This window comes from Onychostoma macrolepis, chromosome 07 (assembly GCF_012432095.1).
Source record: "Onychostoma macrolepis isolate SWU-2019 chromosome 07, ASM1243209v1, whole genome shotgun sequence".
In the NCBI taxonomy this organism is placed as follows: domain Eukaryota; kingdom Metazoa; phylum Chordata; class Actinopteri; order Cypriniformes; family Cyprinidae; genus Onychostoma; species Onychostoma macrolepis.
In genome coordinates, this window is record NC_081161.1 from 18,486,630 (window position 1) to 18,597,592 (window position 110,963).

A 110,963-nucleotide genomic window follows, 5' to 3' on the forward strand; every position below is an offset into this window, starting at 1 on the left:
ATCACTAGTGATTGAACCACACAGCACAGACCAATTATATACATGGTTATATACATGACGTGAGAGAATAGGAAAGGGTTGTTTACTCTTTGTCTTTGGATAGTGCCACGCTGATCATTTTTGACCCTGCAATGGTTTGTAACAGATTTCTGTGTTGAGTTCAAATCGTTGCACTGTGCAACACTGTTCAAATTGGTCTGGACTTTGTGGCACAACCATTTGAATTCAACACTAAATTCTCTGCTACAAATGGTGGAAATGCCAAATGGTTAAAACCTTAACGGTGCACTAAGCGATTTTTGCCAAACTATATTAATATTTGAAAGCACTAAAACAAACACGCCCATACCCCAACAGGACCTCGGCCCTATTTTTATATCTCCGCCCCACACATACGTACACAACCCTGGTCTAACGGTGATCGCGGAAACAAGCGAAGATGACACACAAGCATATTCATACAAAAGCCAACACAGGTAAGTTGTGTGAAACAATGCAAAATCAACGTTACTCACCTATCAAATCAATCCGCTGGAAAGCTGCTCCGATATTTACGCGGGTCCTACCTCTTGCCTGGTCGTAACCCTTCTTTTTAATGTTTTGTTCCTCCAATATTTTCCTTTTTTTTTTTTTTTTTTTTACACTTCCAATTCTCTGTATCTATAGTCGATCTGCTAATATCCGTCTGTGCACTCAAATTGAGCGCTCTCTTCTCTCTATCATTACAATACTGATGATAGGCTGCAAGAGTGTTTTGGGACTCGGTTCAGCACTGCAGTCAAAAGAGTTTTTCACAAATTGCTTGGTGCACCTTTAAGGTAATATTTTATATGACATTTTAAACTCACTGACATGTCATTCCATTAAAAATACAATAAAGCAAAATATTGTTAAATGCTATTACAGTTAAAAATAGGTTTTCTCTTTTTTTATCTATTTAAAATGCAGTTTATTCCTGTAATGACTAAGCTGAATTTTCAGCAGCCATTACTCCAGTCATTCTAATATTCTAATATAAAACATTCTAATATGCGGATGTTGTGCGAAAGAAACATTTCTTATTCTTAAACCATTGAATGGTGGTGTATGAGCAATTTACATTAAGACCTTATAGTTAATTTAAAAAAATATATTTTTGTAAAGTACCAAATCAGAAGCTTCACGGTATAATTTACAGCAAGAACAGTGGAAGCAAGATGGAAATCAAATTAAATGAAAACTTGGTAATCAAAATGCAATTTAATTGAAATGGGAATTCTGTATCAACAACCAGCCCCAGTTATTAATTTTGAAGGAGCTCTTTTCCAAACAACGGCTGTTTATAATTACCATGTCTGTCATGCTGCTAAAATGAAAATAAAGGTCCATATGACCAGTGGAGGGTCTTCAACAATCATTCATCATCTTTTTTGTATGAAACACAATACCAAACCAGATGCTAGTGCCATCTGTAAATCTTAATGCCATCACGTTTTTTTGATGTATTTGTGTACTTTTATATATTTTGTGGAGCCCTGTTCTTAGAAATGTGGCAGCTGGTTTATTGTTCATTTTTGCCAGGAAGAGGGTGTTCTGCAGCATACCGTAGCCAAGCTCCCAGTCAAATGGTTTTTATATCTTTCCCGTTCTCTTCAGGGAGTTGCATTGGACACCAGCAACTTGCCAATGGAGCCGCCCCCTCCCTACCCTCTTTACCAGCAAACCCAGCAGTCCCTGCAGCAGCAGCAGCCTCCTCCCCAGTCCCATCCGTCTATGCAGCAGAGCTCCCAGCATCCAGGGGTGCAGCAACGACAAACAGGTGGCCAACAGCAGCAACAACAGCACCAGCCTGTGTCCCCGCTGCAGAACGTCCCACTCGACTTCAATTCCAGCGCTGTGAGTTCCCTTTGAAACATTAGTAGAAGCAGGGATCTGAGGGGAAAGACACTGTTACAAATGCTGGTTATTCTTAGCTTAACAGAAAAGCACTGAATCTTGTTTTTGCTCGCAGCACAACAGCATGGGAGCATTTTTCAACGATCCCTTTATGGAGCAGCAGTTTTCTGGACGTCAGTCCAAGTGTTCGTCCTATCAGGTAAATATAAAAATAAAAAACACTCTGATTCCTAAGTTGATCATGTTTTATAACAAATACTTTGTGTGTGTTTAAACAACAGGATCAGTATAATATGTTGGAGAATGTCATGTGCTCAATGGCAGGAGGATTTGACCCTTCCTCCAACCTCTACTGCTCCCAGACTGCCCTCATGGGCTTGGGTGGTAGCCATGGCAACCTGCAAGACCACCTTCAGATGAGGCCCAACATGCTCTACTCTAATTGTGGAGGAGGAGTTCCCAACATCATCCTTACAGGTGCGGAAGATCAGGCAGCAGGTCATTGTGAGTCATTATGAGAATTTACCCTTCAGGTTTTCATCCTCATGCCCTGCTTTCAAAGCACAAACTCAGATTCTTAAAATGAGTTTCATTCATGGACTCGTTTTATGTAACTGCCAATAAAATGGAAATGGAAATAACAAGGAAATGTCACATTCAAAACATATACTAATTGATCTTCACCTAGTCATCCAACAGCTGACTACAGTGTGTTCCAAATTATTCTGCAAGTGACGTATAAGGAGGATTTCAGTAAAATAAACATTCATAGAAAGTGTTTGTTTTATTTCTCCTATCTTTTTAGATAACTGATATCAGTCTCAGACAGGTTTGATGAATAGTTTTCCAGGTCTTCGTAGGTAAATGGTGAACCTACTTAAAGAGTTTGTTCCGCATTATTAAGCAAGTCACAGTTCTCATGCAATATGGGGAGGAAGTAAGATCTTTCTGAAGATGAAAAGTATGAAATAGTGCAACATCTTGTGAAAGACATGAAAACAACTATTATCTTGCAAAAACTGAACAGAGATTATTAAACTGTCAAAAGATTTTTGAGTGATTTAGAACGCAGAAGAGCTTGATCAGATAAAGGCTTATAAAGGAAAGTTTCAGTCAAGCAAATTCATTTTATTATTAGGGCAGCTATAAAAAAAAAAAACACTGTTGAGCAGCAAACAGGTGTTTGAAGCTGCTGGTGTTTCTCTATGCTGGCTGGCAATTGAGCATTGTATTTCAGCTAACCGTAACTCACAAAGCTCATGCTTTTCATCTTCAGAAAGTTCTTTCTTCCTCCCCGTATTGCATTAGAACTGTTGTCTTGCTTAATAATGTGGAACAACCTCTTTAAGTAGGTTCATAATTTACCTAAGACAACCTGGCAAATCTCTAACAAACCAGTTATCTAAAAAGACATGAGAAATAAACAAACATTTTATATGAAAAAATTTAATCTGAATATTCATTTTGCTGAAATCCTACTGACATGTCACTTCCAGTGTAGTTTATATAATTTTTTATTTTCTAAAGTTTGGGGTCAGAAATATATATTTTTTTAAATGTTGAAAAAAGTCACCAAGGCTGCATTTTTTAAAATTAAAAATACAGTAAAAACAGGTTACTCCACCCCAAAATGAAAATGTATTAATAAATCACTTAACCCCATGTCGTTCCAAACCCGTAAAAGCTTCGTTCGTCTTCAGAACACAATTTAAGATATTTTGGATGAAAACCGGGAGGCTTGTGACTATCCTGCTGACTGCCAAACAAATAACACTGTCAAGGCCCAGAAAAGTATGAAAGACATCGTCAAAGCCATCAGTGGTTCAACCGTAATTTTACAAAGCTATAACTTTATTCAACAATTTGTCTCCTCTGCGTCAGCATAGCACCATTTTGGAGAATACCCACTGGACGCAAGCAGTGTAGCTTCGTTAAATTACAGTTGAACCATTGATGGCAGATGGACTATTCTGACGATGTCTTTCATACTTTTCTGGGCCTTGACAGTGTTATTTGTTTGGCAGTCAGTGGGATAGTCACAAGCCTCCCGGTTTTCATCCAAAATATCTTAAATTGTGTTTCGAAGACAAACAAAGCATTTACGGGTTTGGAACGACATGGGGGTAAGTGATTAATGACAAAATTTTCATTTTGGGGTGGAGTAACCTTTTAAACATTGTTTTCTATTGTATTTTTTTTTTTCTAATGTATTTTTCCATGTAATAAATTCCTGTGAAGGCAAAGCTGAAATTTCAGTTGCCATTACTTTAGTGTCACATGATCATTTTGATCATGAATGTTTTGGCTTCGCAATTCATTTGTTTTAAGACTTAAAGTAGTATGTTAAGATCTCTATACTGTTTTCCATTGCATTGCATGGCATTCTGTGGAACAAAACGACACATTTTATGTAAATTACCCTGAAGAAGCGCATCCAATCTAGGCCACATCAAACAGAACCAGATAGGTTATGACGGGATTCCTTAATACCAATTAACTGACTAGTCATTTAGGTGACCCTCTGAAAACAAAACATAAAATTTTGCACATCTCTTCTTTCACATTTTCTGTACTCACTCACAATTCTGTTGTTTTTCGTTCTGTCTCTCAGACGACTCCAATCCTAGCCTGTCTAAGGACATCAGCAGTGTGTTGTCTGCAGTGCCAGAGTGTTTGGACTCAGAAGGAGTTTTTCCACTTGAGGATGAACTACGTATTGAGCCGCTCAGTTTGGATGGACTGAGCATGCTCAGTGACCCCGATATGGTCCTCCCTGACCCCTCAGTAGAGGACAGCTTTCGCAGCGACAGACTTTAAAGAGCAACATCATGCATGTATACATACATACAAATCCATGAACATGACGACTAAAGCACAGAACCTATAGCACTCAGACTTCTATAAACATGAAAAAGATCTTTACATTTTCCTAAACGCAAAGTGCATGCATAAACACTACATATTGATATAAAGCGATCATCACGCTCGCATGAGTCACCCAAACACCGTCTCTGTGGCTGCCATTGCTCAGCATGCTCCATCTGCCTCCCAAGACACCGTTCATCACTCAACAGATGTGTGAAGTCAATCTGGACGCTTCACATGTGCTTTGATTTGTAAAGACAATGAAACAAGCAAACATGAACCTGCCGTGTATCTACTCCATGTGCCGAGTGACAATCAGAACACAGAAGCCATAGCAATGCCAAACCGATGACTGGCTGTTGCATTGCTGGTCTATTTCAAAGCCATGCAACCAAAACAAAATGAATGTGCTTGTTTTACACATTGCTTTTGGATGTTATTAGAAGGTCACAGCAGCTTTCAGTGACATTTCGATAGCAGCAAAAGGATGGGACGGTCCTGAATGCGGAGACGGTGAGAAGACGACAATATGACGTGTTATGGAACAGAAGGAGTCGACAGCCGGCCTAATACCAGCCCATATTGATGCACCAAATGCTGTGATACGAGACACCAGCAGGATGGGTTGAGCTTTCCCCCTCGCCACGCCACACAAACTCTTTTTCAGTACCAAGACAGAACACGTTCGGTGTCCTGAACCGTCTGGTTCAGGCTACTGAGTAGCAGACACATCTAAATTAACCAGCAGTTTCTGGTGTCACTAACCGCATGATAATGCTGTGGTTTTCTGACCAATCAGCGATCACTTTGCTGGCACGTAGGTGAGCCAAAGCCACTCGTACACGCTCAGTCCGTCCTTCAGAATGTGGCCAGTCCCCCTTATTCAAATGACAGAATTCAATGAATTACACCTCTCCTCCAGTGCAGCACTATAAAGAGAGGAGGAGTGTAGATGATGTGTATAGAGCATTATTTTGCATATTTTTTGTATAAAAAGAAAAAAAGATAAAAGAGAGCTTTGCCACATGTATATGCCTCACAATTTTCTGTCTGACTAGAATGTATTTTTGAAACAGAAAAAGGGCAAACTGTTTACAAAGATAAAGTTTAAGAACTACGAATTGTGAGTAGGCGTTGAAATTTTTATGATTTTGGTATAAATCTAAAAGAAAAACCTTTGTATCTCGCTGATATTGATCCAGTCCATAGTTAGCGAATAGAAGCTTTGGCTATGCAGATCTTTAGCACAGGACTGTCTCAGATGGCTGGAACAATCTAGACCATAAAAAGGAACTATTTTACTTGTATATTTACTATATCTTTGTGCTGATTTCAGATTTTATACAGACTTGTAATGCGGCTTCTGATATGTCAGTTGTATTTTTACTTGTTAATCTGTTCATGTTCTCTCCCTTTGAACTTTTGTTGTGGATGTCTTCTTTTGTGAAAGTTTGTTGTGATGGTATTTCTCACCGTTGTTCAGCATGGGCCCTCTCCCTGCAGCTCTGATCCTTGTGAGGGGTTTTTATGGAAAAAAAACTTTGGGATTTTAAAACGTCTTTAAGAGGTGTGATTTGTGGACGTGGAACACATGTATCATTGTTATTGCTCATGTTGAAGTTTGCACTGATCTGAACAAAATTTATCTTTTGGTTTTAAGCAGTAGTTATTATTTTGACGAAGATGTTATTTGCGATGATGCAAAGATGTTTTTTTTTTTTTGCAGACTCTTGTCTTTTCAGCATGTTATGCATGTGAGAACTTTGAAATGAATGCAGTATATTTTGTGAATTACTAGATTCAAATGACCAAATATTTTGAGATGAAGAAAGATATTTAAATATAGCTCAGGAATGTATTTGTTTTTCACCATATCGTGAGTGGTTTTATGCCCATCTCTTGCCTCTTGACTGCCAGATCTGGGCAAAATGTTGCCAGATTCCTAGAGAAACTGTTATAACCGAGATCCATAAATCCAAAACGCACTCTTCTCTCTGTGTTGTTATCCGTGTAGCTTTCTATTCCACTTCCAGAGGTTGGTAATAGAAAGCAATAACAATGTTATCTGTGTGCCATGTCCACAATTTTTTGTTTTGTTTTTGCCATGTATTTTTGCATTCATCCAGGTCATTGTAGAGTTCTGAGTTCAAAACCATCTTGTTGGTCAAATCAATCAAATCACTTTTACTAAAATTCTTTCTCTTTTTGTTGTGCATTGTTCATTGTGGTCCAAGTAGGCGAGAAGAGAGGATGATTGACGCAAGCAGAGAGTTAAGGTGTGGTGACATTAGCGACATTTCGTGTGTAAAAAGGTCTGTTATCAAACGTAGCGACGTATGAAGCACAAAAGTCACTTTCAAACCAAGCAGTTTTCTGTTGGTCAGTGAAGTGAATCTGCACGACCAACTTGAACCCCCTGTGAAATCTACTTTTGCTGAAAATTCCCAATTGCGTAGATTCCTATTGAAATGACTGGATTTAGCCCATGAAAATTAGCCAAACAACATAAATGTTACCACACCTTTATAAACTGGTCCCCCATGTGCGAAAGGCAAAACAAGATTTGGCTTTCACCCTTGCAGCTGCAGTTTCTTTGTTTTGTAACATTGTTGTTCTTTAGGTGTGTTAGCATCTGTTATAAAAGAACATGATGTTTAAGGGTGAAGCAGACAGAAGTGCTGGGCTGTTGAGCATGTTTTGCTGCATCCTGTTTTTGCAAAAAAAGTGTGCGTCTCTTTATATAACTAACATCTTTTTATCGTCTCTCATTCTGTCATCTTCTCAGTTAACTTTGTAGTTTTTCATGAATATTAACAGTGGCATCACATTTTAAGAGATGAAACAGTCTTCAGTGGTTTCGTTGGGTCTGATGGTTTGTTGTCTGTTCCCATCACTCATTTGCTCTCTCTGGGAGGAGTTTTTATCTTCTCCTGCCTTATTCTTGCTCTTGACCACTTACTGTCCCTCTGAGTGTACTGTGATACTTTCGTTATTTTTATTTTCCATTTCCAGGCCCTGTGCTCTAATGGCAAAAAATGTGTTTTTTTGGCTTTTTTTTTAATGTAGTCTTCATAATAAGATATTAGTTATGTTTCTTCTGTTTATAGAAGGAATTTTTTCTTTTTTATGTTTTTGTCTTTTGTCACCTTTAAAAAAAATGTACAGTTGTATTATTTAAAAAAGATTTTCTTGTCCACTAGTGTTGCTTCCTTTTTTTTTTCTTTCTTTTTTTTTTTTTTTTGTAATATGCCATATTAAAATCTTTCTTTTTCTGATATTACAGATTTACTAAACCAGAGGTTTTTAGTACTTAACCTAGGGACCCATATCAGGGCTAATTTTGTGTATATTTCTTATTTAACACCTCTGATTCACATCATCAGCAAAGATCTATGAGAGATATACAAAATAGGCAGTGCTGTGAGTTTCCAGAACCCAGATTGAAAACCTCTGTACTACACCACAAGGCGTTTGGTTTGTGAAGTATGTTATAGTGCTTTCCTTTGATTTAATATAAACAAATAAAACTCTTTACTGGCTCAGAAATCTGCTGTGGATTTTCTTTTTTGCGACATAAGCTTGCTGGTGTCAGCCATTTTCTCTCCACTTGATGTGTTTTTACGCTAATCCACTAGATGGAGGCAGCGAGACACTTGTGCTTTTTGTAGATAAAGTACTAAAGGAAATGGATGCAGAGAAATACATGGAAAGATTGCTCATTTTGCGCACAATGATCAGATAAATATTTTTTCAAAAATCACTATGCTAATGAAAGTAGCAAGAACCCCTGATTTAGAAATGAAAATTATGTCATTATTTACTCACTCTCATCTCATGCGTTCCAAACCATGTTTTGAAAAGTGTTAGTAACCAAAAGGTTTTACTGACCATCGACTTTCCATTGTAGCAACAAAAAACTTATGACAGAATTTTTTTTGTAAGGGAAAAAAGGAGGGAAAAAGCATAAAAACTATCTAATGGGTGAATGAAGGTTTGAATTCCTGTGCATCCAGATGAAATCCCATCTGCTCTGATCTCGTTGACCTACTAGCCTCTGATATCTGGTAATCCATAGCATGACGGCCATTAGATATTATATAGTGCTGGTACAATCCGTAGTGGGCTGGTCCTGTGTAGATGTTTTTACAAGGTGTGAACAATCTGTCTGGTTCAAATGCAGCAAAGCGTGTAACATGCCTAAGATATGTGGAGAGATGCCCTGGCAAGCCTTTCATTACTGTGATACAGTACTCACGATAATGGATTTTAAAACACAGGTAGCTTAGTAATAACATGTTGGACAGCAGTGAGAGGAAGAACATGATAAGAGCTTGCTAATCTCTTTCACCGCTGGAATTCACATAAACTCTCAAAGGCCAGCTATCACTCCCTCCACCCCTGTTTACTGAAGCCAAGCTGAATTTTCTTTCATTTTTGTTTCTTAATTAAAAGGAAGTGAAGATAGTGTCCTCAGAACAAACAGTTCTCACCCATGACCTTTTAATAGTTTGTTTATAAGACTGTTTGCTGTGTGCTAGATCTTATTTCATGTTTTTTCTTTTTGTTTAGTTGGTATGTTTTTTTTGTTTTTTTTTTTCCACTCAGCTTTTTCGTTCAGACTGGGTGTTAACTGAGGTTTAGATAACAATTACATTATACATGGACCAAAAACGGGGCCGGGGCCCATTAGGGCCTCTGCAAACTTCCAGGGTAAGTCTTAAAACATAAATCATTTAGTTATATTAAAAAATATTAAAGCTCTAGAAGGTAGACTTGATTAAAACACACTGGATGTGGGTGACAGAGAGAACTTAACAAATGAGTGAACCATATAAAGCATCCCTGGAGATTCCTCATACAGTCAATAGCCTTTTACAGAAAGAGCCCAGCAAGCACTGGATTTCAGTGTATAATGTTGGAATCCAGGGATGGACATATGTAAAATTTTGCTTGAAAATGAAAATTCTGGTTGACATTAAATTGGACAGATTTGTGGGGGGAGGGTTAGCGTTTTAATTAATATCTGAAACAAAAATGTAGGATCTATGAAAATGTCCCCTCTTAACTGCAGCTAGATAAAATACCATTCTAATCTCCAGCAGGGAGTGAGAGAATTAAAATATTAAGAAAATGTTTATTTGCATTGCTAAGTGATGTGATTAATCTAAAGTCACTTCAAATGGGTGTTCCCCAGAATGGTGGATATCATCCCGTTGCATGTCCCTTCTTAGTCTAATGAATGTTTAATTTTGTTATTTTCAAGTAATTTTATTATCATTTAGGAAGGATGCAGACCAGTGACCTCTGACTGCAGCTGAATGTGATGATGACCACAGACACATCTGCTCAGAGTTTTTCAGTTTCATCTTCAGATAGATGAAATCTAAACAGCTTTAAATCACACATTCAAAGTAAACAGGCAATTGTCTTTCTTTCTAACTCTTATATTTTGTTTTTGTAGATACCCACTCACACTTCAACCCTCATTGGGCTTGTTAAATCAGTTCAAACCCTTGGGATGTGTGCTGTAGGGATTTAGCTGAGCTCTTTTGGGAGCTTTTCTTACTTTACACTCACTAATTGCTGTCTCATTCTGCACTTAGCTCTCAGCTCTCTGCACTTGGACAGCCCCTTTATCCTCAAGAGCCACATATTTCTTTTGTACAGTCATCTCTGATAATTCTTGATACATTTGTGCTGCCGCAACTTCCTCATTATTTTTCTGATTTGTTAAACATTGAGTAATTATTATCAAGTTAAATGTGATGTGAATATTGTGGACTAAACTGTTTATATACAACTTTGTGGACTCTCTATTGTCCTTAATAATGCTGTATGTTAGTTTTCTGATCCTGGAAACTGAAACCAGCACTACTTTCATGTGTCCTATATCTCTCAGTGGACTCTCTCTTGTTTCATACAAAACCAACTGATACCATCTTTCAACTCAGTTATCGACTACTGTAAATGACCTTAGAGATCTTCACTACTAATATTACTGTATTATTGTTGCAGTTTTTAGCTTGTTGCTAGGCTGACAGTTTTGTACGTTGTAATGGACTATTTTTTCTTAGTAAAAACTTAGTAGATAATACACAGGTAAGATTATAAAATAATTCAATATCAATATTCAATATAATTTGTACTATATATTATATTTGCATTATATCAATATAATATTCAATTCAATATCAATATAAAGCAATATTGCATTTCCCCAAATTCATGGTAAATAGATAGGCAGGGTAATATGCAGTCAGCCAGTCATTATCACAAAATAAACACGATGAGGTTATCAGAAACCCTATGTGGAACGAATCTCTCACAAATGGTTTATTTCTGACTGACAATGTGCTCTGCGTTTCATTGTTGGCATTATTCAGCTTCAAAGTGACTTCACTGCATCACTGACTTTAAGGAGGTTTGATCATGGCTGATTATTCAGTCTGGCCAGACTAATTTTAAACTTGTTGCAGGGCCCCTGAAATCTGTTTTTTTTTTTTTCCTGATGAATGTCTTGTCCTTGTTAGAAGTCTGGGAGGTGAGTAAGCAAGACCTGATTTACGTCCACTTCCCAGACACTCTACAGGTTTTGTCATTCATTTGCCACCCAGTATTATAAACAAAGGAGCGAGAGTCTTTTCCACAGGTCATTCAGACACCGTGTGTGTGGACATGACTGCTCTTTTTCAGACTTCTGTTTCATTCTGAATGTGGTGTGTTTGTGACTGTTAGCTCAACATAAACAAACAGTAACAACAGCAAGTCCATCAATAACTTTCTCTAGGGATTTATTTCAAACAGCAACACGCACTGGCATAAATTTAGCACATAGTCGTCCGGCTGCTTCTTGGATTACAATAAATTGGCTTAGTGGTAACAGAAATAGCCAACACTGATGTAGGATCAGTTAACAACCACAAAAATAATGCACTGGAAGTGCTTGCAAATGTATATCAGCTTTTGATGATAAATGATTCATTTAGGAACTGACATTTGTGGGAAATAAATTGAAAAATTCTTTGAAAATTTAATTGAACGATTACTTTCCTATGATAATCAGTCTAGTTAATGTCTGTTAAAGAATTGTACTTTTTTGGTTTGTCAAATTGTGGAAGTCCACTTAATTCCATGCCAGCTGATGTTGGCATTCTTACAGGTCTTGTATGTTCTGACAAAACAGGCAGATATAACCCATTAGTGTGATTAAGATACAGCCAACTGAACTGACCGACATGCTAACAGAGGATTGTCTCGCACAAACGTGTCTACAGACACAAAAACACTGACACGGTGTAATCATGGACACGGCCTTGTGTTGAGTCAGAGCACAGCTGTGTTTAAACACACAGTGTTTTATGAAGATATTTAGGAGAAGTTTATTCACCCCAATCTCAGGTCAGGTCCCCTTCCTTTCCTGTATGTAAAACCTCTGTGTTTCCCAAGGACCCCATTAAGCAATGCAATGTGTTTATTTGTCCTAGAGTGTTATCAGTAAATCTCTGCACAAAGATGCCTGATATAGTGATAGAATCAGGGAGGGGAACTGCATAGTTTATCATGACAACTCTCGGGATATAGTTTGCACAGCCATGCTACATGTGAGCATGCAGCCATGGCGCTGCTGTGCAAATAGCATACGTGAAATTACCCATAGCAGATCTAGACAGGTGGAACTGGGGAGGTGGAGGGTTTCACTGCATGACCAGGGATGCGTTCCACTTCACTTTTAGACATACACTCACAAACTTCCCTTCTCCACCTCCATTGAAGTGCATTCTACTTCGTCAGGTGGACAAGGGAAGTTTATATGGACACACACTCAACCCCTAGATTTTAACTGAGGGAGCGATTCAACAAATAAGTGTCCTTCAGGCAGCTCCATATACCATGATGCAACACGATTGTGACGATACGGCAGATGACGTTTAATTCATCCCACCACGCACAACTAAATTAATTATTTTGAGATATAACTGCATAATAATTGTGGCTACCTTAAGCTGACTGTTTGTTAAACAAGCTGTGTTTCTATCCAAAGTTGCGGATTTAACTTGTACGCAAAATTGGATTGTCGCACAAAACATTTGCAAATAAGTACAGTTTCCATCCGACAAGTCAAAGAGAACAAAATCGTCACTTCCTGATAAACTGCCACTAAATATCACTAAGAAAAGTGCGAGAAGCCATTGAATATAATAATTTTCATATATAATAAATTACTTGAACCTCAGAGCGAGCAGACGAAACACAATAAATGCGGTCATTGCTTTTGGAGGTGGATGCCTGCTGTTTGGGAATGCAGTTGTGTAAGACAGTTCTGGGAGGCAATTATACAGAAATACTTTGATGAGAGACTTTGCACGGGCATTTCAGAATGACGATAATAACACAAGATCCATCCGTTGTTTAGTCAGGTTATGCCCTCTCATAGCGGACAAGACTTTTTTGATGAACATGGAGTTATTTATTCGTTTCCATCTCCTATTATTCCCTTTAATCCTTTTGTGCACAAGTCAAAAACCACCTCAAGTGAGCGTACAAACTTTTTTGCAAATTAATTTTTTTTTTCTTTCAAAATTTGCCATCTCCATCACTCGTTTCTGATGTGATACTTGAAAATACGCATTAAAGCAGGGTGATGGAGTCGTAGCTAATGTCATTGTTTACTGCAGGGGTTCTCACTATGTGTTTTATGACTACAAGGAAAATTCCCTTTCAAGGTTGTTTTTGTGAATGACATTTGATAGTAAATTGTTTATGATTTTTTAAGATCTTATTTTATTTTTGCCTCCCACGCTCTTTTTCTGTCACGTTGTGCACATTTGTGCACATTTTCTGGTTGAGATGGGAAAAATAAAACTCTCACACATCTGCTGCCCTCTGGGCTTTCACACTGTGAGATTATTCCAGCTACTAAGCAGCTGTTCTATATTTTAACCTTTAGCTGATGATCCTCTGAGATTTCATTCCAAATCACTCAGCTATTTACATCTTGATGAGCAGAGCCTCGTATGAAATACCTCCTGGGTCAAAATAGTTGACGTGCTTGTTAATTTTCCTATTAAACTCAATTTAAGTCAGAACATTGTTTGGGGTAAGTGTTCTCTGAGCTAAAAGATGTCATGTAACGATCTGTCAACACACGATTAGTGGTTTTCTGTTCTTCTCTACTAGGAATGAAGCATGCCTTCTTCCAGTCTCTTGTTTGTAAAGTTTAAATGTCATGTATTCTGAGAAGGAATAAAAGAGAGAACACCTGCCTATATATAATATTAGTAGCTGTTACCCATCAAACATCCGCCACATCTGGCATAAACCATTCAGAGCAGCCGTCATAAGTGAAGAGTACAGGAGGAAGTCCCTCCTCCAGAGACCTGTTATCATTACTGAAACTCTCAAACATTTGCTCTATCTGGCTCACAAGGCCTATCCCAAAACAGCCCTCACCATGCAGTCATTCCACTCTTGAATACCTAGTAACTGCACACAGGGAATGGATTCATTTGCACTGTGGGATACATCACTACTGCCACTAATAAACAGCATGCAAGGACATTAGGCTAGTCAGGTTGCCAGGGTAACTGTTAAACTTTGCACTTGCTGAATGCAGAAGAGTTGTGTACAGATATATCTTCATCAAGAGAGAATGTGTAAACTAGCTGCTGTTTGTATATCATACACAGAAATTATGTATATATTTGCATGCAATGCTTGTATATGGAGTGATTTATGTGTTTAGATGTCTCTTCATTAGACTTTTGCAACCAGAAACTCCCCAGTTCTGAAAATGAAAAAAAGTTTTAGAGCAAATATATTTAAGCTATATCACAGAAGCAGATAACCACAGTTCTGCTGAAATTCTGCTGAAAAGGATCAGCAAAGGAGGAAGGGAATCGAACTCGGCTCGCTGCAAGCACAGTTGCGCTATATGTCGGCACACTAACCACAAGGTTAAATGCCGGCACGAAACTAATTGGTTAAACTAATTTTAAACTAATTGGTTGAATAAATTATTCAATGACTCACTTTTGCCAATTATTGGTGAAATGTCTTAACATGCAGAAAGACTATGACCCCACTCATATACTTTTATTTGCTTTAAAACGTGAGAAAGGTATGTTGGTGCAATGTATGGAGGATTCTGTTGGCAAAATCACAAGTTGAGTACAGCTGTCAGAGTCAGGTTTACAGGGATTACAGTCATAGACATGTCGATTCTCTGCCTCTTAGTCACACAGGCATGGAACTCCGGAACATTGTCATTCACAGGTTTTTTTATTCCCTTGTATTATGGTTACTAAAAATTATTTTAGTTATCTGACTGACCAATCAGGTGGTTGTTCATGGAGTTATAACCTGGAGAAAAAAAAAGAAATAAATGAAAAGAAAGTATATACACACAAGTGAAGGCCAACAAACCAGAAGATGTGTTGTGGTCTGTTCACTGCAGCATCTGCTATCATTAAAGACACCACTGGGACTACTTGTCAAAATTGCTACACATTCAGTTTTCAAGAAACATGTTAAGCAACCACACAAATTACGTTATAAGACTATCTTTGACTATTCAAATCTGTATGCTTGAATGCAATTAATATTATCTATTTAAAAATGCTGACTGGGATCTTTGTGCCTATATAGAGATTAGAGGGATAGTTGACCCAATAAATAATAATCATTTCCTCACCCTGAAGTTGTTCCAAAAGACAACATTTTGAAGAACAGTTGCTGGTTGCCAGCATTCTTCAAAATATCTTCTTTTGCATTCAACAGAAATTCATACAGGATTGGAACAACTTCAGGATGAGGAAATGATGACAAAAATGTAATTTTTGGGTGGACTATCCCTTTAAATGGTTGTGAATCAGAGGTTGACTATGTTCATTGAGGAGCATAAAGATGTGGTACACTTGCTAAAGACATTTCTCTGCAAGCTGGAACTTGTCATTTGAGGCTCTGGGGCACTTAAACAATCATCATGCTTTGGTAAAGTGCTTAGTAGAGTTAGCATTGCTTTCTTTTTTTTAATCAAAGGACCTAGAGACAAGAGACATAACAACGCCTGGGTCTGTGGTTTGTATGTGATGATCCATTGCAGTTGATAGCAGTTATTTTAGGGACTGTTTCCATGGTCATGGTTGGGGTCTGCAGGAGAGCTCAATATAACTGCAGCCACTTTTTGAGCTGTGGCCTATCATTGTTGTGATATTTCTAAACATCTTCACTGACTAGAAAACAGTGACAAATTAATTGATATTTCACAAGAATGATCTGATGCCTAGAAACATTAAGCCTCCTAATAACAGAATCCCATCCAATGACTGTGCATTTTTAATTTTGGTAATTTCAGTAATTTCCGATAATTTGTATCATATCTGCCTTTCGTCATCCACTACATGAGGAATGTTTCAAACAACAGTTTAAACTAAATATGTTTAACTACACAGTTTGTCTTACAATTATGTTTTGACGTAATAGAGAAACAAACCTTGACAAACAGAAGCAACAGAGCAATTTCCTTCCATCACTAACAGACAGTATATTGATCAAATGTCCAGTTGTTTCAATTATAGAGTTAGATAACAATAACACCTAAACATATTCTGTTTTAAAAGCCTAACTGTGCCAGCTGTGTCAAAAAGACAATCTGACTTCCACAAGATGAGCCTCAACAGATTGAGCCTTGAAAATTAGGCTACCTATAGAAAACCCATTTAAAAAAGTGAATCCCTCTGGAAGTTGTTTTGATGGCATGCACATCTTTGAACTTATTTCAACTTTCTGTAACTTAAGGCTCACAATACAGGGACAATTTAGTACATGCACGAACTACAGCTACTGGAGCATTTACAATCTGGATTGGGCAACATTCCGTTTAAGAGGGGCGTGTTTACTAGTTTTTCATCGGAATGTAGGCACACACTGGGCTGAGCTTCAGGTGAACGCGGCGGCACGCAATGCTGCGGCTCTCATTCACATCAGTACAAACACCGGATCATCACAGACGCTGCTTTTGACAGGTAACGCACTACTACTTTATTATGCGTGCTGCGTTTATTTGTTTTGTTTGTCATCGGAAATAAGTTTTACTCTCACAGAGGATGCTCAATAACCTATTACAATTGCAATGCACATCTTTTCCCTTTTTTAATCTTTTTAACTTGCCACAATAATTTCTGGCATTTCTAATCAGAGTTTCAACTTGATTTTCTTTATCAGTAATTAATCTCGAAGTGTTTGGAAATATCCACTAATTTGTCACTGCGCTGCCACTTTGATTTTACTGAAAAAAAAGACAGCAATTAAACGTGATTTAACTTAACGATAATATATTGTGCTAATATATAAATGTTTATTATTAGTAGTAGTATTATCAAGAAAATATACGCTGTTGAGTTTATGAATGTAATTACGCGTAACGATAAAATTAGGACAAACGCAATATTATATCTCTTCTCAGATGATGTGAAGCTGAAACTGAATGTGAAATCTGCAGGAGGACCAAGTGTCCTGACCGAAGGAAGAGCCGTTATTTTCTCTCAAGGAAACGGATGTTGTTTGAGACTGAGAGGCTCAGGTAAAGTGCACAGAAACCCACCTGAGGACAGAAGATCTGAAGGCTTATAAACCAGAGCTTCTCCTTGTGAGATCGGACGCTGGACACTGATATGAAACTGAAAGTGATTCAGTTTGCCCTAAGAAACAGCACCTTGAAAAAGTGAGGAGGACATAATGCAGATACGCGGAGAAGATGTGAAGTAGCCTATATTTATTTTCTCAATGATTCATTTTTGTTCAGGATTATGTAGGATTCATTCAGGTTATCCTCTTTGGGCGTGCGAGAAAACTTCAGGAAAAGTCCCAGCAGAGGAAACACTTGTGAAACATGGATGCAATTAGGTTTCCCGACTTTTTTGAGGATAAAAACCATTGGGATCACATATCTCGTGGGCTTTACTTTATCAGATGAGTCCAGTTTCAGATCTCAAGAAGTTATTTTGTGACACCTGACGAAGACCTAAAATGCAGAAGTCAAACAACAGGTATGTGTTAATGCATTTCCTCTACTGTGTGTGGAAACACGTTGATGAATTTAATGAACTGCTGAAGGGAAGATGGAACCTGGAATAGACTCAAGTTCTCTCTTTAGCTGAGACTATGGCGTAATGATTAAAAAAATAGGCCTACAGTAAAAATTATCTTCTACGACCAACATGTTTTCATCTCTAAATTAAAATGATTATTATCATTTGATGCTTACCTTTTAAATTTAGTTAAAAAGCACCAACACACGGGAAGCCATTTTTTTGTCATGTGATAGGAAAATATTTCAAATATTTTTATTTTTTATTTTTATCATCTCAGACATCCTTATTTGTTATTGAGCCATTATGCTTTATATGTTGCAGTTGAATTATACAAAGCCAAATTTTATTTCAGTCACAGATACTTTGCCATTTTTATTATTTGTTCCAAATTTTTATTATCATTTTCTCTGGAAACTCATTATATTGATTGCTTTTGAATTTTTAAATAATATTTTCTATTATCATAGCTTTTCAGTACTACTGGTGATTGTATATCTGCGGCATCGTTAATAAAAATATTGATAATATGTGAGTTTTTGTATGGTCGGTGCCTTGATGTATTTTATTATTATTATTATTATTATTATTATTATTATTATTGTGGTAGTGTAACTAGAATTCTTGGCCATTGGTGAACATTTTTCTAAAACTGTTTTAAAATGGTCCCACATCCAGGAAACAGCTGTTTAATCTAATCTTTAAGAGGAGAACAGTTTACTGTTCACATAAACTTGAGGTGCTTCAGCATGACCCATAAACAAATTTGAGACTCCAGTTAAGTTCAGATTTAGCACTTTGTGGTTTGTCTGCCAGAAACCTAATGGTTGCAGACCCATTTAAGGTTTATTTCATGTGGCTTTAACTGTAAAGACATATATATTTAGAATTTAAAGAATTATTAATGTTAAAGTCATATTGCTTTTTATTTATTTTATTTTTATTTTTTTATCACATTGTCATGAGAGGCACAAGTTTATGTTCTTACCTGAAGGCTACAGCAGTCAAAACCATCAAAATGAACACCATTATTGCCTTTTAACTGTAAACCTCTTGACCTTGACAATAAACTAAGCTTTATTATGCTAAACTGTTGAGTGCAGGTTGTGCTGTAATTATTTTGCATTACTTACCGTCTGTGTCTCTTTTGATCCTGTTTATTCATAATGATTAGAGATGCACATGTAATCAAAAGAAGATGCATTTCATCATATTACTCTTCTGAATCAGTTCATGGGAGTGTATTGTTTATAATTGACCAGTGTCCACTCTGGGTTGCTATTAAAATAAGCCTCTTAGCCCATAAGCACATGTCCACAGACGATTAGGAAGAGGAATAATGTTTGTACACAAATCTATGATGGAGAAAGGAATTTTGTAGCGTGTTTACATGAGTTTTCCCCATTAAACTTCTCAAATTTCAAATTCATAGGCATTGCAATAGTATAAAAGGAGACGTTTGGGCTTTAGCAAGGCTGTAAAGAGTTTCTGAGAATCTGATCCTTTGATGAGTCAATCGTTGTGTGGTCTCTTAGTATTCTGACCTCACTGGTGGGAGTCAGACTCATACTCTAAAAATGCATGTAAATATGTTTTCTCAGTGGCGGTGATTTCTCAATGTATGGGGCACATAATCAAGAGTCTTTGATGTAAAGTGACAACACATACACAATGAGCCCTGAAGTCCGGGCTCCATTTTAAAGTCAAACAGGGTGGTTTGTAAGACTTTGTGATTGACTTATAAGATTTATTTTCTCTGTCTCCAGGAAGCTGTCTCTGTGCCAGGCCCTCACCCTTATAACACTGCTGTTGTCTCCAGGTTGCCTGTCCTCTCTGCCTGTAAGATGGTCCCTATTCCATTATCCTTCAGTTTATAGACTGTTTGCAACAGTAACTTCCTGTCAGGCAGCTAAACTGAATTTTTAAAGATAAGCTTGAACAGTCAGTTGGGTATGCTCAGATTGGCAAGGCACGCTGCCAGGGTTTTGCTCACTTTAACTAGAGTGTTGTCTTTCCTGTTGATTGCCAAGAGCAGAGCTTAATCAGAGCAACCTGGGCAGGATCACCTAGGGATTCAGAGACTGGGTTGCCACCCTGTATTGTTTTGGAATTGCTGTTTATACACAATGCAGAAGTGATAAGTTAAGAAGAACATGACATTTGGCAAATGCTCTCTCTTTAACCTTTAAGAGAGTTGTTCACCTAACCTTGTTCACTCACCCTCATTTCATTCCAAACATGTATGATTTTTGTTCAACTTTGATACACAAATTAAGATGTTTTTGATGAGTATTCTGTCCTACATTCACCCAAAACATCAAAAAGTCCAAAAAGACCATATTTGATGGTCTTTATGTACACTCTTACAAATAAAGGTTCTACAGTATACTGGCATTGACAGTTCAATGAAGAACTATCAACATCCATGGAACCGTACCATTACTCCAAAGGTTCTTTAGTGTGGAAAATGGTTCTTTGGATTTTCAAAATGTTCTTCACACTAAAAAAAAAATGTTCTTTTAAGAACTGTTCTCTGAAAGAATCTTTGAGGAGCCATGGTTTTTCTATAGCATTGCTGTGAAAAACACCAGCTGGAAGCTTTATTTTTAAGAGTGTATTGAGTGTATTGATCAATATTTAAATATAAATAAAAACCTAAATTAAATATTTTTATCATATAAAGTGATTGTGTCTCTTCAAAAGACTTTGATTCATAATTGATAACTACAATATCCACCAAAGCATCAAAGTTTTGGTGGAATTAATTCTTCAGTGGAGGGACAGAAATCTCTCAGCTTTGATTAAAATATCTTAACTTATTTTCTCAAGATGAACAAAAGTCTTATGGGATTGGAACGACATGAGGGTGAGTAAATGATGGCATAATTTTCATTTTTGGGTGAACTATTTCTTTAAGGTTCACTGGTAGCTATAGGGAAAGCTTGCATGTACGACTCTGCCTTTGGTACCTTCTGGACCTCACCCAGTCATTTTCCCTCAGTTTCCCTCCCAAGATCCAAGCTAGGTCTTGTCCACCAGTCATTATCATCTTCATTCCACTGGAATGACTTTTAGATCTCCTTTAAAACAACATAAACAAGACCTATCGACAGGAGGCCAACAAGTTCATTTTAGAATTATGAATTTCCAAAAACTCTTTCCAAGAACTCCAAAGTCAACATGTCCTTTTTAAAATCTTGCCTTTGGGGGGAAGCTGGTGTTCTAAAGGTGAAAGTTCGATTTCATTAATCCGCCTTGCCCACAGGCCCCATGGCAGACTGTCATCAACACTAATTTGAGTCTTTGCTACGGTAATGAGGGCAGTTCCAGGTCATTCTGGTATTGAAGATGATGGACGTCGGTCATAAAGCACTATTGTATCTGTGAGAGTGCAGTCATCTGTTGTTTTAACCCTCACAGCTAGACATCCTCACTCATTACCAAACCTCTATTCACCACAGGTCTCTAGGCTAAATAAGTTCAGGAGATTCTGACACACATTCTATTTCTACCTGCTATGATAACCTTATTAGATGAGTCCAACCGAACCTCATTTTTCTGTAATTTTCCACTGAAAGGGTTAATCTTAGGAACCGGTACAAAGCTTTACACCAAAAAGCAGTCGTATACGTGCCAGTAAAACATCCCTTTAGGGGTCAAACTTTGGAATGCAAGTTCAATGCTCTGTTTGTATGCTGAAGTCTTTTCATTTTGTTGCGACGTGTTTACACGCCTCATGTGACTCTCTGAGTTGCTCAAATTAGATTTACGTGATACCGTGGATGAAAATTATTTTAGGAAGACAAACAGCTGCTCTGTATGAAGTTGTTTAACATGACAAAAGCTGAAAAACATGCTCTCCACACCTACATTACATTTACAAGAATACACACACCTTGAGGAGATGTTAGGCCTAAGGCAACCCATGGAAGCTCCTCACTCTTCACAGGCTGTTTCTGCCTGTTTGTCTCAGATCAAAGACAGCAGCGGGTCTAAGAATGACAAAGTAATGTTATCCTTGAAGACGATCAGTGGTGGTCTGATAGGAATACCGCTTGTGTAATGGAGGCTGTGTGTAATAGAGCTGATGTGGCGTCCTCAGTCAAGCACCTGGGGAACACTCAAACACTTCCACAAATGTCAAGTGCAGTCTAGCATAGCCGATGAGCAGGAAATGTTTTGGTGGCCTCTCATATCATGTGTCGTGAACACTAGTGTGCAATCATTTAGACTGTAAGTACAGGATTCCTTTAGTTTAGTGCTTAACATACATCAAATGACTTTCTGTACAAATATATTTTACACACTGTGAATGTGTAAAAATGTTTGAGCTTGCAAAAAACATTTTAGCCAGCACAACTTAGTTGATCAACTCTACCACCTCTGCTGTCTCTCTTTGTTGTTGTTCTGCAACCTGTAATTCACTTCTTTGTTTATACATTTGCAGTCATCCAGACGAGTAGAGCTGAGGGTGGGAGGTGAGGGACCACAGATGCATAGCCAAATGCATTTCATGAATGAGTGGGCCTCGTGGGGTGGTTGGTCCGTGTGTTCACGCTCCTGTGGGGGAGGGGCCTCAGTCCGTGCACGCACCTGCATCACCAGGTAAAGCACAGCCTTTGTTTACCCCATAACGCCATCTTCTCCGCTGTCAGATGATTATAAATGTGCGCCAAGAAAAAGTAGTAGTCATGAAAAGTATTGTACCCTTAATTTTTCCTTTTGACCATAAAAGGCACACGATCTAATGTCAACACATTTAATGAATGGCTGTGCTCTTTTTAATTTTGTCAATTCATCTGAATAATAACATGTGTAAGATTTAGTCAGCACATTTGTGAGGTCAGATTTCTCTGGAAATTGTGTTTTATGTTGAATATCAGAGTTTTTGTGTCGTTTGTTTATTGATTTGTGGACATATTTTTAGATTTGTAGGGAGAAAAGATAAAATTAGAATTACTCCAAATTAATTATTAGTAATTAATGGGGTTATTATTCAGTAATTGGGTATTATTCAATATGCATTTCAGATTTGATAAATATTAATAATAATGACATCAAAAGTAATTTATACATTCTGTAAAAGTTTACCTAGAGGAGGATTCTTGCCCTGGGTATAGGGGGCCATCTTACCCCAATCTTTGTATCTTATTTATTGCTTAAAATTCATAGTTGTATCTTAAAACTACATATTGCTACTCTAAGGTACTTATATGCACCTTTTAAGGGCAGATGAGGTGCAGTAAAGTGCGGTGACAAGCTGTTGTAGCCCTAAAGGTTATTTTTTTTGCACATTTTTTCTCACAGTAAACAAATACAAGAACGCATCCTGTGTGAACAGCCTTATGGCGTTTTACTTGATTATGCTTGATTATTGTTTTTTCTCTCTATAGAAATCTGGTAGGAGGGCCGTGCCCGGGAGACACCAGGCAATACAAGATTTGTAACACAAAGGTGCAGTAAATTCTTTACAGTCCACACTTGGACATAAGGTCATCTGGCCTCAGACTTGTCAGATTTTAAATGGCTGGTCCTCAATTTCATAACTTCACTTTTTTATACATCACTTAATAAATGAGTGTGTTGATGTATGTTAATGAATCAGGGCTTTAGCAGCTCTAGATGTGTGTTTTCTCTCCTGAGCTTTGTGTCTGTAACATCAGGAGTGTCCTGCTGACTCAATGGACTTCAGAGAACTGCAGTGTAAAGCTTTCAATGACAGACCCCTGGTCGCTGGCAGCAGTTACCGTTGGACTACCTTTCATGGAGGTCAGTGAAGCATGACTCTTCTCTTTTGAAGCATGTGTTGTGTTACTGTGTGGATTTCTCCTTCTGCTAGGTGCTTATACCTACTGAATCCTGATTTGTTCTCCTTTTAAGGATCCAACCCATGTGAGCTCAGCTGCCTAGCAATTGAACACAACTTCTACTACAACTTTGGGCGGGTTCTTGATGGCACACCATGCCAGTCGGATCAGGGGACAGTCTGTGTGAATGGAAAGTGTCTGGTGAGTAGATGTTTCTTAGGACACGGCTTCATAATAACTGACAAAGTACTGTGCACCCCCAAAAAAAACTTATTTTAAAGACTTATTTCTACCTGATCTGACACTTAAAAATTACTTTTGTTAGTATTAACAATATAAAAATATATAATCTATTTAATAGAAATATTTAAAATGTTGACTAACAAAATAGACATTTAACAGTATTTTTTAATAAATGTATTAAATAAAATGCAAAGTAGAAAATGTTTCAGATTTATTCAGGGTTATTCCAACATACTATATTATGTTTTTGTGTTGAATGTGTAACGTTTTAGGTTAGCTGATTAAACTTTTTTGTAGTACTTTTGTCTAGTTCACCTCTTCTTCTGTCTAAACTTATCATGCCATTAATGATAAGATTGATTCTACTATATTGTTTCACGTGTCATGGTATTATAATAGTATTTTGTACATGTATTGTTGCTTGTGATATTCAGTACCGTGGTATATATCATGATATTTTTCACCTCAGGTATTTTTGTAAGGAAATATGAAAATTTTACAAGGTACATATTACAAAAACCTACACATATGTGCATGTAAAGATGACTGAATGGACCATAAGCCCCATCTAGTCCTGAAATCATGCTGATGTGAATTCGGTTTCCATCACATGAGGACTGGAAAGGAGAAGCACATGCATAGTGGGGCCCAATCATTAGCACCATGTGGCAGATTGAATCCATATGTGTGAAGCACACCTTGTGTGTGTGTGGTTGCCCCTCTGTGAGGCCCCCCGAATCATGGGAATGTGCCATTGAGAATCATTATTTCACAAACTACTGAGATTAAGAAAGGAAAGGCAGAGAAAGGCAAAGAAAGAGATAAGGCTGGGAGGTCATGTATTAGGAGGAGGGTTGCACCTGCGTGAAATGCAGTGCACGGGAGGTCTAAAGACAAACAAGGGCTTAATTATATCCTGCAGAAATTGCTGAGGACAGTGCACTCCTGCACACCTCCCTTCTACCTCTGCAGTCTCCCCTGATGTCTCCTCCTCCACCCCTGCACTCTGGAGCTTAAGCCAAACTTCTGCCTGAATGGTCTTGATCCCTGCCCGGGCCTCATGATCCCACTCTTGTTTGTGTGCGGTGGCTCAGAGAGAGATCTGTGTCATTCTGCTGCCTGTCTGTTTTCACCTGCCTCTGTTTGGACCTGTGGACCTAAACACACACAGAGACCTTTCAGGATGGTGCAGAGTTACGCTTATATAGTGGACGTTAAAACATATGATTTCTTACTATTATCAATGTTAAAAACAGTTGTGCTTCCTAATATTTTTGTGGAAACCATGATACATTTTTTTTCAGGTTTCTTTGATGAGTAGAAAGTATAAAAGAACAGCATTTATTTGAAATAGAAATGTTTTGTAACATAATAAATGTCTTTACTGCCAATTTTAATCAATTTAATGTATCCTTGCTAGATAGATGTATTAATTTCTTTAATAACAACAACAACAACAAGAAATGCATGTGAAATCTGCATTATGTATACTTCAGTGCATGCTGGGAACTGAGGTAGACTTAAAGCAGAAGATGCAATTTACAATGTTAATTTATTTTACACCTAATCCAACTATTCTGAATACACATATGATTAAAGAAATGAACACTGAAAACTCATAAAATCAGTTACAAATGCCATAAAATATTATGCTGAGATGAATGGATGAAAACTAATTGTTGCTGCTCTTACAATGGTGAAATCATTTTTAGTGTAGTTGATAATGCATTTATTTTGAGGGTCTTTAATCTTGGATGCTTCACTCTTTAGAAGCATCTAAATTTATTTCCTGGAAGGTCTCCAAGATTCTGTGGGCCATAAGCTGTTCCAGTTTTCATCAGGAGCATTGCAGGATCAGCTTGTACTGTTAAAACAGAATGTGACGGTGCTTGATATTTTGGCTTCTAATCACAGGGTTTGTATGTATGTGTGTGTGTGTGTGTGTGCAGAAGCCAGGATGTGACTTGATCTTTGGATCTGAGCAGCAGGAGGACGCCTGCATGGTGTGTGGAGGCCACAACTCAACCTGCCTTCATCACAGAAGTGTTTATCAAAGCAACGGGCACAACAACGGTCAGCAATGAATCTAACTACACTCACATTGACTTTAAACAACAGAAGAGAAAAATAAGCTCAGAATTCTGCAAATATGTTCTGATTTATATAACATAACTTTGAAATCAATACTTTTATTTAAACGTAATGTAAGAAACGTGAATAATTGGTAACTGTATAAATCTTGTTTAAATGAATCCTTGTATGAATCTTGTTGTTCAGAGCTGCACAACTGTAAAATTTCCTTAACCTAAACTACTGTTCAAAAGTTTGAAGTTGAAAGATTATTTATTATATATATATATATATATATATATATATACATACATATATTGGTAACACTTTATTTTGATAGTCCACTTTATACATTCTACTAACAGTAAGTAACTTTGCAACTACACGTCAACTAGCAGTCATTAGAGTATTAGTAGACTGTCTGCTTAATAACTTCTAACACTTTATTTTGATGAGTCCATAACATACAACATACTGACTATGAGAAACTTTGCAAATATATGTCAACTTATTCTACTAACCCTAAACCTACCCTACTGAGAGTTAGTAGACATGTAGTTGCAAAGTTACTTATAGTTAGTATAATGTCTAAAGTAGACTATCAAAATAAAGTGTAACCCATATATATTAAAATGTAATTTATTCCTCTTATGGCAAAGCTGGATGTTCATTTTTGTGGAAATTCTGACATTTTTTCTGGATTCTTTAATGAATAGAAATTTCAAAAGAACTGCATTTATTTGAAACAAAATGTTTTTTTTGTCACTTTTGGCCAATTTTATGGGGGTTTTTTTAAAAGAAAAAAAAATCTAACTTTTAAACTGTAGTGTAAGTGGTTTCTGGGTGACTGTGACTCTCTTTTTCTTCATTATCTCATGGTTTCTCTCGCCCTCACACATATCTGTGCGCTTAGAACACAGACACCTCTGGCTTTGAACTTCTCCACATGAAACAGAACCTCTTTTAAAATCTTCTTTCATGCTGGCCAACTGAAAACACAGAGCATTTACATTGGGGAAAACACAGCGATAATACTGGCATTGTTTTGCCACCCAAAAAAATACTTGGTTTCCCACTCTCTTGCATCTGGATTTCTGAGAGTAGGATAACAGATTGGAGGCTGCCAGCACAGAGCTCTGTAAAGAGGGTCAAAAGTCAAAGGAGAAGAGAAAAGAGCAGCCTGGGTCGTAACTCTGCGGTTCAGTGCCTTGCAGCCAGACCAATCCATGTTGCAGCTGCAGAAAGACACATCATGGAAACATACAGTTCTGAGCAGGACTGCGCACCTGTTGGAAATAACTGTGTTTTCTTTTTTCAAATGGTCTGAGATGCATTACTCTCTCATCTGTTTCCCTGCAGGACTGTTTGGGTACAGTGAGGTCACTATGATCCCGGCCGGAGCCACACACATCAGAGTGACTGATAACAGCAGAAACTATCTAGGTTAGAGCACAGCCTTGTGTGAGATCTCTCCAACATGTGGCTCTCAGAGCAAAAGTGGCAAGGTGCACAGTGTGAGACAGAACTGTAGAAGACTACAAAAAAAAAAAAGCATTTATTTTGTCTTTATTAGCGCAATAATATGACATATTGGAGAACGGTTTTTCACTATATTCTTGCAGGAAAAAGACATTGTCCCTTTATGCAGTTTGTCTGCTTGCTGTATAAGAACATTACAATTATGCTGTGTTGTGGCAGTGCAATGTTTTTTTTTTAAAAATCACTTTTTGTAAAAATTTTTCAAAGCACTCCAGAATGGGCGCTCTCAGTTTGTGATCAATGGGAACTGGAAGATCAATGTTCCTGGGGAGTATAATGTGGCAGGAACCAAACTTCTGTACCGGCGCTCTGCTGATACCTGGGAGAGTTTTGAAGTTCCAGGACCTACTCAGGAGGACCTGCACATCATGGTTAGCTTTAAAATGACACACACACACACACACACAAAATCAACACCATTCTTAAACCCTAGTAGCCAGTACAACTGTGTTAATTTGTTCTGGTCTGACTGTAGGTCTTGTCCACTGATAAGAACTCTGGGATTGAATATGAGTACTGGCTGCCTCCAGACCGCTACGCCCTGTATCATGGGAGACGTCAACTTCGGCAGCCTCACCACACATCAAACCACTTGCCCTTTGAACTTCCAGCCACTAGGACTACCACTACTACAACCACAACCACTACTACAACAGCACAGCCAGTCACAAAACCTCATTTCTGGGGTAAAAACCCTTCATTCTTGGTATTTAGGAATAAAAAACTATTAAGCTTTTGTTTAAATTACATTAGTTGTAATATGGTATTTTATTTGTGCAGTGACAAGATCTGTTTTGAGATAAAGGTATATATTTAATTTGAGTTTGTTTGAAGTATGTGTGATGTAAATATTTGGCAGAAATGCCAAAGTCGCTTAAAGCTTAATGTTAGGAGTCTTTTGTAAATACAACTGTGATTTACGAGGTCATGCCCTCAGGTCCTGCTGCTCACTGGACTCTTCAACCCCCCTATCAACAGCAGCCAGTCCCACGTTTGGAAAGAGATGAAAACCGCAGGAACCGACTGCCTGAAATACATCGTAGAGGTCAGCATTTTATCATTGCCATTAGTGTATATCACCGCAATTCTGGATTCAATCTTGCATTTAAATACAGTTATTATTTCTGAAACTTTGAAAAGTGTACTTAGCAGCATGAAAAGTAAAATTTGTATTCTTGTATGTAAATTAGTTATATACAGTAAGTGGGAAACTGTCAATCACTCTGAAGCTCTTCACTCAAATACCATTTGCACAGGAGTGTTTGAAAGCAGGAATCTATCAGTGGGTACCAAATAGGCCTGATACTCTACCAGTACTGCAGAAATGTCAATGTTAATTTTTTTAATTTTCAATGTAGACTTGCTACTGAATGATTTGCGTTATTTGCACATCATCATGTAACTAGTTCATTCCCTCTGTTATTTGTTGTTTTGCACGGATGACAAAGTCTGGGTTTTTTATGTCATGGCATCCTTTTGTAGGCCACTGTGGGAAATGTCGCCGGGTTCGAGGGAAAGGTGAGCGCCAGAGACAGTATTGCCAAAAAGATTTTGGTGAGTTCAATCAGTACGTCTCTTCAATGCCAACATAATACAAGTGGTTTAAAATGCATAGTGTATTGGATGATGACAATACATTTGTCTGCTGTGACAGTATTTCGAGCAAGAGTGCTGGAAAAAGTCTACCACGGTGAGGAGACCCGCTATGATGTCCAAATCATCCACACATACCGCAACCGTTATCGTCTGGAGCACCGGGAGTTCCTGTGGGCGCCCAACAAATGTGACTGTCCCTTTCTGGAGGAGGGGAATCAGTACGTGTTGATGCTGCGAAGGCATATTAATTACGAACACACTCTCAATCGCATCCTGTTGGAGGAGGACAGCTACGCTCAGCCTTATCGAGCACGCGAGGACAGCCTGCTGCGCCCCCTAGAGGAGCTCTGCGGTAACAGAGGCAGCAGGACTCAGCTCAGGGGGTAAACACATGGACGATCACACTTTCACTGCACACTTATTCTGAAGTTCAACTCTTATGCCAAAAAACAAGGTGCAGACAGAAACCCCACTCTGACGCTGAATTGAAATCAATGATGATTTTACTAAAGCATTTTGTATTCCTCAATAAGGACAATGGACACTTTGTCACGATGAATTATGTCTGTGGGGGCATGAGGCAAACCAAAGCAAAGAGACTCACTAAATGAAGCACTTTAGGTGGACAGTCACCTTTTAAAACTTATACACCAAAGTAAATAATATACACAGAATTTATGATGCCTTTTCTAGCACCGCGTGTTTGTTAATGGCATAAAATCACTTGACAGCATGTATATCTTTATCATGTGCATTTTGATGTTGTTTTTATATATGTATTTATAAGCAGACAGTATTTCTAGAGGAAACTTTGATTTATATATTGCCTTATAATTTTAAATGTTTTACCATCAATATTTTTGCTCTTATCAACAGTTATAAAGTATCTCAGTGAAATGATAATGAGTGTTTATGAGACACATATACATTTACACATTCAAGATAAGCAGCATATACATAAAAACTGTCTATGGCGTAGCGCTTTTGCCAACGAACAGTTGTTTTCTGCTTTATATTTGGCAGCCGTTTTTTCCCTTTCATCATTAGCAGACTAACTAAGATTATCCTATTACCTTGATGTGGTTGTTAAATTATAGTCCAGCCTTTCTACAAAACACACATAAACTCTAGAATGTGTTTTGTTAAAAATATATTTACAAAAATAACTTATCTTTTATGACAGTGACATCAAACTTTCTAACATAAACATGCAATTAGGGTTAAATAGGCTGGCTGTCGCCGGGCTAGTAAAGTCATTATACTCGTCTAGATAACAGCTTTTTCTCCTGTGGCCTTTGATTGGCTGAGAGAGTAGGTGGGGCAAGTCCCCAGAGGATATATATATATATATATATATATATATATATATATAGGCCTATATATATATATATATATATATATATATATATATATATATACACACATACATACACATAAGCCACAGATCACTGAAATAAAGCATTGCTTACATAATTTATCCAACTTAATATGCATAAATTTAACAAAATCTTAAATTAAATCCTATTTCGGAAAAAGCCTATTTCAGGTAGTTTCCATATATCTATGCTGTAAGCCAATAATAATAATAATAAAAAAAATTATTCTACATTTTAGAGAAAAAACACTAAACATACAGACATCCAGCTTGTCCAGAAAATGTTAATGTCATATTCCTTTTGGCAATTGTAGCACATCCCCTAAAGGTATGCTTGTACAGTCTTAAACATGGTTAATATTTTCTGTTCCCATGTTGAATTGCATTCATAGTGCTGGTGATTTTAATCCTAACAGGATTATCAGGAGGATCAATGTTAATTTAATTGAAGTCTGCTCTTCAGCGTTCAGATATGCGCCGTGACCCATTTCCTTTGCGGTGGAAATCCCCAGTAACCGGCACCCATCCCCACTGTCTTTGACGCTGTTGAGCAGTCTGTAATTCACACGCTGACGCTAACGTGGCGGTGGGAGGCGGCCCGTCTCTTGATGCGGGCGCGGCGAGGTCGTTTGTGATCAGACTGGCAGTGGCACAGGGGACCCAGGAGAAGCCATAGATACAGAACCACACACGCCCAGCAGGAGGACAGCTTGACCCAGAATGTGGAGTAACTCCCATGGGTGAAGGTGGTCTCCAGCACAGCAGTCTCATAACTGGGGGATACAGAACAGTATTATCAAAATTGTGATTCGAGCCCTCTTTACTTTCATGTACAGTTGTGTGTGTGCTATACGTTTGGCAACAAAATTGCTGAAAAATTCTCTAGATATTAGCTAAATCTGAAAAAAAGCCTTCTTTTAGAGTTAAAAATAAAATAAAAAATATTCAGCTCAATATTTCTACTCAGATCTCCAGAACAGCTCAGACGACTTCTTTAACAACTGACCTGAACCAATTAGTGAGGGTCATCATTACGTAGAGGGAAGCCAGAAAGAAAACAAAATGGAAGAAAAAGTAGCTGTAGGCGACGCGCTGGGTCTCATTGTGGATGACTTTCTGACAGCCTTTGTTCTCGTCAATGACAAACTCTTCCTCTGACGGGACAGAAGCAAAGATACATTCCGTCTCATACACTATTGTATTTAATGACATTAATATATTTGTGAAATCTATGAATATTGGCATTTGTGATATTCTTCTCACCATCTTCAGCTTCTGGGTAGCAGAAGCAACAGGAGGCTTTCTGTTCAGGACAGAGAGTGAGAGACACTGTCAGAGACATTATCCCAAAGACAATATATTTCTGTAATTTTAATAGTTTACTTTAAAAAAAAAAAGAAAAAGAAAATTCTAACACAAAAGAAGATATTTTGAAGAATGTTGGTAGCCAAACAGTTTCCGTTACCTTTGCCTTCCATTATATGGACAAAAATTACAGTTGAAACTGTTTGGTTAGCAACATTCTTTTGTGTTCTGCAGAAAAACGAAAGTCATACATGTTTGGAATGACAGAACTTCAGTTTTTTGGGGGGTTAATTATCCCTTTTAGAGTTAAAGAAATCCGCATCAAGTCACTAATATTTTTATGAGAAAGTCACATACCTGAAACTCATAGCGGTAAACTTTTATCATCCAGAAAGGTCCAAAGACCTCAGCTAAGTATGAAGCCTCATTGCTGAGAGAGAAAATCGGCAGTTAGCCTTTCTATTAATATCCCAATTACTAATAGTTCAGTACTTTTTTTTACTCACCATGCAAAGAGAACACAGCAGTACATAATTGCAGCACCAATAATTGCGACTGCATTGCCTTCATTTTGAATCTCATCCCTGCTGACTTTGGGGTAGCACACCGTTATGTTGATCCCCTGATACTCCACTGAAAGAATACACAAAAGCTGGTGTTATCCATCACACATTTATTTTGTCCTTATGTGAATTCAATTCCGGATTCGTTTCCTACAAACTCATCATTCAGGGTTTCAGAATCATGCCCTGCAAGTTCCTGCTGCATTAAAGGAATAGTTCACCCCAAAATGAAAATTTTAATCATTTACTCAACCTCTTGTCGTTCCAAACCTGTATAAGCTTCTTTCTTATGTTGAACACAAAAGAAAATATTTTGAAGAATTTTGAAGAACGAAACAGTTGTTGGTCCCCATTGACTTCCAGATTAGGGAAAAAAATACTATGGAAGTCAATGGGGACCATCAACTGTTTGATTACCAGCATTCTTCAAAATATCTTATTTTATGTTCAACATAAGAAAGAAACTCATACAGGTTTGGAATGGCATAAGTATCAAATGATTTCAAAATTTTCATTTTGGGGTGAACTATTTCTTTAACAGCAAATGCTCAGTTATTTGAAAACAGCTAATTGAAAATGACTACTTTTAGTGTCACATTTACACGCTCCATTTAAGAATTCTTGAGCCCATTGTTGCTGGGTTTACAGATGCTTTTCTGTGGATACTGTGTGTTATGTGTCTGAGAGAATTCCTCTGAGGTGGGATTAAACTCCCAGCATGCCTCAGGGTGCACTTCAGTCCTTTATGAAGTCATGCAGCAAACAAAGGCTATAAAGCCGCTGATAGTTAGGGAACAAGACAGGACACAGCAAACACACATATACACACACAGCGCCATTCACCAAATGAAAAAAGTACACCGTACACCGTTTCCAGAAGCAACAGTACTGCCATATTAATCTCACCACATATGCGATATTTCAAGCCAAAAGCTCTTCATCAGACGTTATGTAAATCATACTAAATCCAAAACCTGCCAAATGTAAGAATTATTCTGCAATTTTTTTTAGCAAGGGCAGCAATTCCTCTCCTCTGAACTTCAGTATAACATCTGTATTTCAAAAACCCACGTGAAACACCCTCAGCTACATCTGTGTTACATGCTTGAGAGCTTTTCTATGACCTCAGTCACCAAAGCTTTTCTTTCTGGAAATCTCATTCATCTCTGTTGTATGTTAAGCATGCACCATTCATCACCTTTGCAGCGTGCCACAGTTTTCTCTGAATTTCACCACTAATGGATGAAATGACATAAGGTGAGATGACGAAGCAGGAAGAGTTTTGTGGACACCACTGATGACTTTTTGTTAATGACTATGTGATTACAGGCAGTTTGATTCATTTTGCTGCATGGAGGCTGCACTGTGACCTTCAAACATCAGATCAGTCTGTGATCTGCATTGCGCTCTAGAAAGCATTTTAGTGTTTCATAAAGAGCGGAAAGTATTCAAAAAGGTCACCAATCACTGTACAAATGCCTGCCATCATTACTGTGATGGTTAGTTACTTGGCTTTATGTTGACAGGTAGATACAGGCTCACACATGCTGGATCCAGGATTAGTTTCTTCCAGAACAATCAGTGTTAAGTGTTTAATGATCTTGCAAATGTCATTAAAGTCTTACTTGACGCTTCAGCAATGTTGTGATTTGTTTTATTCAAGAATTGTTTTTTATACTTCATATTTTGAAATATTTCGCTTTTCATTTTAATTCAGGTTTTAGTGTTTTTTAATTTTAATGATATTTTGTATTTATGTTTAGCTTTATTTTCACTTCGGTTTTATTGTAGTCATTTTAGTAGGACTCAAAATATACTTTCCATTAGTTCACGATTCAATTCACAATTCTGTTCTCGCTGATCTCAGACCTTCCCAGAGGTGATTGGTCGAGTGACGAATACACTCTCGTGAGCTTTTCTCCACTCTATGAGATAATGACGACTAAATACTTCCCATTTATGGTGAGACGGAAAACATTAAATAAAAAAATTAATATACTTAGCCTATTTTACATCGACAGGATTTATTTGTTGAGTGACTGTTGTTTCTTTATTTAGTTAAAAATGAACTAAAAACATCTCAGTCTAGCTCTGGAGGTGTGTTGTGTGTAAATCTGCATACAGTGATTGGTCAGGTGTTAGCGTCAGTCTGTCATTGAATTTAACAGCAGGTTTCCTGATTCAAGCATTTACAAAGTGTTTCTTTTTCTGTAAAGTTTATGCTGACCTGATAGGTGTTTCTTCTACCAGGGAGAACCCAAAACATCCTTTCATAATTAAAGGTATGCCATGCTTTAATTTATTAGTTATTATTCACCTATGTGAATAATACATAATATGACTTCCATACAAAAACAACACCAATAAGCCAGAGCAGCATATATATATATATATATATATATATATATTTAGATACGTTTAGGCTATAAGACAAGACACCACAGGGTAAAAATTAACTAACAGATGTCACCATGCATGTTCCTTTTGATTAATGACAGCACATTCAGAAAATTGTTTTGTATTGCAAGAATTCTGAAACTTTATAGCTATTTAAATATTGTTGAGTTGGATCTCAACAAGTGGATCTATTTTCATCCCTCCTTAAATCAGAAAACATTCGACAACCAGAAAAACAAATCACCTTATTTTAGGGAAAAAACATGTTATATAAATCAGGAAAATGCTATTTAAACAAACATAAGTGCTCTTTTGAAGTGACTCATTTCGAGAAAATGGCCTTTAAAGACGTATTATAATTGCAATCTACTGACGCAAGTAGTGTATTTTGGATGTTTTCTTTACACTAGTCTGAAAGAAGACATGTTATGAGAGCAAAATAGCCCAAAATCTAAAAATGTACCAGTGCATGAAAAAATAATGGTTTTGCCTGTAGTATCTTGCCTTAAGACCTGAATCTGTTCTGCATGTGACAAGCAGGCTTTCTGACTTACCCTTCTCTGGTGGACGGCTGGATAGAGCAGAGAAGGTCAGGTACATGACATAGCAGCAAATAATGGAAGCCTGCAGGAGTCCTGAGCGGGGCTGCTCTGAGAGGGACAGCAAAACAAATCGTCAGCTTCAATGATAGTTAAATTTCTGGTTCAATTGTTGCAAGAGCATTCCCACAAAACCTCTATCTTTTCTTGATTTGTTTATATTAAAACTGCTAAAATAAGCTACTGAGCTATTGTTTTGGTGAGAGAACGGAAACAGATCACTAACTTTGCTGCACACAGGGAGTGACCGCAATAAAGGACATGATGGTGCAGAGGGCCAGGTTAGTCCATAGCAGGGCTTTATTCAGGTGGCATCCCGCTGGGTGAGTGTAGTATTTGTACATAAAAGTGAAGGCCATGGTGGCGATGGTGTAGAAAAAGAGGGTAGCACACATGACTGCCACATACCACCTCTTATTCTCTGCTGCACCGGTTAACCTGGAAATGAGAGAGACAGGGTGAGATCAGTGACGCCTCACGTCTAAACTGAATTCTGTTGTGTTAAAATGACTTTCTGCCTCAAAATGGCTTGAGGTATACTCCACGAACATCTGAGGAAAGCTGGCTGTCAGAGGGAAAACGGGGAGATGAGTTTGAATGCGTGTTTGTGTGCATGCGTATATGAATAAGTGAGATACCAGAGCGAGAAACAGGAAGGGAGTGAAGGACAGAGATTATCTAAATCTCTAAAACTGTGGAGGGAGATATTTTATCATTCCAGAGCGAGATGTGACTCGGACATGAACCAGATGTGGTTCTTCATAGTCTGATAATTGGGTGCTTTCCTACAGTAGTTGTTGTAGGTTATTGCAGGTTTGTTTTAGGAGGTCGTACCTATACTGTCTGTGTGAACCTAGTTTCTTCACTCACCAGTTTTTATTCCATGTATGAGCGAAAGCAGTGATGAGAATGAGTTGAATGAGGATAAAAGCAAAGCCTCCCACTACTCCAACATAATGCCAGGCTACATGAAGAGAGGAGAAAAGAGAAAAGTTTAAATTAAAGTAAGATTGAAATCCAGTGAACTGAGATTTATGGAACGCTGGGCTTAATTCTGAATCTTGAGCAAAAAAGTCATACATAAAACAGTTTGTCTGTAAAATGTCACACTGAATTGAACATTTAAAAAAGAAATGTGTTCAGGTTGTCTTTCATAAATGAGGCCCACTGAGTGAATTCCCACGTTGTGCGCTAATGGAAAATGTTCAGTGTGTCTATAGTGCCACCTGGTGGATTAAAAAACAAAAACAAAATTCAATTCACATTATCCAGACTGGCCAGGGCCATGAGCCTCTAATATAATCCCATTAAGCACATAATCACTTTAAATACAGACTATTCACTACCATCTCCATGTTTTGATCGATATACTTCCTTTCCCATATCATATGGATGCACAATATATTGGTATCGTATTGGTTATTTTCCAATTTTAGGGATTCATTTATGGTTATCAATGTTGAATATTTAATTATGCATTCTCATTTCCCTTATTTTTACATTTAGACCATCATGTAACACACATTTAAAGTTAATCTTTAAAACTATTTTAATCACACAGTTAAATTCAATATTTAGCCAAACTCAGAATGGATATATATTTTTCATACTATACTTGTGAATGTCTAACTTCACTTGTTTCAAATTATTTACTTTAGTTTTTAGCATTATTATTATTATTATTATTATTATTATTATTATCATTTAGACAAAGCAGAATTCTGATTAATCATGACTTAATTATAGAATTGGGTGATATCTCACATTGATAACACACGCTACCGTTTTTTAAGATTTAGTTAATGTGTTTGAAATTTGTCTCTTAATTAAAAAAAAAAAAAATACAGTATAATTGTGAAATATTATTTAAACGACTATTTTTTATTTGTATATATTTTAAAATGTAATTTATTCTTGTGAAAGCTGAATTGTGAGCAGTCATTACTTCAGTCTACAGCAGGGGTCGGCAACCTACGGCACGCGCAACAGTGGCACGCAGAGGGATACTCGCTGGCACGCGAGCCATAGGGAAAACTGCATACTGACGTACATTTTGAGGTAATAACTTCTCATAGTCACACAGCCTGTTAGGAGCTATAAATACTATTAAAGTGTGAGAATTAACTTGCGCTAATCTACGGATGCGCGCGCGACCGCTGCACATACTAGGCGCTTCAGATCAAATCCTCAGCGGTCTGACAGCGCTCGTCAATGTCAAAATGACTGAGATGACCAATCAGATCAAAGTAGGCGGGGTTTATCATTCACAGATGCTGAGCGCGAAGCGTCGGTTTAACGTTGAAAGAGGGCGAGGTAAGATGAAGCTGCAAATCATTTAATATTAGTCAACTGTTTTACGATAGAAATGTTAATTGACCGACAGCTATATCCAGTGATGCAAACTACATTAATTTTTTTTTTTTCTCAAATATGGCCATTTTGAAAGAGAGAGAGAGGTCTACATCTGTCTCTCTCTACAAACAATGAAGCTGAGTTTAGTTACTTAAAAAACAGCGCGTTGCTGAGAAATATAATGTAGCGATTCAGTATCGATTAATAAAATTTGCATGGCAGCACTGACAATAAGTTTATGAGCTTCTGAATGTTACTTTTTGCAGAGTGATCTCCGATCTCTGTGTGCTAGTGGTGTGCGCGCGCATCAATTAAAGCAGCGCATTAATATAGATCGGTGATTAAACTGAACGGTTTTAATGCATTGGCCTTGTCACGCACATACAGTGGTGTTCAGTACGGTCACACTGTATATCTGTTATTCAAGAAACCTTTGAAAAGTTTAAAAATCTATTTATGCATGAAAATCAAATATTGTTTTTTATCATATCATTTAAAAATGTGTACAGTATAAATACAGAATGCACATAATACAGGTGGTATTGGCACAGTGGTTAACCAGAAAAATAAAAAATGGCACGTCATGCCGAAAAGGTTGCTGGCTCCTGTCACATGATCTTTCAGAAATATGCAGACATGGCATTCAAGAAACATTCTTATTATTATCAATGTTGAAAACAGTTGTACTTAATATTTCTGACCCTGGCTGTGGAACCTACATAAAATCATCCTTTATAAGGTAAAGAACATTCTGTGAAAATGTAACCTTGATAACTTTAATATTAACTGAGTAAGATTGAAATCATAATGAACTTAATGCTTAAATCAAACTTTAATGCTTCTTATCTCATAATTAGATTTTGAGACTTTAGCCTGGATTACACAGACAGGGTCACATTTTCATAGAACTTTTATACATTTTATTTTCAGGACACTTTTATGAATAGAACAGCATTTATAGCAATTTTATAATTGTTTTTGCTCATTTTTGATCACAATAATATGTTCTTGTGTCCAAAAATTAATTAATTAATTAAAAAAAAAAAAATACTGACCCCACACTTTTGAACTATAGTGTTATTATTGGATTTATTGGTATCAATCCAATCTTGCAAATGTTGATATTGGTGCATGCCTATATATTATTTATCAGAAATATAAGCTTTCAGAGATGATCAGCTCACCATGCAAAAAGGATTCTGTGGGAATAAAGAAGGCAGCAGCAATCATTCCAAGCATGGTGATGAACTTCAGAAACCAGAACCTAAGTGAGAATGAGGAGAATAAGTGTTGTGTTAGTTTATTTATATTAAGTAACTCAATAAACCTGTTAAATGGATGAGCCAACATGTCATATATTCATAGTCCAAAATCTGTTGGGGTTGGTCCTACAAGCACCTCCAAAGATCTGGTTGACCCTTGTCCATATCATGTTCTTCCTCTTAACAACTTTTCTCAGCAACTTCCTAGAAGAAGCTTTAACAATCTAAAGAAGAAGAAGAAGTGCACCTTTTTCCACTATAGAGAATCTTTTTTGTGCAACGGAAAGGTTCCATGGATGTTAAAGGTTCTTCATGTAACCATAGATGCCAATAAAGAAGCTTTATTTTAAAGAGTGTAGGGAATAATGACACTGACCCGTTATGAATGAGGGCTCGGAAATCCTGACTAGACTTCACATCAATGAGGAAGATGGCCATCATCAAGTAGAAACAAGCTGTGCCGAAACACACCCTGTAGACGGCAGAGTAGCCCACCAGCATCTGACAGTCTCCTCCACCATGAGCCTCATCACACACCACGTTAAAGAAAGGCACCTGAGGAAGAATGATGTCTGTTATTGCATGGCACAGCATTTCTGTAGGGCACAGACTGCTGGCATGTGTAGCCGGTGTGTGTCCTGCCAAGCAGATTAGCCGAGACTTGATTGGATGAGGCTACAAATGAAGCAGAGTTTGGGGTGTTTACATAAAACTAGGTTAGAATCACTAGAGTCTGTGCAACTTGTAAACAACTTACATTCTCCCTCACTGCCTCTGACACGGTCTTAGACAGCATGAGGCATGAGACAGTGCAGGCCAGGATGTGGAATAATGTGTACATGATCCGCGTGGTGGTTGATGATTTGACGGGCGGACAGAAGGAGCAGCACAGGGAACATGGTGCTGGGCCACAGCAGCAGCATATCTAATGGAAAAAAAAGCAGACCGGTCAGGGTTTGGGATTAATCGAGTTCACTCAAAGCATCTGGATTTTTCTGATGGACTGGGGCTGGTTGCCTGGATGAGGTCCAAGCATCTTTTATCCTCAGCTAAACCCAGAAGCATAGATTGGTCTGAAACTCGGTTCCCATTGACTTTACAGATTAACAATCCATCTTTTATGAGCGTATACAGGATTTGGAATGATAACGGCACGTGTTATAGTGAAAAATCTTTCAGAAATGTTTAACACTGTGCTTCAATCCAATATCCTGTTGCAGTCATTCACTATTTGAAATCCAGGGAAAAGCCTTCAAAATATATAGTAATTCTCAATTGAAATGTCGAGTTATATAAATGTCTAACCCATTTGCAATTGACCTTATGTTGTGTTCCAGTCATTTTGGCCTGGAGGATTTTCTTTTTCATGAAAATACTAGTTAGTGTTATCACACTGGACTAAAACTTACCGACTTTGTTCACTCATGATATAACAACTTCCCAAACATTTTTGGATAATATTTGTACTTTTTTGTGATTTCTCTCGTTGATGCACTTGTGGTGTTCCCCATCAAAAACGACCGACCTACAAAATTTATTTTACAAATTTCTTGTTATGGTATATTTTTACCAAATCTTACCAAATTTTTTTTTTCTCTATTAGCATAGATTTTGTTTTTCTCTTTGGAACTAATTGATTGTAGGCCTCATGATTTGAGCTCATGCACCTTTGTACACAATGTTCACTCCAAAAGGTGCAGATTAATGAAATTTGGTGATAATGTAGCATAGTGAGAGATTTACAATCAATTTTTTAAAGGCCGGCCATTTGTGACCAGGAACACCAAATTAGGTGATGCATTTTTCTTTTTAAAACACAGCACAAGGGATGATTCACCCAAATTTTATATTCTGTCATTACTCACCCTCATGATGTTCAAAACCTGTATGGCTTTCCTTCTTCTCAGAAACACAAACAATATTTTGAAAAATTTCTCAGTGTTCAATTGTTCATGCAATGAATGTCAATGAAGGACCAGCGTTGTTTTGGACCTCACTGACTTCATTGTATGGACAAAAACAGAAACATTCTTCAAAATTCCTTCTTTTATGTTCCACAGAAGAAAAAGAGTTAAACAGGTTTGGAATGACATGAAAATAAGTAAATGATCGTGAGATTTGATTTGACATATAGCTGTTTAGAAACAAAACCCTCAGGTGCAAATTAGTTTTAAAGGACAGCAGAATATTTTTGTCCTAATTTACCATGACTCAGTGTATTGGTACCAGCTGGAAGATTTGATTTTGTCATTTATAGAAATTGATTTACCAAAATTGCACAAAAGTTCAAAGGTTTTATCAGTGAATCTCACATCTCAAAGAAAAACAAAGCAAAAACAAACTTAACAATCTGTAAACTCTCAGAAATAAAGGTACAAAAGCTGTCACTGGGGCGGTACCTTTTCAAAAGGTACATGTTTGTACCTAAAGGGTCTATTTTGGTACTTTAAAGGTACATATTAGTACTTAAAGTATACATATTTGAACCTAATAGATACAAAAGTGTACCTTTTGAAAAGGTACCGCCCCAGTGACAGCTTTTGTACCTTTATTTCTGAGAGTGTGTATATTATACAAACAAATAAATCATCTACCCTAGATTACAAGTAATTTCCTTATTAACTAAACGAAATAGGGCTACCCCTGTTTTATCATTAATTTATTTGATAAATGTTCATTTAATATAAAAAAAAAAAAGTCTAAAAGTTCACTGATGGTGCATCACTGTATTGTACATAAAATTCACTTGAGACAAGCTGTCTAATTACTACGCTCTTAACTGCTCGTAATAAATCAGTGGCAATATTCCTACAGCCAGTGAAGGAGGATGAAAACACACTGACTCTTAAAGCTCAAGATGATAGAATGAGTCATCCATCCTCTTAATTACATTTGACAGATAGCACTTTCCATGATGTCTGTCCGTTTCTGTTGCTGTTGAGAGAGGAGTTTTACCTTGCATACCAAACAACAACAATAACAACAACTTTAACAGTGCAATAAAAATAGTAGTCATCTAAAATAGTAGTGGAATTCAAGTTTAAAAGTGGATTGTTCTATTCTGGTGATTAAACACAACCACTACTTACTTAAATAGAGTTATTCAAATGAAAATGCACTAATGCAGGGTTAAATAGCTGATTCAATAAAAAAATGAAATGAGCTGAGGACTAAGAGCATTATGCCAGAGCATTATGACAGCCTGTAAACACACTGTGTCACTTCACAACCTTTTCAATATTTTCTTTTCAATAATCCAACTGTTAGCGACTGAAAATGTACTAGTTATATGATAAATGACATTAGACACAGGCAGGTCATAAATTCTCATTCAGTTCTAAGTTCTACAAAGGCAGATTAGATTCTTATAAGAGAAGCTTGAATAAAGCTTTTCTTGTGTTTCAGTGATCACAGATCTCTGAGAAAAATATTAATCATCTGACAAACCTGATATGTCATTCTCACATGTCATTCTCTCTCTCACCTGATAAGCCACCATGTTCAGGAAATAGTTGTAGACACCGCTGTGGTGTAAAGCTTGAGAAGTCGACATGGCTTCTTATTTCTCAAGGACGATAAGTCATTAAAACAAGACCTCCAGAAAAAAATACTGGAGAAAATATAATAAATAAAAAAAGTATATGCTATAACCAGCCAGGATCAGGACACTGTATTATCTGTAGGAGCTCCTCAGCTTTACAGGAAAGAGTCCTCAGCTAGTTTCTCCTGCAGGTGTAGTTCCACGGATCCCCAAATGCACGCCCTCATTTTGCTCTCGTGGGAATATCCGAACAGTGTTCCCATATCCTATACGAGCAGCCTGGTGTGAACAAGGGTGGATGCCCAGTTGCCCTCCCTCCAGTCGCCTGTACTCACCCTGTGAGATTAGGCAACAAGAGCAGCAGGAGGAGGGGGCAGGTTCTATGTGTTGGCCCATCTGTCCCTCCCTTCCCCCTCGCTCCAGTGCACCAGCTCCAGAGCACCGTCACACGCAATAAGATTGCTACAGGGTCCTAATCGCTTTAGGGCAAAATAATGTAATCACTTGCGATTTTGTGACTTCTCTCTCAAAGTAGACATACCTTTGGATTCCCCCTTTTGGCAAAGTGACACCTTAGCAACCGTTCACTTGTCTGACTTTAAAGAGGCCTCTAGTCATTATGCTTTTGACCCAGAAAAAGAGGGACACGAATGAAGCGAGTGTTTGGAGGAATGCACAGGAAAGGTGGCACAGGTCCAGTCCTGCATTTTTTTGCATACATTGACCACCGCCTAATGTAAAATGGGGGTGCAATTTAACAAACACAGCAATCTTCACAATTATTTCAGCTGTTATGAAGTGGATAAACATCATATATGTAACAGTGTGTCATGTCTCTGTAGTGTTACGGGCTGTGTTATGAGTTGTTAGCATGCAGAGCGGGCGGTAGCTCTATATTTAGGTCAGTGTGTATGTGTGAGGATGTGTACTGGGATTATCCTGGAGTTTTTAGTCCTCGTCTCAGCCTGGGTGACCTTCTCGCTCCGGTAGAATGACACACTAATCCAGACGACAAGGGTCTGGCAAACACAGGCCCACTTGAATTTATCATCACCCTTCAGCATCATGTGCAGATTTGACATCGTACTGTGACGTTGATTCAGAAATCACACTTGAAATTTCACTCAAATGTAGAAATTGTTGCCAGTTAACTCACCCTGTCATTACAAACTTTCATATTCCTTTTGTGGAAGCCAAAAGAATATATTCTAAAGAAAGTTGTGGTCTAAACAACACTGGACTTCACTGACTTTCATTTCATTTTTCACAATATCTTCTGGTTACATTTTTTAAGGTGATGCCGTTACAGTGTAATTACACAAATAAGCACTAATTAAATGTATTTATATTAAGTGTCCTTAACTATGTCCTTATAAATTAATCATTGGATACAGTTCGCTTATTGTGTACATACATGTTTTTACATTGTACTTATTTGAAAACACCAATCTGTAATTAATTTAACTGACCACTGTTGACCCAACCTCCACCCCTTAAACCTGACCAAACCACCAAACCTGCCCCTAACTTATATTTAACTTTGAATTTTTAGTGACTAATTAGATTAATTAATGAACAAATCATGTAATTATTTAGATAACAAAAATAAGCCCTAATTGTTCAATATATCATTATAATACCACATATCCACTCCCTGGAAAATTAATTGAAAATCATTATTAAACATGATTTACAATTAATTTAAGATTTGTAACATTTCATTTAAAATTTAACCATGAAAAGTTATAACTGAAGCTGAAATGCATGAAAACAAACCTCACTGGCTTTCACATAAAGCGTTCACAAAAAGGTTTTTTTCTGTTTGCCATATTTAATGTGCCAAAGATAAAATGAAAAAATGCAAAAATGTAACTAGTGCTTTTCAAGTTAAAATAAAACCGTAAGGAGTAAAAAGTAGTGTTTTTTTCTTCAGAAATGTAATCAAGTAAAAGTACAAGTAGTCAGTTTAAATTGTACTTGAATAAAGTACAAATCCCCAAATAATACTCAAGTACAGTAATTAAGTAAAATTACTCAAGTATTTTACACCCCTGGGTTTAGGGTTAGTTGTTTGTAATTATGCACAATTTTTTAAATGTTATTATAGTAAATATATGAAACGTAATATTACGTCATGTTAAGGTAAAGTATTAGCTTTCTTTTTTTGTGCTCTGCAGATGAAAGAAAGTCATACAGGTCTGGAATTACATGATTTTTTGGGAGAACTATCCCTTTCTGCTGCCATTTACAAGAAAAGCATTCTTTAATGTAAAATTGAAAACTTCTTTTCTTGATATATGTGTAATTGACAAATAGCTAGTAAAAAAAAATGCTTTTTTTGTAAAAGACCATTTTTGAAGAGGAAATGCATATATTTATGTAGCGTGAAGTCTGGTCTTTGAGAAAATATAAAGGGTCCATAACTTCATCAATTCCAATTCCTTCATTGTGTTTTTTGTGTTTATTTTCGTTTTTTTTTTTACATTTTTACTGAACTGTACCATAAATTTGGTGTGACATAGCAAAAATTAAGAAAAAAAAAAACTCTTAATAATATATAAATAGCATGAGAGAGATTTATCTTCATTGTTAGATACTTATTTTCATATAGTGTTATTTATTTAATATGAAATTAAAATCAACATCATTTTTTCTCCATGACTTGTTGGACAATTTCAAGACAAACTTTGACAACAAGATAAACTTTGCTGTCATCCATTCAAAACTGCTGAAAATTACACCATTTTAAGCTGAGTGATATTTGTATCTCCCCTATTGCAATACTCAACTGTCTTTTTTTTTTTAAAGATATTTTGAGATAAAAACAAATGTGTGTCACACCATAGGACATTACGTCACACTAAAGGACAGAAATGGTAGTTATTGAAGTATTTCTATTTGATTTTGAACATGTCAAATGAGAAAGAAAGTTTAATTTTGATACAAACAATACCAACATGCTTTTTTAAACAAAACAAAATAATTTTCATCAACAAAATTCAGTCTCGTAGTCAATCAGTATGTTACTGAAATTCTTCTGGCCCCCCGCTGCATGTGTGGCACAGCTTGACTGGTTGATTGACAGATTGATATTTATGATACAGCTAAATATTTTTGATATATGATTGAAACTATATTCATTAAGATGTGAATGATTGCTACTCTTTTTAAGGCATGATTTTGATTCTATTTACTTTCTGCATCGTTCTCTTAGGATCTCCTCCCTTCTGGTGGATCCCTGTTAATTTTCTGTCTATATTTCTGTATCCTCTCTCTTCCACTAATTTTTCTCCCTCAATTCTTTCTGTTTCAAAAACAAAGTATCACATTTTATACTTATTTTTATGACACTTTATAACAGTACAAGTTTTCTACAAAAACATCAGAAAATAGTTTAATTAATGTAATTATTTCATTTAAGAACACTGAAAATAATCAAAAAAGAATAAAAAGGAGTTAAACAAATCTTATTTAATTATTTAAAATGTTTTTTAAAGAGACCTTGTCCTCTGGTGTGGCATCTTTGCCCTGTGGTGTGACAGTACAGGCGACACACCAGAGGACATATTCTGTCACACCAAAGGACGTTTCAGCCTTTTTCTGTCAATTAATGACCTTGCTATTCCAAGCTAACCTGTCATTAGCAGTTTGCAAGACACATTTGCATAATTTTCCATGATTATGTAATTTAACATGCAGTTTTTAATTAAAAAATATAATTTAGGGGTGTCACACCAAAGGACAACATTTAAATATTTGAACAGCAAAAATTGACCATCTGCACATGTCGTGGGCTTTACAGTGGGCTTCAGTAACATGACCATGAATGGGGTCCTTCATCTAATTAAATTTTTTCTGGAATTGCTGATTTAAAATCAGCATATGGTGTCACACCAGAGGACATGGTTTTCAGAGACAAACTGTATCAAGTTCCTACACTTTCAGAAATATATGGATGAAAAAAATGATTGCCATTTACTAAAATAGACACTTGCACAATTATGCCGGAGGTATTTATTAACACTTTTATGCTTTTCTTTTTAATTTATAAAAGTTGTAATTTATTGAACCATGCTTGAGACAGTCACACCATAGGACAATTTTGACATTTGGCTCAAAAATTAAAAAAATCGAATAACATTGCAGCTTTTATAATCACAGTTCCATGTAGGACTAAGAAATGTTTCATGATTTACAGCATTTTAAATAATATAATATTAATTATATTCATTTTTATCTTGCGGGACAGTGAAAATGCCTTGTCAGGTCAACAACCCATATATCTTCAAATGGCAAATCTCTCAACCCAGCTAACAGAGAATATTCTCAGAACTTCAGCTTTCAGAACTTTCTGGCAAGGTTTTCTAGTTCTAGAGTTCTTCCAGTCATATTTATAGAATGTTTGTTCCAAGTCTAGCCTTTTATAGCATTCTCAAAAATGTTCTGCATACATTGTTCATCGTTTTAGTTTTATCCTTGACATGTTATAGTTCCAAACATATGGTGCTCAAGCACGAGGCACCGAAAAAGGTGCAAGACTCAACTCAACTGTCAAAGATGTCCATCTAGTGCATTTTTTTACCTAGGCAATCGAAAAAGCAGCATAGTGACACAGAAGAAGAAAAAAGAAAGAAAAAAAAAACCCTGTCGAGTGTGACAGTCACCTGTATAAAGATCTGTATCAGACTCTGTAGGTCTGGTGCAGTAATTTAACCTATTTGTTAATGTCCCTGAAAATCCAGCAAGGAAATGAATAGTGGGATGTAATTGTAAAGCAGAAGCTTTTCAAGTGACTGTTTGAGTTTATTGTTGTTTACGTACTTCTCTCAGTACAGACTCTGTGTACTATTTCAGTCCGGAAAGAACTTTTCAGAGTATTGACGGTTCCACAGAGTCGTGTGGCCAAAACCTTGCTGGACACAATATCATTACATAACACTGTTTGTGGGATGCAGCTATCAGAGTGGCAGCACATTACAGCACGGGCACTGTATTTTTCTCTCTTAAGAAGAGGGAAAGTCTATGAAATAGGTTAAGAGAGGAATAAATTTGTCTGTTTTTGTAACTAACATTCTGCTTTATGAATCAGTGTTATTTGCTCTGTAAATAGATGCATACAAATGTGTTACTAGGAATTTAGAGTTTAATTTAGCAGCTTTAATCCTTGTTTAGCTAAATCACACAGACATGAACTTTTCTAAACCAATTAGAGTCTTTTAAAGTATACAAAGTGTATACTCAATGAACCTCTAATCTCTCTCTCAGTGTGAAACACCCAGAATGACTGGAGGTCTTTTCACTCAATAATTGGGGGCCTTGAGTGAGAGAGGGACACTAGCACACTGTTCCAACAAAAGCACGGCTGACAACATACAATGCAAATCACTCAGCCAGGCCCATGAGAAACATTTGATCTATGTTATTTCATGGGCTTTAGAATAAGTGATGGGAAACATTCATCCACAGACGCACTCGCACACACACACACACACACACACACACACACACACACACACACACACACACACACACACTCTCACACACACACACACACACACACACACACGGTTCTACAATTTGGCCTTTAAGAGAATGAACGTTTACATTCATGTAATGATCAACAAATAGGGTATTAGCTGCTTGTGTTATTAGATTAAAATATAATGTTAAATGTTGTTACTACATTAACTTTTAGCATTTTATACAGTTTTTTTTCAACTGCTTACACACAAAATCTTTACTTGTCACACAATTTCTGAAACCTGACACTCAAACACCAGAACCACACACCAAATCTGCAAAACCATAAACTAATTATCAGTTTTCAATTTCATAAAACACTTTTTGCAAAGCACAACACACACTTCTCTATGTAACACACAAAAATCTAAATCTAACAGGAATTAATATTATGGCAAAGGTGTTTGCAGATGTTTGCTTTTAAGATGTGTTTGTGATATTTTGAATGCAGTGTTTCATTTTCAACAGATGTGAGGCATTTTGCATTTTGTGTGTGCAATTCTTATTGTGTGTAAAGTTTTGAAAAAAAGAGGCAAAGTTTTGAAAATGTGTGTAAGCAGTTGAAAAAAAACTGTAAAAAGAGAAACATATTTCATCACAAATCTGATTCAAAACACCTGATGGAAACATGAAAACCATAAGGAGATAAACAGGTTACTCTAAATAAATAAATAAATGCTTTGCAAAAATTACTGTAGAAAATATAATAAATAAAAAAACAACAAATTAAATGTATAAATATGGTCAGTAAAAATAATAATAATAATCTTAAAGGAATGGATTTTTTATTCTCTTCCAAATTCTGTCATCATATGGGTCTTAAAAAGTTCACCCTTCCACAAATTAAGTTCTTAAAAAGGTTTTAAATTGGAGCAGAAAGTCATGAATTCTTTTAGTTACAGTCACAACATTAAATGTTGCTTTCACAGAAAAAATGTATATCTTCCTCAGTATTTCTGTTTTCCAAAACAAATATTTAAAAACTCTTATATGAAGATACATTTACTTGAAATGCAAAATGAAGATATGAAGTTTTCTTTCCTGAGACATTTAACAAAATTGAGTTTATACTTAAAACAAGACATAAATATCTATCAATGAGGAATGACAACTTGTTTCTCCTTTGAATTAAGCGTATTTTTCTGACCCCATTGGCAGACATTTGTTCTTGTTTTAATCATATCACAGTTTCTCAGAAAATGTTGCATCTGATTTAAGAATCTTTAGACATTTGCAATGGAAAACAAGACAGAAATACTGAGGAAAAACATCGCTTTTTGCAGTGTGATGAGAATGTACTTTACAGTTTGTTTGTTTTTAAATTGCTTGCACACATTTTCAAAACTTTGCCTCCTCTTTTCAAAACTTTACATACAAGTCCAAGAATTGCACACACAAAATGCAAAATGCCTCACATCTCTTGCAAAATGAAGCACTGCATTCAAAATATCACAAACACATCTCGGTAACACTTTACAATACGGGTGCACAAATATGCATTAAATACTAATGCACAGATAATCATGAGTTAATGTGTAACTCATGAAGAACTAAACCATTTATTAATGATTACTGCATCAGCAACTAATGAACATTCTGTATGATTCATAGATTAAGTAATCAATGAACTGTTATTAGTTAAATGTGTTATAATGTATTAATTCCCTAATAACATATTACAGTATATTGAAGTAAATGCATATGTTAATTACCACATTTGGTCGAAGCCATGCCTTTCAAATTCCAGTTGTCTGCTTTAATTAATCATTAGCTAATGATTTGCAAAGGTATCATTATGTTATGACTTTACTTGTTGAGACAGAAATATTAACTAGTTGTTAAGTAATACGTCATTGTGGTTATGGATTTTGAAGTAGTTAGTTAGTCATGTGTCTCAACAAGTAAAGTCGTAACATAATGATACCTTTGCAAATCATTAGCTAATGATTAATTAAAGCAGACAACTGGAAGTTGAAATGCATGCTTCAACCCACGGTAATTAACATATGAATTTACACTATTAGTTAATATAATATGTTATTAGGGAATTAATACTTTATGACACATTTAACTAATAACAATTTATTGATTACTTAATCTATGAATCACATAAAATGTTCATTAGTTGCTGATGCAGTAATTATTAATAAATGGTTTAGTTCTGCATGAGTTATACATTAACTCATGATTATCTGTGCATTAGTTAAGCACGAATTAATGCATATTAGTGCCACCATATTGTAAAGTGTTACCCACATCTCAAAAGCAAACATTTGCAAACACCTTTGCCATAATATTAATTCCTGTTAGATTTTTGTGTTACATATAGAATTGTGTGTTGTGTTTGGCAAAAAGTGTTTTATGAAATTGAAAACTGAGTCAAAGGCTGAGAATTAGTGTATGGTTTTGCAGATTTGGTGTGTGGTTCTGGTGTTTGAGTGTCAGGTTTCAGAAATTGTGTGACAAGTAAAGATTTAGTGTGTAAGCAGTTGACAAAAAATGTAAAAGTTTTTTTTTTTTTAGTTAAGTAAAAATTTATGGAGATCTGTTGAAGGCTGTATTTTTAAACTTTGATGTGTTGCTAATAGAACTCATTGTCAGCTCTTTAGACATTTACATTTGCAGAATTTTGCAGAATGTGTTCCCTTTCATTTTCTCCACATGCCCTCTTCATCTACTCAGAACTAATGTAACAGCAACAGCTCAATCCCATTCTCACTGAAGCGTGCTGTCCTACTAAATTAAAAATCGAGCTACATTTTAGGTCAATCTCTAAATGCTAAAGCTCACATAGTGCTACCATCACATGCAGGAAAGCTTACTTGGGCCCAGCAACAGCGACAACACATCACTTCCCACTGATCCGGCTGTCAGAGGAAATCTCCAAGTCCAGTGGCTGTCAGAGATCAATCGTACAGTAGAATAAATAGATTGGTAATGATGGAGAAAGGCTTCCTATGAAACCTTTGTAACATCCCTCAAAGATGGTAAACATATTCTTGTGAGAAGAGCAGGTGCTGCACTTCAGGTGTGCTCTGAAAAGGCTTCCTTTTTTGTTAAGCTGATTATGAGTTGAGGAGGAGGCAGAAAACACATAGTGGAAGAGAAAGGCACATAGTAACAGTGTAGTAGTGTTTGTCATCGGTAAACCCATTAAGGGATAAAAATAGTTACGGGAAAGCTTTTGATTAGAGCCCTTCTGAACCCATAAACAACATCTGTTTGTCTAAAAGTGAATTTGCATGTTTTTTATTATTTATTATTATTAATGCATATTTTTTATTATTAAATAAAAACATTGTAAGAACTTCAGCCTTGTGACTGTAATAAAATAAACAATTCACTCAACATGATTTTTTTTCTGAGATAACAAAAATGTACATTTCTCTGAAATGATCAACATTGTATATGCACTGAATTTGTCTCGTGATCTTTAAAATGTTTTCATCTAAATGCCAGCATTGGGGAGTTACCAATCACATACGATTCTGTTGAGCTTATGAATGCAAGGACCAATCAGAGACGTTCAGATGAGTCATCGCCGAAACACTCTGTTTGGTCGCCACGCGCACTCGCTGACTGAATTCTCTGACTAATTCTCTCATCAGAAACAATGAAGTGAAGATTCACTTTCACAGTTTAAACAACTTTACAGATTATTATAGCTGTTTTTGAGAGTGCTTGAACTCGCTAGACTGAAGTGAAAGTGTTCTTTGCTCTATATTCCTGGTTTCCACATCAGTGGCGTTTGTTCTGATGTAGCTTTAACAGAATTCTGCGCCGAATTCGAATCTTCTCACAAGATTTGGTGGCTTGTTAAAACCAATAAATCCTAATGGAATATGTCCCAAAGCACACTACAGAAAACCATTTTAATGGTTAAAAGTTGATGGTTTGTAATGTTTGTAATGGTATTTGTAGTGGAAACCATTAAAATTTTCTGTGATGGTTTTATTTATTTTGTTTCCAGTAAGGACATAAGCCAGTTATACAGTATTGTGGCTGCTGTGTGTCACAGTAGTAGGCTTATTAGCCTATTTATTTAATTTTTTCCTTTTTATTCAAAGTATTTCCAAAAGTGTACTAAATATATCGATTCTCAAATATGTGTAAGTAAATGCATTTTGCACCTTACAGTTTTTTTCAACTGTTTACACACTAAATCTTTACTTGTCACACAATTTCTGAAACCTGACACTCAAACACCAGAACCACACACCAAATCTGCAAAACCATACACTAATTCTCAGCCTTTGACTCAGTTTTCAACTTCATAAAACACTTTTTGCAAAACACAACACAATAATTTAACAGGAATTAATATTATGGCAAAGGTTTTTTGAGATGTGTTTGTGATATTTTGAATGCAGTGCTTCATTTTGCAAGAGATGTGAGGCATTTTCCATTTTGTGTGTGTAATTCTTGGATTTGTGTGTAAAGTTTTGAAAAAAAGAGGCAAAGTTTTAAGCAGTTGAAAAAAACGTTATTTTTATTTAAAACTTTATTATTTACATTATCATAGAACAGTGTCATGGACTATAGTCTAGCCAGAGTTCAAGCACGCTCAAAAGCTCCCTTTATAATCACTGAAGCTGTTTATACTGTGAAATGAATATCTTACTTACATTGCACCCACATCTGCACATTTTTTTTTTAATGAGAGAATTCGCCAGAGCGAATTCTTCTGGAAACTGCATTCAAAATCTACTTGGCTCAAAAATCAAAAAAAGGTCTATTTGCGTGTTTTTTGTTTTGTTTGTTTTTTTGTTTTTGCTATTATGACATATCTTCAAATATCCATATGCCTGCATATAAGTCATAGAATTGTTTTAACTTTCAGATAAATCTCTTTAACTGGGATTCTGCGTTGTCTGTCACTGGTTATTCAGTTGGTCAATTATCAAAATAAAATTTTGAATATAATAGTTGATTTAGCATTTTACATTAATGTCACTTAAAAAATTTATGTAGGTAAATATTAATAAGAATGATTTAAAAGTAACCTTATACCTCTTTCAATATTTTACATTTCGTGCTATAACATCTAAATTAGAAAGTATTCACATTGGCTGATGCATCATATTGCGCATGTTTTGTATCTAAATATTTTACAGCTTAAAAGTAAATTTTGTGTGTTTATTATTTTAGTTTTAACACGTGACCTCTATGGTGTGTTACGTGAATCTCAGTCCGGGTGTTTCCATCACTGTTTTGCGTTCCGGCTGCTTGAAGAAGCAAACATGGCGGCTGAGGGAGATGTGGATCTGGACCTGGAGGCTGAGGAGAATTGCACGGGAAAACCAACAGAAAAGCCCCGAAAACATGATAGCGGAGCTGCTGATTTGGAAAGGGTTACCGACTATGCGGAGGAAAAAGAAATATCCAGCTCGAATTTGGAAACGGTGAGTTAATATACGTATTAGAAGTGAATGAAGCTAGTCTGGCTAACGCTGAGTTACCATGTGCATGTGCGGCAGGAGTGGACAGTAGATTTGTTAACACTCAAATAACCATTAAGCGTCCTCTACAACCACAATATGAAAACGCCATCATAACGTTTTAACATTGTGATGTTTGAACAGTGGACTGATCAGCCGGTTAGCCAAGTGAGCACTGAAGAGAGATTGTTTAAGCTCTCAATGTTCATTTATCTCGCCACCTAACCTTTATAGGAGATGCTAAAGCCAGAGAAAATCTGCCTATGAACGCTGTCATTTCAGAGTACATTTACCTATGCATGCTGTTATTTGAATTTTTATATCATTGTAAAATGTGTGATTCATATTGATGTGTGTCTTTGAAGGCCATGTCCGTGATTGGAGACAGAAGATCCAGAGAACAAAAGGCAAAACAAGAAAGGTTAAAAATTTTGATGTCTGATTACAATCATAAGCTGTATGTCTGTGGTTAATAAATGATCATCACGACACAACTCATCTCCATCACTTCCACAGAGAAAAAGAACTAGCCAAAGTAACAATAAAGAAGGAAGATGTGGAGCTCATTGTAAGTATACAAATGAGTATTTTCATGCTAGATTCATAAATGTTTATTTTTTGACATGGAACTCAATGATTATGCTGACATCTTCCTGACAGATGGGAGAGATGGAGATTTCGCGAGCAGTGGCGGAGCGCAGTCTGAGAGAACACATGGGCAATGTGGTGGAGGCGTTGATTGCACTGACCAACTGAGTGGATTTGACTGCTTTGAGATGTTTGGACACATGGGACTGCCTTTTTCCTGCTTGTGATGACCCTTTCCTTTTCACACTGTACTTATTCTGTAATAAAAGGAACCTTTTTTAAACAGTCTTTACCAGTACAACCTTTTGCATTTATTAGAAACTCCCGACACTCTTTTTCATAATGCATTCCAGATGAACCAATGCGATCCGTATCATAGTAATTTATTACCACAAAACAAAAGTAATTTTCCCCCCCCCCATTAGAAACAGTGGAACTAGCCTTAGAATTCTGTACACACAATGAAACGTTGTGTAGATGTATACAATTCAAATGCAATAAAGATTTCACGTCTTTGTTATGAGGTTTCTTTAACACTAGTAAAACAAAGGTGATGGAGGGAAAAGAAGTTTAAAAGTGTCCTTGTTTGAGCTGAATTTGTTCTTCTACCATAAATAAGATTAAGTCTTCCTCTTATGCACTGTTGGCCGATCGAACACATCTCTGACGCCCCCTGCTTTCTGTTTGAAGAACTTGCTGTTCTGAGCGCTCTCCTGAGCCCAGGCAGAATCAAATGAAGTGGTGTCCTGATCCACCAGATGCGTGTATTTTGTACGTCCGGAACGTCCAAAGTTTTTGACCTACAAAGCACATTGAATAATTAGTTATATTAGTGTTAAACATGGATGCTAGACTACTACAATTATGTACCCCTATGGTGAAGGAGTAAATTTGCTAGAACAGGGGCTCTCAACTGCACTTTAGTCTCAATCATGGCCATGAATTAAGAATTTGTTTCCCCAAAATATTTAAACATTTGCCACTATTTTCTAAAACAAGTTCTTATATAATGGCCATGAAGAAGAAAAGCATGCAATGAAAATTCTGCTTCCATCTAATCAACAACCCATATATTGAACCACGCACCCCTCCTACATTATTCTTTTTCAATAATCCGTTACATGCAGATGTACATCATAAAACAGAATCAAGGATCTGTGGCCAAGTCTTTTTCCTTGCAACTTTGAGCAATCAAATCTGATTTTAGTCTCAAAAGGCAATTTACAAAATGTGATTTTGAGTGTTTTAATATTGTAAGCTTTGAAAAACAAACCCAACAACAAAAACAAACTGATTTGAAGAATTAAACCATACAGCTCGGTAGGGGTGGGTGATATACTGGTGGACACGAGCGAAAGTCAACTCATTTCGCTATATGCACGTTCTTAGAGGTGTGCGCACATGAAGATGGTACTCGTAGAGCGCAGGGTATTGAATATTTTTGTCGCTTTATAGGCCTTGAACAATTAAATACACACGCTCGTATGTGTCAAATTACCCATCTTTGCAAATGAAAGCAAACAGCTGAGAAAGAAAACACATGTGTAACAGTATACTGGATCCAGGCAGCTCTTAAAGTGACAGCAGTCTAATACTCCTGGGGCCTGTACCATGAAGCTGGTTTAGCTGGCTAGCCAGGTAAGTTTCAGTTTAGTTTGCGCCAACTCTGAGTTTTAGGTACCATGACAGTGGTTTGGCTTTTAGCTGTGTTCATCGCCATGGTAACATATGCTCCACAGCTAACCTGCTCCGGGGCAGGTTATGTTCCGGTTTAGAGATCTCAAACCAAAATTTGACCAATCAGCTTCAAGCATAGTGACACATCTCTGACGCAATAAAGCCACTCCTCCAGTTTTTCTTACTCCAAATTAAAAGACGCTACATAAAACATTTTCAAAGATAAAATCATCTGATTTTTAGAGATGATTATTTTTTTATAATTTTATATTATTTATTGTACCCTTAATCCATTACACAAGCCATCTTAGTTTAATAGTAATTATTAAGCTTTTATTTAAAATAATGTAAACATATAGATAATGTGTAAGTTTTAGAATCAATAGCTTTAATCATGACTACATGAGCTTGGATTTTTAAGTGTTTTTATACCTGTAAATATCATCAACTGTATAAACTAACTTTACAACTTTTACTTGAACTTGGTAAGATGTTATCTTTAAGTTTTCCTCTTTCATGGATAGATCGTTTCATGATCGTGTTGTGTAAATGTGTTTAAATTCTTCATATTGTTCAATCTTTTAATCTTCGCACTGACTCTCTCACAAGAAGTGAATCCTAGTTTTAAGGCATGTGATTGGCTGCTCATTACTGATGTCACACATTCATGTGCACGCACTCCATTAACTCAGGTTCAAGCCTGAGTTGACAGAGAAAGTTGATGATCAGCTTCATGATACCAACAAAGCCGGATTGGACTGGTTTGGTTTTGTCAACTCAAAACTAATCCTGTAACCCCGAGTTTGTTCAGCCACCATCATGGTACAGGCCCCTGCTGTCCGTCATTCATGATAAACAAACAACAAAAGAGAGAAAATCTCTCTGCTCTTGAATAAATAATTTTTATAAATTTAATAAAAAGAAATATCTTTACACAGTGAAGAATATGCAGAATATTTGGTCTTATTGCCCACCCCTACAACGGCATCGATGTCAAGACCAACATGATGAATTCAAACAGACGGCACTGACCTGCATGACTTTAGGTAAGATTGTTTTGTTGAAATGGTCCTCAAGAGTTGGAGCACTGAAGTCTCTCCTGAAGACATCTTGCTCTTCATCCTGCAGAAGAGATAAAACTTATATTTTACATCAAGAACAGATTGTGATCAGGTAATGATGATCTGCTCATTACTCACCATGAAGAAAGCTCCTCTGTGATAGTACTTCTGCAGAAACTTGTATTTGCCCTTTGTTGCTTTGTTGGTGACGACCTTTCCATTCGTCCGCAGTTCTGCTCTACGCTCTTCCTCGGTAAGAGTGCGAAACCTCTCGATATCTGCTTTCTCTTTCTCTATTCTGTAATTTAAGGAAAAGCCATGTGGGGTTATCATTTGTGTTACTATTGTGAAACAAAACAGTTTCTGCAAAAATGATGAGCACTCACGCTTCTCTGTCTTCTCTGTCCCTCTTAATACGCTTCAGTTCCCTCACTTTCCAGGCCTCATACTCCTCCTCCTCATTTTCTCCATCAGTGTCCAGAGCATCAAGAGCAGCCAGAGTACGTTTGTTCTCCTCAAACTCTTTCTTGGCCTCCTCCTCTACGATCTTCAGTGTGTAGCGCCGCCTCTCTTCAGCCTGTTTTTTGGCCTCGATTTCCAGCTCTTTCTGTTTCTGCTCCTCTGCTTCTCGTTCTGCAACTGTCACTCGGTCCTTCCTGGGAAGACATATTGACGAGAAATGATCTAAATTGCAGTGTTTATCAGTATTATTTATTTTTTACATTTCAAATCTCATTTTAATATTTAATACCAAACAGTTGCTGGTAGCAATTGACATTCATGAACAAAATTCATTTTTAGATGAACTGTCGCTATAAAGTTGATTTATGTTTAAGACACTCACTTGCGGATAAACACGGGTTTTAACCGAGGCTCAGCTTCATCCTCGCTGTCTGTGTATTCCTCATACTCCGACTCCGACTCAGATTCAGCACCAGATTTCCCCTCCTCCTCCACCTCCATGATCTCCATATCCTCGCTCTTCCTTTCTTGTGCACGCTGACGCATCATTGCTCTCCTCCTCTCAATTTCCTATACAGAAGACATAACACCACTTATTTGTGAACACATTTAACACGCATACAAGTCTTTGCTTTTCCTAAATGTTTTGTTCAAGTGACCCACTTCATCATCGACTTCCTCCTCCTCTTCATCTTCGCTGCTCTCCTCTCGCTCAGGGTGCCACGTTCCTTCATCCGAGTCCTCACTGCTTTGAGCAATCAGCTCTGGCTCTGCTATCTGCCTGTGTCTCGCAAGCCTGTGAAAAACACAACAGTGCATTTAACATTACATTAACACCACCAGATCCCTTGTACAACAGTAACAGATTTGTAAGAATTGTACTGCACAGATTGATCGGCTTTACCTTTCTTCAGCATCTTCGGTCACTCGATTCATGAGACGTCGAAGACGAGGATCAGATTTTTCCTCCTCTTCAATTTCCATCTCTGGTTCAGCCTCTTTGCCCTTCTTAACAAACTGGAAATCCTCCTCTTCTTCATCGGAGGACTCCATCGGGGCATAGTCTGGACGCTTACCCGACACATATCGCTTCACCTTCACTTTCTCCATAGAAATTTCACCTGAAGTTAAATAAAAACAAAACATTGATAAGCTGTTTTACTATAGAAAGCAGTTGCTACATTTTCTAAAATAAGGAATAATTATGCTCTCCTCTTGCTCAAATGAATATAGGCTTTGCCCGAGCACTGTTAGAAGTAGTGCTGTCAATCAATTAATCGTGATTAATCTCATACAAAATAAAAGTATTTGTTTAGATCAAATATGTATATATACTGTGTATATTTATTATGTATATATAAATAAACACACATACAGTATATATTTTGAAAATATTCACGTTTATACATTCATATTGCTAATTTATATTATATATAAATATATTTAAAATACAAACATAATATTTTTCTTAAATATATACATGCATGTGTTTGTATATATATATATATATATATACACAGTATACACACATTTATTATGTAAACAAAACCTTTTATTAGAAGCTTTCAGAACGTTGTCATTTTACTTTTTTCGTTATTTAATAACCACCGTGGTGGTTTATTATGGCAAAGTTACCAAGTCTTGTAGTCATACAGTTTTACTGCATAAAAAATAACTATATCTGTTACATAGTTACAGTTATTTTTACCTACAGTAAAACTGTTTCTACAGTAACTGTGTGAAAACTACACATGTACCAGTTCACTACAGGTGAATTGTTTAAAGTGAATTTTTTTACTGACAGCTTTTTTTAAAGGTTTTTTTTTTTTTACATGAAGTCAACACATGCTAACAGTCAAAGCTAACTAAGTGTTTCTCAAACAAATACCTTTTTCATTGCGGATCGGCACGGCTCCTGCCGTCGACTGAATCGGCGGCTGCTTGGCATTTAATGCGTTTGGTCCTGACATTTTGAACAGTTCACGCGGGTCCCTTTACACTAGAAAACAACACAATCGCTGAAAGTCTCCGTAAAAATCCTGTTTATAGTCCTTTATCCACAAACATGGACGTCCCGGAAAGTGTACCCCAACAGGAAACCGCACGAAAACACGTCCCCGGAAACACTGACCTATTAAGCAGTTCCTACATTTAATTGCACTTTTATAATTCAACACGTTATTTTTGTCCTGTCCTTCCCTTTTGGTGATAAGTTGTCAGCGGAATAACAGTAATCAGGTAAAAGAGCCGTATATTCTAAAATCACAATCATTATGAATACAACATGTTTTCTACACTTTCTAAAATCATAATATTTATGTTCCCATTTTCACTCAAATTAATATCCTATCTCTTTCAAGCAGTGTTTGCTCTCGGGATCATCATTTTACTTTTATTTTGTCTTTTAATAGCTGTGGTTTATTCCACACAGTTACAGTACCAAGACTTGTAATCTCATTCAGTTTTACTGTAAACTAAACTATGGTTACAACCAGCGTTGGGCTAGTTACTCAAAGAATGTAATGTAATACTCATTACTAGTTACTCCTTTCAAAAGTAATATTGTTACTTTACTTATTACTTTCTGGCAACAGTCATTAGTTACACTACTAGTTACATTACTTTTTCTTCACGCCCCACAGAAGTTATAACTGTGTATCTTCCAGATCAAATTCTTCTAGAATGTTACTAACAACATATTTTTGCCTCATCATTTGACCAAAATCCATATTGGATCGCAGTCAGAAGTTATTACAAACACTCAATAGTGATTGATTGTGGCATTCAAGTAGAAGTGTTGGATTCATCTCATTAATTGTCATGTGTAGCTTGAAGTAATTTTTCCGTTACCCATATGCGATTAAATTTCGTTATGTATTTTATCAAATCACATGAGTTTGTAAGAAACTATTTAATTTTCCAAAAATATTTTGAATTATATTAATATAATGTAGCACATGCTGATCAGAGGGAGGTAATGCCAGAGTAAAGTAAAGCCACAACTTACACAACATATCTTTTTTCCTGACAAAATCATTATAATACAATATTTCTCTGTGTTGAATGTAAGCTTTTCCATATTCCAAGCTTGCCTGCTGCACCGGGGACATCACGAGTCATGTGCGAGTCATGAAAATTATGAAAATAAATCTAGGAATTATTTGATTGTTAGATTTTAAATCAGCGGGGCTGAGGCATCAGAAGTAACTAAGCTGTTTTATGGAAAGGAACTGTAATATTATTACTGAAGTCTTATTAGTAATTATTTACACTACTAATTACTGCAAAAAGTAATATTATTACAGTAACTAAATTACTAGTAACTAGTTACTGCCCAACACTGGTTACAACATGATAAATCTTGGTAATAAAGCATTATCTTTTATATTTTATTATTCATATTAATCCATTTAAGAATATTAATACACAACAACATGTCACATTTAACAAAACTTTAATTTCATTTTATATCTGTGCAAGTATCATACCCTTACATTTGTATTATTAAAACAAATATTTAATAAAAAAATCTTTATACTAAAGCTGACTCAAAAAATCAAATTCAGTCATTATTCACCCATCCTGATGTTGTTCTGTATAACTTTATTAAGTGGGAATGAAAGAGGAAAAAGGAAAGAAACTCCAAACAGGTTTGGAACGACTTCAGGGAGGGCTGAACTGTCCCTTTAGTGTAAAGAACATCCCATGACGATCAGTTACAGAAAAAAAAAAAAAAAAAAGCAGCATAATTTGGCTTGTGACATTATCATAACTCCACTCCTCTCTCCATAAAGAGATGCTGCAGTTTCTCCTCGAGAGCTGCATTGGTGCCACGGAGCCCTTTTACCACCCGAGATGCCCACACAAAGTATTCTTGAACCCTTGCTGGTGTCCAACCTGTCAACATAGACACAAGACAGCAGTCTTACACAAGCAGTATAATCACAGACTGGAAATGTATTCATTCATCTCTGGAGCAGCAGTTTTAATGTCTCACCTGTGGGAGTGCAACGATTGAGGTCCCGCAAATTATACAGCTTGTCAGCTAGTTTCACTAGCTTGGCCTGATGGCTGCGGTGCGGTGCGTGCTCCACTTGCAGCCGTTTTCTCTCCTCTTTTGGTAACGACTTGTCATCTGTAACCTCCTGGACGATTCTCGCCACTGTCGGTCCAAACATACACTCCAGCTCATCAATGGTTGTGTCAGTGTCCTCTACTGTGTCATGAAGCAATGCAGCCTGCATCACAAAAGCATACAGTTCAATGTGCAAAATTCCTTTAATAAATCAGTGCATTTATTTCTTAACGAATTAAGCATTTTAAGCATATTAGTACAAACTAATATGTTCTTTAAAAGTAACACACAAAGATATCTCTGACTCACTTGTAAAACTTCAAGATCTGTGATTCCACCCTCATGACTTAAAATCCTTGCCACCCCTGCAAAGACAAGAAAAGCAGCAGCTGTAATTTCTGGAGTCTGTCGGATTATATATGATTCGTCTTTGTAGTGAAGTACCTATGGGGTGATTGATGTATGGTGTGGCACCAGGATCTTTACGGCGCTGATTTCGATGTTTCTCTGCAGCGAAGTTGACCGTTTCCAGCAGCACCGCAGCCGACGAATAGCTCATAGCTACTTTAGTAGAATAAGAGGGTCTACAGTCTGATTATGCTTTTATAAATAGTTCGGACCGATCTGTTAATATATAACCCAGAACATGCGAGTCAATCATATATTAAAAATAAGGGCAATGTTACATTATATCTATGTTGTTTTTGTGTCCGCAAGTCTAAGATGTCCGTAGTGAAACAATAGAGATGTTCGATTCGTGAAAGACATGAGTTGAATCTTTTCAATGAATCAGTTCACGGTTGAAATGAATAACAGAAATGCTAACAGTACACAAATGTACACAAACATGTTATTATAGCTTTTTATCAACAAAAACACAACGCAGACTACACATATGAAACTAGAAAAAAGTAAGGAATTAGTATGTTTATTGTTTCAAATGACTTGATTTTTTATGATGAATTATGGTTGTGACAAACTGAAGCGATTGTATTAAATTACAATAAACACGTGCATTAATCGAAAAACCTAGTAAATAGGGATATGTGCCTACTTTTCAGAACATTTAATGCCTCACTGGCACCAAAAAAGACGCAAAAGAATCACTGAATCGGTTTTGCTGTTCAAAAGAACCGATTTGCGGAAACGAATCAGACTGTCAGATAGATATCGAAACCACTTCCGGAAAAAGGTGGACGAGGTATGATACGAATTCACTGCTTTTTGTGTACATGCTGATTAAATGAATTCCCATAACTGCATTTAAGTTATTTTTTGTAGCTAACTTGGAATTCGGACGCTACGATATGTTGATAAACTGTGAAAATAAAATACAGTTAGAGCTGCTGAAGGAAAATCAGCTTCAATTACATAAAATTCAGATAGAAGCTGCAGTAATCGAGTGATACTTGACATTCTGCACAGATCTGAGTGACAGTAATGTTATAGAGAAATGTTTTACAGGTATATCCAGCTTCGGATAGAGTGGTAGGATCTCTCCATATGGCACACACAGAGAGGAGAGATGCTCCTGGGCTGCCTGACTTCTCCCTGCTCAAAAGACTGGCCAGAGACCAGCTCATCTTCCTGCTGGAACAGGTGACATGACCATACACTGTTTCTTTAAATTCTCCTGTTTCTTCAGAAAAAGACTTTGCATTTTGAATTTGTATTGTAAATGTCAACATGCATGTTTTGCAGTTGCCAGGGAAGAAGGATTTATTTATCGATGCAGATTTGATGAGCCCTCTTGATCGAATAGCAAATGTCACAATCCTGAAGGTATGAAATCATGTAATACGTTTTAGGAGAAAGTTTTGGCACACTGTCTTTCTAAACGACTAGCATTTTATATCTTCTTGAAATATTATTAATATACTAATATGTATTCACACCCTAATGATTCTAACACGTCTACACCTGATTTCACCTTTAGCAACATGAAGTCGACAAACTGTACAAAGTTGAGCTCAAGCCAATTGTCAGCAGTTCAGACCAGTAAGTAAACTTGTAAGTTTTTATCAATTAAAAACTGTAATTCCTCTGTAAAATGTAGGCTACATATTCTCTCTTTTTGCAGGCTGTGCTTCCTGATACGTCCTCGAATACAAACTGTGAAGTGGATTTCAGGTATGGTTTGCTGTTACGTAGTTATTTATAATCTAGGAGGAAGTGTAGTTTAATAGTTTGTCTTAACAATGTTTGCAGATTTGGTTAATTCAGACAAAGTGGCTGGAAGATTTAGAAGATATAAGATCATATTTACCCCCCAAAAGGTAACTAGTAGTCTGGAAATGATAGTAAAATATGCAGCATTTTTATTTTGTTGTGTGATTTTTGATGTTATGGCATTCTTTACAGTTTTATGCATGTGAGACGGTTTTGGAAGAGCAGGGAGTCTATGGAGGTAGGTTAAGTGTGTTAATGTTTCAATCTTTGGTCCTGGGCCTCCTAATGCAGACATTAACTAGGATGTTTTTTCTTAGATGTTACAACCGATGAGTGGAATTTCTACATTCTTCCTCTGGATGACGACATCCTCAGTTTAGAGCTGCCTGAATTCTTCAGAGATAACTTTCTGGTAATGCTGATTTGGATGCTACAGATCTTTAGGGCTGAAAAAAAGCTTTGAATTTGCTATGTTTGATTAGTTTTAGTGAGATTTTTTTTTTATATTATTTTGAGATTTTTAGTATGTATTCTTGATATTAAGAAGGAATGTTATTGATAAATACACTTCAGTGTCATATGATTCTTAGGAAATCATTCAAATATGGTGAATTTGATGTTTAAAAACATTTCTTCTTATTTTTAATGTTGCTGCTAAATATTTTACTGAAAACTATGATATTTTTTTTTCCCAGTGTGAATAGACAGTTGAAAAGAATTACATTTATTTGAAAAAGAAATATATTTCTAACATAAATCTTTTTACTGACTAGATTATTTCAATGTATCCTTGCTAAATAAAAGTATTCATTTCTTTAAATAAACACACACTGACCTGGAACTTTTGACTAGTAATTTTTATTGTGGGATTGATATATGAGTAATTGGTATATGATTAATCAGGAGGGAGACCAGCGCTGGGTGACCACTGCAGGAAGTGCACTACATCTTTTACAGTCTGTCTATGGTTCCTTCTCAAAGGTGTATGGGATTGGTAGATGTGCCAAGGTGAGGATTTGTGACAAAACCCTTTCCATCATAGATTTACAGATTGTGGTGGATGAGAATCAAGGCAGTCTTTCATGTCATTTGTCTGTGTATGTAGATGGTGTATGAATCCTGGAGGGAGCTAATGGAGGAGGGGGAACAGAGAACAAGACAACCTGAATTTGCAAAAGTATTTCTTATTGACAGAGGTCAGTTATTTCAAAAGAAAATGCATTTACATTTAGATGTACTCTTACAGTTTTTGGAAAATGGTCTTTTTCTGTTGTAATAACAGTTTGCATAATTTGTATTTTAATATTTTAGATGTGGACTTTGTTACTCCACTCTGCTCTCAAGTTGTTTATGAGGGATTGGTAGATGATATTTTCAGAATAAAATGTGGTAAGCAATTTCATATCACAGGATCTTAATTATCAGGTCTTAATTGTTATCTATCTATATAAGGGTTAATTATGACATGTTCAAGTTCATCCTTTTTATGTCATTTTGATGTTGCTTCTAGGCAGTGTGGAGTTTGGACCTGATGTCACTTCCTCTGACAAGAGCATCAAAGTGATGCTTAACTCTCAAGACAAAGTAAGAGTTACATAGACTTTATTATATTGACAGTGGTTAGTAACTACTATTAAATGACCCTGCTGCTTGTTTAATTCATCAGGTGTTCAATGAAATAAGGAACGAGCATTTCTCCAATGTGTTTGGCTTTTTAAGTCAAAAGGCCAAAAATCTTCAATCCGCATATGATGTAAGTGCTTGCTATACAGATGGCATGTTTCATAGCACATTAGGATACATTTTAGCATATTCTCCGTGTGACAGAAATCAAAAACATGTGATTTGGTAACAGAAACGGCGTGGGATGGACATCCAGCAGATGAAGGCATTTGTTGCTGATGAACTGAAAGGACTGAAACAGGAACATCGTCTTCTCAGTCTTCGTTAGTAGAGTATACACTATGGTTTAAAAGTTTGGGTCAGCAAGGAGGCGTCAAATTAATCAAAAGTGACAGTAATAAGATGTATATTGTTACAAAAGATTTTATATTTTAAAAAATGCTGTTCCTTTGTACTTTCAATTTATCAAAAATCCTGATGGTTTCCACAAAAAAAAAAGATTGATTTTTGAGCATATTTGATTTCTGAAGTGACACTGAAGCACTGAATACCAGCTGCTGATAATTCAGCTTTGGCATCACAGGAATAAATTAAATTATATAATCTATAAAACAGAAAATGGTTATTTTAAATAGTAATAATATTTTATAATATTACTGTTTTTACTGTACTTTTGAATAAATGTAGAATTGGTGAGTGTAAGAAACGTCTTTCAGATAATGAAAACGGTTTCTTAATAATAAATAAAAGAACATGCTTTGTTCTTCCACTAGATATTGGTGCAAGTGAATCCATGATGAAGAAGAAAACCAAGCAAGATTTCCAGGAGTTGTTGAAGGCTGAACATTGTAAGATGTCTTCATGCAAATCTGAAATATGTATTCTACAACACGACACTGTAATCTCACCCATTTCTATATTTTCTCTTTCTTTCCCATATATTAGCTTTACTTGAAGGCTTTGAGATCCGTGAATGTATCACCAACATTGAAGAACATATCAACAGACAGGTATGAAAAAAACAAACACTGTTATTTTTATGACACTGGTATGATAATGCTACAGTAATAATAATGCTTGAAGAAACTCTGTCCATCAGGTGTCAATGATTGACAGTCTTAGACTCCTTTGCCTGTTGTCCATCACAGAAAATGGTGAGTCTGATTTATTCTTGTATATAGAGATTCCATGTCTTAAACTGTTTATTTTATGAAAATCTGTTCAATAATGCATTTAATTCTCCCACAGGTCTTTTGTCCAAAGACTACAAATCTCTTAAATCTCAGTACCTTCAGGTATGTTATGATCTGAATGTTTACATTTATGAACTACTCATTTACCTAGAGCTTAATTAAGCCATTTTACTTTAAAAGAATGCCGTTAAAATGAGTGCTTAAGTGGATGATCTTAAATTTCTGAAACTGTTTTTGAGATGATGTCCTCCGTGATACCATATGTTGTCTCTTGTTCAGAGTTATGGTATAGAGCACCTGCTGACGTTTGCAAACCTGAGGCAGCTTGGTTTGCTGGAAGAACAGCAAGCTGGAGAAACACTGACTGTCATGGAGAGTAAAGTGGGCAAACTTGTCACTGACAAGACTGTAGGTGAGAATGTGGACAAGTTCAATCTCTCATTCACTCTCTCTCTTCCTCTAGCACTTTCATATTTATTATATTGACTACAATATACACATACATGCACTGGGGAGTTTCCTATGTTTCCGTTTAGGGAAGCTGACAGATGCCTTTTCCTCACTGGCTAAGAAGAGCAATTTTCGAGCTCTGAGTAAAAGACTAGCTCTGGTTAGCTAACATATATATATGTGTATATATATTTTTTTTTAAAGAAAAATAAATAGATACTGTTTAAAATGATGATATTTACTCCATGATCATCTAATCTACACATACAGGTACCAAAGTCTGGTGAGGAATATGATCTTCGTGTTCCGCGAGACATGGCATATGTTTTCAGTGGTGCTTATATTCCTCTGAGCTGCAAACTGATCGAACAGGTTAGCTTTCAAAGAAGGCTTTGGCTACTTAGCATTTATTTTTTCTGGTTCTAAACAACATTTTAAAGTATTTGCTTCCGGCCTGTGCTGTCCGCAGGTGTTGGAGAGAGATGGTTGGACAGGTCTGGAGGAGGTTACACGCATGTTGAATGGACAGGAATTTGCTGTAACAGGTTTGAACAAAGAATATGCTTGTATAAAGCTGTCATAATTATTCAGAATTTGTAACAAACATTTTTGACAGTTTTCTTATGCTTAGAAAATTATTATTATCATCATCATTATTATTGTTATTAATAATAATTTTATTTATTTATTTTTATTTTTTGCAATCAAGCCTACATTTCCCCCTCTTTTGTCCTGTTTTTGTTTCAGGGGGCAGCAGTAGTTCAGAAGCCCGGAACAAAACTGATGCTCAAAGGATTGTTCTAGTGATGTTTCTTGGTGGCTGCACCTACTCTGAGATCTCTGCACTCCGGTTCCTTGGCAAGGAAAGAGGTAAAATATTCTAGAATGTATTTTGTGCTTTTATTGACACTTATTACGTAAAACAAATGGAATATATGGTTAATATAAAACTGTCCGTTTGAAAGGTTGCAGATTCATAGTGGTCACTACAGCCATCACAAACAGTGCACGGCTTCTGGAAGCATTACTGGATAACAGTGCTTGAGTCTGAGAAAACATTCCACAAGAGGACATTTTATGATCAATTCCAGGAGAGGGCAAAAAGACAGAATATGCCCTAATTATCCTGGACATCTATATCATCCCAAAACAAATGTACTGTTAGAGGGGATGTCAAAAAGATGTGATTATTCTTAAAGGGATAGTTGACCCAAAAAGGAAAATTCTGCCATCATTTACCCACCCTGATGTGTTTCAGACCTGCTTGGCTTTCTTTCTTTTGCAGAACATAAAAAAAAAAGATATTTTGAAGAATGTTTGTAACCAAACTGCATTGACCTTTATTGTATGGGGGAAAAAACAAAGAAGAAACAAACATTTTTCAAAGAAGAAAGAAAGTCATGCATGTCTGGAACGATGTGAAGGTGAGTATATTAGGAGAGGATTGTAATTTTCAGGTGAACTGTCTTTTTAATTGTCTGCGCAGGTGTCATCTGAATTTATGAATTAATAATTTGGATACAAAACTGCACTTTATAAAAATGTTTTATATGCTTTGTTCAGAGTTTGCCATGCATGTAATAACTGATTCAAGACTGATCAATAAAACAGTTACTGTGTCAGGTGTCTTTTAGCTCCGGTCAATTGAGTGAAACGCAGTGAAATGGCCCAGTGGTCTAGCTATGTGTATATGTTCAAGTGAAACTTAATTAGTTTATTTTTAAATGCACAACAATGCTGCATTCAATACGCACACAAATATTTGACCCTGTACCACAAAACCAGTCATAAGTCGCTGGGGTATATTTGTAGCAATAGCCAACAATACATTGTATGGGTCAAAATTATCGATTTTTCTTTTATGCCAAAAATCATAAGGATATTAAGTAAAGATCATGTTCCATGAAGATATTTTGTAAATTTCCTACTGTAAATATATAAAAACTTCATTTTTGATTAGTAATATGCATTGCTAAGAACTTCATTTGGACAACTTTAAAGGCGATTTTCTCAATATTTATTTTTTTTGCACCCTCAGATTCCAGATTTTCAAATAGTTGTATCTTGTCATATCCTAACAAACCATACATCAATGACAAGTTTATTTATTCAGCTTTCAGATGATATAAATATCTCAATTAAAAAAACAAACAAACTGACCCTTATGACTGGTTTTGTGGTACAGGGTCACATATGGTACATGTGATACACTTTGTTATGAGAAAGCAGCTAGTTTTAAACACAAATGTCGGTATGGAAAAAGCTAACAGAAAAATCTGCAAAATAATATAGACATTAAACGTAAATAGTGCAATAAACAGAGATACAAGATATTTCTTAATACATGGTAAAATAGACCATTATTACTGCTGCACAATTATTTATTTGTTGCTATACATTAGCATAGTGCATTATTCATGGAAAAAAATCAGGAGTGGTCGTTTAAAAATGTTTCTGAGGTCATGCTGGAACAATCCGTCTGTTTGACACATCCTCACGCATGCGCAGGAAAACTCCAAACAGCCAATCAGAGGAGCGGCGCTGTTTTGACGCATATTTTGAATCGGACAGAAACGGTTACGCGCACGATCGGAGTGCAAAGACTGTACAGTGAAATATTCCTTTATAAAATACAAATAAACAGCGAAGAGCCTTGTCTTGGGGCGAGGATGAGGAAGAGGTGAGTATGTTTGTTGATATGTTATCATTTTTGGGTGTTTATCTACGAGACACAGATTTAAGCATGTGTGTCATTTGATCAAAATTTAGTTTGAGTTGTAACTTAACTTGTTTAGATGATGATAACATTAGCATTGCATTTTAATCCACACCCGCGATCATTACATTTATGAAATTCGTGCAGCGCGTAGCTTAACGTTACTGCTATTGACGGGTAGCAAGTGTTTTCAGCTCATTTAACTCCAGCTTGTATGGGTGGGTTGTGTAATGTCATAGCAACATTTTATAACAGTGCTTTGCTCAGTTGTGCATTCAATGAATGACTAACGTTATATGAAAACGTTTCTTCGCATTTCTAAACACCCGAATGCACAATATGTAGTGACTTCTATTAATGTTATTAATGAACGTAATCACTGGTGGATACACATCTGTTAGAATAGATGTTTATCGACAATGTGTTTTCTACTCTTTCTCTCAATTTTAGTGAGTTGATTGCTGCAGAATCGGTGGCATGTCTGAATAAAGCTCTCTGCCATCTAAAGGACATCTGGGAGGAAATTGGCATCCCTGAGGATCAGCGATTAGAAAGGACAAATGTGGTTAAGAATCATGTCAAAGTGAGTGTTGAGTGTACTTAAGCAACATCTGGTGAATCCTAAGAAAGAGTGTTTTCAGTGAACTAACAAAACATGTACTTTAGAGTCTTCTGGACATGATGATTGCTGAGGAAGAGAGTCTGCGGAAACGTCTGACCACCAGTATTGAGAAATGTCAAAATGAGATGAGTAAATTGTGTTTGGAACTGCAGCTTCCCCCATTTCAGGTAAGTATTTACACTGGATACAAACTTTAGATAACTCCACAAAATGTTAAAGCAGCACAACTTCAGTAAAAACAGAAATGTTTCCTGAGCACCAAATCAGCATATAAGAATGATTTCTGAAGGATCATGTGACACCTCTGCTGAAAAAAACAATAGAACCCTGCCCAAAACACAATAGAAAATGTAATGGTTTTAATGGGAATTATATTGGTTTTAATGGAAACTATAATGGTGTCTACTGGTATGTGATGGATTCTGTTGGTGGGATGTTAAATCCTATTGGAAAAATGCCCAAAACACACTACAAAAAGGAATTTTGTAATGGTTTTACTGTAAAAAGCTAATGGTTTATAATGGTATTTTAATGGAAACCATTGGAATTTCTGTGATGGTTTCTATTGGGCTTCTATTGTTTTTTTTTTTTAAGCAGGGACTGAAGACTGGAGTAATGGTTGTTGAAGATTCAGCTTTGCCATCACAGGAATAAATTACATTTCAAAATTTATATAGAATTTTTTATTTTTTTTAAATTATATATTATTTCACGATATAACAATGGCTTCATAGCTAATACACTAAAAGCCAAATAACTCAATTTTTGATTGCATGGGGTCTCTCCAGAATGGAAAAAAAACCATTGTTGTTCTGTTTCATAATCATTTTAGGAGGACAGAAGCAGCACTATGCTACAGCAGGAAAAAGACCTCCGGACATGTCTTGAAGTGATGTTAAAGGAGAAAAATCAGAGAATGCAAGTGCTCAAAGCATTAACCGAGCAGGATCAGGATCTCTGTGACCTCCTCTGCTTCCAGCCGTTTTCTATCTCTGCTGATTCTGTTCCGTCCCTGGAACAGCTGGAGAAATTCCAGCAACACATCTCCTCTCTCACTGCTGAGAAAGTATGACAATACATCTTTGTTTTAAATACTGCACTCTTATAAACGTCCCAGTCATTTGTTGAAGCATTGTGTTCAGTTTGATATACAGTGTTTTATATACATATTTAAAGGAACGAAGACATAAGGAATTTGTCACATTGAAGAAGCAAATAATACTTTGCATGGACGATCTGGATCAGTTGCCTGAGACTAGTTTTGAAAAGGATGTCGTATGTGAAGATGAAGAGAGTTTTTGCTTGTCTAAAGAAAACATTGATTCACTCAAAGTCCTCCTTCACCAGGTACAACATAAGCTGAATCTGACATACTATAAACATTGTTAAACAGTTATATAATACAGTATTTATCATTTCAGTTGGAGAGCAGAAAGGCAGAGAATGAACGTGTCTGTGGCTCTTATCGGGAGAAGATCCATGAACTATGGGAAAGGTTGCAGATTCCACAGGAAGAGCGTGATGCAATTTCTGAACACATGACCCTGTCAAAGAAAAGAAATATGGAAGCTGTTAGTAACCTTTTGACAATTTGCTTCTATGAAAAAATATTTGAAACCTGTTTTTCTCCCCTTACCTCAATTAATACAACGTTGCATGAATCAAGGCTTCCAAATGTCCAATCATTGTATCGAACACAGATGATTAAATCTTTATGTCCTCTACTGTCAGTTACAAGCTGAGGTCAAACGTCTTGAGGAACTGAAGATTAAAAATATTCAGAATGTTACTGAGGCCATTCGGAACGAGATTGTGGTCTTCTGGGATAAGTGCTTTTATAGCACTGACCAACGGCAAGCTTTTGTGCCCTATTATGATGGTGAGTTGTCATTTTTTTGAATTACACTGTTGACTGTCCTTTGTAATGAAATAAAGGTGTAAAGGTTTTTTCTTATCTCAGATGATTTCAGTGAGGAGCTCCTGAGCTTGCATGATGCAGAAATAGTGCGGCTTAAACAGTATTATGAGGATCATAAAGATCTTTTTGAAGGTGTTCACAAATGGGAGGAAGGCTGGAGACTTTTCTTAGAGCTTGAAGTAAGTTGAACTGATTGAAAATATTTATCATATCCTTTTGCATCACCTAACACTGTACATTTGTGGTAGGAAAAAGCCAAAGATCCATCCAGATTCACCAACAGAGGGGGAAACCTTCTAAAGGAGGAGAAACAACGGGCTGATCTGATCAAAGGTCTCCCCAAGGTAATTATGTGTGTATATGCTACCATACAAAAGTTTGGGGTGAGTGAGGTTTTTTAAAATAAACAAATTAATATGTTAATTCAGCAAGGATTCTTCAATTTGAAGATTCTTTACATTGTTTAAAAGAATTCTAATTCAAATAAATGGAATTAGATTTTTATTCATCAAAGAATCCTGAAAAAAATGAATATGGCTTCTAAAAATAAAATTAAGCAGCACAACTGTTTTCAACATTGATTATAATGGAAATCTTTCTTGAGCAGCAAATTAGAATGATTTCTGAAGGATCACTGAGGACTGGAGTAATTGTTGCTGGAAATTCAACTTTATTTATATTTAATTTAGCTGTAATTTATCATGGGAATAAAATATATTAAAATGAAAAACAGCTGTTTTTAAATTTAATATAATATCTCACAATATTACTGTTTGACTGTATTTTTGAACAAATAACTGCAGTCTTGGTGACTTTATAAACTTTGCCAACCTTTAACTTTTGAACAGTAGTATATTATGTTATAAGGTTAGCCATTAGTAATTGAGTCTCTCTCGTTTAGCTTGAGAAGAAGCTGAAGGCTGAGATTGAACAGTGGGAACATGAACAGAACAGAGAATTCCAGGTCAATGGTCAGAAGTTCATGCAGTTTGTTACTGATCAATGGGAGACGTACCGGCTGGAGAAAGAGCGGGAAAAACAGGAGCGGGTATGTATTTCACTTTACTTGGCATATGAATGTACCTGTACTCTAAAGCTGTGAATTACAATTCTGATTTTATACATTAACCCAACTTTGCTGAGTAGTTTGTATTTATGAATTATGCATTACTAGAGAATGACCAGTTGAAACCATAAAGATTTGATATTGATACATTTTAATAATACAATAACTGTCATGCAGCAACTAAAGAAGAGCAAGCAGACAGAGGAGGACATGGTCTATGGCACTGTGATCCGGACACCGACTAAACGAAGATTTCTGGGCAGCACAACACCTTGTAAAGCTCGAAAGGCAAGTACAATAGGATTTTATTTCCTGATGAAGACAGCAGAATTAAAGTCAATGTGAAACCCTGTTCACAGCCCATGTAATGTGTCATATTTCTGAGTGAAAAAGAGTATTGCAATATAAAACAAGCAAGGCAGGACTTGTTTTTATCCATTGGAAATTGATTGGGTTGTGAAAAGTGGTTGTTCATGTTGGTTTTATTCACATAACACCTTGATGCACACTTTTTTTTTATTTATTTTTTTTACATTTTAAATGAATGCATGGCTGTTTCAGTATTAACTCTGGCTTTTCCTCAGCTAAACGCTACCTCCAGTACTGGCACTTCTAACAGCACTATCCGATCTGTCTTTGGTGGTACTGTATGTCATTCTCCTATATCGCGTCCTCCAATTTCAGCAAGCAAGGTCAGTGCACGGCCATAACAACACCATTGTTCTTAAGCTTTTAATTAACTAATTTGCCCAATCCTGTACTGATTAACTAAGTTAATGTGTTTCATCTTTCCTTACACGTCTTTTTTCAAAGCAGGGTAATGTGAAGACTCCAGGCCATGGCAAACCTCCTCATCAAGGTTTGCTAGAACGCAATAAGGAGAATATCTGTCATCTAACTGGTGGCGTGGCTGGGATGACGAAGGTACCAGCTAGTCCACAGCGTAACTTCAGCATTAACTCCGTCGCAAGCACCTATTCAGAATTTCAGGTAAACTTGTCTTCATCTTCTCCATCAGTAACTCACAGTCTGGTCAAAGAGAGCAAGAGCTTGAACTGAATTGTGTTTTGAAGGAATAGACTAGTTTTATTACTAGTCTATTCCTTCAAAATAACGTTTTCATATAACGTTAATGGGGAAGACTGCTGACTTGGCAATGATCCAGAAGACGAACATTGACACCCTCCACAAAGAGGGTAAGTCACAGAAGGTCATTACTGAAAGTTGTGGCTGTTTACAGAGTGCTGTATCAAAGCATATTAAATGCAAAGTTGACTGGAAGGAAGAATTTGGGTAGGAAAAGGTGCACAAGCAACAGGGATGACCGCAAGCTTGAGAATACAGTCAAGCAAAGCCGATTCAAACACTTGGGAAAGCTTCACAAGGAGAGAACTGAAGCTGGAGTCAGTGCATCAAGAGTCACCACGCTCAGACATCTTCAGGAAAAGGGCTACCAAGCCACTTCTGAACCAGAGACAACGTCAGAAGCATCTGAACTGGACTGTTGCTCAGTGGTCCAAAGTCCTCTTTTCAGATGAAAGTAAATTTTGCATTTCATTTGGAAATCAAGGTCCCAGTGTCTGAAGGAAGAGTGGAGAGGAACAGAATCCATGTTGCTTGAAGTCTAGTGTGAAGTTTCCACAGTCAGTGATGATTTGGGCTGCCATGTCATCTGCTGGTGTTGGTCCACTGTGTTTTCTGAAGTCCACAGTCAACGCAGCCATCTACCAGGACATTTTAGAGCACTTCATGCTTCCTTCTGTTGACAAGCTTTATGGAGATGCTGATTTCATTTTCCAGCAGGACTTGGCACCTGCCCACACTGCCAAAGGTGCCAAAAGCTGGTTCAATGACCATGGTGTTACTGTGCTTGATTGGCCAGCAAACTCGCCTGACCTGAACCCCATAGAGAATCTGTGGGGTATTGTCAAGAGGAAGATGAGAGACACCAGACCCAACAATGCAGATGAGCTGAAGGCCACTATCAGAGCAACCTGGGCTCTCATAACACCTGAGCAGTGCCACAGACTGATCGACTCCATGCCACGCCGCATTGCTGCAGTATTTCAGGCAAAATGAGCCCCAACTAAGTATTGAGTGCTGTACATGCTCATACTTTTCATTTTCATACTTTTCAGTTGGCCAAGATTTCTAAAAATCCTTTCTTTGTATTGGTCTTAAGTAATATTCTAATATTTTGAGATACTGATTTTTGACTTTCATGAGCTGTAAGCTCTAATCATCAAAATTAAAAGAAATAAACATTTGAAATATATCAGTCTGTGTGTAATGAATGAATATAATATACAAGTTTCACTTTTTGAATGGAATTAGTGAAATAAATCAACTTTTTGATGATATTCTAATTATATGACCAGCACCTGTAGTTACTATCTTTTTATTTGAACAGAACAGGCAAGTGGAACATGTTCCATATGATATAATTTTATACAAACAAATAAAGTTTTCATGGACCTCTGAAGGCATTTGTGATGCATGTATAATATCTGATTAGTTGCGCTTTTATACATCCTCTTGGCCTCTCTTTGAACGGGACTGTTTTTCTTCCTAATCCACACTTCTAACCAAGACTATCTCTATTTATTTACAGTTCAGTTCATGCCTGACTGCCATTATCTGTCACTCTGTCTTTATTATTTTTAGGCTGTAAATATATCCAGCATATATTATGAATAACCTCATTTCATATCAGTGTTCAGGTACATATTTTCACATCAAAATGTCTCTTAATCTGTCATTTTCTTGTCACAGCGAGACCTCTCCAAGTCATCTAAATCAAAACACGTACCTGAAATCCTGAACTCAACCATCATTCAGCTTTAACTCTACTGTATGGAACACTTTGTGCTATTAGGACTGGGATCTTTAGATGATGGCTTATGGGTTCTTGTTCTTTATAGCTTTGGCTATGCATTTTATATGTAAATGAAGGTAATATATATTTAAATGTCTCTTCGTGGGATTCTACATGTATGTTCACTTTAACACTAGGACAAGCACTGCTTTATATGTACTTGTAATGTAACAAATGAATGTGCATTTTAATGCTACAACTGCTCAGCTCTTCCTAACAAATTAAGACTTTTAAAAAAATTAAAAGTACTAGTTATTTCTTATTATTGGCAATATTGTCAATCACAATGTATTTTAAAGTTGCTTTTGAATGTTTTGCACAATGTAAAAATAAAAACTTTACTGCATTCTTTATTATATTGTACAATTCACTACATTACAATTCACTTTTGAATATTCTGAGTCCTGTCATTATTTTAGTCAAAATATTTCTACTGTTCCAATATCTAAGATGTTGGAACCATGATTTCTGTTTTATTCCAAAAAGGTTTGTGTATAATTAATGGATTTAAGCAGTTATTATATTCCTCAAGCATGTAAATTCACATCCAGCTGTTGCTTTTATTTAGCAACTGAAAAACATGGATAAAATAAGGGGTAAATTATATAACGGATAATAATAATGGAGCCACTATAATAGAAGGCTTTAATCTTACTATGACTTCTGTATTCTACATATCTTTGTTTTTGAGCAGAAAACTGATCAGTTGGAAAAAATCATGGTTACTAATAAAAATATTAAATAAGATTAAATATTTTAAGTCTTAAACTACATCTAGATTTTAAACAACCCACAGAAATTCTAATGGTTTCCACTACAAATACCATTACAAAAACCATCAACTTTTAACCATTAAAACCATTAAAAATGGCTTTCTGTAGTGTGTTTGGGGACATATTCCATTAGGATTTAGTGGTTTTAACAAGCCACCAGTAGAAGGCGACCAATTACCAGTAGAAACCCACAGGGTCCATTACAGTTTCCATTAAAACCAATAAAAGTCCCATTATAACCAGTAAAACCATTACAAATTCTGTAATGGTTTGTTTTGTTTTTTTTTGTTTTGTTTTTTTTTCAGCAGGGAAGTCTGCATTTATAGAAGTAAAAAAGAAAAAAGTTAAAAACCTCAAAAAAGTTTATAAAACTGCAATTATTTGGAATACATTAATTGTTAATTTAACAGATTTATTTAACTTATAAACAGTCTCATGTAATATCGGATATATAAATGCAAATTTACAAATATAAACCCCAACTTTGTATTGCTAAGTCAATTTAATTGGTACGGTATATTACATCGTGGGTATTGTATTTAATGCCTCCAAAATGTGTGTGATTGAGTTGTACGTATAATTATATACTTGGCATTTATTGACTTTTTTTCTACTATGGGTTTTTAATGTTATAAAATGTTATTGTTCTCTGACTAAAAATGAATATATATATATATATATATATATATATATATATATTATAAAGTTAGTTGCGTTGACCTTGACTATAACATAGTAGTTTAAAACAAGCGTTTTACGCAAATGGCATAACATTGGTCATTTTTATTTGTATTATTATTTATTATTAACTGGAAAACTAAAATGAGTTTGGCGAATGTTTGTGTTATGCGGGTGGGGAGGCGGGGTCATTCCGTAACCCGGAAGCAGATTGCGGTGAATGACGCGAACCTTTAGGGTCGAATGGACAGACGGTAAAAAGATGGCGGATGACAAGAGCAGTAGCATAGGCAGTCATTCCACTAATAAACGGTTCTGGAGCCCTTCCGTTCGCGGAGCGGCGGTGGTGTTTGTTTGTATACTGTTGGCCGAGCCTGCGCGAGCCACCACGCACTGGGTGGTGACGGAGGACGGCAAAATCCAACAGCAGGTACGCGACTGTGTCGTGTTTAGTCACTCCATCGCTCTCTAGACCATATTTACAAGACAAGATATCAACGGTTCTCAACAGTAGCTTTCTAATCTGAATGTTACTCACTAACACCGCTTTATCCAGCTGTCAGGCAGATGCGCGTTGACAGCTGTTGTCTGCTGCTTGTCACGGTATAACCGCGCGCTAGTGTGTAGTGATTCATTAATAATGTCCGGATCATCAGCCTGATTTGGCTTCTTGATGTCTTCTAATCTCTGACCTCATATCTGTCCGATAGTGACTCTTGCTCAAAGCATGTTTGCGCATTGATTTTGCCTTTGCTTTTTTCATGCTCCCTTTCGTTTCTAGGTGGATTCTCCTCTTAACTTGAAACATCCCCACCATTTAGTTCTTTTCATGCAACAAGAGACTCGTGTGAACTACCTCAAGAAGTTAGAGGTGATGTTAAGCCTCACATTCATCATAACCTAAAAGGATCTTTTACAATGCACTTTGTCTTGAAGAAGGCAGCTCTAGAAGTAAAGGTATGCTTCCCTAATCCCTTGTCTGACAGTGAGTTACTGTACGTTTTGCAGAAGCAGCTAGTTGCTCAGAAGATTCACATTGAAGAGAACGAGGACCGGGATACTGGTTTAGAGCAGCGACATTATAAAGAAGATGCTGACTGTGTCACAGCTAAAGTTCCTCTGGGAGACTTAGATCTCTATGATGGCACTTTTATATCCCTGGAGAGCAAAGACGTAAAGTAAGTGGTGTTTGCTTGTGCTTTTTATGTAATTATTTTAATTGTTATTATCAAATAAGTCATTATGGTTTTGTTTTTGTGGTTTTCTAGTCCAGAGGAATTTTTGGATCAGATGTCACCTCTACCTCCAGACCTGGAAAAACCTGACTGCGCTAAAATTCTCGATCTCCCTTATAGCATTCATGCATTTCAGCACCTCAGGGTGAGTGTTTTGAGTGCTTTAAACTTTACCCATAGATACACTACTGCACTAAAATATTTTTAAGTGTTTTTATTTTTTTTAAAGAAGTTTTTAATGCTCATCAAGCCTGCATTTATTTGATTAAAAATACAGTAAAAACAGTAATATTATGAAATATTATTACAATTTTAAATAATTTCTGTTTTGATATATTTTAAAATGTAATTTATTCCTTTAGTGAAGCTGAAATTTCATCAGCCATTACTCCAGTCTTCAGTGTCACACAATCTTTCACAAATCGTTCTAATATGCTGATTTTATATACTTTTATTATTCAATAAAAGCAGCTTTGATGAACATAAACTTCTTTCAGAAACATTAAAGATATCATAATTCAAAATTTTTCACTGGAAAATGTACGAGTGGGGACTTGGTTCAGTGCATTATTGATTGGATTGTGAGATGTGGGCATTGCATTTAAAAGTGGAGGCAAATTAATGTGAGCTTGCAGTGTAGGGTTTAAACAGACGAAATGATTGGAGACGTCCTGCATGCGTAATGACTGAAGTCTGTCGTTTTCACAAGAAGGTCCAGTTATGTAATTTTGTTTTAACGTTATGAGATCAACAAATGAAACTTGTACAGATGAATTTTTCACAAAAAGATCTATGAGATGCATTTAGAAAATACAAAGGTGAATTTTCATTTCATGCCAACTTTACTTTTAAACATGGGCTCATTGTCTTCTTGCTCAATGTTTTTTTTTCTCTCAGGGTGTACAAGAGAAGGTAAACTTAACATCACCCTTGCTTTCAAAGGATGACCCGATCTTTACCTCCCTGTCTCTTAAGCTGGGACAGAGTGTGGATGAGATTGGGCATCGGATACACCAGGCCCTCCTAAAGGTATTTACTTTTGATTTACTTGATCTCTAAAGTTCAGGGTTCTCACAGTCATGGAAAACCTTGAAATGTTGCAGTTGTGATTTCTAGGCCTGAAAAAATATAGTATTTTCTATAGTGACTGGAAATCTTTGTAGTTATGTTCTCCTAATATAAGATTATTGTGCTTCATAAGATGAAAACCAGCACTAAAATGCACAATGAGGAACTTTATTAGTTATGAGTCACAAAGGTGTCTTTGTAAATCAAAGCTAATGAATATTTTTATGGCACATAAAGTGCTTTGCTTTGAGCATCTTTGCTTAGAAAGCCAAGTCCTTCTTCTAAACATAGTAAATGTCAGGAATTTTTAAGGCTGCATGATATATCAGTACCATACTTTTTCCTTTATGGTTCAGTTTTTCCTCTAAGTTGCAGTTTTTAAAGGTTTGTAGATAATAGCAGAAGTCAGCTGAAATGGTCATTTCTCAAGATTAATGATGACTGTCTTTTTCTCACTTTCTAAGAATTCCTCTTCATGGGTGCTTTATAACTTGGCCTCCTTCTACTGGCGGATGAAGAATGAACCCAGGCGAGCTGTGGACTGTGTGGTCCGTGCCCTCCATTTTTCTCCAAGGTAAAGTGAAATGGCACATGTATACAAATGGCAGATGTATAGTGGGCATAACTTATCAACCGTGAAATCAATGTTTCCTCAACTGCGCAAAGAATTGCATAAGTTGCTTTACATAAATTTGCATGTATTTCCTCTCTTTTTACAGGCAGCACAAAGATGTTGCTCTCATCAATATGGCAAACATACTTCACAGAGCGCACTTCTCGGCTGACGCCGCCATTCTCGCCCACGCTGCTCTAGATCTCACCACCGATCTCCTAACCAGCCATTACACCCTGGGCAATATTTACGCTGTGAGTGCAGCATTTTGAAGAAGAGGAATGCTTTCTGAAAATACAATTTTTAAATGTTTTTGAACTTCCTCATAATCCTCTGTTCACATGCACTTACTGCTGGACAGGAAGTGGCAGTTTTTCTTTAGTATGTGATTTCCTTGTTTATATAAAATGACAAACACTTGCTTGCTGCATCTCTCTCTCTCCATTCCTCCTGTCTCTCTGGTAGATGTTGGGGGAGTATAATCACTCCGTGCTGTGCTATGAGCAGGCCCTGCAGGCTCAGCCGGGCTTTGAGCAGGCCCTGAGGAGGAAACATGCCGTCCTCTGTCAGCAGAAGCTGGAGCAGCGGCTTGAGGCTCAACATCGGTAAGAAAGACTATTTGTTTTCTCATTGACTGCTGTGACTGACTTTGACTCTCTTTTTCTGTGCAATTAATCTTGAGTCTCATTAAGAAAACCATCTGAGTATGGAATAGCCTTTTTCTCAATATTGATTGGCTCTTGTTCTTTCATTGATGGCGTATTTCTGCTGTTCATTTTATGAAGAGGAATTCATTATGGATCACTGCAGGGGCCTTTAGCAGGGTTGTACTACAGGATGGCTGGCAATTATGCAGTTCGATCTCAAACTAATTTTATGTGAGAAAAGAAAAATGCATTCAGCAAGGATGCATTAAATGATCAAAAATAACAGTAGAGACATTTATTGTTACTAAAGATTTCTATTTTAAATAAATACTGTTTTTTCTAACTTTCTGTTCTTTAGAGAAACCTGGAAAAAAAACACTATTGCGGTTTTTCACACACTGAATTAAGCATGTTTATTGTTTATTGAGCACCAAATCAATTAGAATGATTTCTGAAGAATCATGGGACACTAGTAATGAGTAATGACTGCTGAAAATTCAGTTAATTCATAAATTAATTTTTCACTATTTAAAAAAAAAAAGTGTATTTGATAAAATCCAGCCTTTTATGATTTGAAAGGGACTTAAAAAACATGTTTAAAAATCTTACCGACCCCAATGATTTGAACAGTAGTGTACATTAATATGCTTCTTATAGATATGTTATTAAAGGCCAGTCTAAAAATTTGGTTTTATACATCTTGCTATGTTTTATCCACCAGTGGGTCCCAAGTTGTTAAGATTTATTTTCTCTTTGGGGCAAAAAAGAGAACCACAAAAAACGATATTTGTAATGGGCATTAAATGATAGTGTTTTCACACTAGAGGTTTGATTAAGCAAAAAGTTAGATTTGTTTCATGTGGGAGTCGACTTACAAACTAAGAACCACACATTATGCGTTAAACACAAAGTGAAGTGTCATTGTAAATATATATTTTGTGATATTGTGTAAATTCTAACACAAAATGTTGACAGTATTTTGGTAGTTACACCAGATAAACAAAATCCAAGCAAAGTGACGATGCTTTCTAATTGTGACATTCAGACTTAAGCATTTGTTTTCTGGCAGTGATGATAAATATCTTGCAGTTGTTCTGTTGATGACGAGGAAGAGTGCACAAATGAATCTTTGAGTTTGTGCACAAATGAATCTTTGAGTTTGTGCTCAAAAAAGTGCATCTTCCCTGACTCTTTGTCCAGGTCTTTGCAACGCACCCTGAATGAACTGAAGGAGTACCAAAAGCAGCATGATCATTACCTGAGGCAGCAAGAGATGCTGGACAAGCACAAGCTCATTCAGGAAGAGCAGATCCTGCGAAATATCATCCACGAGACCCAAATGGCTAAAGAAGCTCAACTCGGTTAGACTACATTTTTTACCTTTCAATTCCAGTCATACAGTTTCTGTAACATAGACTCACAAACTCAAGATTGTGCAGTATACTGGATAAACAAGTTTCACAACCCTGCCAGATCTAGTTGGTGCCATGTTTGTTCTCTTCCCCTGTTCTACTGCATGAATGCGTATAATAGGACTTAAATGTTTTGTTTCAGGAAATCACCAAATGTGTCATATGGGCCAGCAGAAGTTCACCCTGCACTGCCCGTTTGACTTGCCTGTACGTTATCACCGTGGAGAACTGTTTGAAAATGTCCACTACATTCAGGTGAAACTGAAAACATACTGTTTGAATTATTTTGCTTTGTGTGTGATAATAATTAGAATAAATATTGAAGTAGTTTAATCGAGTTCTACACTAAATAAATATTCTAAATAAAATATTTAGCCGACCTTGAAAAATGTATATTCATTATTTAAATGCCTATGGAGTTTCAAAATTGTACTTTTGCATGTTTAGAAAAAACACTTAAAATTAGTGAATTAAAATAAGAAATGTTTTGATTTTTAGTTGATGTAGCTTATTTAAATTCTTGGATGCTTGAATCCTTGAGGGCTCCTTAAGAGTGTGTGGAGGCCCCCTAGTAGACCCTGGCCCTCTGGCAGTGTTTCATGAGTGTTTTGTGTTACAACTGTGGAACGTATTGTTGTTTTGTTTGCGTGTCTACTATACCCTACTTTGACTGCTTGCAAAACTATTTTTGTATGCGGATCAGGATTAAGCAAACTATCTGATTAGCTGAAACTGACTTTGTAAAACAGTTGTATGAAAGCAATACTTTACATGTGATAATATTGTTGTTGATATTCAGTATAACATCAGTCCTCTGTTACATTGCTTTAGTGTCAATCTCCTCTTTTTCTCTCTCTGTGTGTGTGTGTGTGTGTGCGTGTGTCTGTAGTTTGGTGAGGAAGTGTCAGTAGCCAGCAGTGTTGCTCTGGTGTCCGAGTTGAGTGTGAATGAGAGTCACAGTCCTCAGCAGTCCTACACCATGTCTTTAGGATGGGAACCTGCAGCCCACTGGGACAAGGAGACCACCTCCACCGATGTAAGTGTGTGTCGATTATTTGTTTATTGGTAAACACTCCTATTGTTAACTGAAAACAACGGAATTATCCTAAAATTAATTAACACAAATGCATGAGGAGTTGTGTTGAGAAGTTCCTGCAGAAACAGATTCCATGTTGTACTAATTATTGGCATATTTATGGCATGTATTTATTGTGTGGCATATTTTTATGTGTAAATGTCATGTTGTTTATATGTTAGAACACAAAGGTGTATACATGCCATGTCCGAATTATCGTAATTATGAGATTCTGACTTGTAAAATTGTTTCCATATCCTAGTCAAACTCATTATTAAAACTTTTTGAATCATACAAGAGTTCTGACTTATACCATCTGACCATTGCAATGAAAATACTCAAACTGGTGGAAGGTTTAGCCATAAAATGCAGTCAACTAGTTATCCTGGAATAATTTGGAATAAAAATCATTCAAGTATAATCTTAAAAATAAACAAAAGACATGATTACAATACAATTTAATATAGCTAGCATGGAGTTATCTAATTTTATAACATTTTATCAATAAGGCATGTTTTATGGTGGTTTTGTGATTGCTCAAATTACACGGATTGATTTTGGCATTATCAGTGTTGCCAAAAAAAAACGGATCATTTCTGTATTATCGATATTATCCTGTCTATTATATAGTAAAAGTCACATTCTGTTTGTTGTGTGTGAACAGGAAAGTCATACGGTGCTGTGGCCCAAGAGGTCAGATTGTGTGCACCGATTCCCCACCATTCCCCCAGTGCACCTTCTTCCCACCTATTACCTGCCACCTGAGTCCCGCAGCTTTAAGTAAGACGTGGCACTGTGAAATGAACACTTATATGTTAAATACAGTACGTAGTCACAGAATCACACACTCAACTCTTCAACATGTAACATGGCACCTTGTTATCTTTGTCATGTTACCAGGGCTCTGAACATCCTCTTGGAGAGCAAAAGTCCTCCATCATCAGCAAACACGCCGGACTGCAGCTTTAAGAATCTTGTCACTGCTAGAGACCCACTGGACTCTCTGGCCTGGGCCTTAGAGAAGGAGCTGCCTGACCCACATGCTGCTGAGGTATGAGCCAGCTTACTCAACACTGTCAGTCTGAAGGCATTCTGTACCACACCCTTACCTTACCTGGGCTATTTGTGCAGGTAGATGAGGCAGGGAGAGCTATTTAGTGTGTGGGAGTGTTGTGTTTTCTCAGGTGAGTCATTCTGTGTGTGTGTTTTATGCAGGTGTTGCTGAAGCGCAGTGGTGGGAGGAGTTTGGAGCAAACTGGAGAACTGATTGCTCAGGCTCTGGACAAGGTAAAAGAATAATGGCTACATGTGGCTTATGTTGAATACATTAGCAATTGCACTATTTGCTTTTTAGTGGATGGAGTGTGGATCTCATGGAAATATGGTGTAAGTGTAAAGTACTGATATAATTGAAGATAGAATGAATAAATGTTCATTGTAAAGAACTTTATAATGAACATTTGTATAATATTTTTTTCTATACAGCATTTATAGTGACTGTGGACCATTAAACTCAGAAAAGGACAGAAAACACTATAAATGCACCAATAGTTGCCATTGACTTGTGTGTTAAAGTGTAAATAATATAAAGTGTTCAGAAGCCATATGATAGTTTTGTGTAAGGAATAGACCCAAATGTAAGACACTATTGACTGATTATCATTATCTCAGCTGCAACTTTGAAATCATACACAATTACACATATTTTGAAATGTAATTTTTTTAATTGTACAATTTTTAAAATGTAATCACAAAATGTAAGTGTTATGTGATTCTTAAGATCCTTCAAACCATTCTAATGCTGATTTGTTGTTCTAGAATTTTGAAAACATTTGTGTTGCTACATATTTTGTGGAAATCATTTTTATTTTTTTTCCCAGCATATTTAAATGAATAGAAACTAGAAATAGAAACCTTTTATAACAATGTAGAATTTTTTACTGTCACCTTTGATCAGTTTCATGCATCTTTGCTGAATAAAAATGTTAATTTCTTTGGGGGGAAAAATGTTGACCCAAACAGTGGTGATGTAGGTTAGTGCAATGATGCTTTTTATAGTACTGCTTTGGCCTTTTAGGATCTGAACAGCACATGCTCACAGTCATGACAATGATTTCTATGTGAAGATTCTTTCACAAGTTATTTTTGTGTACGTGTTTCACTGAAAAAATATTGCAGCTTAATGAGCATGAGTAAATAATGACAGATGTTTCATTTTAGAAGTTGTTAGCTGCTCATAATTGGTTGTTAGATTGTCTGCTTGCAACATTTAAATGTAAAACTAGGATTGTTATAGTAAAAACAAAAGCTTTTACCGAAGGTCAAATGGAATGTCTCTCTCTCTCAGATGAGTGGGCCGCGGTGGATGATGCAGAATGAAGCAGGTCTTTTCTGGCGTGCTAAAGGAAATGGCACACAAGCTTTGGCGTGTCTGCGTCAGGCGCTCCATTCTGCCCCTCCTCAGCACAGAGACATGCCTCTGGTCAACACTGCTAACCTGCTGCTGCACTACGGCCTGCATGACGAGGCCCATGAGCTGCTGCAACAGGCCCTGCAGATCAACCGCACAGAGGTATGCCCTGACACTGACCTGGCTATAATTGAGACCATTGAACACCACACCTTTTCAGCGCAGACTTTATTACTACTACCACCCAGTTTACACTGTAAGTGATTACATAACTAGGTTGCAGTGTAGACAGCTTGTTGATTACGATGTTAATTACAATCTTGTTTTGACATGACACCCATGGAAATATTCCTTTGATGCCACAGAATTTAAATGTCAGACATACAGTGGTGTTAACTGGGGCTGTCAATTAGTTAAAATATCTGATCACATTAATTACATGATTTGCTTTTGAATTAATTGCAATTGAACATATAAATATTTGTAAAGAAAAGCCCAAGGATAAAAACAATCCAAACATATTGCATGGTTTTGACAGATGAAAGCTTTTAAAAGAGGCTGTAGATTAGCCAAACTAATCAGTGCAAAAATATTGCACAAAAAAGTATACATTTGTGTAGTTAGAAAAATCTGACTGTGCTTTCATATACTGATGATAAAATTGACGTCACACTCTAGACCAGGGATAGGCAACTTCGGTCCTGGAGGGCTGGTGTCCTGCAGAGTTTAGCTCCAACCCTTATCAAACATGCCTGAAGAAGCTAATCAATGTCTTCAAGATCACTAGAAAGTTACAAGTGTTTGATAAGGGTTGGGGCTTTACTCATTTGATAAATGTGCTAGCTGCTCTGCTGTAAGTGAGGCGAGCTGCTTGTCAGCTTACTGAAGACTTGCAAAAACATGCAAGTGGCACTTCAAACTTGAATTTCTCATATTTTTCATTTATTATATGGGTCAAAGGGCATTAATTTTATCTAGTGCTGTCAAACAATTAATAGCGATTAATCGCATCCAAAATAAAAGTTTTCTTAACATAATACATGTGTGTGTGCTATGTGTAATGTGTATATATAAATACAAACTCATGCATGTATATATTTAAGAAAAATGCTATGCTTTATATATTAAATATATTTATATATATAATATAAAATGTAATAATATAAATATATAAATGTATGTACATGTAAATATTTTACTGTATGTGTGTGTATTTATATATACATAAATAAACACAACACACACACACGCATATATTATGTAAACAAAAACTTTTATTTTGGATGCAATTAATCACGATTAATTGTTTGACAGCACTAATTTGATCAAATAATTTTCTTTGGAATTGATCACACTAACAGGTTAAATTGACAGCCCAAAGTATACATATGTTTCGCCCAAAAATGAAAATTTGCTGAAAATTACTCACCCTCAGGCCATCCGAGGTGAAGTTTAAGTTTGTGGTCACACCTTAGTTTGGGGACCAGTTCTCACTATTAACTAATTATTTACTATGACTTTTGTCTCAATAAACTCCTAATTTGCTGCTTATTAATAGTTAGTAAAGTAGTTGTTAAATTTAGGTAGGGGGTAGGGTTAAAAAAATATGGTCATGTTGAACAAGTCATTAATATGTGCTTTATAAGTAGTAATAAACAGCCATATGCTAGTAATATGCATGCTAACAAGCAACTAGTTAATAGTGAGAATTGGTCACTAAATTAAAGTGTTACCAAATTTGTTTCTACATTGGATCAGATTTGGAGATGCATTTAGCTTTACATCACTTGATCACCAATGGATCCACTGCAGTGAATGGGTGCCGTCAGAATGAGAGTCCCAACAGATGATAAAAAAATAATACACTAGCAATCCACACTACTCCAGTCTAGGGCTGCAACTAACGATTATTTTAATAATCGATTAATCTGTCGATTATTTTTTCGATTAATCGATGAATCGGATTAAAAAAAAAAAAAGCATTCATTTCCAACCCTTTATTCAAAAACAGAACTAAAATCTTTAGAAAGTGCACAAACATGTTGCTCCTTGAACATCCCTGAGCTGTTATAATAATAATAAAATAAAATAAAAATGGACTAACACAAAAAACATACACATGTATGCTTTACATCTGGGGGGGGCAAAAAATTAAATAATTTAACAACACTGCGTCGTTAGCGTTGGTATTGTATCAGACACCTGCACTTAACATTATATGAAAATCAAGCTCAAATGGAGTTAATAATGTTTTTGACCAGAGAATGACGGAGATGGAGTGTTTTGTCTGTCATTAGAACGGCTGTAACTGTTATGCAGTGCATAAGTGCATTATGCTTTCATCAACTTTTACAGGTTATATAACTTTGATTGTAGCTATATGGGCGCTTAGTTTTTTCTTGTTGTTTAATACACTTGGCCAAAATCTCAAATTAAGCGCTTATGCACATAATGCACAGGATATTTAAAACGTATATAGACAGCAAATAACTAATTCTTCTCCACTCTTCAAACACACAAAAACATTATCCTTTACTGACATAGTGTTTGAGTAAAGAAAACGCTGTACTATTCAAACACCAATTATTTATTCACCCTTGCATTGCGAAAAAGCAGAGATCTCATCTTCTCCAGGCTGTGCGCGCGTCAATCTGAACGGAGGCGGGTGAAGTTACGAGGTCTCGCTGAGAGCTCGATGATCCAATGGCGTTACGAAGTTTTACTGACAAGTTATTTTAATGCTTATCATTGGTTTACTATTTTTAAAACTCTCTGATTTAAAATAATAAAAACGAATTATAAGCGACTCAAGTTTGGATAATTTTTCACAGCACCTGACTGGGCTAGGGTATGGCAACTGCCATACTCTGCCATACGCAAACGCCGCCCCTGCTCCCACACCTTGGATGACTTGGGTCGCACGGATTTCTCTGCCTCCGCCATGTATCTTTCCTCTACCTCCGCTCGTTTTTTTTTTTTTTTTTTTTTTTACTTTTTGTTTTTTATTTATGAGGCGCCAAACTCTGCTAGCATCCGTGCGCGAGAGAGACCGAGTGTGTTCACTCCGCTCCGCGCTCAACTAAAGTTTTTTTTTTTTTAATAATCAAACGTCTCGCGTCGCGCGACACAACGAATCGATTATGAAATTCGTTGCCAACGCTTTTAGTAATCGATTTTTATCGATTTAATCGATTCGTTGTTGCAGCCCTACTCCAGTCCATCAATTAATTTCTTTTGAAGATAAAAGCTGCATGTTTGTGGTAAAGTCCATCATTAAGACGGCCACTTCAAACTTTAGCTTCCTATTAAATACCAGTCCATAATCCAAAATATTGTGTTCTCCAGTAAAAAATTAATCTTGTCTGAATCAGGAGAAAAATATGTACAGCTCAAGCATTGTTTACAAGTGAAGTCTGTCTGAAATGGTTCTAACCAAATATTTCAGTAGATATTGATGAGAGAGGTCTTTACTGGGTGAAGCATTATTATGGATTATGAACTCAGTAGACTCTATTTTGGTCAGAAACAATGGTTTAAAGTTACAGTGCCTTAATGATTTATTACAAAAATGCAGCTTTTCACTTTACAAGACATTAATTGATGCACTGGATTTGTATTGATAACTTCTGTTGTTTTTATCAGCTCTCATTCTGACGGCACCCATTCACTTGCAAAAGATCTATTGGTGTACCAGTGATGTAATGCTATATTTCTACGATCTTTTCCAATACAAGCTTATCTGCATCTTGAACGACTTCAAAACATGAATTGAATTTTTTGGGTTAGCTATTACAGAGAAGTTTATTAAGTGACGTAAATGTATCTTTCTCTCTCTCTCTTTTTCACACCAGCCTCACACCCTGTTAAGTCTGGTCAACGTTCACCTCTCTCAGGGAAACCTGACTGGCGCTCTGGCCATGTTTCGTCGGGCCCTGACTCTCACAGTTCACTGTCCCCAGTGTCGTGCCAGCCTGCCTCTAATGCGCTGTCTCCAGTTTTACCCCTTCCTTTACAATCTCCAGCACCAGGCCTGTCCATGTAAGTAGCCTCTTCCGTAAACCTGTAGGACCCTTCCAACACCGAATCAGCTAGCCCACTTCACGTTCCTCCATCACTCACTCTTTCCTCCTCCCTGGTGTTGCAGCCTCAGCGGCAGAGTGCTCAGCGCTCTTTTTATAGCCAGGCACTGTAATCTTTGAGCTAATTTTAGACTCTATACCGTTGCATCTTCTATTCTGGGTTTGCTCCATTCCCTCTTCTGCTCCCCTTTTCTCTTCTCCTCAGCATCCTGCACTGCTCCCCTTCTCTAGCTCAGCTCTCTCTCCCCTGGCACTCTTCTGAGTGAGAGAGACTTTGAAATAGCGAAATCGTGTCCTCAATAATTCAGGGCACTGAAAATAGCACAGGCTTTATTTAGATGCCGCTGCGCTCTGCAGTCAAAAATGAACTCATTGTCCTCTTCTCGTTTGGGGGAACTCTGAGCTATTGATTTAGGGATTAATATGGCAAACCCCTTTTGAACTAACACACTTTTCACTTATACAACAATGTGAATGGTGAATGTGTGTCCAAGTGGCTTCTGTTTCTACCTTCTTATAAATAATGCAGTTGTATTGATTTGAAAAATCTAAGTTAAGCAACATTGAGCTGAAGTGTGTTTGTGTGTGTGTGTAGCTGGCTCTGGCTGTGAGGCAGAGGAAGACACAGAGCTGGAGGAATGGGACACGGCCAGCAGCAGCAGCAGCAGCAGGCAGGAGGCCTGGGACACTGATGCCATGCCTGTGTCTGCTTTAGAAGACTCTCTCCTCTTTGAGAGTAAGATTAATAATGAAGCTTATAGGGGCTTCTTTCTCTGTGTTTGATGTTCATATACAATACAGTGGACTCAGTCCAACATTCTGAGACCACTAGCAAAAATACTTCTATTTTGCATTTATTATTAGCATAACAATTTAAGTGAGTTCACATACTTATTGTCACAAGTGTTTATTCCATTAGTGAAATCACATTTAAATCTTAAATATCTTATTTATTTATTTGTATGTTTCTTTTTTTACATTACAGCGTTTTTCTTTTACATCCTAAATCTTTGTTTCAAGGTTTAAATAAAATTTTAAATCCCAGATTTGCGGTCTCAGACATTTAGACTCCACTGTATGTCTCCTCTGAGAATTGGAAATGTGACAGTTGTCAGACAGAATTTGACTTCATCAGTGTGTGATCACATTAGCAAAATTTCTGCAAATATTTGTCAAGAAACAGGTCAATATTGTAGCAATGTATGAAGCACATCTCTCACAGAATTACTTTTATACCAAGTAGCTTTCTGTTGGCAAATGTGGTAAAATCGCACAACAAACTTGAACGTGCTGCGAAATCTGCATGTGGAAATCTTTTGCTCTCATGTGAAATTCACAATTGTGTGGATTCCTATTAAAGGGGTCATATGATGCTTTTTTAAAGATCATTATTTTGTGTATTTGGTGTAACAGAATATGTTGACATGTTTTAATGTTCAAAAAACACATTATTTTTCAAATACTGTACATTATTGTAGTTGCTCTATGCCTCTCTTAAATGCGTCGTTTTCTACAAAGTCCCTCCTTCCAACAAGCGCAGTCTGCTCTGATTGGCCAACTGACCCAGTGCATTGTCATTGGCCGAACACCACAAGCCACGTCGGAAATGTAACGCCCCTTTACATAATAATTGCAATTTTCATACAAAAACCCAACAGATTGTATTTCATGTTTCATGTGAATCATTTATTAATATAGTCACTTTCCCCATGCTTTATGAACTTAAACATATATTAATTGTAAGCCTTTACATGTTAAATTTGACATTTTTACTCCAGATTTAATTTCATGTGAAAGGTGAAAAAAGGCTCTGTGATGGTAACTGTCCTGTCCTTGCTAAATTAAACAGAATGTAGTGAGGCCATGTGATATAGCAATATAGCACAGCACTATGTTAAAGATTCATGGTTGCATATTTTATACTGTTTCATATTTCATGTTGTTTCACTTACTATTTTTAAACAATAGCTGGCTGAAAACATGCAGTGTTTTTTTTTTTTTTTTACAAACAGTCATTGTCAGATTGAGGATGTCAGTCCACATGGAAAAGAATGAATTAAATCTTCTGAACAAGGACTTCTGCTTAAGTCCTGTGTGCTTCTAAACAAGCAGCACTCTCACTGCTTTCCTCTTTACCTTTTCTCTCTGTTACTCTCTCATCTTCTGCAGAGGTTGTGGTGGACAGCAACGGTTCAGGGGAGGCGAGTGGGCAGGACAGGGTCCGAGAGCAAAAGACTGACGGGGTGGAGGAAGAGGAGCAGGACTGGCGTCTGAGAGAAGAGCTGATAGGAGCATTTGAGGGGGCTCTGGACATGAACGGGAAGACAGGGGACCTACGGGGCATCCGTGTGCTGAAAAACGACAGGGTCATGGGGGCGAGAGGGGGAGGACCCTGCTTTGGCAACTGTGAGGATGATGAGGGAGCTGAATGGGTACGTCTCTCTGTTAGAATGTTTCAGAACTTTTTGTATTCATAATCAAGAAGAATTTAACGGTTTCCTGTTCTCTTCGTTTCTTCAGATAACATTCCAGGTGAAACGTGTGAAAAAGCCCAAAACTGATACCTCGGAGGGCTGGGTGGGAGAAGGAGATGTTCGTCAGGGTGAACCTGCAGCAAGCAACTCCATCCTTGAGATCAGTGGACCCACAATCCCCTCGCCTGGACCCTCAGGTGCCAAGAATGAACTGCCTTCCTACCTGACATTTAGTATTGTTTATATACAGTTATTAATATTTTAGATAAACTTTTAGTTTTATATTTTCATTTTAGTTTTAGCAAAATTAGTAGTTTAAATCTATTTCTATTTCTATTTAACTTTTTCATTTTCATTTCAGTTTTATTTTTAGTCCTTTTAGTCCAGCTTAAACTTACTTTCAGTTAGGCAACATTTTACGTTTTTCATCTAATATTTGTTTTATTTCAGTAAACAGAAATGATTTTTATGATTTGTTATAAGGGTGTAACGGTACACAAACATGACATTTCAGTACGTACCTCGGTTTTGACGTCAATGTTCGGTACAGGAGGAGGAAAAAATTAAACAAAAATTGCGTCTTTTTTTATTTATTTTTAATTAAACAATGGTTTACCGAACAAATTGCTCTTTGTTTAAATAAACTCTATTAAAATTTTCTAAAAATAAAAATATACCTAAGTTTCTGCTCTAAACTAGGGAGCCCTTTTACATTACTATAAGGTTACAATTAACAACAGAGCCCAAACTTAAATTCAATTACTATTTATTTTGAACTATAATAATTAACACTCAAATTAAAAAATTGTATGCAAACATGTTTTTAAGTTAACTTCTGAATTATACAATTTCTATTTGTTGTTGAAATATAATAATTTACAGAGTGGTTGTCATAACTTGTTTTGTAGAAGATTTATTTAAACATACATTTAATAATTAAGATATCACTAACAAGTAAAGTATATAGTCTAATATTTAGCAAAATGCTCTTCACTAGACTTAATTTCTCTTGCAAATAACGAGCTGTGGACAGGACACTGATGACTTGCCTGAGGTAAATTAAATGCTTTGTGACATTTTATTTACAAGCTGTTTTGAAACACTAATTGAGCGATTACGTGAGGGGTGAGATGTCAATTCCTGTTTATTTCGTGTTCAAACTATTAGTAAAGAGGAAGGGATGATCACGCTCACTTGCGCTCCACCTTACAGCGATCTGTCTCACCACATCAAAGAGCGTCAAAACGGCATTTATTGTCTGAAATCTGAATTTCCTGAAAAATGGAACTATTTGTTGCGTACCGAACCGAAACCCTCACCGATTTTCAGTGCAAATACGTGTACCGTTACACCCCTAGTTTGTTGACAATAACAACGCTGACATCGAGCTGATTCTGCTAGCACTGTAGCTGCGAAAAGGCATCACAACATCATAATATTTTATGTGTCTTTTAGAGAGATGGAAGGACTACAGCAGTCTAGGTTGGCCCGGTCCAGAGGAATGTCAGCGCACACGTCGTGTGGATCTCACAACTGTGGCTAGTACCTGGCTGGCTGTGTCTGCCAAGAACATAGAGTAGGATATCTTTCTTAGAGTCATTCTGTTGGAATACTTTCATAGTGGGCTCTTTTCCACTAACATATGACTCTGAACTCCTCACAGTATCACAGAGCATATAGACTTTGCCACACCACTTCAGGAGCCAGCAGTGGAGCCGGTGTGTAATGCCAATCTCCCTGCCAGTATGCACACACTGGACCATCTGAGCGGAGTGGCCAACCGCGGAGGCATTCACTATACTGGAGAGAGTCAACTCAGAGAGGTGCTGTTTTTTTTTTTTTATCTCTTATTTACAGCCGTGATTCTGCTGATCTGAAAAGTTCTGACGTTTGTGAATGGCTGTTTTGTTTCTCATCTCACCCACACACAGGTGTTGCAGAATCTGGGAAAAGATAAATTTCCCTCACAGTCTTTTGAACAAGTGGGAACACGTATTGCAAAGGTGTTGGAAAAGGTATTACTCTGAGTCTTTGTTCTAAGAATGTGACTACAAGCGTGGTCACATTTTGGATTTTGCTAAGACCTGTGCTGCTTTTTAAAAGTTTAGGGTTGGTAAGATATTATGTTTATGAAAGAGGTCTCTTATGTTCATCAAGGCTGCATTTATTTGATTAAAAAATATAGTAGAAACAATGATATTGTAAAATATCACTAATATTTAAAATTATTTTCTATTATATATTTTAAAATTGAATTTATTCCTGTCAGGGTAAAGCTGAATTTTCAGCAGCCATTTATCCAGTCTTCAGTCTTCAGAGTCATGTGATCCTACAGAAATTATTTTAATGTGCTGATTTGGTGCTCGGTGTTGATTATTATATGATTTAAAAACAGTTGTGCTGCTTAGTGTTTTTGTGGAAACTAAAATTTTTCAGGATTCTATGATAAATAGTTCAAAAGAAAAGCACTTATTTTAAATATTTATCTTTAATAACAGTATGAATGTCTTTACTTTCTTTTGATTAAATTAATGCATCCTTGGTGAATAATCTTTTCTTATTTCTTTTAAAAAAATCTTACTGACCCCAAAAAAGGTGCTGTAGATAATGTTATTGTAGCTTTATCCATTGTGTAAACATGTTAATTGGACTAAAATTATATCCACTAAAATGGTATGCACCTTATTTTTAACATAAGAGTGGGTGCAGCTATTTTGAACTTGAATGTGTGTGGCCTCCAGTTATTTTACCTGTGTGCTGTTTGATATCGCAAACTGGTCTTTGTTATGATAATTCGTTATTGCAGTCATAAACACACTGGTTTGTAGCGCAGATAGCTTGAGTTTTTAATTTATAGATATTTACCTTTAGCGACTAATGAATCAGAAGTCTCGCACATTCAAGAAAATAGCATACTTCCGTGTTGCAAAATAAGGTGGATACTAGGACTGACTATTCAAAAACCCAAACTGATGATAAAACTGTGCATGCAAACATAATTTATGACTGTTTGTATTTCTAGCTGAGAACAACTCCATGGAAAGTTTATCAGTGAGTAATAGATTGTTCCATTTCATGATCTGGGTGATCGTTTATCTATTAGAATCAGACGTCCTGGGTTCTGTCCAGCATGGCAGCATTGTACTGGAGGGTGAAAGGTCAGGGAAAGAGAGCCATCGACTGCCTCCGCCAGGCTCTGAACTACGCTCCTCACCACATGAAGGTTCAGCTCGTTCTTCTTCTGTTACGTTTTGTCTCTGTTGGTTGGCCTGTACAAAAGCAAATCTTACTGCAAGATATGAATGTTTGTTTCTGTTGTGTTAGGATGTGCCTCTCATCAGCCTTGCCAACATCTTCCAAAATGCGAGGCTATGGGAAGACGCCCTGACTGTGGCTCGCATGGCAGTGGAAATTGCTCCTCACTTTGTGGTTAACCATTTTACTCTGGCAAATGTTTATATAGCTATGGTAAGTGATTTTTCAGAGTCTTATGAGGGATTTTATTGATGTTAAGTGATGACTGTTTTTAATACGTACTTAATGTCTTAATAGGAGGAGTTTGAGAAGGCCATGCATTGGTACGAGTCGACTCTAAAACTCCAGCCAGAATTTGGGCCAGCCAAAGATCGTCTGCGCACCATCCAGTGCTACCTCCTCTCCAAGAGGGACCGAGCTCCCTGAGGGCACAACGCACGCACACACACACACACACACACACACACACACACAAACATAACATTAACATGCTCCTTAATCTAAGCTATCAGTGAGGAACACGTTGTTTGTCTGTTTGTTGTCTTAATTTCATAAATATAGACCATATCATTACTGTTTATAAGGTTGGCGTTCAGTTGAGCTATAAAAACAGTTTCCCTTTTTTCCGATCTTTACGAAAATTTTATGATGTTGTTTTATGGCTTAAGGGTTGTTTATTTCTATAAAACATCTTGATATTCCTATAAAGGGATATTTTGGCTGGGGTCGAGATTCAACGTTTGAATGTGTTGGACTGTATTTGAATGCTATTTTTTTTTAACAATAATACCAATAATACAATGCATCTTTTAGTCTCACCATATCCATATGTCCCTCTATCTCAGCAATAGCTGCTAGGTGTATAAAGGGTGTCTTAAAATGTTATTCAGAATACAGATTGTTAAAAGAAACACTGTAGTCTTTTACTTTACACAACCATGCTCAAATTTAGTTATGTCTAATGGTAACCGTTCAGGCTGTTGTATGCACTTCTTGTATCTGCCATCAGAGCAGGCTGAAGCATTTTGTACATCCTCCTGTTGCTTTTTATTTTTAGCTAAAAATATCCAATACTGCAAACGTGGAAAGGAGAATTTCCCCTGATGGTTTACTGTACTGCTTTCAAACTTCGCTGACATGGAATAAATCATTAGCGTTCAGGCTGAAGACAGAGCCATTGCAAATATTTAAACTAAACTAAAGATCAGTAGCAAAAATGTGTTTTTGAGATTTTAACAGATGTGTTTTCCTTTCAGTTTTCAAAAGGGACCTTTAATAAGATTGTTTTGCTCAAAGTTATAAAATACACTACCATTCACTTTACTTTGCACAGCTGAGCTGTTGACTCTAAGATCTGATCTGTACTGTTCTATTTAATATTTAGAAAGTCAAGATAAACATTTCTGTGTCCATAGTCTATATGATAACATACAGGTTCCTCCGAAATTAAAGTGGACATGCGTTTTTTTAAAAACATGTTCATGATTGTTTTCTGATGATTTTATTAAATTAAACTTGAATCTCAGTTCAGAACTGTTGAGCGTAAAATATAATATTGTGCTAATGTGTCTCTTTTAAAGGATCTCAACAACCTTGTGAATGGGTCACATAAAAAAAAAAAAAAAATCACCAAATCAAGCCCCTTGAAAAAGTTGAATGTATAAAAATGGTTATTGGGATACAGGATGGATGTGTTTTACTTTTTAATATATAGTTACAGGGTAATTTTCATTGGCTGTAGAGGTTGATGATATAATTCATGCTATCCTGTTTTTGACCACAAGGTGGCTGTGAAGCCTCAGTACATGAAGACATACAAAGGTTATTTTTGAGACTTGCTGTAAGATATAATGTAACGTTTAGAAAAAAAAAAAAATCATATTTATCCATGTTAATGGCTATTGATTATAAATAACAGTTTTAGGTTGTAATTGTTCCTATAACATACACTCTTTACACTCTAAAGTTCTCAGTAATCAAATACGTGTTTATACTAGATCAAAATGAAATCATGATTACATATACTAAGAATATTTTGGCTTTTTTTTTTTTTTTTTTTTGCTACTACGAAATAATGCTAGCAGCAGCACATCAGCAGCTGGACTTTATAAAAATAGACCTCGATAGATTTTGCTTGACACTCCAGTAGTAACACCAAGTCTAGTTGAGTGCCACACTTATAGGAGAGCCCCCACCTACCCAGCCCCATCAAATCCGTTTTACCCAGAGCCCCGCCCCCTCTCTTTGTCAGCTGAATTAATTTGATACTATTTTTGAATTTCTGCGTTTCCCAGGGAAACCTAATGACGCAATGACGTCAATGCGGGTCAATAGCACAGTGATAGGCTGGTGGCGGGGAAAGCTGTGCTCTCCACCAACAGAAATGACACTGCTGTATCTAAGAAGCCCTGGTGTCCATTAAATTAAGCATAAAGAGTGTGTGTGTGTATATATATATATAAAGATGAATGAATGAATATAAAGGATGAAAAACACGTTTTTAAAAATACACTACAGTATGCTTTGTTACACAAAATCGTGGTAAAACACTGATAATACAATTATATTTTGCCAGCAAATTTACTTAAATTCTTACCGTTAATGTGAACATCTTCCATTCACAGCGTCGCGCTCTCGTGTCTGTCTATGCAAAACAAGTTTGCGGAATGCCAGCCCTCCTTTAACTTCTCAATAACCAATTTCGACCCCCTCCCCCAAATACATGGGAAAGCTGATACTTTAGGTACTTCTCTTCATTGAAAAAAAGCGAGCGAGCTCATTCACGCAGTGATCACTGTGGTCCAAACGCAGGCGCTCGTCTGTGCGCTGCGTCTTGTCTAGATTCCTCTGTGTACACTGTGCGAACATCACTTTGCACTTCGATGAACGAGAACATGCGGTGAGTGATATCTGATTTCTTTCTGTTTCAGTTCTCAACTCATTTGGAACTTTATTTCGACTTCGGATCGCTTTTAAAGTGATCAGGTGTTGAACTAAGTGCTAACTCCATAGAGTTTGATCGCTTGTGGATGGGTCGTACAGGCATTTGGAGCAGCCTAGGCTATACAGAGCCCAGATCAAAACTAGATCGGAAGATGCTACTTTTGTGTTTTGCAGGATTACAGCCACTTAAAAGTCTCACGCTTCAGTTTGTAGGCTATTTGTCCGTTGTATTGAGTCTTTATAATTACTTTTTATTCATCTCGATACTTGGCAGAGTGTTCGCAGATTATTCGCCCTTGATATTATGCGGCTCTTTCACAACTTTAAATCCGATGTTCTCAAAGCGTGTTGTTCTCATTGTTGCCGAGTGGTCACGATTCGCGCTGTTGTAACATTTATGAATCGCACTGACATCTCCGGTACCCTTTTAGCTTTTGCAACGCTTCTACGTTTAAAAAGAGCAAACAAACAGATGGAATAATGAAATTATTCTTTTTTTTTTAATGAAGTCTGTCGTGCTCATGTATTACTCCTCCTAACTTGAGTTGTATCAGATGAGGAACATGCGAACCATTGTCAAAACTGTAGCAAATCAAGTCACTGAATATGCAACCTGGGCTGTCTAGACCGCCCCAACTCTGTCCTGTTGCAACCAGTACTGTATGAACAAAGAAAGGACTTTGGTAAGAAAGCGTTCCCTTATCAGTTGACATGAGCGGACGGAGGGTTTCAGCACCACGGACAGCGACTACAGGCCTCAGCTCGAGCGCGTGCATGCGTCGGACTACATTTCACGACAATCAGTATGAAATAGCATGGAGCATAGTATGATGTAGCAACAAGTCTACTGCTGCATGAACGCAATGACACCATGAGCACGTTTTTTTATTGATTTTTTATCATCTTGAAAATCTGTACCCTGCTTTTCCGCATTTTTATATATAAGCCTATATAGTCTACTGTCTTTTTGCGTGTTGCGTCAGGGTTCTTGCAACGACCGCGTACACTCCGCGCTATACGGCCTCAAATTTTGCAAGTAGGGCACCCAGCCCAGCCTTCACTTCTTGATATTACAAAACGACGGTCTCGGTTTTTAGACGTCGTAGCTGTTTGCTGCGTTTGAATGGATGCAGGGTAGGTTTTATGATAGACGACTCTAAAATCTCTCTGATAAATGTATGGAAACACAAATCGTGGCATCTTGCTGCGCCGTCGTGTCGAAGTCTAGGTCTTGCATGAGGCCTCTGATCCAGAAATGAATTTTACTGGCAACGTCTGCTCGTCTTTGCATCATCATCACCATCAGCCATTGGCACGCCTATTTTATGATTGTGTGTCGGGTGTTATTGTATAGTCTGGGTTCTGAGTAAGCTAAGATTAGAAACGTCGTTTTTGTACATCTGCTTTCAAGAGTTGAATCATTGTGTCCATTCTTGCTCTTGCACTGACTTTATTTACGTGTTTATGTGGTTGGTGTGAGGAGCTTGAGTGTTTCTCCTCTTGCTATAAATAATGTTTAAATTTTTTTGCCTCAAGCATTTTTCGTGCTATCACCTTAAACGATAAAACAGCCACCGAATCCAGAGGTAATGTCTTTCATTAAGGCATCGACGAAAGGAGGAGAATATGAACGTGACGTCAATGCAACTGACGCAGCTTTGGATAAAGGAGGAAACAGAAAATACTTATTTTCCATATATACATAATTGCATTACGAGTTTGTGTATGATTGTATCTGTTATTGGTAATACGTATCGTTTTGATCCAATTAATTGGGGCGTAACACTTGCTCAAATCAGAAAGAAAGAAAAACCCAGAAACGAATCGGCATCCATTTGAATTAAAGCAGAAATCACGATTAGTCTTTTCAAAAGGGTGCCATGTCTCCATACCCGAGCGTCACGATCCTTTACGCAAACCGCGTTAGAGAGTAGATGTGAACGCGCATGTCACGGTGATCACGTACAATTCCTCTGAGGAGCATTTGTGAGTGCCTTTTTTCTCCAAGTGCTCTAAAAATAGTAACAGCTTGATCCAGAAATAGACAGGGGTATCACCCTCATATGCAGCCTTCGTTTTGAGGCATAAAAACACACCAGGACAGCACGTTATGTGCTCTCGTTGTGTCCTTGAGATATTTCCTTGTGTTATTGAGCGTTTCATTCAGTACTGACACAATGTATTTCTCTCATCGAGGGCTCCCTCCACCGGCGAGACCTCTCGCTCTCCTGATGACCTCGGTTGCATGTTCTGGCTTGCAATATGTATTTCTGGACGGTTTTGTGGTCACTTAATTCAGCACGCGTGGGATTAGTTATCGCACGCATCCTGTCAGGGAATCACCCTGTTTGCATTCAGTGAGTGAAGCTGGAAGGGGATCACACTGGCGCTTGCTTTAATAACGAAAACTCTCAAATACGAGAACAAAGGTTGCCTGTTAATTAACTATTTTTATCATTCGTGGCTGAAATCACATGATGATGCCTCTATAACGAAGAGGAGCTGTCCGCCATCAGTGGTGCTGAAATCCGTCGACTTGCACGCACAACGTTGCAGCTATAATGTCCAGACCTTTACCAATGAATAAAACTGTTCTTTCATGTCCTTAGTCATGTGGAAATTGTTGTCTAAGCAGAGTTTTCTGGTCTTTATAGCCTATTCCACACACTGACGACTGTTTTTGTGCATCTGGCCATTTCCTCAATAATTCAGTATATCACATACGTTTAATAATTCATTTTCCGCACGCGATCCTGAGGTTAGTCTGGTAACACTGCTGAAAACACTATTTTAAACCAGCCTAAGGTGATTGTCTTAAGCCTGACCAAGCAGATTGAGATGGTCTCCCACCCTGATGAAAAACTCAAACCAGCTTGGATTCCTCTTAACAAGAACCTGTGAGAAACCACTGAACCTCAAGATCACGTAGATGGTGACACCTTCTTTTTTTAAAGGAAAACCCCTCAATGATTTGTGTATTAGCCAAAGAGTAACGCTGATTTGTAAACAATCCTGTTTGTTTATAGACCCAAATGCGTGGTCTTTGTAAAACCAGCTCGTCAGACTAAACACGTAGCTGTAAAATCTCGGTCATACATACGGTTTATGTTTATCACTTCAAAGAGCAATCAATTCTTCACGTTTGCCAAACGTATGAAGTGGGTAAGAGCCCAGCGCTCCTTGGTAATTCGTTTTTGGCTTGCGGTTTCATCGGAAACAGCACAGATTGGCGAGTCGTGACTGCTAAAGTGAGTAATGCGCGTCGGCTGCGTCAGTAGGGGCAAAGCGCTGGGTGCCGGAGACAGATGGAGGGAATCGTGACTGACTGGAGACTTCCACAAATGAAACCACAACCTCATCATGTAACCACGAGAGCGCTATCTGTTAAGATTAGACTTAAATGTTAGGGTCTCGCTGTTCTCCCCTGTTACTCTCAGTCCTGACCTTGGAATCCGGAGGCAATTCTACACATTCAGACAAAAGCGAGTGTAGGGCTCTCTGGTTATAGAGTTTATGTGTGCGTGTGTGCTCGTGAGGACGAGGTTATTTTGTGGTTGTGTGTGTGTGTGTGCGTGTGTGTGTGCGCGCGCGCGTGCGTGTGCGTGTGCGTGCGTGCGAGCGAGAGATGTGTGGGGTATCCAAATATAGCCAGACTCAGAGAATGATGTTCATTATTTTATGAGACAAGGCAAGGAGGAAGCTTTGGTGACTACAGACCTAGTACACACGGATCTTGAGGAACTTGTGGTAAGTGTCCAGCTGGATCATGTTGATATTTATCGGCGGTGGTGATGCTTATTATTTGATACGGACATGACAGATACATTTGTATTGAAATGGACCATTCCAGATGCTTTGGCTTGATACTCTTAGATTAACACCCGGTAAACAACCGAATCCTGTATAATATAGCACTTTTATTAAGATATGTCATAGCGACGACAGGTTGGCACATTCGGATTAGAAAAGCGCGCTTTGCAAAGGCAACAATGAAGCAAATTTATTAAATGCATTTCGCACACCGGTGGAGAATTAGTTTTCTATATTTTTCCTTTTTTCAAAAAGGGGGGTCCCTGTGTGAGAAGAGCACGGATTGGTCGAATGACGAGTTTTCGTATGCTCCAATGAAATCCTTCACTGCTCTCTATTTACTGTGAGCTGGAGCGCAGTAATTCCCCTCCTTCAACAGATCTATCGACTGACAGGAGTAGATCAGCTTTTTGCTTAACCACATCACGAACATGAGAATATGTACAGTATGGCCATAGGAAGGGCATCGGAGCACGGATAAAATGACGGCGCGCGGGCTCGGATGGGAAGGGAGTCGTACACCAGAGCGGATTCTGTGCATTTCTGAGCGAATGTGGAAACTGGAGTCTACTGCACACGGTCCGGCCATTGGCTACAACAACATGGACTGTTAGTAATTACGGACCAAGCCTGCAACTCAGATGTCACATTCAAAGCGTATGGAAAAGTCTTTCACGAATCTTTTTGCGGTCTGGGCTTGCTGTTCTCAACTATCAATGGGAAGCCCTTACCCCAAAAAGCATTTGCGGAGGGCACACACAGCGAATAATAGAAGAAAGCTCTCTCTTACTTCTGCTCCTCTTGGACTATCATCATACTCAACGTTGCAATTCAATTCTAGCGCTATGTGATTTTTTAACTGGACCCCCCCCCCCCCCCTCCCCCCTCCCCACACACAGTTTTTACTATTTTCTTTCTTTTCTTTTTTTTTGAGTCTGGCACACCCTTTCAGTATCAAGTGGCTCCAACCGCGCCTTATCAATTTAACGTGATTTAATTCTGAATTCTAACACTAAGGGTTGGGGACTGCCGGACTGCATGCTTACTACTAAAATAAACGATGCGATGCTTAACGGTTTTACCATGTGAATAAACAACTGAATGAAAGCACAAATGCAATAAAAAGAATATTACATCTGGATCGTGACATCTTATTTGGAGTTTTGCAGAGACGCAGCTGACGCGCGCGCAGGTGCTGTTGCATACAGCTCGTGGAACATCAGTTGTGTTTGGAGAGTTAGCATACAATTTCCAAACACGATTCGTGGCACTTCAACGTGTTTAAATGGAAATATAGTCACAGCAGCCGATACATGGACGGACCGATCCTTGACTGACTCCTTGTTAAATTAAATTGAAAACACGCATGTTAGCTGCTCACTACAGGAACATGTCAAAATGTCACAGTGTCAGACTAGTAGTGTCACGTGCCCTTACCTGTGCTTAAAATTAGGGAGTTATGTTGTCCAGATATAACATATGGCTTGTTCACACGTACCTTTACACATCATACACTGTAAAATTATAATTTAGTTGTAAATAAAGCAAAGATTATTACCTACTGCAAAATTCAGCATACTTAAGTGTGTTACTTGCAGCTTCTTTGTAATTAATTGGAAAATTTACTAACAATTTCTGACTCAAAAATTTTTTTTGTCAGTGTAGGCAGATTAATTGCACACAGGATAAAGTGAACTAAGGTAGTCTTCATAATCCAGCCAGACTTTCTAACATTAGATTTATCCACACTTTATCAAGTAGAACACACACTCTGTGTTGTGATTTTTAAAGAAAACCTAACTGAATTATTTAATTATTATCATCATGGCATAGTATGACAGCTTCCGATAATATGTTGTGCTACTGTAAAGATGAAAAACAGTATATAGGTCCAGCATTGCTGCAAGTATGAAAATGCATTATTCAGTGCAGCAGTTAACCATGACAGTAATATCATAAAGTTTTAAGGCAAGTGTTCTACTGCTACATGTTCAACATTATGCTTTGAGATCTGTGATTGTGCATTTTGCAAATAGTATGATTGTGCTTGTTTCAGAGCATGATATGTCATGCTTGACATTTCAACTGTGGTAGTTTAGTAAGGATCAAAGACACTGGGACTCTGTGATTTAGCTATGCGATTACAGTCGAATAATTGTTTAATTGACTATGATTTCAAAGTTATGTGGTTTTCTAAAAATGTGAAGAGAATTATTTGATATATACAAATTCATGAGTCATAAGTGTGTATGCGTGTGACAGGTGGCATAGCTGACAGCACTTTCCTTAATTTCTACTTGTCTCTAATTGTCGTAGTCAACAAAAATGGTCTAACAAATATATATATTTTCAGACTATTTTATGACGAAGCTGCACCATCAATGTTCAGGCCTTTTCACGTTCTTGTTCCATTTCATGTTCCAGTCACGTTCTCTAATCAAGCAGAAATAACACATTAAAGTAAATCACTTTGTCTTGTAAAGTAAGTACTTTTAAATAAAACTAATGTATAACAACAATGCATGTTAATTTGTGTGCAGATTATTCCAGCCCCAGGGTCTGAGCTAAAACAGAGAGAAGCAGACAGACACACACACACACACACACACACACAAACACACTCAGAGAGAGGGAGGGATGGGAATCCGAGTCAACAGATCAGGACAGCCCATGCCTAAATAACAGATGCCAGGCACGTGAATAATGGCATTTGTGTGTGTGTGTTTTCTCAACTGCTTGTTATCATGTCATTGATTTTATAGCTACTGGATACGTCACATTTATGGATCATCTTTTCTTTGTCTTCTTTTCATGATGCTGTAGATTGCAGCCAGATTGCATATTTAGTGTAAATGGTCAAATTTACAGATCTGTAAGCTTCGGGAATTGTTAATTTTATGTTTTATAACTAACGCATAACAGAAGGTTGACCCCCATCCTCTGATTCTATGTTTGAGAGGTGATGGGCTCATATCGTAACTACCATGTGTACAAACAGTGGATTGTTATTTTGTATTAATTCATTAATAAGAAAATAAATGTTTACAATGACAAATGATGTTTTCATTCTCATTCATTTTTGCAATGGTGTAAAATATCTAGACGAGCTAGACTGATTCATTTGTTTTGGTAAACACACTACGCCCAGACGATCCTGCACTGTTAAATCCATTTCTACTAACAGCTGATAGTAGTTACTAACAATTACTATAAATGAGTTACTATAAAATCTTACAGAGCATTTTGTAAAAGAATGAATAATTTCCAATACGTTTTAGTTGTCTATGCATCAGTGCCTATTGACTATGCCTATGAATATGACTTGTATAGGAAGCCTTGATACAGCACTTTATACATGTATAAACTCAGTCTTTTGCACTACGTTATTAAAGAAAGGCCCAAAGCCTACAAACGTATGTGATTTTATGATCATCTAAATTTACTGAATAACTTTCTCGGTGAATAATGCCTTTATGATGTGCTCGACTTATTCCTACACACTTTTTTTTTTTTAAAGAAATGTGAACGCAAAACATTTTCTTTTTTTTTTTTATACATGAACATTTTCTTATACAGAAGATGCTATTTTGACAATTTATTTTCATATATTCATTTATTTTTTTTAATTTCAATTTTTAATTTTCTTTCCAGCTGTCTTTGCATTAAACATTTCAGTCTGTGCGCGAAGCAAAGTGAAGAACTTGCTCTGAAAGACTGGTTACCCCTTAGGTTGACTTAACCCAGACTCATCACCTACAGACACAGACAGCCTCTAACATTTTGTATGACTTAACACATTGTTTAAATTTGCAGTTTCCAAACTTAAAGCAGGTGTGTGGTGTGAACATTACTGATGTGCACTAAAGCATGTTATCAGTCCATCTGTCATTGTAGGATTTTGAACACTAATACTAATTAAAACTTTACAACAAGGACCAAAGAAAGAAAAAAAAGAAAGAATTGTTTAGTAGTTTTCTGGTATAGCGTATCAAATCACATTATGATTTTTTCACTCTTTGTCTTTTTTGGACTCACTATTATACATCATGGTAATTTGAAATATTGCAAACTCACATTGAAAAAAAAATCATATGATTTTTAAATTATGCACTTTTCAGGATTAAACAATTGTGGGGAATGCATCTGCCAAAAATAATACTCACGGGCTGAGATATGCAGAGAACGGTCTGCATTTTTTCTCATGGACCTTAGAGATCTCTTTAAAATATATTTTTAAATATATGTGAAATAGAATGTGGGTTTATTTAGATCTTAAATTAGATTGTTACATTTTTTTATTTTTTTATTAATTTTTTTTAAAATTATTATTATTATTTTTTTTATTATTATTATTTTTTTACCGTACCTCATGCTTCAGGTAACTTTGAAATATACCTATTGCTCAGTATGCTTTCAGTAAACCTCAAACTCCTCCTAAATCTGAGCTATTCAGACTAGACAATGATAATTACAGAAGAATATTACACTTTGCTGCAAATAATAATTTCTCATTTGCACAATTAAACACTGTGATTGCAGTGAGAGCAAAGGGGAAGAGCTCTGCATCAGCACACACCAGTCATTTTTGTCTGCCATTTTGTAGATTTTAAATTATACATTCTATATTTTCAGAGCTACTGAATTTACAAATAATACTGTACATTGATTGGCTGTAATCTGATAATAAATAGACTTCTTTACATGTCTTTGTAATTACATTTTACCTATATAGATTTTTTTCAGGCATCTAAAAATGATCTAGAATGATGAAAAAATGTAACCTAAAAAACACTTCCCTTTCCACTTTATTGTTTGAAGCGAAAGCTATTTCTACATAAAACTCATATAGACTATTGAAATGAGCTGAATCAGACTAAAGCAACTGCTAAAACGTGTTAAATAATCCTAAAACTGACTTTGTTTGAAATAATTATTTATGCTATTTGTGAAATCTTCTGCTAACATCAATGTTCAGAAATCGTAAGTCATTTTATTTGAATGATTTTGTTTAATTGTTGATATTAGTGACTTACCACATTCAATACCTCTCATGAATTTAGTTGCATTAAAACCTGCAGCTTTATGCACCTAACAGTATTCTATATAAATACTTGAGGACAAACAAAAAATAGATTACTGAAAACACTCAATTGAAAGATTTTTCAAAGATTTTTGACTTGATCATTTATGCTTCTTAGATATTATCCCTAATGTTTACAATTAAAAATCATTTTTAATTATGGCAGATTTGCTGATATTATGTCATATCACGCCCCCTCAAAAAAAACTGCTGTGAAGCAAACAAATCTATGAGGTTGGAGGGAAGTTGGCAGATTTAACATACACACACACTCACACTCATACTCACACTCACACAGACAGACTGAGACTAATCGATCACATCTTTACCTGTTACCTAAAATATTTTGTCTGTCATTTCCATCTGACTGTCCAAATCATGTAATCTGAAAACATGGAAATGTCAACTTTCCAGCATTTTGCTTACTCTCCATTTTGTGTGTAATATTTTGAATCTTTTACATTTGCTCATCCTTTTATTGCCTGTATATTTAAATTAAGGCTTGTAAAAGTCATAAAACAATTAAAACTGACTAAATGTAGCCATACCTGTGTCCTTTCTGTCTGACGTCCGATATATAGTCAAATATTGAGCCAGGATTGCCAATATAAACCAAAATGTTGTTTATTAAGAGCCAGACACATTTATGTGTTATTTTAATTCTGACTGTGGCATATTAAAAATTAAAGCTCAATCAGAACACTCAATGCAGGCATTTATATACAATGTTAAACCAGTTTTTCTACAGGTTATACAGTCATACCTTCATAAACATCAGATGCATAGAAACATTTTGTCTCATCATATAAATGCTGTTTATGGTTTATTAAAATATTTGAAATTCACACTGATCTGGCCCGTGTTTCCCAAAAGCACAGTAAGCATCATAGAAATCATTTGCATTTATAGTTTGAATGTCAATCCCTAAGTACAAAAACTGACAAAATTTATTTTTGTCCTAAAAGTAGTTCAAAAATAAAGTATGATTTTTTTTTTCTTAAATAAAATTAAGGTTTGGCTTAAGCTTAGACTGTAGTAATAATAGTTGTCTTTAATTAAATATAATATAAGTTTATAGTGTGTTACAATGAATGTGTGTGTTTTAGGTGTGTGTATCCATGTTCAAGGATCTGAGATTGAAACTATTTATCTGTGTTTCTTGTTCAAACACTCTGGTTGTCTTGTGTCTTAACCTGCCCACTCATTACAGTCTTCTTAATCAGCATTGTCTTCTGTTGTTTGCACTTCTTTTTATACATTTTATTGTTCTGACTGATGAGTAATAGCTACCTCAAAAACAAATCTGCCAGTATTGTGAAAATGAAGATGCATTGTGAAAAGAAAATTGTACTTAATTTGAACGTACATGTGTTCTGTATGAAGCATGTTTATTTAAGATATTGTAGATGAGTAAATAAAAAACCAAGACAAAAGTGAGAGAAAACGGAAGCAATTATGTGCAGTAGGTAGAGTATGTATGTTAAATTAGTGAGAACCAGTAAGAACATAATACTACTACTACTAATTGTACTACTACTACTAATAATAAACAGAGAATAGTTGAGCACTTGGAATATCTTCTAAAGCTTTTAAATGTTTATAATATTTTCATGAAATATATCATTAGTATTTATTGTTAAATATCACCTAAAACATATTAACTGTTTAATTTTTTTTCATTAAACTTGATTCTTTGACTGCTGAGTTTTCTTCAAATGTAACCTCAACCTCAAACACACACACACACACACACACACACACACACATGCATTGTGTTTACATGTTTTATGATGACATTCCATAGGCGTACTGGTTTTTATACTGTACAAACTGTATATTCTTTCCCTTAACCCTACCCCTAAACCTACCCCTCACATTTTCAGATTTTCAAAAAACTTCATTCTGTATGATTTATAAGGTGTTTTCCTCATAGAGATCAAAAATGGATTTTGGATAATACCATCTTTATGTGGCATTTTTTAAAACACATAATGTATGGTATAGCTACCTGAACCACACATACACACGGACACATACACTCAAGTTTTCACTCACAAACTGCAGGAAGCTCTTGCAGTGCATGTGTGTTGTGAACATGTAAATCTGTACTCTAAAAAGATGGTTCTTTAAAGGATCTTTTCATGTAGTAACAGTTCTATTTAGAACCATATCATCGTGAAGAACTCTTATGCTGAAATGGTTCTTTGTGTTGTCGTTTACTTTTTTTTTTTCAAATTTGTCAAGGCCACCTCATTACTAAATTTTTGGAGCTTAACCATTCAATAACACAGACTGTCAACAGACTCTCGACAGGTAAATGATTTAATTCGTAATGTCTGAATTGTCTATGAACTTTAACTTCTGAATTGTAACTGGTTTCCTATCAGTCAAGTGTGAGCAGCTCTGTTCAGCTGAGGATACTTCTCTCCTTCTTCTCCACTAAGTAAGTAACAGTGATATTGAATTTATGATCCATATTGTTAGAATTTGAAATTACTACTACTGGCCAAAAAACAAAAAACAAAAACAGAATTGTTTTAAACAAATGGAAGCGACACATTGCAACTCTAAATTAATTTGTGTATTTCTATCCTGATGCTGTGGCATCCCACAACTATGACCATATGCAGAGATAAACTGCTACTCATAATGATGGACATAAAGGCATCAATCATGGAGGATTGTGAAGATGGTTCACTGGAACTTGATTGCATTGACTTCACTGCATTTATTTTGTGTTTTATTTTTCCTATGTAATTATTCTTGTTCAGTGTTGTTGTTATTGTTAGATCCCTGTCATTTTTGTTACAAATTCCCATGCCAATAAAATAGTAAAAGTACCTGACACGGCTTGCCATTTTTTAAAATGCAAAATCATAACAGAGGCTATAAGGTATTATAAGACCAGGCAGACAGCCAGATAAAAGTATTATTAAGACAGTATTATACTGTATATACTAATAGTAATTAAAACAACAACAAAATCTTAAGCCAAAGGTTCTTTCTAACACTATTATACAGCACTTTCAAAGCTTGGTTCTTTATGGAACCTTATAAAAAGTGTTCTATTTAGCTTAAAAAAAGGTTCCGATATTGTTACAAGCCGAACAACACCAAGATACCGTTTAGAACCATTTTTTTTCTTAAGAGTGTGTTTCTAAATGTGGCATTTTAATCAAACATCTGTCAAATGTGTATAGGATGTACATTAGTTTTTTTTTTCAGTAGCCTATCATGTATCTGAAGAAGTAATGATATATATATATACTGTATGCGTGTATGTATGATAGGAACTGTAATACTACAACTTTAAACAACAACATGAAATTTTCATGCCTTGCAGGACTAACATTTTCACTCATATTCAAAGCATACAATTCTCAAAAAGGCACTGGTATATTTTATGTCATGTTTTGCTCACTGCAATATAATACAAATTCTGGATTAAGTAGCCTAATATATCAAATAAGAAACAGCATTT

At 36.6% G+C, this 110,963-nt stretch overlaps 9 protein-coding genes across 15 annotated transcripts in view; 6 read left to right on the forward strand and 3 right to left on the reverse strand.

The window, feature by feature from the left end:
• The window catches only part of crtc3 (CREB regulated transcription coactivator 3), a 40,567-nt gene extending 32,289 nt beyond the window's left edge, over positions 1-8,278 (forward strand). For 2 of the 4 annotated variants that reach the window (XM_058781145.1, XM_058781147.1), the window contains 4 exons: positions 1,636-1,875; positions 1,991-2,074; positions 2,157-2,379; positions 4,487-8,278. In XM_058781145.1, the coding sequence (XP_058637128.1) occupies positions 1,636-1,875; positions 1,991-2,074; positions 2,157-2,379; positions 4,487-4,692 (753 nt within the window). In that variant the 3' untranslated portion in view covers positions 4,693-8,278. The remainder of the gene's footprint in view (positions 1-1,635; positions 1,876-1,990; positions 2,075-2,156; positions 2,380-4,486) is intronic. The other 2 variants (XM_058781146.1, XM_058781148.1) reach the window with 1 other exon arrangement.
• Positions 8,279-16,640: 8,362 nt separating this feature from the next.
• Positions 16,641-30,408, forward strand: adamtsl5 (ADAMTS like 5). 2 transcript variants are annotated; one of them, XM_058781599.1, is made up of 14 exons: positions 16,641-16,763; positions 17,204-17,786; positions 19,595-19,667; positions 22,276-22,433; positions 23,222-23,282; positions 23,492-23,597; positions 23,709-23,836; positions 25,828-25,951; positions 27,308-27,391; positions 27,695-27,858; positions 27,963-28,173; positions 28,425-28,532; positions 28,970-29,041; positions 29,142-30,408. In XM_058781599.1, the coding sequence occupies exons 2-14, from the start codon at positions 17,767-17,769 to the stop codon at positions 29,468-29,470; spliced, it is 1,638 nt and encodes a 545-aa protein (XP_058637582.1). In that variant the 5' UTR covers positions 16,641-16,763; positions 17,204-17,766; the 3' UTR covers positions 29,471-30,408. The 2 variants fall into 2 exon arrangements, with proteins under 2 accessions (XP_058637582.1, XP_058637583.1); XM_058781600.1 differs by lacking the exon at positions 19,595-19,667.
• Positions 30,409-30,559: 151 nt separating this feature from the next.
• On the reverse strand, positions 30,560-42,489 carry serinc4 (serine incorporator 4). Its single transcript, XM_058781601.1, has 12 exons — positions 42,421-42,489; positions 39,694-39,861; positions 39,313-39,491; positions 38,859-38,938; positions 36,193-36,286; positions 35,549-35,760; positions 35,278-35,373; positions 32,270-32,396; positions 32,121-32,193; positions 31,722-31,761; positions 31,465-31,612; positions 30,560-31,231 (listed from the first exon to the last, which is right to left on the reverse strand). Exons 1-12 carry the CDS (start codon positions 42,487-42,489, stop codon positions 31,021-31,023), a joined length of 1,497 nt encoding a protein of 498 aa, XP_058637584.1. The 3' UTR covers positions 30,560-31,020.
• A 10,700-nt stretch (positions 42,490-53,189) lies between these two features.
• hypk (huntingtin interacting protein K) lies at positions 53,190-54,311 on the forward strand. Its single transcript, XM_058781603.1, has 4 exons — positions 53,190-53,399; positions 53,801-53,856; positions 53,952-54,003; positions 54,096-54,311. Exons 1-4 carry the CDS (start codon positions 53,238-53,240, stop codon positions 54,189-54,191), a joined length of 366 nt encoding a protein of 121 aa, XP_058637586.1. The 5' UTR covers positions 53,190-53,237; the 3' UTR covers positions 54,192-54,311.
• A 127-nt stretch (positions 54,312-54,438) lies between these two features.
• mfap1 (microfibril associated protein 1) lies at positions 54,439-59,339 on the reverse strand. The gene is made up of 8 exons (XM_058781602.1): positions 59,112-59,339; positions 58,128-58,344; positions 57,887-58,019; positions 57,606-57,793; positions 57,148-57,417; positions 56,900-57,059; positions 56,733-56,822; positions 54,439-54,823 (listed from the first exon to the last, which is right to left on the reverse strand). The coding sequence occupies exons 1-8, from the start codon at positions 59,191-59,193 to the stop codon at positions 54,644-54,646; spliced, it is 1,320 nt and encodes a 439-aa protein (XP_058637585.1). The 5' UTR covers positions 59,194-59,339; the 3' UTR covers positions 54,439-54,643.
• A 22-nt stretch (positions 59,340-59,361) lies between these two features.
• On the forward strand, positions 59,362-68,353 carry vps33b (VPS33B late endosome and lysosome associated). Of its 2 annotated transcripts, none has more exons than XM_058781605.1 (24): positions 59,362-59,461; positions 62,763-62,897; positions 63,000-63,080; positions 63,235-63,296; positions 63,379-63,428; positions 63,507-63,574; positions 63,660-63,705; positions 63,785-63,879; positions 64,371-64,475; positions 64,573-64,663; positions 64,779-64,856; positions 64,978-65,051; positions 65,134-65,220; positions 65,323-65,413; positions 65,864-65,938; positions 66,036-66,100; positions 66,190-66,244; positions 66,339-66,385; positions 66,563-66,695; positions 66,820-66,893; positions 67,004-67,105; positions 67,203-67,278; positions 67,481-67,603; positions 67,699-68,353. In XM_058781605.1, the coding sequence occupies exons 2-24, from the start codon at positions 62,802-62,804 to the stop codon at positions 67,776-67,778; spliced, it is 1,854 nt and encodes a 617-aa protein (XP_058637588.1). In that variant the 5' UTR covers positions 59,362-59,461; positions 62,763-62,801; the 3' UTR covers positions 67,779-68,353. The 2 variants fall into 2 exon arrangements, with proteins under 2 accessions (XP_058637588.1, XP_058637587.1); XM_058781604.1 differs by lacking the exon at positions 59,362-59,461 and adding an exon at positions 62,449-62,499.
• Positions 60,679-62,056, reverse strand: hddc3 (HD domain containing 3). The gene is made up of 4 exons (XM_058781606.1): positions 61,743-62,056; positions 61,608-61,663; positions 61,221-61,461; positions 60,679-61,120 (listed from the first exon to the last, which is right to left on the reverse strand). The coding sequence occupies exons 1-4, from the start codon at positions 61,855-61,857 to the stop codon at positions 60,990-60,992; spliced, it is 543 nt and encodes a 180-aa protein (XP_058637589.1). The 5' UTR covers positions 61,858-62,056; the 3' UTR covers positions 60,679-60,989.
• A 902-nt stretch (positions 68,354-69,255) lies between the features above and the next one.
• prc1b (protein regulator of cytokinesis 1b) lies at positions 69,256-76,323 on the forward strand. 2 transcript variants are annotated; one of them, XM_058782032.1, is made up of 14 exons: positions 69,256-69,413; positions 69,900-70,032; positions 70,116-70,238; positions 70,904-71,137; positions 71,248-71,418; positions 71,493-71,642; positions 71,803-71,950; positions 72,032-72,168; positions 72,238-72,333; positions 72,891-73,037; positions 73,233-73,343; positions 73,640-73,747; positions 73,869-74,045; positions 75,828-76,323. In XM_058782032.1, the coding sequence occupies exons 1-14, from the start codon at positions 69,403-69,405 to the stop codon at positions 75,897-75,899; spliced, it is 1,818 nt and encodes a 605-aa protein (XP_058638015.1). In that variant the 5' UTR covers positions 69,256-69,402; the 3' UTR covers positions 75,900-76,323. The 2 variants fall into 2 exon arrangements, with proteins under 2 accessions (XP_058638015.1, XP_058638014.1); XM_058782031.1 differs by having other exon boundaries at positions 73,872-74,045.
• A 1,245-nt stretch (positions 76,324-77,568) lies between these two features.
• Positions 77,569-96,972, forward strand: ttc17 (tetratricopeptide repeat domain 17). Its single transcript, XM_058782924.1, has 25 exons — positions 77,569-77,811; positions 78,163-78,252; positions 78,390-78,559; positions 78,650-78,761; positions 79,514-79,645; positions 80,149-80,258; positions 80,404-80,551; positions 80,763-80,902; positions 82,145-82,305; positions 82,499-82,611; positions 83,246-83,392; positions 84,096-84,211; positions 84,332-84,482; positions 84,647-84,718; positions 85,779-86,003; positions 89,693-89,879; positions 90,516-90,656; positions 92,090-92,352; positions 92,441-92,591; positions 93,850-93,970; positions 94,058-94,217; positions 94,326-94,409; positions 95,498-95,617; positions 95,719-95,862; positions 95,947-96,972. Exons 1-25 carry the CDS (start codon positions 77,602-77,604, stop codon positions 96,073-96,075), a joined length of 3,597 nt encoding a protein of 1,198 aa, XP_058638907.1. The 5' UTR covers positions 77,569-77,601; the 3' UTR covers positions 96,076-96,972.
• Positions 96,973-110,963: the final 13,991 nt, after the last annotated feature.

Coding starts and splice junctions, on each gene's coding strand:
- ttc17 (XM_058782924.1), top strand. CDS start 77,602: ATGACGCGAACCTTTAGGGTCGAATGGACAGACGGTAAAAAGATGGCG. Junction 84,719..85,778: donor TTGCTCAGGCTCTGGACAAG/GTAAAAGAATAA, acceptor TCTCTCTCTCAG/ATGAGTGGGCCGCGGTGGAT. Junction 93,971..94,057: donor GTGTCTGCCAAGAACATAGA/GTAGGATATCTT, acceptor AACTCCTCACAG/TATCACAGAGCATATAGACT.
- mfap1 (XM_058781602.1), bottom strand. CDS start 59,193: ATGTCAGGACCAAACGCATTAAATGCCAAGCAGCCGCCGATTCAGTCG. Junction 58,345..59,111: donor GCCGATCCGCAATGAAAAAG/GTATTTGTTTGA, acceptor ATTTAACTTCAG/GTGAAATTTCTATGGAGAAA. Junction 54,824..56,732: donor TCTTACCTAAAGTCATGCAG/GTCAGTGCCGTC, acceptor TGTGCTTTGTAG/GTCAAAAACTTTGGACGTTC.
- serinc4 (XM_058781601.1), bottom strand. CDS start 42,489: ATGTCGACTTCTCAAGCTTTACACCACAGCGGTGTCTACAACTATTTC. Junction 32,397..35,277: donor CAGCCGTCCACCAGAGAAGG/GTAAGTCAGAAA, acceptor GTATTCTTTCAG/TGGAGTATCAGGGGATCAAC. Junction 31,232..31,464: donor ACCCTCACTAATTGGTTCAG/GTCAGTTGTTAA, acceptor TGTATCCCCCAG/TTATGAGACTGCTGTGCTGG.
- vps33b (XM_058781605.1), top strand. CDS start 62,802: ATGGCACACACAGAGAGGAGAGATGCTCCTGGGCTGCCTGACTTCTCC. Junction 65,414..65,863: donor ACATCGTCTTCTCAGTCTTC/GTTAGTAGAGTA, acceptor TTCTTCCACTAG/ATATTGGTGCAAGTGAATCC. Junction 67,106..67,202: donor GCTGCAAACTGATCGAACAG/GTTAGCTTTCAA, acceptor TGCTGTCCGCAG/GTGTTGGAGAGAGATGGTTG.
- prc1b (XM_058782032.1), top strand. Junction 70,033..70,115: donor TGGTTAAGAATCATGTCAAA/GTGAGTGTTGAG, acceptor CATGTACTTTAG/AGTCTTCTGGACATGATGAT. Junction 74,046..75,827: donor GCACCTATTCAGAATTTCAG/GTAAACTTGTCT, acceptor TTCTTGTCACAG/CGAGACCTCTCCAAGTCATC.
- adamtsl5 (XM_058781599.1), top strand. CDS start 17,767: ATGCAGAAGTCAAACAACAG. Junction 27,859..27,962: donor AGGAGGACCTGCACATCATG/GTTAGCTTTAAA, acceptor GTCTGACTGTAG/GTCTTGTCCACTGATAAGAA. Junction 29,042..29,141: donor GTATTGCCAAAAAGATTTTG/GTGAGTTCAATC, acceptor CTGCTGTGACAG/TATTTCGAGCAAGAGTGCTG.
- hddc3 (XM_058781606.1), bottom strand. CDS start 61,857: ATGAGCTATTCGTCGGCTGCGGTGCTGCTGGAAACGGTCAACTTCGCT. Junction 61,664..61,742: donor ATACATCAATCACCCCATAG/GTACTTCACTAC, acceptor TTGTCTTTGCAG/GGGTGGCAAGGATTTTAAGT. Junction 61,121..61,220: donor CAATCGTTGCACTCCCACAG/GTGAGACATTAA, acceptor CTATGTTGACAG/GTTGGACACCAGCAAGGGTT.
- hypk (XM_058781603.1), top strand. CDS start 53,238: ATGGCGGCTGAGGGAGATGTGGATCTGGACCTGGAGGCTGAGGAGAAT. Junction 53,400..53,800: donor CCAGCTCGAATTTGGAAACG/GTGAGTTAATAT, acceptor GTGTCTTTGAAG/GCCATGTCCGTGATTGGAGA. Junction 54,004..54,095: donor AGGAAGATGTGGAGCTCATT/GTAAGTATACAA, acceptor TCTTCCTGACAG/ATGGGAGAGATGGAGATTTC.